Consider the following 144,179-nt stretch of genomic DNA (forward strand, 5'->3'; position numbering starts at 1 on the left):
CAAGGCTCACTATGCTGATGCTGAGTGACTATCCTGTTATGCTGAGTGACTATCCTCTTCCTCCTCAATGATCATGCTGATAGCTTGTAAGAATATTTTTGGTTCTGGGCACCGCCACCAGTGGCTAAGGCCCAATTTTTCAGCCCCTGTTTTACAGGGGCGTGTAATTACAATTTTTGATGCAATATTTTGTAAGGAGGGTTAGTTGCTGCGCTCAACTAGAGTATTTGTGAGGGGTTGCAGTGTTGTGGCACCAGCACCAGTGCCTAAGGCCCAATTTTTCAGCCCCTGTTTAACAGGGGCGTGTAATTACAATTTTTGATGCAATTTTTTGCAGGAGGGCTCATTCCTGCACTCCAACTAGAGTATCTGTGAGGGGGTTGCAGTGTTGTGGCACCAGTGCCTAAGGCCCAATTTTTCTGCCCCTGTTCAACAGGTGCCTGTAATTACAATTCTTGATCTAATATTTCACAGCAGGGCCTGTTTCTGCACCCACCAAGAGTAACTGTGAGGACTTACAGTGTTGTGGCACCAGCACCACCACCACCACCAAAAGCCCAATTTTTCTGCCCCTGTGCAACAGGTGCATGTAATTACAATTCTTGATCTAATATTTCACAGCAGGGCCCATTCCATCTCCCACCAAGAGTAACTATGAGGACTTACAGTGTTGTGGCAACACCACCACCACCACCACCACCAAAGACCCAATTTTTTTGCCCCTGTTCAACAGGTGCATGTAATTACAATTCTTGATCTAATATTTTACAGCAGGGCCCGTTTCTGTGCCTACCAAGAGTAACTGTGAGGACTTACAATGTTGTGGCAACAGCACCATCACCACCAAAGGCCCAATTTTTCTAACCCTATTCAACAGGGGCATGTAATTACAATTCTTGATCTAATATTTCACAGCAGGGCCCATTTCTGCACCCACCAAGAGTAACTGTGAGGACTTAGTGTTGTGGCGCCAGCACCACCACCACCACCACCAAAGGCCCAATTTTTCTGACCCTGTTCAACAAGGGCATGTAATTACAATTCTTGATCTAATATTTCACAGCAGGGCCCGTTTCTGCACCCACCAAGAGTAACTGTGAGGACTTACAGTGTTGTGGCACCAGCACCACCACCACCAAAGGCCCAATTTTTCTGACCCTGTTCAACAGGGGCATGTAATTACAATTCTTGATCTAATATTTCACAGCAGAGCCCGTTCCTGCACCCACCAAGAGTAAATGTGAGGGCTTACAGTGTTGTGGCAACACCAACACCTAAGGCCGCAATTTCTGCAAAGTATATAGGGCAGGCCCCTACTTTCAAACATCAAACTTACAAACGACTCCTACTTGCAAACGGAAGGAGACAACAGGAAGTGAGGTGAAATCTACCCCATGGAAGGGAAATTCTCTCCTGTAAGAGATAATATGGGAAAACGTGTCTCCTCTCCACTGATGCTTTATCACCAATCCTTGTTTCACTAAAAACCCCAAATTGTCAAAAAACATTTGTCATTGGGACAGAAAGTGAGGTGAAATCTTCTGAAGAGGAGCACAGACAGCAAAACAAATGTCACAGGGGTGATAACCCTTCCCTATGTTTTCCAAAAAGCTTAAAAATAGATTTTTTTGGCTGGAGCTACACTTTAAAAATGTACCAGTTCAAAATTACAAATAGATTCTACTTAACAACAAACCTACAGTCCCTGTCTTGTTTGCACCGCCTGTATACTGCTGTTCAGAGTATATAGGGCCTGGGGGCCCCACGCCTTTCCTTCTTTTAATTTGGGTGCAGAGTTCCCCTTAATATCCATACAAGACCCAAAGGGCCTGGTAATGGACTGTGGGGTGGGGGGTACCCATGCCGTTTGTCTCACTGATTTTCATCCATATTGCCGGGACCCGACATTACATTAAAGCCGCAAGCAGTTTTAAAGGACTTTTATTCCTTTAAAAAAGGCATTTTGTGCAGGGACTGTTCTAAGCACGGGAAACACTCGCCACTTTACAGGCATACTAAAGACACCCCCCAGGTACGATATTTAAAGGAATATTTCACTTTTTTTTTTCACTTTAAGCATCATTAAAATCACTGCTCCTGAAAAAACGGACGTTTTTAAAACTTTTTTTTGCATTGATACATGTCCCCTGGGGCAGGACCCGGGTCCCCAAACCCTTTTTAGGACAATACCATGCAAATTAGCCTTTAAATTTAGCACTTTTGATTTCGAACGTGCGAGTCCCATAGACTTCAATGGGGTTCTAAAGTTTGCGTGAATTTTCAGTCCGTTCGCAGGTTCTGGTGCGAACCGAACTGGGGGGTGTTCGGCTCATCCCTAATGCTAATACATACATGAAAAACGTACAGTATATGTTTTACCTACATAAGGATTTGTATGTTTCCATCCAGTTTTGAGAGCCATGACACAGGACAGCCATGTACAGCAGGGCAGAAAGTCACATTTTTCTCTTCTATCAATATGTCTCTTGTTAGCACATCAGCACTGCAACAAAACTGATTGGCTCCTTATACTGCTTCTCCCTGTCCTAGTCTTAGCTCTGTTGTACAGGAAATGCAAGAGGCTGGCTTCTACTGAAATTCAAGTACTTACACTGCTTACATATAAAAATATGTTTAACTATCTATTTATAAATAGAGAGCTGCATTAATTTGTGCATTTTATTTTTGTGTGATGCTCAGCTTTAATGTTTTTTGAACCACCCATCAATACCAATTATACAGATTAACATTCTGACTTAAAGTTCAATTTCAAGATGAACCTAACTAATATTAAATATTCTCCCTCCCCCCTCCTAACACCTGTTCACTAAAGCCTCGTACAAATGGTACGATTGGTGGCCAACCGAGCGTCTGATTTTTGTCTTAAGGGCGTGTGCCAGGATCTTGTTTTGCATACTAACGGTACACAATTGTCGTGCCACAAACACGAACGTAGTGACGTACTACAAGGAATTTCAGCTCTTGAGCGCCACCCTTTGGGCCCCTTCTGCTAATTTCGTGTTTGGTGAGCATTGATTCCGAACATATGTGTTTGTGCTTTCGACTTTTGTGTGATGAACTTGTGTACTGATCATACGAAAATCTGACATCAAACCGTTTTCCCCCAAAAATTTACTAGCCTGCCATCCAACATTTGTTGGCCGAAAGTTGGACAACAATTGTCAAAAGGAGCGTACTAACGGTAAGATTTTAGGACAACAGTCTGTCAACAGACGATCCCCTGCCAACAATCGTACCTTGTGTACGGGGCTTAACCTGTGTAAGAAAGACATATATACTTGCAGTCACATCACCCATAGGCTTACTATGGCCCATTGCCAGTGCTCCCTCCTCTCCTCTGCATCTGCCACTGGCTGACACGGGGAAGCCAAATTACATGACTGGACTGTAGTGGCCTGAGAATAGGTAAGTATACGAGGTGGTATCAAAAAGTTTTGAGACTTGTATTGTAACACGCCAACAGATGCCAGCACAAGGCAGCATGCAAAGTCACAGGGAGTACCGACTTTTATAAGTCAGTGTGCCAAAAGACATTGTCCTGTGTACATTGGGAGCTGCGCAACTGGTGCTATTCTGACCATGTGCATTACCTGCTATTTCATCATGGACAGCAAGTTTGAGCAAATGTGAAATTCTGTGTGAAACTGGGCAAATCTGCCACAGAGACATTTGACATAATTCAGTAAGTTTACGACGATGCTGCCATGAGCCGTTTGAGGTGTTTTGCGTGGCACACGCGCTTCAAGAGCAGAAGAACATCACTGGAAGACGACAAGAGATCAGGAAGACCTTCAATGAGCTCAACCCCTGAAAATGTCAAAACTATTCTGCAAATTGTGAATAATGATCATCGGGGAACAATCGCGCGTGCAGGTTGAGCCAAGGGCTGAACGAGAGAAAACCAAGCTATGTATGGCTAGCATTAGTTTTAAAGCAATTGAATCAGAACGACCTCCCAACTTTCTGAGATGGGAAAGAGGAACATCTATTAGCAAAAAGTATGTAAGCAAAGGACAATCCCCTGCCACACCCATATTACACAAAGAATTAGTACAAAAATGATGGGTTTAACCCACAAGTTCTTCTTTTTTTTTTTTAACTACAACTATTCCAATATTCAGTTTTTTTGAAATCTACAAATGCAACAATTTAGAAATTGAATGAAAGGTTTAGCTCTGTAAAACTCATTTTGCAAAATAGTAAATAGCAGTGTTGCCAACCGCCAGTGTTTTTACTGTCAGTAAAAAATGGGCACTCCTGCCAGTAAATGCCAGTGAAAGAAAAAGGTTGGCTGTGACGCTTGGCCAAGACCATCCGAGTGCCTGCTACAGTGTGTTCGGACTGTGCCGGCAGTGTGTGATGTGAAGTCATGGTGCAAGGGAACGGAGCAGTCGGAGCCTCATGTGCAGGTCTACGGAATGGGAGAAAGACAAGCCGGGAGTGGACTGAAGGGACCACCTGGCATGGAGAGAAAGGGTCACTGTGACTCAGGAGGGGACGTGTCATGTTGGTGAGGTGCCATCATGATCTATGTTGCTGCACACTGCTGTCACTGTCAGTGTGAGAGTCAATTTTATGTGTGTGTGCCGCCCATTTTAATTTCTTGCCTTCTCGATTCCTGTCCCTGAGCTACTTACTATATCGAAAATAAAATAAGAAATATGTTTTTGCCTTAATATCTACCTTAGATCACTTTGCTAATTGCACATTGTACTTGTTTGTAGTCTAAAAACGTGGCTGTGCCAGTAAATTTTGGGTGTTGTGTCAGTAAATTTCAGTCTGGTAGGTTGGCAACACTGGTAAACAGTTGCATTTCATAGGTATACACCTCAGACCAAAATGAAAAGGAAAGGGTGACTTTGTTCCAAAAGAGGGACAGCCCCTCCAAATTAGGGACAGTTGAGTTAGGGTTGCCACGTCATCCCTTTAAACCCAAACACATATGAATTACAGTAAAACCTTGGTTTGAGAGTAACTTGGTTTGAGAGAGTTTTGCAAGACAAGCAATCATGTTTACTAAATGTTGACTTGATGTACAAGCAATGTCTTGATATACAAGTAGTGACATGTCACAATTGAGTATAAAAGAGATGAGAGGCACATCTAAGTGTAGCAATATGGTTATATTTAATGAAGTTACAACATTTAGAAACTCACATGGCTGATGATTAAAACAGGCACATCTAAGTATGCAGGCATCCGGGGTAAAGATGTCCATATAGACCATCCTCCTGACTGCCATTGACGTCGTCCCTTCCACACTGCTCCTGCTGGATTTTGCTTCTAATCCCCATGTGGAGGCTTCCATTTGTGGATGGACCTTTTTTTGGTTACACAGCCTATTGTAACCTATTGCTATAATCTTTTTATATGGACTATAAACTGAAGGACCTATGAATAAATGATCGTGGAAGGAATCATTTGAGTTTCCATTATTTCTTATGGGGAAATGCGCTTTGATATACAAGTGCTTTGGATTACAAGCATGCTTTCGGAATGAATTATGCTCGCAATTCAAGGTTTTACTGTACACAGGTTCTGAGGCTAATTGAATGCAGATAAGGCACCAAGTGAGTTTAATTACCACTGTAATCAACCACAGAACCTGTGTAATTAATATGTGTTCGGTTTTAAAGGGATGAGGTGGCAACCCAAAGTTGAGTGCTATGCTTTCAGTGTTCCGTATTGTGTCATAGGTTCCTAAGCAGGCAGCGGAGATTGCTGAGACAGCTGAAACCCAGCAGACGGAAGGAAAGTCAGCTGATAAAAGGTCATGTGACCATCCTTTGAACACCACTGAGGACAATGGCTCGTGCACAGCTGCTTGTCTTGCTGTGCTTGGGGGCTTCTCTTTGCAGCGGCTTCACTAATCGAAGGTTTAGCAGAAGATCCTCTGAAATCCCAGTGACTGTGCAGGATCACTGGTTTGAGCAGAGGTTGGATCACTTCAATGGAGCTGACACTAGAAGTTGGAAACAGGCAAGTTTATGAAGATTAGACAAGTGTCCTTGCAGAATATCAGTTCCCAAACCTGATTTGGACAATCCAGGATTCCCATTTGTTCCTGGAAATCTCTCTCTTTTTTTTTTTTTTTTTTCTAAGCCCACCCCATAAAAGCATGCAGTGATTTTGTTTTTTCTCATTTAATATTAGTCAAGAAAACAGTAAATGGAGCAAAGTATGATACCTAGAGCAGTCAGTGGGAATCCTTTTTATATCCGTCTGGCAGCAGTAAAGTGAAATCTAAAGGTTAATTTCGATCTATCCATGTGCATAGGTGTGTTTTTAATGTAGTGTTAGCCTGGTTTCACACTAATGCGGGTTTGATGCGTTTAGGAACACACAGATTTGTGGGTCATGAAAAAAGCATTCCATGGCTTTGGTTCACATCTATGCATTGCGACTTTAGTGCGAGGAAAAAAAAAAGGGTCCTGTGCGTGTTGACTGCGGTGCGATGCGAATTCCTATAGTGCAGTGCAAATTTTATCTTCATAGGCTTCAATTGGACTTGCAGTAAACTCGCAGCACACAGTTCACATTTCTGCGAATTGTTTACTGTCTGCCTCCTGAAATTTGCGGTAAAATCTCACCTGTCCACCTCAGAACGCAAGGCAAATTCACACCTCACACAGGACAAAAGAAAGGATCAAATTTGCAGTACATCTCATCGTAGTAGTGTGAACCTAGGCTTAGCCAGGTGTATTGTCATGCTTCAGCCTATGTTCACACAATGTGCAAAATTGATCCGTGTTTTTTTTTTTTTTTTGTCCTGTGTGAGGTGTGAATTTGCCTTGCGTTTTGAGGTGGACAGGTGAGATTTTACCGCAAATTTCAGGAGGCAGACAGTAAACAATTTGCAGAAATGTGAACTGTGTGCTGCCAGTTTACTGCAAGTCCAATTGAAGCCTATGAAGATAAAATTTGCACTGCACCATAGGAATTCGCATCGCACCGCAGTCAACGCGCACAGGACCCTTTTTTTTTTTTTTTTTTAATTTTTTTTTTTCTCTTACACCAAATTCGCAACGCATAGATGTGAACCAAAGCCATGGAATACTATGCTTTTTACATGACCTGCGAATCTGTGTGTTCCTAAACGCATCAAACCCGCTGTAAATTCGCATCAGTGTGAACCCAGGCTCAATGTGCGTTTCACTTGCAACATGACATGATTGATGCATGTTTTCAGTGTGTTTTTTGATTTAGAATATTGAGTGGATAGGGTTAACAGCCATTGATCAAGATTTGTTAATACTTGCACCAATGCATCAAAACGCATGCCAGCTGATGTGTGACGTATGCTTTTTGGGATGTTTTGGTGTATCGGAAGTCCATTGAATTTAATAAACTGTCCTAATGCAATGCATATTAACAAACGACATAATGCAAGTAGATTAAGTCACTGCACAAGTTTGTTTTGTCTTCTTCATTATCAGTCTGCATGAGCCCAATATGTTTGTGCTTTGGCCAGGGCAGAAAAAAACTGCAAACATTTGTTCAGCTAGAAGAAACCTAGAATAGAAGAGTGACAGCAGAAAAAAGACCAAATTGTCCGAGTCTTCTCATTATTATGTATTTATTTTATTCTTTTAAATGTATTTAATGTTTTATTTGTTTTGCTGTACGTGTGTATAGAATAGATAGATCTCTGACTGTCCCAAGCAAGTTTGAATCGACTTACTGTTGACTGGCTCCCTCTGCTGGTAGTCTATTCCAAGTATGAACTACTCATTCGCTAAAATAATACTTTCTAAAATTTTGTTTTGAATTTCCTCCCGCTAGTTTGATGTCATGACCTCGTGTTCTTGATCTTAACTTCATATTGAAAATCCTGCCCTCTCGAACCTTTTTCACCTCCTTTATGTAGTTAAAGGATCACTAAAGATCATTTAAAAAAAAAAAAATAACAAACATGTTATACTTAACCTGTGCAGCTCGTTTTGCAGAGAGTGGCCCCGAGAACCTGGTCTTCTGGGTTTCCCCGGTGACTGTCTCGGCTCCCCCCTCCCGCAAGGACTCAACACTTTCATGCAAGCTCCCTCGCATGGTGTTGAGTGCTTGCGGGTGCGCTCCCGTGATATAGCCGCTCACTGTATCACTCGGCCCCGCCCCCCCGGCGCGCCGCATCTTTGGATGTGATTGACAGCAGCGTAAGCCAATGGCTGCGCTGCTTTCAATCCATCCACTGTAACCAATCAACGGCTAGGCTGAGCGGCGAAGAGGATGTCGGGGGCGAGCGCGGGACTTTCAAGGGGTCAGGTAAGTAAAATGATGGGGCTGGGGGGGCCGGTATTGTCGGATGTTTTTTCACCTTAATGCATAGAATGCATTAAGGTGAAAAAACTTTTACCTTTACAACCCCTTTAAAGGGTTTAATCACGTCTCCCCTATAAACTGTATGTATTAGTCTAATCTACCGTCTTGTAAAATACACAGCAAAAGCTATTTCTGTTAACAGAGCACCTTCAGGTATAGTGAGAAAAAAACCACAGCAACCCACACAAACCAATTTTTAAGGCTTCATGTACACTGCTGCTGGTAAACGGACGTTTAGCCCTGGTTCACACAGACTGCAGGAATGAAATGGTGTGAATTCAGCTGAACTCGCACCATTTCATTCCTGCATGTCAGTCCTAACTTCAGGGGCGATTTCTGCAAAGATGTCTATTGAAATCGCACCCTGAAATCTACAAAGGTATTACAGAAACGACTTTTGGGAATCGGTGCGGCGCCGCAAATGAGGCATTCGGACGGTGCCATTTCCGGCAATAGCCGCCGGTTTTGGCATGAGATTTGACATGCCAAATCGCTGCAATGTGAACCAGGGCTTAGGAGCAGTTTTTTTTTTTTTTCTTTCCAACTGCCCCTAAACTCTCCTCTGTTATCTTATCAGTACATGTACACAGGGTCGTTTCTAGGCAGTTGGGTTTAGAAGCATTTTTTTTTGGAAATTAAAAAATGCCTTCAGAGGCATTTGAAATACCAAATGCCTGTAACAGCCTATAAACGCGGTAACTCGTGTTTAGCCGCATTTCGTTTATAGCCGTTTTTATTGGAGAATTTTTTTTTTTTCTATTTTCAATGCAAAAAACACTTCTAAACGTAAATGCAGCACAACAGACGTTTTTAAACATTGGTTACTGTCAAGTTAAATCGTTCAGGAGAGGTTTAAAAACGACCCGTGTACAGTGGGGACAGAAAGTATTCAGACCCCCTTAAATTTTTCACTCTTTGTTATATTGCAGCCATTTGCTAAAATCATTTAAGTTCATTTTTTTTCCTCATTAATGTACACACAGCACCCCATATTGACAGAAAAACACAGAATTGTTGACATTTTTGCAGATTTATTAAAAAAGAAAAACTGAAATATCACATGGTCCTAAGTATTCAGACCCTTTGCTCAGTATTTAGTAGAAGCACCCTTTTGATCTAATACAGCCATGAGTCTTTTTGGGAAATATGCAACAAGTTTTTCACACCTGGATTTGGGGATCCTCTGCCACTCCTCCTTGCAGATCCTCTCCAGTTCTGTCAAGTTGGATGATAAACGTTGGTGGACAGCCATTTTTAGGTCTCTCCAGAGATGCTCAATTGGGTTTAAGTCAGGGCTCTGGCTGGGCCATTCAAGAACAGTCATGGAGTTGTTGTGAAGCCACTCCTTCGTTATTTTAGCTGTGTGCTTGGGATCATTGTCTTGTTGGAAGGTAAACCTTCGGCCCAGTCTGAGGTCCTGAGCACTCTGGAGAAGGTTTTCATCCAGGATATCCCTGTACTTGGCCGCATTCATCTTTCCCTCGATTGCAACCAGTGATCCTGTCCCTGCAGCTGAAAAACACCCCCACAGCATGATGCTGCCACCACCATGCTTCACTGTTGGGACTGTATTGGACAGGTGATGAGCAGTGCCTGGTTTTCTCCACACATACCACTTAAAATTAAGGCCAAAAAGTTCTATCTTGGTCTCATCAGACCAGAGAATCTTATTTCTCACCATCTTGGAGTCCTTCAGGTGTTTTTTTAACAAACTCCATGCGGGCTTTCATGTGTCTTGCACTGAGGAGAGGCTTCCATCGGGCCACTCTGCCATAAAGCCCCGACTGGTGGAGGGCTGCAGTGATGGTTGACTTTCTACAACTTTCTCCCATCTCCCGACTGCATCTCTGGAGCTCAGCCACAGTGATCTTTGGGTTCTTCTTTACCTCTCTCATCAAGGCTCTTCTCCCCCGATAGCTCAGTTTGGCTGGATGCCAGCTCTAGGAAGGGTTCTGGTCATCCCAAACGTCTTCCATTTAAGGATTATGGAGGCCATTGTGCTCTAAGGAACCTTAAGTGCAGCAAAAATTTTTGTGTAACCTTGGCCAGATCTGTGCCTTGCCACAATTCTGTCTCTGAGCTCTTCAGGCAGTTCCTTTGACATCATGATTCTCATTTGCTCTGACATGCACTGTGAGCTGTAAGATCTTATATAGACAGGTGTGTGGCTTTTCTAATCAAGTCCAATCAGTATAATCAAACACAGCTGGACTCGAAGGCGTAGAACCATCTCAAGGAGGATCAGAAGAAATGGACAGCACCTGAGTTAAATATGAGTGTGACAGCAAAGGGTCTGAATACTTAGGACCATGTGATATTTCAGTTTTTCTTTTTTTATAAGTCTGCAAAAATGTCAACAATTCTGTGTTTTTCTGTCAATATGGGGTGCTGTGTGTACATTAATGAGGAAAAAAAATGAATTTAAATGATTTTATCAAATGGCTGCAATATAACAAAGAGTGAAAAATTTAAGGGGGTCTGAATACTTTCCGTCCCCACTGTATGTGAAGATTTCTGTCACCACTAAAACCAATGGATGAATAAAACCTATCACCAACAATCTCTCAATATTGTCACTGACAGTTTTGACAGTCCAGTGTAAAAGAATTTGACCCATTTAGGAGTAGCCTAAGAAGCAGGGGCGCCGCCTCCCCTTTCCATCACCACCACCTATTCATGCATCCGGCCCCTTTTCAGGATGCCAGGCGCATGAGTTACAGCGGCAGGGTTTTTTATTTTTTTGAAGCACCTGATTAGAGCCAGAGGCTCTAATAGGCTTCAAAATGGGGTGGGCTCCGGATGCAGAGCATTGCGCTCGGAGCCCACCCAGGTGTGTTAGAATAGCAAATGAACATTTGCTACTGTAAACACTGAATCGCCTCTATGTCAATCAGCAAGCGTGGGTGTGATAGGGGGGGTGGTTGGTAACGGGTGCACTGTTTGCCGCCACCCCAAAAAAAATTACCACCGCTGCTAAGAAGCAATAACAAGAATTTCTTGGTCAGAAGCCACTGAGAAAAGGGAAGGAAATGGTAGGTAGTGTGACAGTGTGTGTCTCGCTTAGTTGTTGAACAAGCTATTTTGTTCATTTTGAGTACTGCAGCCTTTAGAGAGAATAGAAGGATATTTATAGCCATCTACTGACTTTGCAGCTGCTCCCATTTCAACACATGGTAAAAGCTCTCTTTTGACCCACAAGCCTCGTTGGCTATCTGTTAACACAACATCAATTAATTAATTTGGACTCTTATTTTTTTTGGTCTGGTGCTCCTTCCATATATGCACGTCTTTTGCCTGGTAACCGGCTGGAGTACCCACAGTAGGGTAGCCTTGTCTGTTGTAAGCAGCTTAACCTAAGTCAGTGGGCTCTTCAAATGTTTCTTGCCCTCTCACTACCTTGTTTAAACTCATGTCAAAGTCTCAGCACCTCTTGGATGCCATATATAATTTGTTTTTGATTCAAGTCTATATACCCACAGGGCCTCTGTGAACAGAGGGGATTCCCTTCCTCTGAAAATAATCCATAATCCAATCAAAATAATTGGGAGCAGAAGAACTATGAAACCAGCATATCACATTAACTAGAAGTACATAGCTGCACATCAGTATAGAAATAATACAAGTGTAGGGATCTGCTGCCCTCTACTGTCAGCAGCTAGTATCACACTGTAATGTAGAATTGTTAGAGGTGCACTGAATGGAAATTTTGGTGCTAAAAATACAGGATGCACTTAGCTGAAAACCGAAAATTCCAGTTTTTAAAAAATATATGTATTTTTATATATAATTGTATTTTGTATTTGACTTTTTAATTAATATCATCAATTTTAAAATAATATGAATCAATAACTGTACATGTATACAATTCGGTATATCTATCTCTCTATCAAGGTCAAGATATCAAATTCCAAATGTCAATAAAATAAAAAAGCAGTGCAGCGCATAAACAAACAAAAGACGTAATAAATCTTAAATAGTAATAAGGAAGTCCATAAAATTCATATTCAGAAAAACACTATCAAGTGTCCAAAACAGTGATTCTATGGATGGTAAACAGGGTGATCGTGTGAAAACCTCCACCGGCAGTGAATCCTAGTCGCTCACCTCAGGACATGGACCCCTGAGTATATCAGTCAGGTCACATAGGCGGTCACTTCACAAGGGTATACAAGCTGGCCTGATAGATGCCAAGATCACTGGAGATGAGTACATACTGGTTGTATGAGATCCCTTGTATTCTGACCACAGGCTCCGGTATATTCATACATAGAATGTACAATATAGTGCTCTCTGTTTAATATATAGAAAGCATTTAATGTAAAAAAGGAATTGCACTTACAAGTATGGCACTGTACCTCAGTGCTATGGTAATAAGGCAAACAATAACAGTATTCCACGAGGATCAACGAGAGACGCGATTGACGTCACGTGGTTCTGTACGCGTTACGTCCCGGGGGCAAGACTTTAGCATCATTCCGCTGATCACCCTGTTTGCCATCCATAGAATCACCATTTTGGACACTTGATGGTGTTTTTCTGAATTTGAATTTTATGGACTTCCATATTACTATTTAAGATTTATTTCGTCTTTTGTTTGTTTATGCACTGCTTTTTTATTTTATTGACATTTGGGATTTGATATCTTGACCCTCAGTGTTCAGCTGCTGTATTATATATATATATATATATATATATATATATATATATATATATATATATATATATATATATATATATATATATATATATATTCTAGAGATACATTTTTAGATAAATGTTGTAGCATTTGTGTCGGAGACCTGACGACAAGATCAGCAGTGATGGGGAGATCCTCCAATAGTTGCCCAACCACCCTTGAATGCAGCTTCTCGCTGGCAAAAACCGTGGTGTGACACTGCAACTCAGTCAGCCTGTCTACTCTGCACAGATGTAGATAACCTACAGTATTCTAGTGAATTTGAACCCTAATCTAAAACTAGCTATAGCTGCATATAAACTTTATTGCAATAAACAGGTTCACCTACTAATGTATTGGAAGGTGAACACTACATACATACAGTAGCACAGACTTGGCTATCTGACACTGTGCATATGAGATGCTAACAAGAGGCTAGAGACTTGTCTGTCACTAGGATTAGACCAACAAGTTAATGGGCAGCTACAGTTAAACAACCAGAACATAGGAACAATTCCCTTCTTCAGTTACCTTCTCTTCTGGTCAGGATAAAACAAAGTATTGCAGTAATGCAGATTCTGTATGTGGGGTCTGAGGTTTCTCATCCACCTCTCAGACACAGGAAGTGATAATACAGAATTGTACATAATACTGTAATAGCAGCTACCGGTAGAGAGCAGCAAATTCATATTCCTTTTAACTACTTCAGCCCTGGAAGATTCCTGACCAGAGCATCTTTTACAATTTGGCACTGCGTCAATTTAAATGACAATTGCGCGGTCATGCAATACTGTACCCAAACGAAATTTTCCCCACAAATGGAGCTTTCTTTTGGTGATATTTGATCACCTCTGTGGTTTTTATTTTTTTGCGCTATAAACAACAAAAAAAAGTGTCAATTTTGAAAAAAAAACAAACAAATTTTTTTTTTTTTTTTGCTATAATAAATATCCCCAATTTTTTTTTTTTTTTTTAATAAATTTCTTCATGAGTTTAGGCCAATATATATTCTTCTACATATGTCTGGTAAAAAAAAAAAAAAAAAAAATCACAATAAGTGTGTATTGATTGGTTTGCGCAAAAGTTATAGTGTCTAAAAAATAGGGGAAAGATTTATGGCATTTTTATAATATTATTTATTTTTACTAGTAATGTCGGTGATCTGGATGTTTAGCGGTATTGCGACGGAAAAATCGGACTTTTTACACATTTTTGGGACCATTGACATTTATATACAGCGATCAGTACTATAAATATGCAGTGATTACTGTGTAAGGCTCAATGCACATCTATGCATGTTGCTTTTCAGCGTTTCTGCAGTGCTTTTTGCGGTGCTTGCCGCGTTTTTTGCCGCCATTTGCGTTTTGCTTTTTTTTTTTTTTTTTATGTAAAAAAAATAGAATTGCCGGCTAAAAAAAACGAGAGAAAAAACAGTGTGGGGTCCCCCCCCAGGCCCTTAGGTCTAGTATGGATTTGGAGGGGACCCCCATGCCAAAATTTTTTTTTAAATGGCGTGGGGGTCCCCCCAAAATCTATACCAGGCCCTTATCCGAGCATGCAGCCTGGCAGGTCAGGAAAGGGAGGAGACAAGCGAGCGCCCCCACCCAATCCTGAACCATACAAGGCCTCATGCCCTCAACATGGGGGGGATGGGTGCTTTGGGGCGGGGGGGGGCTCTGCACCCCTCACCCCAAAGCACCTTGCCCCCATGTTGATGGGGACAAGGGCTTCTTCCCAACAACCCTTGCCCGGTGGTTGTCGGGTCTGCGGGCGGGGGGGCTTATCGGAATCTGGATGCCCCCTTTAACAAGGGGGGCCCCCAGATCCTGCCCCCCCCATTCACTAAAAAAAGTAGTGTACTGTTAAAAAAAAATACAGTAGACAGTTTTTGACAAGTCCTCTTCCTTTTTTTTTAATTAAAAATCTTCTTCTCCACTTCTTCTTCTTCCTCCGGTCTTCCTCCATCTTCTCCTGCATCTTCATCCTCCGGTCTTCTCCTACTCCCCCCTGCTTCTTCTTCCACTCTTCTTCTGTCTCCTTTTTCCAGTGTTCTTCTTCCTCTGTCACCGCTCCCGCCAACGACCCTCCTCCGTTGCTGCGTCCCGCTGATCTGTCGGCGCCGATGTCCTGCATTTCTTAAATAACAATGGGGCGTGGCAATCAGATTACGTCACCTGGAGGCCACGACCCTTGCGACGTCATGGACCCAGCATGCCCCGGGCGGTGACATCACAAGGTGCGTGGCCTCCGGATGACGTAATCCGATTGCCACGCGCAATCGGTTGCGTTTTGGATGCGGGTCCATTGAATTCTATTACATGCAAAATGCTGCATTTTGCAGGAAAAACCCTTTCCAAAAATGCAGAGGCACAAAAATGCATTGATGTGAACATGTTCCATATGAACCCATGTTAAAAAAATTCCCTGCATTTCTGCAAAATGCATCAAAAAACATATTAGTGTGAATCGAGCCTAAATGTCACTAGTGGTGAAGGGGTTAACACTAGGGGGCGATCAAGGGGTTAAATGTGTGTTCTAACTGTATGGGGAAAGGACTGACTAGGGGAGGAGACATATCATTGTTCCTACTTACTAGGAACAAACAATATGTCTTCTCTCCCCTGACAGCACAGGGATTTGTAGATTTACACACACAAATCCCCATGCTGGCTCTCGTGCACACGATTGCACGTGGCCGACGGCGATCGTACCCGCCGGCCACGCGCATCGCGTCTCCCGCCGTGCACCGGCGCGCGTGCGCCCTCTTGTGGTCGCTAAAAGGAAGGAGGTACCCATACGGGATTTTGCCCAGGAGTGCCATTCTGCTCCAGTAAATCTACGTGAGCCAGTCGGGAAAAGGTTAACAATGTAGTACATGAGGACAGGGACAGGATGTACAGGATGTAAAGAGGATATAGGACATTGGTAGCAATGAGATGTACCAAAGCAATAAAGTTAAAAACCCTTCCATCCTTCCCCCACTCCCAAATTCTCCAAGATACACTACCACTATTTTTCTATCTACATGACATTCCTGAGAACACTGGGCACTAAGGGCCCCTTGACATGAATGCATGCATTTTAAACTTTATATATTTTCATGCACTGAGGAAAACTGTTTTAATGTGCATTGTGGTAAATGGACCTGTGGGGCTGTCATACTGATTCATGCTGATTTCATTGCTTGAAGGTATTCCCCAGACAAGTATATCCCTTACTGTAGATCACAAGTTCTGACTTTGCTGACTGTATTCTCTTCTCTTTTTTTGGGTCAGTGGCTCAAAACATTGAAACCATAGAAAACTAGCATTTTCAAAAGAGAGCTGTCAGGAACCAGACATGAGAACCGTCATTGCTCATATTTTTGAGGGTGCCTGTTCTGGTGCTGTTATCTGTATTCTTGCTTCTGTATTTAGTCACTGACTCTGACAACCATATCTATATCCTCTGTATTTAAAAAAAGGAAAAAAAAATATGCAGCAATAATAATTTACATAAGCAGACATTTGAGGTATGTATTGTTAGGCTTTAACTTCGCTTTGCAAGCCTTTTTAAAAAAAAAAAAAAAAAAAAAAATCAGCCAATGCAAGGTAATTTTTGAGACGGCCACCAGGGGTCCTGCTTACACAAAAGCAGACATATATCAAGGCCATTGATTCTTAAAAGTGAAACTATAGCCAAAAGTGTGTGTGTGTTTTTGCTGCCAAACACAGACGGCAGAAAAAAACTGACAGGGCTTATAACCCTCCCATACGCTATCCAAAATGAAAACCATTTTTTTTTTTTTTTACTTTAATTCTACTTTAACCACCTGCATGCTTGCGAGCCTGTATACCCCTTCATTACCACACCATTTTTGAGTTTTCAGCTCTACAAAATTTTGACTGAGAATTACTCATGCAATAGTTTACCAAATGAAAATGATATAATTTTGTGAGACAGATTTTTTTATTTTTTTTTTTTTGCTGATATTTTGAATCGAAGAAACATACTGTTATTGAGGTGATTAAGGTGCACTTTGCCTTTTTAAAGGTCAGCCTCTGCCAACCTCATACCTTCTTTACCTCTCAAGTTTTCCCAGGAGCACATATCAAGTACATAGTCATCTATGTAATGCAGCTAAAGTGCCATTCACACCTGGGAGTAGCAGAAATCCACCACAGGTCAAATAGGACCATCCAGGTTTCATTCAGTATGCCAACTGGCTCATGAGCAGCGTTTTTGGCTACATGTACACCGGCTTGCTGACCTGGTATGGTGGCCTATGTACTGACCAGATGGCATATTGAATGAAACCTGGATGGTCCTATGTGACCTGTGGTGGATCGTCTATTCACCAATATTGTGTACCTATACAGTGAAGCCCTTCATAGTTTGCTATCATAGGGATTCCCTGTATTTTACGCATCATGTCGCCTTTGGTCTCCTGTTACCTGGCCTGTCGTCACCCGGTCTAAATGCTATGTTTGTATTTTAGACTACCGCCTTATTTTACCGTTTATGCTGTTTTCCTGTCCCCTCCGAGTGTGCGCCTATGCCCGCCCCAGGTGTTGTGGTTGGTCTGACTGGTTGACATCCATTTGGTGTCTGGGCCCTGAAGAAGCCAGCTATTTTGGCAAAAAACGTCAACCGTCCAGACAATACCAGACCAATTCGGTTGAACATTGTATATCCTACTAACCACATACAATGTCTTATTTATGTGTACTGTTAAGTCCCCCCTCTTATCGGGTGAGGACTCTAGTTTTTTTAGTAATTTTAAAATTGTATAATTTTGTAACATTTTAAACATGTCTCTATTTTATGGCCATTACAGTCCACCTTTTTGTAGAGGTGTGTATGTGTGTGGGGTGTGTGTGTGTTTTTTTTTTTTTCATAGAATGGAGAAGGATTAGAACTCCTGTCAGGTTTTACAGCCATTGGAGATTGCATTATTTTCCTTATTTTAATAGTTTGGTCCCATTCCCATGCCAGGTGTAAGCGGAATTCTCTCTAACATTAACATGGATAGAGGTAAAAATGCTTTTATTCAAGTTAAGTAGGGGATGCTAGAACCTTTTGTCTGTAAGTTGTTTTTTTTTAATTATTTTTTTTTATTATTATTTTAAATATTGTGGTCTGTGTCTGTTTTTTTTTTTTTTCTGTGATTTTCCTCACTTCCTGTCTTGTAAATGGTTGACCCCAGTAGAAACAGTAATACCGTGTACACACGATCAGACTTTTCAGCTACAAAAGTCCGACAGCCCATCCGACGGACTTTTGACGGACTTTTGACGGACTTTTGGCGGACTTTCTAATGACCAGACTTGCCTACACACAATCACACCAAAGTCCGACGGATTCATACGTGATGACGTACACCGGACTAAAATAAGGAAGTTGATAGCCAGTAGCCAATAGCTGCCCTAGCGTCGGTTTTTGTCCGTCGGACTAGCATACAGACGAGCGGATTTCTGGGTCTGGCGGAGTTGCGACGTAAAGATTTGAAGTATGTTCCAAATCTAAAGTCCGTCAGATTTGTGACTGGAAAGGTCCGGTGAAGCCCACACACGATTGGATTGTTCGCCGGATTATGTCCGTCGGCGTCCGTCAGACCAGTCCGGTCGAAAAGTCCGACCTCGTGTACGCCCCATTAGGTGAAATCCCCCTAATGGAGCACCAGATAGAAGTAAAACCTGATTATATGTGTGTGTATGTATATGTGCAAAAAATTCGATTCACCAAAAACTAGCCCCAAACAATAGTGAATTCAAATAGCAGCGCTAAATCACTTTAACTCAATGAACTAGTGAAAATATTAAAAAATTGAAAAGTAATATTTCACAATCCAGTGCATCAAAACAATGTGAACTATATCCACAAAAATGTGAGCATAATCAATTAAGTGAATAAAGAATCTGTGCAAACTGAAAAAGTATATAATAAAAAGACTTTTAAATAAAACAAATATGAAAAAGTCCAAAGATATGTGATAAATCAATATCCAATAATAATACACAGAAGGGGGAAAATGGTGGCCTCCAATGGTTCACCTTTACACATCCAGAGTATTATAATGAGGCCTTCCACCCAGAACTAGGCTGTCTCCTGATTGCCACTCTACACACGACAGCAGCTTCAGAGCGCTGCGTACTACAAAGAGCTGTGTACAGTAGGATCTTCAAACTATATTCTACACTGGAATAGACTGCTGTAATGTACAGTAAGGATCTAGTGCAGGGTTGTCCACAGACATAGGAGAGCTGTCAGTCGTACTGTCAAGATCTGTCCAATGACCTTTCCTGCTGAGTGTTCTGCCGGTGATGCCCATGACTGTCATAAACACGAGGGCTTGTTCACACCAGATTCTTTCAGAGAGCACCTCATTATAATACTCTGGATGTGTAAAGGTGAACCATTGGAGGCCACTATTTTCCCCCTTCTGTGTGGGATAAAGCTTTAAAGCCTAACACGAGAGTGTGAGGCAAGAGGAGCTGGTGAGTTTATTTACCTAAGGGGAGTGGATTCACAGTCACGGGTGCGGTGGAAGATTGATTGAGTGAAGATCTACACTGTATCACGTCACGGATTAATATTATTGGATATTGATTTATCACATATCTTTGGACTTTTTCATATTTGTTTTATTTAAAAGCCTTTTTATTATATACTTTTTCAGTTTGCACAGATTCTTTATTCACTTAATTGATTATGCTCACATTTTTGTGGATATAGTTCACATTGTTTTGATGCACTGGATTGTGAAATATTATTTTTAAATTTTTTTAATATTTTCACTAGTTCATTGAGTTAAATTGATTTAGCGCTGCTATTTGAATTCACTATTGTTTGGGGCTAGTTTTTGGTGAATCGAACTTTTTGCACATATAGTTATACACACTGTAAGTGGCAGCTCAGTATCAGGCTTTATTTCCATTAGCACAGCGCTTGGAATATAGGAGGGGGCGGATTTCCTATACACCATAACTCTGACATAAAATAGAGAGATAGAGATATATATATCTCTATCTCTCTATCTATATCTTAACTTTTACCCACTCCATCCAAAACTTTAAAAAGTTTTGAGCATAGATTTACTTTTTAGGACAATGGGATTCCATAATTCACAATTGCTATAAGACTGCAAAAAGTACAACCTATAATATGGTAAAATAACTGGTACCATAGCATTTTAATCAATAGGAATCATCACCTCCCTTAGTAGCCAATATTTCCCTCAGCTTTAGAGTAGACCTGGTTGCTATCATTCTCCTGCCACAATCTGAATGATAACTTTGTACAGGTTATTTCCAAGTGAGGTGGTGATAGACAGAGCGGCAGGGGTAGCTCTCACTGCTGGGCTGAAGGGGAGCTATAATTAGTTGTAATTTGATTAATGTATCTTTGGCAAGCTGTCACTATTTCAGATGTGGGTTGGTGTATTCTTTTAACTGCTGTGTTTTTTTTTTTTTTTTTTTTTTTTTTTGTATAAAGCTTTCTTAAATCTGTCGTCAAGCTTCAGTTATGGAAGTGTTTCTGGAACATTATTTTTTTTTTTTTTTTTGTCTTGCGGAGCAGAAAAAAGAGAATTTTTCACGGCACACCTGAAAAGATTTGCAATGCATCCTCACCAGTGCCCATCAATGCAGCCTGATCACTGGGGCAGGGCAAATGGTTGGGGGGGGGGGGGGGGATGGGATGTGGGAGTCCGCTAGGGGTAGTCAGGGTCTCACACCTGGCAACTCAGGGGGGGTTGTTGCTCCTGGTGCTGGGGTAACGTTGCTGCCAGCGCCCAGCCCTGCAGTCCGAGTCAGTCACATGTCCTGACTCCCTTGCCTCCAAGACTCCGGTCTCCAGGAGTTGTAGTTTCCTCTGCGTTTGAGCGTGGACTACAACTCCCAGAATGCAACAGCGGCCTTGACCCCGGCCTGACTGTTACAGTGACGGCTCCCCGGGGCACACCATTTGAGAAACACTGAGTTTTTGAATGGTATGACTTTAAAGTCTTTCACTCTGGGAAGCTGACTTTTGCCTGCTTACAACTTTTCAATGTCCATCTCTGTTTTAATGATTGTATACATCTGGTCCATTTGCCTTTAGTCCCTGCGTGGGCAATTCACAGAAAAAAAGATATATTAGTGATTTGTAAACCCTCAACTTGTAAAACAGCCCATTCAGTTTAAAACCAAAATGAAAGGCACAACATAATTACCCCCCCAAAAAAACCCTGCCCCCTTCTTTTTAGTGATCATATAATCTCTGTTCTCAGGTACATAAAGAGTGCAGAGAGCTGGGGGAGAAGCAGTAGTACACTGGTCTTTCCAGTGAATGGCTGTGTAGGAGGGAGTGTCTGGATAAGTCTGATCATTGGTGGAGAGCTGACCACGCTGTGCTCTAATGCCTAGTAAAGCTTTTGATAAGAAAGCAGAGGGACTGGCAGGAGTACCTGGTATTTGGCACAAAGGAAGCAATACAAAGAGAACAGGATACTTTTTTTTTTTTTTTCTCATACAAGTACACGGTACAGCAGGCACATATCAGGGATGTAAAATATTGTCTGTACATATTCTTTAAATCGACATTTTGGCTACATTTAATGGAGGGAATTTACTAAAACTGAAGCAGACAGGATCTGGAGCAGCTGTACATAGTAACCAATCAACTTCTAACTTCAACTTGTTAAAGGGGTTGTAAACCCTCTGTTTAAAAAAAACAAAAAAAAAAACCATGTCATACTTTGCCTCCTCTGTGCAGTTTGTTTTGCACAGAATGGCCACGATCCTCGACTTCTGGGGTCACCCAGTGGCTCCCAAGTCCTGCATCTGTGTACATTCACACAGTATGCAGGACTCGGCCCCGCCTTAGGATGCATTAAGGTGAAAAAACACAAGGGTTTACAACCCCTTTAAGCTTTGAAAATGAAAGCTGGAAGCTGTTTGCCAAAGATGCTCCAGATTCTGTCTGCTCCAATCTTGGTAAATTCCTCTCATTGTGTGTTCTCAATTGTGAAATGTTAATCCTGTTGCTGGTTTTCCTTCTTAGAGATATTATGTGAATGACTCTTTCACAAGTGACGATGGCCCCATTTTCATGATGATTGGAGGTGAAGGAACTGCCAATCCAGCTTGGATGACTCAAGGGACATGGATGACGTATGCTGAGAAAATGCGAGCCCTTTGTTTTCTGCTGGAGCACAGATTTTATGGAAAAAGTCACCCAACAGAGTAAGAATATGGGCATTGCACACAATGCAAATTGTGTTTACATGGAGAAAACCTGTCATAACCTTTTTATAATTAGAGAATCAGACAGAAAATGCTGCCTTGGTACTGCCATCCTGCTTCTCTATATCCCTGAGTGCCGGTTCACACGGGGGCGACTTGTCAGGCGACCTAGTCGCCTGACAAGTCGCCTCCCGTTCTGTACAATGGAACCGTTCTAATTGGAGCGACGCAAGTCGCTCCGACTTAGAAAAAGGTTCCTGTACTTCTTTTGGGGCGACTTGAGGCGACTTGCATAGACTTCTATATAGAAGTTGTTTTGCAAGTCGCCGCCCCTGTCGTGTGCAGGTCGCCTCGGTGAGGCGACCTGCAAGTCGTGCCACCCCTAGTGTGAACCGAGCCTGACTGTAGATGGGGTCTGCCTGTCATTCACATGATGGGTATTAACAAATGTATCTATATAACAGTGACAGCACAGTAACCTTGCAATGCTTTTACCTGTTGGATTGTCAACATCCCTCTTCCTCCCAGTGCTAGACAGATAGTCATACCTCCCAACTTTTTGAGATGGGAATGAGGGACACCTATCGGCAAAAGCATGCAGGCATAGGACACACCCCTTGCAACGCCCCCTTAAAGTAGAATTGTACAAAAAAACAAGATTGGTTAAACCCACAAGTGCTTTTTTACCACTACTATTCCTTTATATTGGCTTTTGGAATTTACAGATGCAGCAATTTAGAAATTGGATGAAAGGTTTAGTGATGGAAAACACTTTTTGATAGAAAGTGTATTTCATATACATCTATATAGATCAGACCAAAATGAGGAAGATTGAGGGACATTGCTCCAAATCAGGGACAGTTAGGATCTATACTGGTAGTGCCATCATCCCATGTACACAGGCATGTATAAGGCAGGAGCCACATAAGAGAGAGGTAACTAGCCACTAACCTTGTTAGGCAAAGATCACGTACAGTAGCACTTGTCAGCACTTGTATTGGAAAAGCGTCAACATATGGTATGTGAGTACAAGGCAAACTAATATAGTGTTTCCTTTTGTTTTAGGGGTGGCATTTTGGGGATTTTTAAATTTTTTTTTGTGGGCTTTATTTTTTATGTTTTTAATTTTTGGAAGCAAGAAATCAGTGATCACTGCTGTCTGATAGGTCATGTCCCGAACAGCTGCATAGTAACCACAGGAGATTGTTCGCTCAGAACAGGCACCATTCAAAGAATGCCTTGCATTTTTATTTATTTTTAGTCATGTAGTACCCTCTACCAATAGGTAAGTGCTAGTAATAGATTTTTTTCTAGGAGACTGTCAGCACAGGCAAATTTAGGTAGGCCTATGCTGCAAGATAGGCCTGTCTGTTTTAATCTGGGAGTGGTCAGAGTAGCAGTGGGTGTGACCACCTGTGCTCTGGTTCTGAGGCACCTCCCCTGCTTCCAGGAAGAATGTTCTGGAAGAGGGACAGGACCTGGAACTGGAGTGGCAGGCAGCTCATGTGGGAGCCCTGACCAATCCCCAACTGGTATTGGCAGGGGGTGGGCATCCTATATAAGCCGAGGTAACATGCCACTGGGGGGAGATTTTGGCTGAGTGAAGTGGAGGATGGAATACTAGGCAGCAGCAGGAGGGCACCCCCATCTGGGGGGTGGGTGCGTGCGCCGTTTACAGGAGGAGGCCCAGGTAGAGCTGTGAGGGAACTTTGTCTCTACACGGTCATTGGCATTGTCTTTATCATCACACGGTGGCTGATAAAGAACTCCTGGAGCAGAGGGGCAGGTGAGGCTGTCGGAACGTATGGTCCAGTCAAGTTCTCCATCAAGGACTCAGGGTAGTGAAAGGTTGGTGAGTGTTACCACAGTGGAGGGCTGGATGTGCCAGGAAGTCTGGGAGGAAACTTTGCTTCTACATGGTCATTAGCTAGGTCTTCATCATTTACACGGTAAATGATGGGGAGTCCTGGATCAGAGGAAGAGACTGTGGGATCTGTGTCAAATCAATGTGGCCTGAGGGCGCAATATTTGCAAGCTGGTCTGGCTGGGAACAGTAGTCCACCATTCAAAGAAATGTTTCTAAACTACTAGGCCCCTGGGGAGAGATGCTGCAGGCCTCAGGCTTAATAGCAGAGAAGCAACCAGAGCCTGCTTGGGGACTTATTCTGAGTGGGTCCTTCTTGCTCAATAGAAGATGATGTGACATTACTTCAGTTCAGGATAAGTCTGTGCAGGAGGGGAACTACAGGAGAAGCTTTGTGCAGGAGGAAAGAAGTTTCTGGGAACATCATTTCTACACAGTCAGGAGTGATGTCCTCATTTTCTACACGGTATTGAATTAGGAATTCTTGGAAGCAAATAGTCTGTGTGAGTTGAGCAGAGAAAGAGCAACAGTCTGCATGGAGATGCAGGAGGAGAAACATAACAGTTACACATCATATCTTCTGGCTCTAAATATGTGTTAGTGTGTAATCTTTAAAATATGATGGAAATTGAAACATCCTATGGGCAACCCATATATCCTTTTCCCCAACCAAGTTGTACCCCCCCCCCAATAAACCAAAACCAGCAAAAGACTGTTCATTGTCTGTGCAAGTGATGTATGGAGTCTGGGAGCGGGGTGGATTGTCTGTTACCGCTACACTCAGTAAATGCAAGGCGATCTCTGATTGAATGAGGTGGAGAGGCAGGAAGGTGATGTCACAATCTCCACCTGGTCCAAACAGATCGACTTGTATTCACAGAGAGAAAAAAAATGCAAGGCTTTCTGTGAATGTTGTCCGTGGTGAGTGGTGACCCCCTGTGTACACTATGCAACAGGAACAATCACACGGAACAGGACCCAGAAAACAGCAGAGATCACGCTAGTAGCAGAGACTAGTTCAGTGACTTTCAGCTTCCATGAAGATCCCATGGGTATGGCATATGCATACCTACAACTGGACCAGTAAATATGCTATAAAATCCATGCATCCATCCATCATTTTTAATTAAAGTTTGATAAAAATTGTCCAGCAGCAGGAGAGTTTTACTTTAGTAAGAACAGAGATCACCACAGTGAATTACTAGCCAATTTCAATCTGCCAGTCAAAAGTTGGCCTATTGCTGTTTGTTCCCAAAATGAATAGTATCGGGGTGCTGCTGCTGTAGGTCACCAAGCTATTTGTAAAAGAGAAAAAATAATTCCACAGTCAAATATAGACTGCAAGTGTATGCTGTCTATCTGTGAAAATTGTACTTCTCTGTAACACCATGCACAGCCCTTGAAGCCACATGAAAATACCCTCTCCCTACTATATGGTATTTTTTACATTTGTTTTTGCATTAGTATATGTCTCCTATGGCAGGGCCAAGCTTTCCATATCTACAGTATCTCACAAAAGTCAGTACACCCCTCACATTTTTGTAAATATTTTATTATATCTTTTTATGTGACAACACTAAAGAAATTACACCTTGCTACAATGTAAAGTAGTGAGTGTACAGCTTTATAGCAGTGTAAATTTGCTGTCCCCTCAATAACTCAACACACAGCCATTAATGTCTAAATCACTGGCAACAAAAGTGAGTACACACCTAAGTTAAAATGTCCAAATTGGGCCCAACTGGCCATTTTCCCTCCCCGGTGTCATGTGACTCTTTAGTGTTACAAGGTCTCAGGTGTGAATGGGGAGCAGGTGTATTAAATTTGGTGTTATCGCTCTCATTCTCTCATACTGGTCACTGGAAGTTCAACATGACACCTTATGGCAAAGAACTCTGAGGATTTGAAAAAAGAATTGTTGATCTACATAAAGATGACCTAGGTTATTAAGAAGATGGTCAAGACCCAGAAACTGAGCTGCAGCACTGTGGCCAAAACCATACAGTGTTTTAACAGGACAGGCTCCACTCAGAACAGGCCTCGCCATGTTCGACTAAAGAAGTGGAGTGCACATGCTCAGCGTCATATCCAGAGGTTGTCTTTGGGAAATACAGTGCCTTGCAAAAGTATTCACCCTCCTTGGCTTTTTACCTATTTTGTTACATTACAGCCTTTAGTTGAATGTTTTTTTTTAATCTGAATTATATGTGATGGATCAGAACACAATAGTCTTTGTTTTGCTGAAGTAAAATTCGAAAAATATATACATAAAACTATTTTTCAGAAATAAAAAACTGATAATTGGCATGTGCGTATGTATTCACCCCCTGTTATAAAGCCCACAAAAAGCTCTGGTGCAACCAATTACCCTCAGAAGTCACATAATTTGTGAAATGATGTCCATCTGTGTGCAATCCTAAGTGTCACATGATCTGTCATTGCATATACACACCTTTTTGAAAGGCCCCAGAGGCTGCAACACCTAGGCAAGAGGCACCACTAACCAAACACTGCCATGAAGACCAAGGAACTCTCCAAACAAGTAAGGGACAATGTTGTTGAGAAGTAAAAGTCAGGGTTAGCTTATTAAAAAAAAAAATAATGGATTATCCAAATCCTTGATGATCCCTAGGAGCACCATCAAATCTATCATAACCAAATGGAAAGAACATGGCACAAAAGCAAACCTGTCAAGAGACGGCTGCACACCAAAACTCACGGACCGGGCAAGAAGGGCATTAATCAGAGAGGCAGCAGAGAGACCTAAGGTAACCTTGGAGGAGCTGCAGAGTTCCACATCAGAGACTGGAGTATCTGTACATAGGATGACAATAAGCCGTACGCTCCATAGAGTTGGGCTTTATGGCAGATTGGCCAGAAGAAAGCCATTACTTTCAGCAAAAAAACAAAATGGCATGTTTTGAGTTTGAGAAAAAGTAATGTGGGAGACTCCAAAAATGTATGGAGGAAGGTGCTCTGGTCTGATGAGACTAAAATTGAACTTTCTGGCCATCAAATAAAATGCTATGTCTGGCGCAAACTCAAAATATCACATTACCCAAAGAACACCATCCCCACAGTGAAACATGGTGGTGGCAGCATCATGTTGTGGGGATGTTTTTCAGCAGTCGGGACTGGGAAACAGGTCAGAGAGGCTAGGACGAAGGTTCGCCTTCCAGAAGGACAATGACCCCAAACACACTGCTAGACCTCAATCCAAAGGAAAATCTGTGGTCAGACTTAAAGATTGCTGTTCACAAGCGCAAACCATCCAACCTGCAGGAGCTGAAGCAGTTTTGCAAGGAGGAATGGGCAAAAATCCCAGTGGTAAGATGTGGCAAGCTCATAGAGACTTATTCAAAGCGACTTGGAGCTGTGATGGCTGCAAAAGGTGGCTCTACAAAGTATTGACTTTAGGGGGGGTGAATAGTTATGCACATTGACTTTTTTCTGTTATTTTGTCCTATTTTTTGCTTCACAATAAAAAACAAACAAAACAAAAAAAACCTCTTCAAAGTTGTGGGCATGGTCTGTAAATTGCTGCAAATCATCAAACAATCCATGTTAATTCCAGGTTGTGAGGCAACAAAACACGAAAAATGCCAAGGGGGGTGAGTACTTTTGCAAGGCACTGTAGAGGTATGATTGCTGCAGAGGTTAAAGGGGTGGGGGGTCAGCCTGTTAGTGCTCAGACCATACACTGTATCAAATTGGTCTGCATGGCTGTTGTCCCAGAAGGAAGCCTCTTCTAAAGGTGATGCATGGGAAAGCCAGCAAACAGTTTGCTGAAGACAAGCATATGTGGGTCATCTTCAAACGGAAGGTGGAGGAGCGCAAGGTCTCTAACATCCACCAGCTGTGATGTTGTCATGGAGAAGTGGAAGAGGACTCCAGTGGCAACCTGTGAAGCTCTGGTGAACTCAGTGTTCAAGAGGGTTAAGGCAGTGCTGGAAAATAATGGTGGCCACACAAAATATTGACACTTTGGGCCCAATTTGGACATTTTCACTTGGTGGTATACTCCCTTTTTTGCCAGTGGTTTAGACATTAATGGATGTGTGAGTTATTTTGAGAGGACAGCAAATTTACACTGCTGTACAAGCTGTACACTCACGACTTTACATTGTAGCAAAGTGTAATTTCTTTAGTGTTGTCACATGAAAAGATATAATAAAATAATTACAAAAATGTGGGGAGTATACTCACTTTTGTGAGATACTGTATATCTAACAATAGTTTGTCTGAATGGCCAAAAATGTAACAACAAGATTCCAGTTTCCATTGACTTTCAAAGGGATTTGCCTTCGGTTCAGGTTTGCTGAACTCTTGGCAATTCAAAAGTGGGAAGATCCACCCATCAGTAGTTAAGATGTAATAATGCACCTAAAATATAAATGTATACATTTAAAATTGTGTCTCATACTAGGTCAACTTGAAGATGCTTTCACATGGTTGATAAACCGTTACATATACCAACAACAGTGACTAGCCTAAGGTGATACAAGGAGATGAAACAAATCCTTCTACATAAGCTGTACTTGTTTATCTGCAGTCCTCTTTCCCTTTACAGCCATTCAGAGTACAGAATTACACAGAATTCCTCAACTCCAGAGGGCAGTGATCTCATTTGCACACTGTTCAGCATTAAAGGGTTTGTTAACCCATCTATATAAAGCTATGCCAGCCCCTCTATTAGAGGCTGGCATAGCACACTGCATCAGTAGTTTTAAAAAAGGGGTGTTCTAAATACCTAATTTGAGCTTTCTTCAGGCCGGTCACATGACTCACTTTACAGCTTCGATGGATGACCTGAGGGCAGATAAAATTGGTATTTAGAATTAGGATGTTTCAAAACTAATGACATGGTGTGCTATTTTAGGATTTTATTTTACAAGCATAGCGGCAGGGGGGCCGGACTGGAGACACCAGAGGAAGATGACAGGCAGGAAGGAGGGGGTGAGGAGGAGAGTAGAGGGGACAGATAAGTATGATGCAGGGATGTACTCTGACCACGGTGATCAGGGCGGAGCACACCTGATTTTCGTGGTCAGCGCAGAGAGGGCATACAGAAAGTGCCACCAGGTTCAGGGTTTATTTATTTATTTTTTTTTTTACAGTTTAGAGGAGGCAGATTTTTTTTTTTTGGGGGGGGGGGGTAACAAACACTTCTCCCCTCCTTCAGGGTCTCTCTTGGCAAGGCCAGATAAGACACAGTGAGGGCAGTACTGCTGCACTAGCTCAGTTTGGTCTCTATTGCTGGAGAGAACATTTCCTTGTTGATCAGAGCTAGCCAGGTCACATGATATTGACATTATATGTGGGCATGTATACAGATCCTAGATGACAGCCCAGTCCCCCCTCTCCCCTCCATGCCCAGTAACTAAAAAAGAACACAGTGGGTGGGATGTCATGTCTTGATTGATGGATGATCCACCTCCCATAACAGCATGAGGACACAGACTGTAGTGGAAATCTGCTACCTGAGCACTCAGGCAGACCCTGCAGTTTATCAGGTGACTGTGGTATACAGAATTTTATATATACACAGTATTTTAATGTGAAAAGATTTATAAGCTATGGGCACTGTGGTGGGAGGGCAGATGAACTATTTTCATATTGCTGGGTTTAGTAACACTTTGAGCTGAGTGTAATATGAGACCTGTGTGGAGGAAAAGGACACACCCTCGCTACAGTCTCATAGGGAAATATGCAGAGCTAAGGCTGTAAATCTCCTGCTATGTGCTGGGGGTAGAGGGGCATCTCATGAGATTGCGTGGTGTCAGCATAGACTGTCAGAAGTGGCTCATGCAGATCGCAAAGGAATGACTGAGTAGACAGAAATTACACTAGGTAATGCAAGTACATACTATGGAGTGATGCTTTGTTCATCATTTATTTCAGGGGTCTACAACCACTTTAAACTTTGTTTTTTGCTAGTTACATCCACCTTTTCTTCTTGTAGGAATATGACTGTGGACAATCTCCATTATCTGACCAGTCAACAAGCTTTGGCAGACCTTGCCCACTTCCAGGTAGTGATGACTGAAAAACTTGGATTAGGTAACAGGAAATGGATTGTGTTTGGTGGATCATACCCTGGGTGTCTTGCAGCATGGTACCGATTAAAGTTTCCTCACTTGGCCTATGCAGCTGTAGCCAGCAGTGCCCCTGTACAAGCTGTGCTTGATTTTTCTGGTAAGAAACTAAAGAATTTAAATTTGTTTTTTATGACCTAAATGCTGAAGTGTATCCTGGGGGTGAGGCGGGGTGCTAAAGAGAGATGGATGGCGCCAGCAATATGCAAGCATATAGAAATCTTCACCAGCACATCATTGTGCACAAAAGTTTTTTTTTTTCGGAGCGATGATCTCACAATCTTTTCTGATTTTATCATGAATTGCTACTCCAGGTGAACATAGTCATCAATGCTTGGCAGCCTATCAAATTTTGGGTTTCATTTTCTAGCTTCGGTCAGAAAGTGAAAGGTTTGAAAGCAGAAAACCAAAAGACTTATTTCCTTCATTTTTTTTTTGAGTCCAAATGCAGAAGGCCATTTGTTCCCAACCAGCACTGTCAGGTATTTTTTTTGTGCAAAAGTAAGACATCTACAACTAAACGGGTAAATGCATAGATAAAGTGTGTGCAGGAATCCGTTTACAGCTGTATAGATCATTTAGCAAGTCTTACCTTCTGCCCTCTCTAGTAAACATCACAATTCAGTTCTTTTTTTGATTGTAATTGCACCCCAGCTGCTGAAGACACCCCTGCTTAGGGTTGGCACCTCACCCCTTTAAAACCGAACACATATGAATTACACAGGTTATGAAGCTTTTTTTTTTTTTTTTTATCAATATTTTTTTTTAATGAAATAAATAACAAAAGGCACATCCATTACAGATATTCCAGTGTACAGTTCATACAGACAATAGACAATTTTACAATGAACAAAAGTAGTCAAGACATCTGTATACCTAGTTTTATATAACTTGACATTGTGACATTGCAGTCTATGATATTGCCTTTTTCTGTTAACTCAGAACAGTACAAACTAACAATAACCGTGAACTCTTCTCTTGGAATATTATCTCCATATTTATGAGTGTACACCACAATAAAAGCAGCTTGACCACAGCATCCTGGTATGAATTGTGTCAGTCATCGTTCACTTCTTTTAATATTAAACCCAACTGTCCTGATCCATCAACATTGCAGCAGCCTGTTAAGGACCAGTTGTGGAGGAGATACATCTGGAGCACCCAACCAACATTTTTTCCGCACTTCTTAGGAGATTTCCTATGATAATAGGTATTTCTTTCACGGATAAGTATATTATTGACTGGATCCATCGCTTACTCGTCAAAGTCTGGGCAGATTACCAATATCTCGCTATAAGCTTTCTAGCCAGATAAAGTTGTCTAAGGAGAGCAATGTATACGGGAGGAGAATATGATTCTTCTACTAGACTACCCAGCAAGCATACCAAGGGATCCACAGACAGCTGAATCTGATATACATTATTAATAATCCTAATGACACGGTTCCAATATCTAACTAGTTTGGGACATCTCCACAACATATGTATAAGGTCACCGGAATGTATCTGACATTTAGGACAAATGAATGAGTCTTGTCTTCCCCAGTCGTGCAACTGCACAGAAGTCCTATACACTCTATATAAAATATATAGATGCAATTATTTTTGTGCTGTAGATACTGACACTAGGACACTAGAGATCCTGCTTCAAGTATTTGCTCCCATTGTTCCCCATCAATAGTGCCAATGTCTCTTTCCCACTTCTCCCTGCAAGATCAAGCGCCTGTATATGGGCCAACAATTGTGTATAAGTTCAAGAGATAATACCCCCTTTTTTTTTTTTTGTTTCCTCATACACTGATTCCAAGAAAGAGGATGCCATCAGGCGCAGAGACTAATAGTTTTTCTGATATCTGACAGTGTTCTGAGGCTAATTTAATGCAGATAAGGCACCAAGTGAGTTTAATTACCACCTTAATCAGCCACAGAACCTATGCAGTTAATGTGCTCGGTTTTAAAGGGATGAGGTGGCAACCCAACTCCTGCTGGAAGGTGTTTTTTTTACTTTTAGCTCCAAACAATTCACAATTTTTGGAGCAACAGCATAGTACTGTTCAATATTATCAAGTTAACTGAAAGCAAAAAGCTTGGAATTTATTGGCTAACTCAATTTAAAAATGATAGCTTTTAGACTATGTGAGGACACTTTGTGTTTCTATGTCAAAAGCTTGCAGTTACAATTAACCAGCCTTCTCAATAGATTGAATCTCCTTATCTTTATATAATTTGAAAAAGTATCTAGGGTCTTTTAAGCCCCTGTTGGAGAAATGTTCCCACCCTTCACAAGGACAGGAAGGGGAGGGTATATCTTCCAACAAGGGCATTGAGAGCAATAAAGACCTGACAGTTCTTACTCCTTCTCACTGTATAGAAAACCAACCACCTATTTTGGCTATTGTAACCTTTCCATTATTGATTTGCAGAATACCTTGATGTGGTGCAGTCATCTTTGGATAGAAATCACTCTGACTGCCCCAAGACAATTAAACTGGCTTCCGATTCATTGATAGAGCTTCTGGCCCACAAAGAAAACTATGAGAAAATCACACATGATTTCAAGTAAGTGGCTTTTGTGTAGTTTAGATTATTACACTCATTGTTTTACAGTAGTGAACCTGTGAATGAACAGCTTTGTATCTGTCAGTTACAATATGGTAAGACAATTAACCTTTTAAAATGGGCCTCTGCTTTTAACTGGTAGGTGCCTGTGTTCAAAGTTTAAGGGTGCATTCACACCTGCAAATGCACCCGTCCTAGATGAGATGCGAAAACCCCACAATTAGTTGTATTGGCTACGAGTGCTGATTGGATGCTGGCTTTCCAGCATTTCTCTTTGACAAAAGCTGGCTGTTAGAGCGGCTCCTGTTGGAAAGACAGCTGTACACAGGCTGGCTAATTATTGGATGGTTCCTGTTGAACTGACTGATATTCGGCCCGTGTGTACCCAGGCTCTTGTTGAATTGAAGAGGGTGTGTGGGTGTGTGTGTGTGTGTGTGTGTGTGTGTGTGTGTATCTCTCACCATGTAACAACATGGAATGCCAATTAAATACATAAAAATGAATACAATGGGAAATAAACTATTGTGTAGGTTCAATAATAATATAATATAGTGTGTGTGTGTGTGTGTGTGTGTGTGTGTGTGTGTGTATATATACATTTAAATATTAGTTGTGTGAGAAAGTATTTGCCCTCCTGTCTGTGTGGTGTGTGTGTGTGTTTTTTTTTTTTTTGCATATTTGTCACACTTAAATGACTCCTCAAACAAATATTATTGCACAAAGATAACCTGAATAAATACAAAATGCAGTTTTTAAATGATGGTTTCATTTATTAAGGCAAAAAAGCTGTCCAAACCTGCCTGGCTTTATGTAAAAAAGTAATTGCCCCCTAAACCTAATAACTGGTTGTGCCACCCTTGGCGGCAACAACTGCAATCAAGCGTTTGCGATAACTGTCAATGAGTCTTTCACATTGCTGTAGAGCAATTTTGGTCCACTCTTCTTTGCAAAATTGTTTTAATTCAGCCGCATTGGAGTGTTTTCCAGCATGAACGGCCTGTGTAAGGTCATGATGCAGCATCTCAATTGGATTTAAGTCCGGGATTTGACTAGGCCACTCCAAAACCTAAACCTTTGTTTCAACCATTTGGAGGTGGACTTGCTGTTGTGTTTCGGGGATCATTGTCCTGCTGCATAACCCAAGTGCACTCGAGCTAGAGGTCACGAATTGATGGCTGGACATTCTCCTTTAGGATTTTCTGGTAGAGCTCATGGTTCCATCAATTATGGTAAGTTATTCAGGTCTGAAGCTGCAAAGCAGCCCCAGACCATCACGCTACCACCACCATGTCTGACTGTTGGTATGATGTTCTTGTTATGAAATGCTGTATTCGTTTTATGCCAGATGTAATGGGATGCACACCTTCCAAAAAGTTAAATGTTTGTCTCATCAGTCCACAGAATATTTGCTTAAAAGTTTTGGATAATCAAGATGTGTTTTTTTTTTTTTAAATGTGAGATGATTGTTTGTTTTCTTTTTGCTCAGCAGTGTCTTTGGCCTTGGAACTCTCCCATGAATGCCATTTTTACCCAGTCTCTTTCTTATTGTTGAATCATGAGGCAAGTGAGGCCTGCAGTTCTTTAGATGTTGTTCTGGGTTCTTTTATGACCTCCTGGACGAGTCGTTGTCATGCTCTTGGAGTAATTTTTGTAGGCCGGCCACTCCTGGGAAGGTTCACCACTGTTCCAAGTTATCTCCATTTGTGGATAACGGCTCTCCCCATGGTTCACTGGAGTTCCAAAGGCTTAGAAATGGCTTTGAAACCCTTCCTAGACCGATACATGTACATTTGTTTCTAATCTGTTCTTGATTTTTTTTTAGATTGTGGCATGATGTGTGGCTTTTTGTGATCTGTTAGCGTGTGTTACGTTATCAGACAACTTCTATTTATGTGATTTCTTGATTTAACAGGTCAGGCAGTAATCAGGCCTGGGTGTGGCAAGTGAAATTTAACTCCGCTTTCCAAAAAATTGTTGTTAATCACAGTTCATTCATCATCCAGCATGGGAGGGGGAAATTACTTTTTCACATAGGGCCAGGCAGGTTTGAACAGCTTTTTTCCCTTAATAAATTAAATAATAATTTAAAAACTGCATCTTGGATTTACTATTGTTTACTATTGTTGTGTAATATTAAAATTTGTTTGATCTGAATCATTTAAGTGTGAGAAATATGCAAAAAAACCCCCAAAAAATCAGGAAGGGCAAATACTTTTTCACACGTGTGTGTGTGTGTGTGTGTGTGTGTGATATAATATACACAGTATCTCACAAAAGTGAGTACACCCCTCACATTTTTGTAAATATTTTATTCTATCTTTTCACGTGACAACACTTAAGAAATTACACTTTGATGCAGTGTAAAGTAGTGAGTGTACAGCTTGTATAACGGTGTAAATTTGCTGTCACCTCAAAATAACTCAACACACAGCCATTAATGTCTAAATCGCTGGCAACAAAAGTGAGTACACCCCTAAGTGAAAATGTCAAAATCGGGCCCAATTAGCCATTTTCCCTCCCAGTTGTCATGTGATTTGTTAGTGTTACAAGGTCTCGGGCAGGCCCGTCGCGACAGGACAGGCAAAACCAGCAATTGCTTGGGGCCCGAGCTGGCCTGGGGCCCCAGCCGTGCCGCCGCTTCCTATAAGCTGCAGCCTGTAGCGTGGCTGAGCTCCTCTTCCTTCCTCTTGCAGTCCGCGCATTACAGGAGATTCAGTTTCCTGTTCCCAGCTGGACTGACAGGAAGTGCACGCACTGAGTCCAGAGAAGAGACGGCTTGTGAGTCACAAAGATATGTTGCGGTTGAAATACTACTGTCACTCCGTATTTGAGAATGGCTTGTGAATGCTTTGAACATCTATTCTTCTCAGGTCAAACCAGCACATAAAACTTAGTTGTCCATGTAAACTTAATGCTCTAAGATAACATCAGTAGCACAGAAGCAAGTGCTTGTGAATGAAAGATTCAAGGGATTGTATCAGATTGAATATCAGTTAACCACTTGCCGACCGCCTAACGCAGATATACTGCGGCAGAATGGCACGGGCAGGCAGAATCGCGTACCTGTACGTGATCTGCCTCCCGCGGGCGGGGGGTCCGATCGGACCCCCCCCGGTGCCAGCGGCAGTCGGCATTTCACTGGGAGCGTTGGGAGGCGAGGGGGAGACCATCCGATCGTGGCCCCACCCTCGCGATCACTCCCAGCCAATCGGAATCCTCCCCTGCCTGTGTGTAGTTTCACACAGGCAGAGGATGTGATGTCATCTCTCCTCGGCTTGGCAGTTTCCGTTCCAGCGCCGAGGAGAGAAGACATGTAAGTGCACAAAACACACACAGTAGAACATGCCAGGCACATAAAACACCCCTGACCCCCCCCCCCCCCCCATTGCCCCCCAACCACCCCCCCCCCTGTCACAAACTGACACCAAGCAGTATTTTTTTTTTTTTCTGATTACTGATTGGTGTCAGTTTGTGACAGTTACAGTGTTAGGGCAGTGAGTGGTAGCCCCCTTTAGGTCTAGGGTACCCCCCTAACCCCCCCTAATAAAGTTTTAACCCCTTGATCACCCCCTGTCACCAGTGTCACTAAGCGATCATTTTTCTGATCTCTGTATTAGTGTCGCTGGTGACGCTATTTAGGGAGGTAAATATTTAGGTTCGCCGTCAGCGTTTTATAGCATCAGGGACCCCCATATACTATCTAATAAATGTTTTAACCCCTTGATTGCCCCCTAGTTAACCCTTTCACCACTGATCACCGTATAACTGTTACGGGTGACGCTGGTTAGTTCGTTTATTTTTTATAGTGTCAGGGCACCCGCCGTTTATTACCGAATAAAGGTTTAGCCCCCTGATCGCCCGGCGGTGATATGCGTCGCCCCAGGCAGCGTCAGATTAGCGCCAGTACCGCTAACACCCACGCACGCAGCATACGCCTCCCTTAGTGGTATAGTATCTGTACGGATCAATATCTGATCCAATCAGATCTATACTAGCGTCCTCAGCAGTTTAGGGCTCCCAAAAACGCAGTGTTAGCGGGATCAGCCGAGATACCTGCTAGCACCTGCGTTTTTCCCCTCCGCCCAGCCCAGCCCACCCACAGTATCGATCGATCACTGTCACTTACAAAACACTAAACAAATAACTGCAGCGTTCGCAGAGTCAGGCCTGATCCCTGCGATCGCTAACAGTTTTCTTGGTAGCGTTTTGGTGAACTGGCAAGCACCAGCCCCAGGCAGCGTCAGGTTAGTGCCAGTAGTGCTAACACCCACGCACGCACCGTACACCTCCCTTAGTGGTATAGTATCTGAACGGATCAATATCTGATCCGATCAGATCTATACTAGCGTCCCCAGCAGTTTAGGGTTCCCACAAACGCAGTGTTAGCGGGATCAGCCCAGATACCTGTTAGCACCTGCGTTTTGCCCCTCCGCCCGGCCCAGCCCACCCAAGTGCAGTATCAATCGATCATTGTCACTTACAAAACACTAAACACATAACTCCTGGAACAACAGCAGGCAATAGCAGACTGGAAGCTGGTGAACACAGCGGAGGGTCAACAAGCCGGTGGTCAGTAACGTTCGGACAGCAGAGGAACTACTTACCTGTGGACACCATCTTTGACCTAGTTTCAGTGGACCGTGAGGGACATCTATGCCCGACAGAGGCTCTACCCTTGCCTCCATCACTCCACATTTCTGCCCTTGGTGGCACAAAGCTTTACCGATTCTATGCTTACGGCAGTAGAATCCAACCCATCCGGTAAGCGTATTCCATCTTTTCACTTACTTTGAAGATATCTGAGCACATCGTTGAGAAGCTGAATGTATTGCCACACGGATCACTTACATTGATTGTGGACTTTTGTGTTTCAGCAACACGGCACCATTGGGACATTATGTTCATGTGCACAGAGATCACCCATACATGTGTTTTTTAGCGCTACATTTATTTAATTTATGGTATTCAACCATGGCAAGGCCTGTTCTGACTAGAACCTGTCCTGTTAAACCACTGTATGGTCTTGGCCACCGTGCTGCAGCTCCATTTCAGGGTCTTGGCAATCTTCTTATAGCCTAGGCCATCTTTATGTAGAGCAACAATTATTTTTTTTCAGATCCTCAGAGTTTTTGCCATGAGGTGCCATATTGAACTTTCAGTGACCAGTATGAGAGAGTGAGAGCAATAACACCAACTTTAACACCTGCTCCCTATTCACACCTGAGACCTTGTAACACTAATGAGACACATGACACCGGGGAGGGAAAATGGCTAATTGGGCCCAATCTGGACATTTTGACTTAGGGTGTACTCACTTTTGTTGCCAGAGGTTTAGGGATTAATGGCTGTGTGAGTTATTTTGAGGGGACAGCAAATTTACACTGTTATACAAGCTGTACACTCACTACTTTACATTGTAGCAAAGTGCCATTTTCTTCAGTGTTGTCATATGAAAAGTTATAATAAAATATTTACAAAAAATGTGAAGGGTGTACATACTTTTGTGAGATTGTGTGTGTGCGTGTATCATTTTATTTTTTTAAATTTAGTGTTTGTTTTTTTATATTTTATTTTTTTCTTCGCAAAGCCTGTGCAAACCATTGGAAATCAACTCAAAAATGGACATGGCCTTTTTCCTTGATACCACAGCTGAATACATTATGGATATTGTTCAGTATAACAATGACAATCGAAAGTTTGAGGTAAGAGTTTCATTAGACAGCTCTGTAGTTAATCAAGTGATTATAATATTTGACAAAGCGTAACAAAACATTTAGTAATAAAAATGCAATATGAATAATTTATTTACTTTTGTACTTTTGTTTATTTTTTTACTTTTATAATACATGTACTGTTTGGAAAGAGAAAATATTTGGGCCTCTAGCATAGAACAAAGCCTACCCAAAGCAGTGCAGATCAGACAACAAATCCAAAGGTGACTTTTAACCAACCAATGATGTGGTTAGAAACTCTAATAATTGCTGATTAGTAACTTTTAACAGTTCACCAATTTATGTCCAGTCTTGTTATAAATAGAAAAACCTATGAGTTGTGTGTTAATCGGAGGTCACATACAGTATACTACCAAAAGTATTGGGACACCTGCCTTTTACACGCACATGAACTTTAATGGTAAACCAGTCTTGGTCTGTAGGGTTCAATATTGAGTTGGCCCACCCTTTGCAGATATAACAACTTCAACTCTTCTGGGAAGCCTGTCCAAAAGGTTTAGGAGTGTGTCTATGGGAATGTTTGGCTATTCTTCCAGAAGCGCATTTGTGAGGTCAGGCTCTAAAGTGGACGTGTAGGCCTGGCTCGCAGTCTCCACTCTAACTCATCCTAAAGGTGTTCTATCGGGGTGAGGTCAGGACTCTGTGCAGGTCAGTCAAGTTCCTCCACCCCAAACTTGCTTATCCATGTCTTTATGGACCTTGCTTTGTACACTGGTCCAAATCATTTGGTGGAGGCTGGATTATGGTGTGGGGTTGTTTTTCAGGGGTTGGGCTTGGCCTCTTAGTTCCAGTGAAGGGAACTCCTTAAGGCATCAGCATACCAAGACATTTTGGACAAATTTCATGCTCTCAACTGTGGGAAAAGTTTGGAGATGACCCCTTCCTGTGGACAGCCTTCCCAGAAGAGTTGAAGCTGTTATAGCTGCAAAGGGTGGGCAAACTCAATATTGAACCCTACAGACTAAGACTGGGATGCCATTAAAGTTCATGTGCGTGTAAAGGCAGGTGTCCCAATACTTTTGGTAATATAGTGTATTTACCTGTGTCTTTAGTGATCTTTTAAAGCGTATCTAAATCCAAGAATAAAATTGTTTTATATATTGCAGCCTACCAGTCCTTGACATTGGCTTTCTTTTTACAGGTTTCCTTTGTTTTCACTTTTTTTTTTTTTGCCAGTAACGCATTCCCTATCCTAAGGCGACCATAATAGCTCATTGTACTCGATCTATAGAGGTTATCAATCAACGTTTGTAGGAGAAAAAATGTTTTAGAAATACAGAACAGCTTTTCTCTCCTCATCTCAATGGCCTAGGGGTAGGTGTTTTGTAGTCCACAGAAGTAAACAGGGCTGATAACAGTGTAGCAAAGGCAGAGTGGATTTCTGCAAGGCTCAAGAAGTATGTTTTTGCATTTATCAAACAGATTTAAGAAAACTCTTTCAATGCTATAAATTACAGACTAAAAAGGGAGCAAACAAGATGTCTATTGTTGGGGTTTATACATGGCAGATTACTATTACTATCAGATTTCCTAACTGATGGAAACATGGATTCTTTCTTAGGGGGTATTAATATTGCGTTGTCTACTCTAAAAGTGTCCAAGAATTGGACTAAAAAACACTAATCGCTGTATATCACTTTTTGAGTAAAATTTAGAAATGTTGTTGCTGCTGTTTTGCAATTAATATTAATCAGCATGCAGAATGAAGATCACTTATAAAGAATAATGGAGTACTGTTCTCTTTTATTTAAATGTAAAAATTCTGCAACCCAAGTGCCTTAGATTTTTTTGGAGCTCTCTACAAAATGTAAGTGCAGTTCTCCCTCTACCGCCAATGTCAGTTGACTCTTTCTTATGCATCCTGCTCCCTTTACTATGAAATCTGACATTTAGAAACCTAGCATTTGCATCAAACCTCTCCCCAATCTTCCATATAGTTTAACTTTTATTTATTTATTTATTTTTTTGTTCATTATATTTAATCACACATTGGTATCATATGGTATGCATTGCTTGATCAGAAGTGGAGCAATTTTTGCAGAGACTGCTTCTTGTTTTCACTCATTGTATAGCAAGCTTCTGCAGTAGCTAGTAACTTTTTAAAAACTGTGGATGAGAAGATAGAGGTTCCACCTGGAAAGTTTTTTTTTTATCTTAGTGGACCTTAATAGAAGAATGATTATGGTATATGTTCTCATGAATCTGAAAAAATTATAAAAAGGTGTGAAAATCTGCCTGCATGCACTCACCACAGGTAGGTTTTCTGCGCAACTACTCGGAAGGCCACCTATGCTGCAAAAAGGTTTACAGGACTAAAACATTAAAAGAAACCTATTGGTGTTTCCATTGCCAGCCTGGTCATGAATGTCCCTATCACTCTAGCTACTATAAGTTGAATCACTATATAGATCAGACATATAGACTTTATTTGCAGCATACTAGTTTCAGGTCAGTGACTCAGAAGGTAATGAAGATGGGGACAGCCAGCTGCTAGCATTTTCAGAAGGTGGTCAGCTATGGTAGCCAGTGCATTTCTTTCATGACTGGCTTTCTTATCACATGAGGATTGCATTTTCCATTACTACCCCTAGATGTCCTCTGCATCCTGTTAGAATGCTAATACTGAAAGTTTGTTATGCTGGTAATACTTTTCAATATGATCTTTTTAAAGCATATCTTGAGCTCAAAACTTAAACTCTAAACTAACGGTTACTAACCGTAGACTCCAGTGTGTTTGCCTGGGTGCTGGTGATTTCATGCAGTCTTCCCATAGCCTCCTGGGAAACCTGAGTGTAAGGGGGCTTGTAATTGGCTGATGTTGTGAGCCAACTGGTACAAGTCCCTGCCCTGCTTCTTATTCTTGCTAAAACAACCACCCACCTGCTTAAAACCCTAAACCTCCGCCATATTGTGCCCAACTCCTTGCATTCCCATGACATCCCTAATTATTAGCCTTTATGGTCTAAACTCTAAAGAAAGGAAAGTCCACACAAGAGAAGTATAGTTGCTGCACTTTACTGATGTGACTACTGATATAATCTTTTGAAGTATCATCACATAGACCAGGGATATGCAATTAGCGGACCTCCAGCTGTTGCAAAACTACAAGTCCCATCATGCCTCTGGGTGTCATGCTTGTGGCTTTCAGTCTTGCTATGCCTCATGGGACTTGTAGTTCTGCAACAGCTGGAGGTCCACTAATTGCATATCCCTGACATAGACATACTATCCAGGGTCGCTTGACAGTGCTTTGTCAATCACATAGAGTGAATGATCCACAGCAGTCACATGTGATAGCAGCATACGACACCTTAAAGTTAAGCCATCTTCCCTGTATACAGTTTCTCTCCTTCCCAGGGTCATTAGTACTCACGCAGAGGGCTCTGGCTTGCCTTAAGCTATCTTGTGTCCAGCTCACAACTGGTGGTTAAAGAGTCTCTACAAAATCAAACAATGGCTTAGAAAAAAGAGCTCAGCTCAGCTTTGGGGACCCGAGGGTGTAAGATATCTGGTCTTGGTACTTTTTATTTAAAGATATATATTTTTTTTTAATCGAAATGTTTCTTGACCATGTCGCTTTCAAGCCATTGTGGATCATTTGGGGTTATGTCAATACTGTACCTGTTAGGGACTTCAGCTTCCCCTACGATGTCACCGATTGAGTGATGTCGGCTGACAGCGGGCTAAAGCTGTCACTCAGCCGATCCAGGCTCAGGAAAGATCTCAACCATATGGTTGGTATCCGCCCAGAAGCCTGGACCGACACTTGACTCAGCCTCTCAGCAATCCACTGAGAGCCGGAACCAGCCCCTCCACCCCCTCCACAATCCAGTGCTCTAGTGAGTGCTGGAGGGGAGAGCAGCTGACTGACAGTCCCAGCTCTCTGCTCAGAATATAGGGGGAAAACTAAGCAATCAGTGGTGTTTGATCACCGAGCCGGCTGGGGACAGATGCATCAGGTATAAATGTTTGTTTTAAAACCCCAAACTTCTCTTTTAAATGAAATCATGTTATGGTCACTCCTACCCAGATGTTCCTTTTTTATATGAACATTAGTAATGAGCATGGTTTGAGATGGACAGGTCCAGCAGAGCATAATTTCTAGCTTTGGCCTCTATGAACTGTATTGTCATGTAAAGTGTTTTTACATTTCCGGCCTTTTACTGTTCTAGCAGTGCCATTGTTAAAGCCAATTTCAGGGTAGGTAAAATCCCCCATTTATTATCACTACCCCAAGCCTTGCAGCCATTTTTTTAGGAATATGTAAACCATAAAATGTGAACTTCTTGACAACTTTAGGTAACTGAATTGCTGCACACACAGGAAGTGAAGTGCAGAAGAGACTTCATAGGCAGAAATATAAGTGTTTTCAAAGGTGCTCTGGATGAAAGCTAATAAAGTAGTACTTAGCCTGCAGGATCTACATTAACAAACTATTCCTGCAGCTAATTAAATTACAGTTCCCGGATAATTAAAATTTACTAAGAATCCCATGAATGCATATATAAAATGACGATGACCTCCATGACAAATGCAGAATCTCAAGAGGAAGATTAGGGTTTTTGTGTTCCCACTATGGGAAAGAATGTATTTGTTTGTGAGATGTTAGAATACTGAATGACGTCTTTATTTCTCTTGAGTACAGCATAAGGGAAAACTTTATTGAAGGGAACATCTGAATGCAATCACAAATTTGGGATATTTGCTTGTTAGTTGTATAATAGACAAGATAATTGTTCTGAGTATGAGGAACTATGGATCATGTTCTCTTATCTAAACCAAGGTACCAATGCACAACTTGTCAAACAAATGCCAAAAAACAAGATGTTGCATGATAAACCTGTGTTATGTAAAACTAAATGTATATAAAAGGGTATGTCAAGTTATTTTATAAAAGAGAAAAGTTAGCACTGCGCATAGAAATCAGTGTAATTCTAGATACGTTTTTTTTTTTTTTTCTTGTGCATTTAAGAGAATAGAACCAATATTTTATCTGTTGTATTTCCACTTTCTCTTGTCTATAATTTATACAATTGTGTATAGGAAGGCAGAAGGATTCAATGTGTAAAATGTACATATTGACCAGTTGAGTAATTTGGGATGGTGTATAAATATATATCATTGGTCCCACTCCATGGCTATAAATCTACATTTGGCTTTTGGAACCCTTAATTATAGCTCCCATTATTGAAGTACTTAAAGTACAGCCACATCTGTGCTAAAAAAAATAAAATAAAAAAAAAAAAAACAAACTTAGTGTTGCTGCACTTTACTGATGTGACTACTGATGTCATCTTTTGAAGTAACATCACAGACCACCTAGGGGAGGTGATGTCTTTAGGTTTCTGTGGAAGTAGGAGGTCTTTTGGATTTTCCATTTGAGAACACTTGTACCCAATGGGTTAAATTTTTGAGTGGGATCTTACCCATATTTATGATTGACCGCCCCTTGCTTTTTCCCTTTTTTTTTTTTTTTTTTTCTCTTGGCTTGTTTCCTGCAGTCTATTGGCACCTATTTCTATCTATCATATATTACCTTTTTTTTTGGCGTTGATTCGAGACTATGCACATACTTTGGGAATATGTCAGTATCGGTCCTTATGATGTTCTAACACTTTGCTTTTAAAATCAACATCAACTTCATTTTGTGTGTGTATACATGTTTTCTATTATTTTGTGTATGTTGTTGTAACTATATAATGATTTTGACTGATGTGTCGAGTTTGCTCCAAGTTCAGTTGGTGTATCAGATTTTTTTCTGGCAGTGGATTTGGACCGAGCTCTTTACATCAGATTTGAGTGTAAGTACCATGTATTCTAGCCGGGTTTTCTTTGTAACACCAGCTGACTACTAATTTTAATTGGTTAGTTCATCTGTAACCTAATGACACATTAGAGCAGTATATAGGTGATTTGTGGTGACTAGTTCCGATAGGTAATGACTAAGCGCTAACATTTGCGCGAAATGTCTACCTCTTTGTCCCCTGCCAACCACTTGTCATATGAAGCTTCAATAAATGGATTTTTGGAAGTGCAGCCATCTGGAATTATTATTTCTTTATTATACATTACAGTGCTTGTGCTGTGTAATTTGGACCCCTCTATCACCTGAAATACCTGGCTGATCCTGCCTGGTTCTGCCCTCCCCCCTGTAAACTGACCACAGTTTATCATGGCTGCTGAGACCTTACACCTTGGTCAGTTTACATGCCTTCGTCATCCGTGGCTCTCTTGTGTCCTGTCCCGATCCTTCCCTCCTGATGATAGAATAACAGTGTAAAGTCTCTCCAATTCTCTCTGTTAGATAATGCTAAGTGCCCCAGTGTGTGTGTGTGTGTGTGTGTGTGTGTGTGTGTGTGTGATCTCTCATTTTTTTATTTATTTATTTTTTTAAAATCCGCTGTGTACCTTTTATTTCGTAGCGCTGATTGGCGCTCACGTAACTGCCCGGCTCTCTCCTCCTCTCTTGCTCCTGGCTGACATCAGCGTGAGTTCTCGGCCCCTTCCACTATAGCTGTCTACCTGGAAGAGGAGAGAGGCGGGTGGTAACGTGAGTGCTGATTGGCGCTATGGAATAAGGTACACAGCAGCTTTTTCTTCTTCCTTTTTTTTTTTTTTTTTTTAATCACACACATATGGAAATATAGCATTATCTAACAGAGGGGATTGGAAAGACTTTACAACCACTTTAACTTTTCCTAACAGTAGCCTCCTGCTGTGCTTTAAAGCCAAAATCTCCTCTTGTGTGGGCATAGTAACTTCCTACAGACTTTAAACTTTAAAGAGTAACTCATGGTCCAGCTACAGTGGAACATGATGCAAGAAACCTGTGCTCTATGAGCATTCCCACACTGTGATCTGCTGTGGGTGTCAATATATTCCTAACCCCCCCCCCCCAAACCAGACATCCCAAGTCTCCCGAATTTTGGGGGCATCTCCCAGACACCCTCAAGTGTTGCCCGATATCCCGGCCGCGGGGCTGATCCTGGATTGTCCCCTGGTTCACAGCAGGGGATGATCGGTGCAGCAGGAGGGACAGCTGTGAACACCGATCTCCCTGTATAGCTGACATCCGCTTCACCTTCTCTCCCTCCCATGGCTGTCAGCTATAAAGGGAGATCGGTGATCACAGCTGTCCCTCCTGCTGCACTGAACATCCCCGACTGTTCCCTGTATCCTCCTCCTCAAGCCCCCCTCCGTGTCCTTCTCCCCCGTTCTTCTCTGGCTTCCTTTCCTCCTCCGCCCCCTCTCATCCCCCGCAGCCGCTTCCCTCCTCTCCTCTCCCGCCAGCTGTAGGGATCTGTCAGGATGGCGAGCGGAGGAAGGGACCGGTCATGTACAAGCCCCTTCCTTTGGACACAGTGAGCGAGATTGCTCCTGTGTCCTGTGATAACTGAGCAGAGTAACCTGTGTGTTTACTCTGCTAAGTTTATGAATGGATAGGAGTCTGTCTTCTGTCCATTCATCTTCAATGCTGAGAAAGGAACTGGGGAATCAATGTCCTCAGTCCCTTTTTCCATACCAAAGAGGAGATGTCAGGGGTCTGTTTAGACCTCTGATATCTCAACAAAGAACCCCCCCCCCCCCCCCCCAGGTTTGATTTAAACAAAAAAAAATGAAATTATAAACAAAAATTATAAAAGAATTAAATATATAAAATTAACTGGCACCACCCCCCTGCCCTACCAACATTGTCCACTGCCCCAACCCCCTCCCCCAAAAAGCATTGTGAACAAAAATAAAAATAAAAAATTAAATTGTAAAAAAACAATATGTAAAAATAAAAACGGTCACCATCACCGCCACATACCCCTTCCCCAGAAGCACTGTGAAAAAAAATATTTTAAAAAATGATTTAAAGAAAATAATAAAAAACAAGATTGTACAAAATAGAGAAAAAAAAAAAAAACAATCTGACACACTGCTCTACTGACATTGTCCACTACCTCACCCCCACCCCCAATCATTGTGAAAACAAAAAATAATAAAAAAAATACAATTGTAAAATAATAATAATAAAAAAGAACTACTGACACCATCCTGCACATACTACTCACCACTGTACACTCCACACTCCTCACATGCACATACTACCCACTGCCATATACACTGTATATTCCCTATTTATTACTACATTCTGCACTATGTAAGTCATCTCAGACTCTATTAAACCACACCCCATTTAAGCCACGCCCAATATGTAGCACAGTTTTAGCCAGGCCCACCTCCCTGAAATTAGTTTTTGCAGGTTGGGATGTTTGCCAAACACAAATCGCAAACACAGACCCTGGAATTCATTAAGTCTGGCGCAGACAGAGCAATAGGAAAGTTAGAGTAGAAGAGCTGTGCCACATTTTAAAAGCAATGTGCCAAACACAATAGAAAGCTTAATGCCGCAGTTCCCCTCATAGAGCCTGCAACATTTTAAAAGCAATGCGCCAAATACAATAGAAAGATTAATGCAACAGTTCCCCTCAGAAGAGATGTGCAACAATTTGAACTGCATTTGCGCCAAAGTGTGATAAGAATAGAGCAGCAGTTTAATTCAGAAGAGGTGTGAGATGAATAGAAAAGTATTGCGCCATAATCAAGTACCCAGTTCAGACAAGTACATGAATTTGGCACATTCTGCACCACTTTCTCACTGCGTCTGAGACATTTTGTGACTAATCGCAGCACAGCTGGCATGGCGGGAGCCCCCTACTCGGAAGTGCTGGATAACGTACTAGATATGTGATCAGGCGCAGAGACGCTCTGCCGTCTTACTCCTACGTGAAGTGGTCGGCAAGCAGTTAAGTTACATTTTAATTTGCAATATATTTGATGTTTATTATTCCAGTTATGTTGTAATGAGGTTTAACATAATCTTGGTAATATAAATACAACACTAACATTTATGTTCTCTACACTTATATGTGCCTTTTACATGCAAGCCAAGTCCTTTCCTTGGGGTTTTCAATTGGGTTAGATGCTAAACGATTCTCTAGAATACATGCTTTTTCCCCTTACCACTTTTACTCCTTGAGGCTGGGTTATCACCTATGCGAATTAGATGAGGGTTTCTCCACATTGAATTCGCATGACAGGAGATTGTGACCGGCTCTCTATGGAGCCGGTTTATATATCTCTGATGTGACTGCTGAGCGGCTTGCACAGGAATGCTGTGCGTCTTTGGCTCCGTTTCAGGGACGATTTCAGGCAAAAATATGGCCCTGAAATGCAGAACAGGGACGCTCCAGACCCCTGCTGAAAGCCGCATCCGTCGGAGGTGTGAACCCAGCCTGAGAGATGACATTTGAATACTCATGGCCCAGGTCCCCTGGTGACATAGGTAATGATTTGTAAATAATATTTCTGATAAAGTGCCTTGCAAAATGATTCATGTCCCTTGGCATTTTTCATGTTTTGTTGCCTCACAACCTGGAATTAACATGGATTGTTTGAGGATTTGCATCATTTAATTTACAGAGCATGCCCACAACTTTGAAGGTGTGTGTGTGGTGGTGTTTTTTTTCTTTTTTTTTTTTAAATTGTGAAGCAAACAACAAATAGGACAAAATAACAGAAAAAGTCAATGTACATAACTATTCAACCCCCCTAAAGTCAATATTTTGTAGAGCCACCTTTTGCGGATATCACAGCTCCAAGTCGCTTTGGATAAGTCTCTATGATCTTGCCACATCTTACCACTGGGATTTTTGCCCATTCATCCTTGCAAAACTGCTCCAGCTCCTTCAAGTTGGATGGTTTTTGCTTGTGAACAGCAATTTTTAAGTCTGACCACAGATTTCCTATTGGATTGAGGTCTGGGCTTTGACTAGGCCATTCCAACACATTTACATGTTTCCTCTTAAACCACTCAAGTGTTGCTTTAGCAGTGTGTTTGGGGTCATTGTCCTGCTGGAAGGTGAACCTCCATCCTAGCCTCAAATCACAGACAGAGTGGTACAGGTTTTGCTCAAGAATATCCCTGTATTTAGCACCATCCAACTTTCCCACAACTCTGACCAGTTTCCCAGTCCCGACTGCTGAAAAACATCCCCACAGCATGATGCTGCCACCACCATGTTTCACTGTGGGGATGGTGTTCTTTGGGTGATGTGATGTGTTGGGTTTGCGCCAGACATAGCGTTTTCTTTGATGGCCAAAAAGTTCAATTTTAGTCTCATCAGACCAGAGCACCTTCCTCCATACATTTTGGAAGTCTTCCGCATGCCTTTTCGCAAACTCAAAATGTGCCATTTTGTTTTTTGCTGAAAGTAATGGCTTCTTCTGGCCACTCTGCCATAAAGCCCAACTCTATGGAGCGTACGGCTTATTATCGTCTTATGTACAGATACTACAGTCTCTGCTATGGAACTCTGCAGCTCCTCCAGGGTTACCTTGGGTCTCTGTGCTGCCTCTCTAATTAATGCCCTCCTTGCCCGGTTCGTGAGTTTTTGTGTGCGGCCATCTCTTGGCAGGTTTGCTGTTGTGCCATGTTCTTTCCATTTGGTTATGATAGATTTGATGGTGCTCCTAGGGATCATCAAAGATTTGGATATTTTTTTTTTTTTAACCCTGACTTGTACTTCTCAACATTGTCCTTTACTTGTTTGGAGAGTTCCTTGGTCTTCATGACAGGGCCGTTTTTAAGGCAGGGCAAAAGGGGCAGCTGCCCTGGGCCCTGTCATTGTTGTGGAGCCCAAAGCAGCTGCCTCATACCTGACAACTATCCTGGTTTAAATTCCCTCATCCTTGAGGTTTGAAGGTGTGAAGTGCTGCTACTAAAGCCCAGCTCTGCCCTATTGTTGTGTACAGATGACTCACCAGCAGACCCTGTGTTTACATGCAAATTACCGGCATTTATATGTAAATAGCGGTGGCATTCATATGTAAATAGCGGCGGCCGGCGGGATTGATATGTATATCATGTCCCCGCAAGGTCATATCCACAGTAATCTCTAGCAACCAATCAACAAGCAGAAATCATGTGCTGCAACCTCTAGCAACTAATCAGTGAGCCGTAATGTGTGCTGTAACCTCTAGTAACCAGTCAGTGAACGGTAATGATAAACTGTAACCTCTGGCAACCAATCGCAATAGCTGCATAATCTGATTCAGTAAACTGATTTTGAGTCTAGCTGCTATTTATTGTATGTCTCAGAGCAGGTGGAAAGCAAAACTGCATGGGGGGGGGGGGGGGGGGGCAAGAAAAGTTTTGCCCAGGGTCCAATCAGTATTAAAGACGGCCCTGCTTCATGGCAGTGTTTTGGTTAGTGGTGCCTCTTGCTTAGGTGTTGCAGCCTCTGGGGCCTTTCAAAAAGGTGTGTATATATAATCACAGATCATGTGACACTTAGATTGCACACAGGTGGACATCTTTTCACTAATTATGTGACTTCTGAAGGTAATTGGTTGCACCAGAGCTTTTTATGGGCTTCATAACAAAGGGGGTGAATACATCCGCACATGCCAATTATCAGTTTTTTTATTTCTGAAAAATAGTTTTATGTATATATTTTTCTTCACTAACTTAGACTATTGTGTTCTGATCCATCACATATAATTCAGATTAAAAAAAACATTGAACTAAAGTCTGTAATGTAATAAAATAGGTAAAAAGCCAAGGGGGTGAGTACTTTTGCAAGGCACTGTATTTTATAACAATTTTGGCTGTAAGATCTGATGAACAAATCTGTATTCTCTGTACTATCCTTCAATTTAAACTTATCCTGTGGGAGCAAACTTTCAACTTTTCACAATAAATACAATATTAATTTAACCACTTCAGCCCTGGAAGGATTTACCCCCTTCATGACCAAGCCATATTTTGCGATAAGGCACTGTGTTACTTTAACTGACAATTGCACGGTCGTGCGACGTTGTACCCCAACAAAATTGATGTCCTTCTTTCCCCAAATATAGAGCTTTCTTTTGGTGGTATTTGATCACCTCTGCAGTTTTTTTAAGTTTTGCGCTATAAACAAAAAATTTTTACTTTCTGCTATAAAACCTATCCAATAAAATATGTAAAAAATCAAATTTCTTCATCAATTTAGGCCAATTTGTATTCTGTTACACTGTGCATCAGTGCTGAGGTAACTCCCCTGCTTCCAGGGAGACTGTTCTCCCTTTTTCCATCCAAGCAGGAACATCTGCCAAGCTTGAGAACCGATTTCCCAGCTCATTGATCGAACTCTGATCAACCCTCAGTCATTAATTGCAAGTATTCTTCCTTCCCAATTCTACCTTATTTCTTTGTGGCTGTATAGTGTCTTTATCTTTTGAAACATCTTTTTTCTGTAAATGTTTTATTTGCATCAACTTTGACCTTTTCATAATAAACCCTTATGTTGAAAAGTGTTAACCTTGTCTCTAAAGCTCTTAATGCAAGCTATAAACCAACCTGCCTCTTAAAGGGCGCTACTGTGGTAGAGTAGGGCCTCTGAGCAGACCTGTCTGTGGTGGCAGTGTGTGTTGCAGACACTTATTCTAAAATTATAATTGGTATTGCTAAAATTACGAGTCTCCCCCGGCTTGGTCTTTTAAACAGGGGTGGTGGCAGTTAAAGGGTTAATTGTGTAGTTAGCCTAGTGACAGTCGCTCTCAGGCTGCTCGCACCTAGATTGTGGTAAAGCTGGAAAATCTTTGTGCTGGGCGCAGCTGAGAGTGGCATTGTTACGTAAGTGACAGCGTGGTGTGAGGTTGGCCGGTCCTTCGTTGCAAGTTAGCGAGGAGGGCTGGGATCTGACACCCGCGTTTGTCACATATTGGTGCAACCATCAGTCCCTCTCCTCACGCCAGGGTACTAGGTGTAATCCTAGACGCTGACTTGTCATTTCAGCCTAAAATCCAATCGTCAAGAGTTTGTAGAATTCACCTCTTGTAACATCTCTAAAATTCGCCCCTTTTTAACAAATGAAACCACCAAGCTCCTCATTCACTCCCTTATTATCTCTCGCCTTGACTATTGCAACTCCCTTCTCATTGGCCTGCCTCTCCATAGGCTATCCCCTCTTCAGTCTATCATGAATGCTGCTGCCAGACTTATCCACCTTACTAATCGCTCAGTGTCTGCCAACCCTCTCTTCCAATCCCTACACTGGCTCCCAATTACTCAGCCAATTAAATTCAAAATACTGAGCCATTCACAACTTTGCCCTGAGCTACATCACCAATCTTGTCTCCAAATATCACCCAAATCGTCCTCTCCACTCTTCTCAAGACCTCCTGCTCTCAAGCTCTCTCATCTTCTCCTCCCATGCTCGTCTCTAGGATTTCTCCAGAGCCTCTTCCGTCCTCTGGAATTCGCTACCTTAACCTGTCCGGCTATCCCCTACCCTTGTTACCTTCAGGCGATCCCTGAAAACTCATCTCTTCACGAAAGCCTATTACGTCTCCAACTAATCTCCTACCACTTCCAACAGCTCATTCCCCACAGTTACAACCTTTTGTACCATGTGCCCCACCCTATTAGATTGTAAGCTCTTCTTAGCAGGCCCTCTTAAATCTCTTGTATTTTATTGTATTATAACTGTATTGTCTCCCTTTTTATATTGTAAAGCGCTGCGTAAACTGTTGGCGCTATATCAGTTCTGTATAGTAATAATAATGTTCTGGAAGAGGGGCAGGGCCTAGAACTGGAGTGGCAGGCAGCTCATGTGGGAGCCCTGACCAATCCCCGACTGGAATTGGCAGGGGGCCAATATAAGCTGAAGTAACAGGCCACTGGGGGGAGTTGTGGGCTGGGAGAAGTGGAGAATGGAGTACTAGACAGCAGCAGAAGGCCATCCCCATATGGGGGAGGGGGGTGCGCCGATCGCTGGAGGAGGCCTGGGAGAACTGTGAGGGAACTTCACCTTTACACGGTCATTGGTGAAGTCCACATCTTTACACGGTCATTGATGTGGAATTCCTGGAGCAGAGGGGCAGGAGAAGCTGTCGGAAAGTACGGTCCGGTAATGTTCTCCATCATTCACTCAGGGCAGAGAAAGGTCAGTGAGTGTACCACAGTGGAGGGCTGGATGTGGAGACATGCCAGGAAGTCTGTGAGGGAACTTCACCTTTACACGGTCATTGAAGTCCTCATTACACGGTCATTGATGAGGAGTCATGGATCAGAGGAGAGACTGTGGGGAATAGTGTCAAATCGATGTGGCCCAAGGGCGCAGGATTTACAAGCTGGGCTCCACTGGGAACAGTAGTCCACTGTTCAACACATGCTATTAAACTACTAGGCCTCCAGGGAGAGGTACAGTACCTGACCACGACATTGTGTTTCCAGCGCGATACCATCGCGATGGTTCTCGGCGACAGGGTACTGTGCATGTCGCGCTGGCTCACTCATCGGGAAAGGAAAACTTTTTTTTCCTTTCCCGATGAGTGACAGGCAGTCCTGACAGCTGTCTGGTATGAATCCTGAGGGGGAACGCCACGCCAAATTTTAAATGAAAAAACCGACGTGGGTTCCCCCCAGGGGCATACCAGGCCCTTAGGTCTGGTATGGATTGTAAGGGGAATCCCCTACGGCGAAAAATCGGCGTGGGGGTCCCCCCCAAATCCATACCAGACCCTTATCCGAGCACGCAGCCCGGCCGGCCAGGAAAGGGGGTGGGGACGAGTGAGCGCCCCCCCTCCTAAACCATACCAGGCCGCATGCCCTCAACATGGGGGGGTGGGTGCCTTGGGGGAGGGGGGCGCCCTGAGGGCCCCCCAAAGCACTTTGTCCCCATGTTGATGAGGACAAGGGCCTCTTCCCGACAACCCTGGCCGTTGGTTGTCGGGGTCTGTGGGCGGGGGGCTTATTGGAATCCGGGAGCCCCCCTTTAATAAGGGGGGCCTGGCCCCTTACCCTATGTGAATGAGTATGGGGTACATGGTACCCCTACCCATTCACCTAGGGAAAAGTGTCAATAAAAAAAACACAGTACACAGGTTTTGAGAGTAATTTATTAGGCAGCTCCGGGGTCTTCTTTCCGACTTTGGGGGGGTCTTCTTCCGACTTCTCCTGGTGTTCCGCCTCTTCTCCCGGGCCCCTCCGCTATCTTCTTCCAGCTCTTTTGCCAGCAGGGGCCCAGTCTGCTGCCGCTGTCTTGCCGCTGTCTTGTCGCTTCTTCTCTTCTTCTCTTCCTCCGGGGTCTTCTTTCTGACTTCGGGGGGGGTCTTCTTCCGACTTCTCCCAGTGTTCCGCCTCTTCTCCCGGGCCCCTCCGCTATCTTCTTACAGCTCTTTTGCCAGTGGGGGCCCGGTCTGCTGCTGCTGTCTCATCGCTTCTTCTCTTCTTCCGATGTTAACACAACGCTCTCTCCGGCTGGAATGCTTTGTGCGAGCTGCGAAGCCATTTATATAGGCGGCGACCCCGCCCCCTTGTGATGTCACGGTCCCAGCATGCGCAGGGACCCTGGCGTCATAAGAAGGCGTGACCCCAGAGTCCCTGCGCATGCTGGGACCGTGACGTCACAAGGGGGCGGGGTCACCGCCTATATAACTGGCTCCGCAGCTCGCACAAAGCATCCAGCCGGAGAGAGCGTCGTAAGAAGATAGCGGAGGGGCCCGGGAGAAGAGGCGGAACACCGGGAGAAGTCGGAAGAAGACCCCCCCCGAAGTCAGAAAGAAGACCCCGGAGCTGCCTAATAAAATACTCTCAAAACCTGTGTACTGTGTTGTTTTTTTTTTTTTTTTTTTTTATTGACACTTTTCCCTAGGTGAACGGGTAGGGGTACCATGTACCTCATACTCATTCACATAGAGTGGAGGGCCGGGATCTGGGGGCCCCCTTATTAAAGGGGGCTCCCGGATTCCGATAAGTCCCCCGCCCGCAGACCCCGACAACCAACGGCCAGGATTGTCGGGAAGAAGCCCTTGTCTTCATCAACATGGGGAGAAGGTGCTTTGGGGGGGCCCGCAGGGTGCCCCCCCTCCCCCAAGGCACCCACCCCCCCATGTTAAGGGCATGCGGCCTGGTACGGCTCAGGAGGGTGGGGGCCCTCGCTCATCCCCACCCACTTTCTTGGCCAGCCGGGCTGCGTGCTCGGATAAGGGTCTGGTATGAATTTTGGGGGGACCCCCACGCCGATTTCTCGGTGTAGGGGGTTCCCCTTACAATCCATATGGTATGCCCCTGGTAGGGAACCCACGCCGTTTTTTTCATTTAAAATTTGGCACGGCGTTCCCCCTCAGGATTCATACCAGTCAGCTGTCAGCACTGCCTGTCACTCATCGCGAAAGGAAAAAAAAAGTTTTCCTTTCCCGATGAGTGAGCCATCTCGGCGCTGGCTCCTGCGAGAAATGCGGCGAGATTGACACAATATCACGGTCACCTACTGTACTGCAGGCCTCTGGCCTAGTAGCAGCAACCAATCAGAGTCCGCATAAGAGACTATTCAGAGTGGGATCTTTTGCACATAGTAGAAGATGTGACAAGAAATTAATGTGATACAGTATAAGTTTTGTGCAGGAGGGAAGGATTTCTGGGAGCTTCACCCTTACACGGTTATGGGTGAAGTCCTCATCTTTACACGGTCATTGATGAGGAAGTCCTAGGAGCAATGGTCTGCAGGAGTTATGCAGAGGAGGAGCAATAATCTGCATGGTGATGTAGGGAAGAGACTGTAGCTGTTATACATGCGCATCATTTCTTCAGGCTCAAACTAAGTTCTGATCTATAAATATGATGGCAAAGTATTTGATCTATGGGCATCCCATATACCCCTTTCCCCAACCAAGTTATACCCCCCCAATAAACAAAAACAAAACAAAGCAAATGACTGTTCATTGTCTCTGTGGTGATATATGAAGGTCTGGCAGCGGGGTGATTTGGTGGATGTTTATCACTAGTGGCAACTACACCACTACACTGACACTAGATGAAGACAGAGATCTGTGTTCCTGATTAGCAGGAATCACAGATCTCTATCTCTCTATCTCTTCCTCTCTGACACAACGACGGTCTGCCTTGTTTACATCTGTCATTCCCCCAAACAATCGCGGGTGGCTGGACCCGCTGACTGGCTCTCTCTGTGTCCAATCACAACGGGAGTGGTTGCCAGCGGCGCGCGTGCGCCTGAGACCAGGAAGAGCGAATAAAGTACAGGTATGTTGTTTCGCACAGCTGGGCCGCCCTGCCGCAATGTATGGGCGGTCCAGAAGTAGCTAATTAGTTTCACCAATAAAGGGTTAATAAATGACAAAGGAAACCCAGTACATTGTGGGGTAGCTTAAGGTAGAACTATAGGTGTGTGTATGTGTTTTTTTTTTCCCATTTTGGATAGAGTAAGGGAGGCTTAAAACCCCTGTAATTTTTTTGCCATCTCTGTCCCATTTCCCTTCACTTCCTGTCCCTGTCCAATAGCCAGAACAGGAAGGGAGAGAAAATCCATCCAAAACAAGGGGATCCCTGGTTGTCACCAGAGCTACTGTCGCCATGGGAAGATTTTCCCTGTGCTCCTGCTCTGGTGACAATCCAAAATGTGTGTATTTTCTTTTACTTTCACTCCTTCTCTTTATATATATATATATATATATATATATATATATATATAATCAATAAAAACGGTAAACAGGGAAAAAAATATAGAGGGCAAATGCCCCTTACAATGGTACAGCGGGCAATAAAAAGCTGACCGGCATTGTAATCCCTTTGTACTCTATCCCAGGACTTTGTATTTATTTTTTTCTTCTCAGAGAATAGGTGCAGGAACTTGACCACACTCCCTGACAAAGAGCAGTAAACAGTGTGTGCCACATCCCATGAGTCTGAAAAAGACCAAAAAATTCCCCTATGGTGGGATTTTCCAGGCACTACCATAAAAAATACAGTATAGGTACAAAAATAGTTTTTATTACAAAAATCGAACAAAGTAGATAATTTAACAAAATATACAAATCAAATACAGAAAATATGTACAATGGGATACTTCAAAAGCAGAGTACATGTCGTTAAGAATACAAATAGCATAACAATGGAGAAAAGACCAAAGGTCGGGATATAATAAGTCTCACTGAACCGACGCATTTCAGAGAATCCTTCATCAGGGTTCACCAAGTGAGAGTTACCATCTATGGGATTACAGAGTAAGAGAAAGTAATTAACATCACACACACAGCAGATGACAGTCCCCCCACACCCAGTGAAGGTATGTGTGAAAGTCATACTCCCTTCCAAAGTACAAATGCTATAAGAGTATCCAAGGCATAAAATCAACTTCACAAAGGTCTCCCAGGCCGTGTGCATGTAAAGGTAGCCTATTGGGCTGATATGCCCACTTACTTGGAAAAAATCTACATTATAATTGATTGCTGTTGTTGTAGTGATCTTTTTTGAGGTAATTACAAATTTTGTGTTTACCGTTTCTCAATATAATTTTTTAGACTATGGCGAATTACACGGGAAGTAACTGGGACAGCCTCATGTCCGGCTACTTGGATGAGTATGGTAAGAACGAGCATATTGAATCTGAAATTAATGGCCTATTTTTGAAACTTACTAAAATCCTTGAAAAAGTCGTCCCTGTACTGGCACATCAGGTCCTTTTGGGACCTGAACCCACTGGGACTCAGGGTTCAAATCTTCCCTAATCTTGAGGGATTGGACACTGAGTTCAAAAGTGCATGGGAAAAAAACATACGTACATGCTCCAAAGATATGATGGAACTCCTTATTACTGAATACCAAAAGCGGTCGAATGTTCTGGATGGCGATATACAGGCCATCTGTTTGAAACTTCAACCATTACAGACCCATAAAACATACATGGACAAGGAGTCAAAACTTAAAAAACATCTGGAGGACTTTAATAAGGATATCCTCATTAAAAAGGAAAGTAAGCTCAGTAGGGATAGATGTGCCTTCAAAGAAAACAGGGCCTATAAATGGAACCAATCGCAGTCCAAAAACCTCAACAGGTTTAGAAATCGGAGGGAACATTATTCTGCCTTATCCAATTCCTCCTCAAGTGTCTCCTCTGTTTCCTCACAGGTTTCCTCTAAGAACAAAAAGGTACCTCGTTCCAACCAAAGTGACAATAGATCCCAGGGATCCAGGACCCACAATACGAATACAACAGACGGTCCCCATAGCATGCCCCCCGTCACAGGTAGGACACCATTAGGGGCAAGCAGTTGCTCTGCCTCTGCCCCTCCAATACCGTTGGTGGGCAATACAAACTCACCTCCGGTTACGAGGTCTAGAACGACTCACCAGGGAGGAGATAGACAGGAAACGGTCCCTTTAGCAGAGGCACTTTTAACCAAACTCACACACAGAACATAGATCTTGATAGGGAGGGGCTTCTCTCTGACAGTGTTGATTCACCCATTGGGGCTTTCAGCATTGTCAACCTCTCCTCCCACGTTCTTACGGACAGTGAAGCTCGCATACTCCAGAAAGGACTCGGATTCTGCCCAAATGAAAACATGGACAGGTTTGAGGTCATCAAAGATCTAGAAATGTTTGCACGCAAACTCATGTTAAAGAACGAGTACCAAAAACCCCAGGGATCCATAGATCTAACACCCCAAGAAAATCAGGCTATTGATCAGCTGGTGTCACTCCTTGAGGAGAGTGACACAGCTGATCTCATTGACTGCATTGACTTGCCCACAGTGCTATCTCTTCTTTGGATAATAAGGAGGGGTCGGCACAGGAGTCCAAACAAGGGTCCAAACTTAAGAAAAAATCAGTCCAGTTTCCACCCCCCAGCTCCAACCCAAACATCTCCACGTTTCTTAAACTGGTATATAGAGAAATTGACAGGTTACACATTCGCACTCCCAAAACGATTAACATCAACATGGCTGATAGACAGGCACTTAAGGAACTCAGTGATAACAAGTCAATAGTTATCAAACCCTCTGACAACGGGGGCAACATTGTCCTGATGGACAATGCTCAATATATCTCGATGTGCCAGAGAATTTTAATGAATAAGAATTGGTACAAGAAAATTACGAGAGACTTGGTAAATAGGTTCCACCAAGAATATTACTCTTTGGTGGATACAGCATACAATAACAAAGTCATCAACAAAACCATCTGGGAATATATCAGAGTCAAATTTCCGGTTGTACCAACTTTTTATTCATTACCAAAAATTCACAAAGACAGCCACAATCCAACTGGGAGACCAATTATCTCTGGTAGAGGGTCCATCAGTGAAAACGCAAGTCGTTTAATTGATGAATATCTCAAACCCCATGTTATCAGCTTACAATCTTTTGTGAAGGATACTATACATTTTCTCAAAATCATTGAAAACCTCATTATACCAGATAATGCATACTTGGTAACCATTGACGTAGAGGCCTTGTACAGCTCTATTCCCCATGCTGGGGGGCTTAGAGCTGTCAAGAAGGCTATTTACCAGAGACGGGATGGAGATTGGGCCTACAATGAATTCATCCTACAGTTGCTGGAATATATCCTGTATCACAAGATTTTTACCTTTGATGGCTCCCATTTCCTCCAGGTGCAGGGGGTGGCGATGGGGACTTGTTGTGCCCCATCCTACGCGAACCTGTACCTGGGGGAATGGGAAACCACATTTCTCAAAATCGATGAGAACTCGTCGATGTATACGAGCCACTTCCTTATGTGGTTCAGATACATCGATGACATTTTCACCATCTGGGATGGCCCCATAGAGCTCTTGCAGTCATGCCTAGAGTGCATGAACAAGAACCGCTTTAACCTTAATGTCATCGAGTCGCAGTGAGATTGCCTTTCTGGATGTTATGGTTTACAGAGGGTCAGGATGGTGGACTCAGCAGTGGCCTCTATCCTACATGCCTCTAGTTTTCATCCACCAAGCCTTATAAGGTCTATACCATACAGCCAGTACCTGAGGGTGCGCAGGAATTGCACCGACGAAGCGACCTTTAAAATCGAAGCAAATAATCTGCACACAAGACTCCTTGAGAGAGGATATTCACATACCTCTCTCAAAAAGGCTTATAGGCGGGCCATTACGCATACTAGACAGGCTCTGATTTATTTGCAAAAACATAAGAACCAGGATAACCCTCTGCGTATTATCACCAAATACTGCAATCAACACGCAGCTCGAACTGAGATGGATTTACAATCTGCGGGCGACCAGGCCCCCGGGACTCAATGACACAACATGCTTCAAGCCATTCTTGGAGGGCTTTGACTCCGGGGTTATGGAGAAGTAGGCATACTTCTCAGCATTTGCCATGTTAGCACCCCATGTTGCTTTACTGTTGGATGCAGGGGTTCTATATTTGACCCCGGCCCCCATATCTCCCCCTTATCTGTTCTCACCTTTATGATGGCTTTTGTTGCCCGCATATACACATTTTTTACGTGGGATACCAAATATAAGTTTCCTTTGATATCTGAGGGGCTTTCTTACATCTAATGCCTCTATATTTGTTGGGGATGGGGGCATTAATGTGGTCTTTACCAGATCAGATTCCAAGATTGATACATGAGTAGGTCCAAACCCTGGATGCCTGATCTGTGGCTGTTGTATGTTTTTTTCTTTCCGTGTAACGACTTCACAATTGTCTTCCATGCTGAGGTTGCATTTGTATTATATCCATATACTATCTTGGTTGTGCATCTCTGCATGCATGAATCTCATGCGTGCATGCCATGTTATTATCATTGATTCTTTTTTGCAGATTCTTTTTTCCTTTTTTTGTTATGGATTGGTATAGGTGCTTAAGCCCACTCTTACTTAGCTGTTGCTATCTTTGTGCGCAGACCCGGCATGGCAAGGGTGTCCCTCTCTGGGACACGCTGGGGGGAGTTGCTTTTTTACGCTCCTCCATCCCTGACCTGTATCAGCTTGGCTGTCTCCAGTGCAGGCTTGCCATGCCGGTGGGAGTGGACGGTGGCGCGCAACTCCGATGCGCGGCGCCGTGACGTTTTCCGCTGCCTTGCGTTCCAGCTCGGCTGGCGTGCATGCGCAGTGCGTCTTCGGGGTCGGCGCTTGTGGGGAGGCGTGGCGCGGTCCACACTCAGGGGGCCCATTGATTGGACCAGGCTGAGTGCACATCCCTTTCAGCCTGATAACTATTCAGCTGTCGGGGGGTGGGATGAGAGAGCTCAGGGCGATACACATCCTTTCAGCTGATCTTTATTATAATCAGCTGACAGCACAACCTGGTGGATATAAACACTGAGCCCATTCACTCTGATCCTGTGATCGGAGGAGGACGTTTCACTGATGCTGTGTCCCTGGGCTGACTAAGAAGGTGATTTATAGCAATTTGGGTTATTTTCCTTTCTTTTTTACTTTTATGTTTATTCAAGATGCTGTCTGGCCTTTTTTCCTTATTATTGGAATATACCCACCTACATTAGAATCACCTTCTTTTCTCCAAACCAGGTCTTTTTTACTACCTGTAGCTGCATGGTGGCCAGCTCGGACTCTCAGCCTCTCCCCTACATGACAAACTATAGGTCTCACCTCTGGATCCAGTTCACAGGTATGTTCCCTGTTGCTGGTCCCTACATATGTGTACATACCCCTTACACATTTTGGGATCTGATACACTATCGATCCTAGCAGCTATCACTGCACTTTGACTGTTTAAATTATTGTTATTTATGGGGTTGTGTCCTTGGTTTCGGGTCCTGAGACGTTTGGACCCCAGCCTGTGCACAAACGCCGCGCCAAACCCTCAGGCGCTGCGTTCTTTAGCATAAATTGGGATTTCCTCTGTTAGGCTGAGTGCACATCCCTTTCAGGCTGATAACTATTCAGCTTTTGGGGGGTGGGATGAGAGAGCTCAGGGCAATACACATCCTTTCAGCTGATCTTCATTATAATCAGCTGACAGCATAACCTGGTGGATATAAACACTGAGCCCATTCACTCTGATCCTGTGATCGAAGGAGGACGTTTCACTGATGCTGTGTCCCTGAGCTGACTAAGAAGGTGATTTATAGCAATTTGGGTTATTTTCCTTTCTTTTTTATTTTTATGTTTATTCAAGATGCTGTCTGGCCTTTTTTCCTTATTGGAATATACCGACCTACATTAGAATCACCTTCTTTTCTCCAAACCAGGTCTTTTTTACTACCTGTAGCTGTATGGTGGCCAGCCCAGACTCTCAGCCTCTCCCCTACATGACAAACTGTAGGTCTCACCTCTGGATCCAGTTCACAGGTATGTTCCCTATTGCTGGTCCCTACATATGTGTACATACCCCTTACACATTTTGGGATCTGATATACTATCGATCCTAGCAGCTATCACTGCACACTTTGACTGTTTAAATTATCGTTATTTATGGGGTTGTGTCCTTGGTTTCAGGTCCTGAGACGTTTGGACCCCAGCCTGCGCACAAATGCCGCGCCAAACCCTCAGGCGCGGCGTTCTTTAGCACAAATTGGGATTTCCTCTGTTACATCAGTCTTCTACAATACCATCCTGTATGGCCAGCCATTAGGCTACCTTTACATGCACACGGCCTGGGAGACCTTTGTGAAGTTGATTTTATGCCTTGGATTCTCTTATAGCATTTATACTTTGGAAGTGAGTATGACTTTCACACATACCTTCACTGGGTGTGGGGGGACTGTCATCTGCTTTGTGTGTGATGTTAATTACTTTCTCTTACTCTGTAATCCCATAGATGGTAACTCATTTGGTGAACCCTGATGAAGGATTCTCTGAAACGTGTCGGTTCTGTGAGACTTATTATATCCCGACCTTTGGTCTTTTCTCCATTGTTATGCTATTTGTATTCTTAACGACATGTACTCTGCTTTTGAAGTATCCCATTGTACATATTTTCTGTATTTGATTTGTATATTTTGTTAAATTATCTACTTTGTTTGATTTTTGTAATAAAAACTATTTTTGTACCTTTTACTGTATTTATGGTAGTGCCTGGAAAATCCCACCATAGGGGAATTTTTTGGTCTTTTTCACGCTCCCTCTCTGCAATCGCCAATACCCCCCAATGGGAGAAAGGAAATGGAAAGTTGACAACAAATTGCGCCAACAGTGTGAGGGTCTTAAAGGGGCACTGTTAAATACCAGGACTGTACTTTGTACAGTGAGTGCAGGGTTCAGGAGTGCATTATGTACAATGTGTAGAGTTTAGGCGTGCGCTACATATGGAGTTCAGGAGAGTGTTTAGTAATGAGTTCAGAGTTCAGGAGTGCGCTATGTGCAGCATTCAGGGGTGAACTATGTACAGAGTGTACAGTTTAGGAGTGCATTACTCACTGCCCACTTTACAACCAAAAATGACACCCTTTTTCCTCCCAAATTGCCCGCTTTCGCCAGTACAGCTCTCTACCCCTAGCCCCAAATCCTTGAGTACCTACCTTGTGCCTCATTTCGTATGTGAATGGAGAGTGTATGATGCAGGTCGGGCTTAGGCTTCAGGAGCTCGATTAGTGCTGCCATTAGTGATGGGTTCGCACCAAAACTCCTGAACATGGAAAAAGTTCAGACGCAAACTCTATTAAAGTCTATGGGACCCGAACACAAAAAATTAAGTCCCCATTTTGAAGGCTTATATGAAAGTTATTGAGCATAAAAAGGGTATTGGGGCTCGGTTACTGCCCTAGGGGACATGTATCAATGCAAAAAATAAAAATAAATATATATATTATAACATTTTCATACTTTTTAAAGGAGCAGCGATTTTAATGATGTGCAAAGAGCCTGATATGGGTTGGGGGAGGGGACCCTCATGTGGGGGGTTTTCTTTTTTTTTTTTTTTTTTTTCTTTTTTCATTCAGCTGACAGCTGATGGCTCATCAGTTGTTACTTCCCGGTATGCTTCTTAACAACCGGCAGCTAATTGCTATGTGCTTGGTGGGCAAACATCTCACCGAGCACCCCGAAAATTTGTGTGTTCAGCAAACACCTGAACGGGCACCGTTCGGGGGCCAAACCAATGCTCTGCCCGAACAGTTCACCCATTTCTAGTCATTATGTACATCTGCCGCCCCCTCTTTTTTGCTCTCAAGAATGTACAGCGCAGGGAGGGTTTATTGGACTCGCCAGGAGAGGTTCTCTGTTACTTCTAAACACAGAAGCTGAGCCTTTGTATTCTGACGGTGGGGAGACTTCCCTGCCGTCAGAATACACTGATCAGCGCTGCCGGCTATAGTTGGTGGTGCTGATAGAGCAGAAACTTTTCAAAAGGGCTGTTGTACAGATGTCATTTGGTAGATCGACTTTTGTACAACCTGCTTATACATGGATCGAAATTCTACATGTTCCTGTCGAACCGGCTGAATTTCGATCCATGTATGGCTAGCTTAAGGATAAGAGGAATCACTGTTCTAAAGACATATTTATGAAAACTGGATTCTTTCAGTACACCTTAAAGGATGTATTGCTAACAAAGTTGCATGGAGTTCCACCTTAGAGCACAAATTATTCATTTTATAATATTTAATTTATACCTGAGAATTTTTTCCTCTTGTGATTGGTAGAAAATCTATATTGCACCACTACTATATAAAGTATGCACTATTTTCCAGATACATTTTGGCATGTTCCATTTTAAAAAAAGATTTTGAAATGTAGTGACAATCTTATTCCTCAGCTTTTGCATCATATGTCACATACTGTATATACCCATAAGGACTTTCCTTTTTTTTTTTATTACGTGACTTCCTCGTATTACAAATTGTTCATTCTCCTATTGCAACATTAAGGAGTGTTTCCTAAGCTCCCGGAACACTTTCCAAGCTCCTCTGACATTTAAATTGATCATATGTTTGATGTTAGTATTTCTTATTTCCAGACAGAACATTGTGGTTTTCTGTTCCTTCCAACAGTGTATCCCAGCATGAAATTAAATGTTTTTTTTCCCATGTTAAGGAGGAAAGAAGCCAAATTTGTACTGTTTGTGTTTTGTGTTGAACTTAATGGCGTGTACAACGACATGAAGCCTCTTGAAATCTGCATGGGTGGAAGATTAAGGTCTTTAGTTTATAAAATCTAATCTGCTCTTAATCTTCCAATTTTGTGAAATGTTGTGAAACTTCCTTTATTCTCAATGAAATCTAGACTAAAAGTGGATGAATTGAATAGTGTAATATTTGGGTCACAGATGGGACAGAAATTTACATAATATTAACATTTTAATTTTCGTAAAACAACTTGTGCTCCTTTCCCAAAAGACCTGGTAATTGATTGCTCATCGTGGTGTTGTAACTACCGGTAATTTTGTTTCTACAGTGTTAGACTTTAGTAGTTAGTTTGATGGATCTGTCCTTTTTTTTTTTTTTCTCACAGTGATTCTAATCCTTTACTTTAACTTGGAAACACATCCTTAACCTGATACTAGTTTCAGCCAAGCTCTGAACATGGGGAGGACATTTATTAACTGTTTTGCCCTTTTTATATGCTATAATTATTTTGTAGCATTTGTAGTCTATCTACTATCAATGTATTCTTTTACTACTATACTTTTTGCTGTTGGTTTGCATAAAAAAAAAAAAAAAAAAAAATCATTGGCTCAGCATCAAAGTTTTTACGTCCATATACATTCATCTTATAGCTACAAGCATCCATGTTCAACATGTTATGGGCGACCGTAGGAAAATTGCTGAGGTTCTGGTTCCTTAGCCCTCTTTGCCTCCTTAGCCATCTCTCCTCCCTTAGCCCGGTAATTGGACAATATGGGAACAGGAACACATTGATGTTGCATTCACCTCCTCTAAGGATGTTTACAGTATTCTTGTCAACACTGTGCAGAGCAATAAAACCACAAATGGTTCAGGGTGCTGGCTCTTCCATACCCCACTGTGAACTATACAAAGGAGTGCAAGAATCCAATGTAAAGACAGAGTTGGGGGGGCGTGTCCGTAATGGAGCTGGGAGCACATGTGTAGTGTCTGAGCTCCTGAAGACTGGCTCTAAGTCCAGCTTTTATTGGGTGCAGACCCGACCCAAAACACCTCCGGGGTATACGAATATGGAAATTGCAGGAAAACAAAATCCCATCGTACGGCCGCAGCGCCTAACATCGCAGGTAAGACAGCGGCCTTGCCTAAAACCCCTGCCCGTACGGTTGCCTGCTACGGCGGCAGATTTCAAAGCAGTCATGCAGGCGATCACGACACTGACCGAAAAGCTGGACAATATACAGGTCAATGTGAAATTCATCAAGAAAGACTGTGTCTCCTTCCGTGGCAGAATGACTGAGGTGGAACAGAGGGTCTCTCAGACCAAAGACACGGTACATGACACGGGCTAATTTGCACACCCTAAAACTAAGGTTAAGGCATTGGAGGCTCGGGCTGAAGATGCTGAAAACTAATAGAAGGAACAAATCTGCACATTTTGGGCCTCCCTGAAGGGGCTGAGGGTGCAGAACCCACCACCTTTGCTGAACGCTTCTGCATCAATTGCTTCCCTCTGCACGTTTCTCTCCATTTTTTTTTTTACCGTGGAGAGAGCTCACCCTATACCCTTCACCAGGGGGCCCAAGGGAGCACCACCTCATCTTTAAGCTGCTCCACTTCCGTGACCGTGACCTGGTGATGAGGGAGGCTAGATTGCAAAGTGAACTGCGCTTTGAGAATGCCAAACTCCTGATCTTCCTGGATTATTCGCTGGAAACGCAGAGGCAATGAAAATCCTTTGACGCGGTGAGACCCAGGCTCCTCTCCAAACATATAAAATACAGCATGCTGTTTCCGGGCAGACTGCGGGTGGAAGAAGGCAAATCTGTCTGGTTTTTTACATCCCCTGAGGAAGCCTCAGCCTTGATTGACACCCTGCCTCGCGGATATGCATTACTTATGGCTGATTGCTTACATGGGCCACGAATCTCTAGTGCCTTATAGGCATCCATAGGACGGGAGATGTTGCCTTGCCATCCCTTTGCATACCCTTTTAAAACTCCTGTTTTGGATGTCAAACTGTCCACTCCCCCCCCCCCCCCCCCTTATCCTATGGCCTCTGTTCTCCCAATGGTTGCCCTATACAGCTACGCTGCTCAAGTTTGTACCCCGGCAGCTGCTGGGAGACTGCACCCACATTTATGATCCGGTCCCAAATTGAGTACTGAATGTGTACTAACTGACTGCTGGACTGTGGATGCTGTTCTTGCCACGTGTTCCCCCACCCGAAGGTGTGTTTGCCTCTGTTTTAGGTTGGGTTATTAAGCCTCCCCAAGGCTGGGGCTGGGGTTTGGGGGGGTTGGTTGGGACTAGTTTGTTATACCTTTCTCTTGCATTTTAATTTTACAAGCAATGTACTCCTTACTATTTGGCACGTTTTTGCATGCACTGTCTTACGAGGTGGTCCAGGTTCTGCTCCTAGGCCCTATCTGGGAAATCCTGCCTAGTTCTATAATGCCTATGGCTGACTGTAGCATAGTGTTTTGGAGCACCAGGGGCCTGAACTCCTCCGTGAAAAGGTCACTGGTTTTTCAATTTCTAAATTCATATCATCCCCAGATTTGCATTCTACCAGAGACCCACTTGGTGGGCAGTAAATTCTTAAGTCTTGAGAGACCCTGGGGTAGGAAACCATTATCACTCCTTATACGCCAGTTATTCCCAAGGGGTCAGCATTTTAATTCAGAAGTCTCTTGCATTTAGGCTGATGGCACTGGAGCTGGACCCGGACGGCCGCTATGTCATATTACATGCTATGGTGGATAGATTGGAATTGGTGGTGGTGGGGCTGTATTTACCCCCCCCCCGCCTCCATGAGACTGCTTAACCAATTGATCACCAAAATTTCTGCCTACTCTACGGATAATGTGGTGATTCTTTGAGATTTCAATATGGTCCCGGATTCTGTGATGGACAGACTTTCTGCCGGATTCAGGACATATCCATCCTACCTCATGGCATTTCAGACCATGTTCCTCTTGCCTTGAAACTAAACGTGTCCACCGCACCATGGGACAATTTGCGGCGCTTATCCAGGTTCTGGTTGTCTGACTCGAGGGTCTCTAAGCTGTATAGATCCGACAGGAGGCACTACTGACAGGACCAGGATCTCTCCATATCTCTATCCACCTCTTGGGACATGTTTAAAGCATTCTCCAGAGGCAGCCTGCAGTCAGACATCAGTAGGGTCCGCAGGGACATGCGGGAGGATCTACTGAGGGCTGAAGAGAGTGGCTGCACTTGAGATGGAGTACTCCCTGTCAAGGACTCCCACCAGAGTGTACTCTGATTTTCAGGCAGCACTGAGAGATGTTCTTCTGCTCTGAACATCTGCTACAAAAACCAAGCTCTTATATTAATCTCAACGCATATTCGAACATGGGCGGGGGGGGGGAACTGGGAGTATGCTGGCATGGTTGGCTAGGGAGAGTTCCTCGCCTGTGTCTATACCTGACATTTGCAACTCTGATGGGTCGCTGCTAACCGACTCTGCCTCTATAAATGCACGTTTTGCATCATTTTACCAAGAGCTGTAAAGCTCCCGGGAGGTGGGTACGTACGAGGAACTATCCAAATATCTGGAGGAAATTGAGCTGCCATGTTTGACATCTGTCACTAGTGATGCATTAGATGGCCCCATTACCCTGGAAGAGCCCCAACAGGCAGTTGCAAAATGGTAAGACAGCGGGCCCTGATGGCCTCCCAGCAGAATTCTTTAAGACATATGCGGAGGAGCTGCTTCCTAAATTCAGGCTCATACTCCAAAAAGCCATGGAGGAGGGATTCCCCCCCCCCCCCCCCTCTATGGCCCAGGCAGTCATTGTGGTCCTTCTCAAGCCTGGCAAGGCTCCGGAGCAGAGTTCCTCATACCGGCCAATATCTCTCCTTAATGTGGATGCAAAACTGTTGGCTAAGGTCCTGGCTGGCCGATTGAACACTGTGATAACTACTCTGATACAAACGGATCAATCCGGATTCATGCAGGGTAGGGGGAACTGACATTAATATCCCACGCCTCCTTACACATCTCTCTAGGGCAGGTGGGGACGGTCCAGAGGTGGTGGCCTCCTTAGATGTAGAAAAGGCTTTTGACTCCATGGAATGCCGCTACTTTTGTGTCCTCGTTTTATTAAATGGGTTGAATTGCTTTACCATAACCCTACATCCCCTAATTCAGGGTACTAGACAGGGCTGCCTGCTCTCCCCAGGCCTGTTTTGAACTGGCCATGGAGCCCCTAGCGGTCCGTATCAGGTCTGCTCCCTCAGTCGAAGGTATACAGGTAGGGATGATTGTAGACAAAATATCCCTATACGCAGATGATGCCCTCCTGTTTCTCAAAGACATATGCTCTCTCCCACCAGCCCTTCAAATCCATGATGTGTTCAGATTATTTTTGGGCATCGGGGTCAATTGGGGAAAGTCACAGCTTTTCTCACCTCAGGCCAACACGCCCAGACTGGTACCCCCGTTGACCTGGTCATCCGAATTTAAATACCTGGGGGTGGTGATAAGGACCCCCCCTGTTCTCCTCCTATTTTGAACTGAACCTCTTGCCATTGCTTAGGGCCTTCTCTCAGAAATGTATGGCATTGAGGTCTCTCCCCCTGACTCCAGTAGGTAGAGTGAACCTTGTCAAGATGGTATATTTACCTAAGTTTCTCTACCTCTTCCGTAACTCCCCAATGGTGCCCCCAGCTTCTTTTTTTAACAAACTACGGGGTATTATATCCTCCTTTGTATGGAATGGGAGGCCTCCACGTTTGGCCATCTCCACTCTACAGCTCCCCATCACTCAATGGGGCCTATCCTTACCTAACTTTCAGGCGTACTTCTGGGCAGCAGTCCTGGTAATGGTCAGATGGTGGTTCTCTCAACCTAAAGATAACCCAGCAGTTACCCTAGAGGCGGCCATTATGGGGTCATACTCCACCCTTAGTAACTTGGTGTTCAGGGGGCTAAAATCCCACCCCGGTATTACCGACCTGATGCGTACCACTATTCCGGTATGGCACAGGATGAGGGCCCGTTTTTAGCTCTCCAGAGACATTCTCCCCACATCTCCCCCCCTATGGGGTAACCCAAACCTTCCGCATCTAAGTAAAGTCCCTGACCCTCAGGTTTGGGCAAGAAAGGGGATAGTGAATCTTAAACATGTTGTCTCCGATGGCTAATTGCGCTCCTTCCCCAATTTCCAAGATGCACACACATTAAAGGGGTGGATGTTGTTCCACTACTACCAACTTCACCACGCATTTCAGAAGCAGTTCCCACCCTCTCTCACCCTAGAATCGGACCCTGTAGAAGGATTGCTTATAGCCAAGGTAATAGACAAACCCTTATCCTCCCTGTACTTCCGCCTAGCCATAACCCCTACTAAAAAATTAGAAAAGACCTTTGACAAGTGGAAAATAGACATCCCTGACTTGACTAAAGAAGACTGGGAAGCTTGTCTATTCTCTTTTGTGATTAATATTATCTCAGTTAGGGACTGTTTTCTGCAAGTCAAGTTCTTGCACAGGGCCTACTTCATCCCAAAATGATTGAAGATTATGAATCCAGGGGCCCCAGTGCCTTGTCCCAGATGTGATCTGAAGGCTGCCTCCTTTCTCTACATTGTCTGGTCCTGTCCACGCCTTGCTGCCTACTGGTCAGGGATTCTTGATGAAGAACTCAATCGGATAACCACTTTTGGCCCTCGAGTCAGATCCCAGGTATATGTTGCTCAACATCTTTGGCACTAATGTTCAGGGTAGATGCACTAGGCTGTTCTTAAGCTACATTCTATGCACGCAGGGAGATATTCCTCCACTGGAAAGATGCTGCACCACCCACGGCGTCCTCCTGGCGCTCTGTTCTTCATTCTGTCCTGCCACTCTATATAATCACCTACCTTAATCGGAATTGCCCTAGCAAATTCGATAAAATTTGGTCAGGATGGATTGATGCTTAGGGCTTGGAGATTACGGACGATGACCTGGGTCTTAAGGCTGCACCATAATAATTGCTTCCTTATCTGTTTTCTTACCTGCTAAGGGCTCTTTCACACGGGGAGTCCGTATGTCCGTTTTTCATCCTTCTGTTTTCGGATGAAAAACGGACATACATGTATCCCTATGGAGCGTCGGATGTCAGCTGGGACATGTCCGCTGACATCCGACCCGCTCCGATCCGAAAAGTGTAACGGAGGAAAACCCTACTTTTCCATCCGTTTTCGGATCGGATGACGACGGACACTACGGTCCGTCATCGTCCGATCCCCCTTAGGGGAGAGCGGCGCTCTGACAGGTCCGTCGCTGCACAGTGTGCAGCGATGAACCTGTCATCTTTCTGCTCAGCGGGGATCGGCGGAGAAATCCCCGCTGAGCAAGCGGGTGTTCACGGGGCGGATCATCACTGATCTGCCCCGTGTGAAAGAGTCCTAATACTTATGTGGAGTTTGTAACTAATCTTATCACTTGGGGTCCCTCCTCCAGGCCAAGAAAATTTTTTGTAATTACAGAACATATCTGTTGTCCTTGCTAGAAATGCAGTGTCCTTGTTACTTTCTTTGAGCTGAAGTAAAAGCAAAACAATGTGATTTTCTTTCTGTAGACCACTAACCCAACCACCCCAACAATCCCTATCTAATGTAGATGGAGAGAGGAAGACCTGTTGGGAGATGACCAAGATTGCCACTTCCTAGATACAGTGGGGAAGTGTGTGTATCCACCCAGGCACTGGAAGTGTGTTATTTTCAGTGTTACCAAGTGAAAATAAAGGGTAGTAAACTGGATTTGGATAAACACTGAAAATCTAACACATTTTTTCAAATTTTCATGTGTGCTCGGGTGTTTGGTTACGGCAGCAAATTACATTAATCAATTGTTGTATGACAAGTCATTTGGTTCCGTGTGAAATTATGCCTAGTGCATTGAACACTTTTGATACATGTGGGCAGGTAAATCTAAGGCTGGGTTCACACTGAAGCACGGAGCGGCTCACACCAGAAATCCGGTGCATCTCCATTCACCGTTTTAGGTCCGATTTCAGCCCGAATTTTGGGCTGAATTCAGACTTGAAATGGACCAAAAGACACACAGGACTCCTGTGCAATTTGCACCAGAGCCACTGCAGAGATGTGTGAACCGGCTCCATAGAGAGCGGGTCACAATCTCCTCCTATGCGACTTGGATGCGGGGGAAACCCACATCCAATTTGCAATAGTGTGAACCCAGCCTAAAGATTTTTAGCAGTGGGTTGTTTTGGACATTCTAGTGGGCAGAAGCTCCTTATATAAAGTATGGCAGATTGGGTCTAAAGCTGGCGATTGTACGACTTAAATTTAGACCTGCTGCACCAGCTAAAACCAGGGGCTGAGCTGTGAGTGGCTTTTTCAGCACTATATGGCTACACTAAAGTTGATTGAAAAAATCAAAGGAGTCGGATGGAAAAATGTCAGCTGAACGGGGACTTCATCTGAACCATTGCCGTCACTGTTCGGGTGTTCAGACAGCTGCGGGTGCTGCGGCTGCCTGAATGCAATAGCTAAGTCAAACAGGTATCGGCATATTCTACATAGTTACACCTTGGCTCACTGTAACTATGTATATGGCATACCTGCCAGATGTTCCTGGAAGCTGGAAATCACTGAAGTAGACACCACTGCTCTAGTGATTTCTACTTGCTTCTGGGTCCTGGTGAGTGGATGGCGTAATGCATACACAGGAGGTTGGCTGCTCAGCATGGGTGCCATTTAGAAAATGCTTTGCATATTCTGAATGAATGCAAATAACTACCCAATTGAATGAGGCGCAGAGCTTGATATCACTGCCCTGCCTCTCCACCCGTTCCAGTCAGAGAATGCTTTTGCTTTCATTCATAAAATGCAAAACCTTCTCTGAATGGCACACATGCCGAGTGGCTGACTTTCTGTACTCACAATGCAGGAGAGCAGCCACCTGACACGCAACCAGGAAGCAAATGGAGATCACTGAAGTAGTGGTGTCTATTTCAGTGATTTCCAGCTTCCAGGAGCATTCGCCAGGTATGTCATATACATCGGTGGACCAATAAAACTATGTATAATGTACTAATGCCAGGAATTCTTTAACTGCTTCCTGCCCGGCCGTGCTATGGTGCAATCTGTGCCCCACGACAAATCGGTGTACTGGGCTGCTGCCGATACCATGTAAGCAGTGACCAATCACTGCAGATCACATGACCATTGTACACAATGGATTGCTTCTATTAATACCATTCATTGTGTATCGACACATCGGGATATCGACACAATTGTAATCTCTTTGGCTCTATACACCACCACAATGGATTTGAAATGAAACAAACAAGCTGTGCTTTAACTGCAGACATTCAGCTTTAATTTGAGGGTATTTACATCCAAATCAGGTGAACGGTGTAGAAATTACAACAGTCTGTATATGTGCCTCCCACTTTTTAAGGGACCAAAAGTAATTGGACAGATTAACAATCATCCATCTAACTTTCACTTTTTAATACTTGGTTGCAAATCCTTTGCAGTCAATTACAGCCTGAAGTCTGGAATGCATAGACATCACCAGACGCTGGGTTTCATCCCTGGTGATGCTCTGCCAGGCCTCTACTGCAACTGTCTTCAGTTCATGCTTGTTCTTGGGGCATTTTCCTTTCAGTTTTGTCTTCAGCAATGAAATGCATGCTCAATCAGGTTCAGGTCAGGTGATTGACTTGGCCATTGCATAACATTCCACTTCTTTCCTTAAACTCCTTGGTTGCTTTCGCAGTATGCTTCGGGTCATTGTCCAACTGCACTGTGAAGCGCCGTCCAATGAGTTCTGAAGCATTTTGCTGAATATGAGCAGATAATATTGCCCGAAACACTTCAGAATTCATCCTGCTGCTTTTGTCAGCAGTCACATCATCAATAAATACAAGAGAACCAGTTCCATTGGCAGCCATACATGCCCACGCCATGACACTACCACCATGCTTCACTGATGAGGTGGTATGCTTTGGATCATGAGCAGTTCCTTTCCTTCTCCACACTCTTCTCTTCCCATCACTCTGGTACAAGTTGCTCTTGGTTACACAATGGTTGTGCTTTACTGCTTCTTCTTCATTTGAGTTGATTGACTTTTTTAAAGCAATATACTCTGTGTGGCTGATAGCTTACCACCAATTGTTAGAGCCCAGCTGAACCTTCAGTTTAAATCAGGGGTAGGCAACCTGAAAGAGGTGGGGATCTACCTGAACAACATGGGAGTAGTCACAGATCACTGGGCTATGGCTAAGTGTAGCAAACATTCAGGAAAGCTGCAGGTACACTGCACCCGCGGTGTGGGTAAACCGCAGTGCATCAGTGTAAAAGTAGCCCTATATTAATATGCCTAGTGTATTGCTTCACACTGACCTGAAGATCTCTTATTTCCTGCTGCTGGCACCACTCTGGAGACCGCTAGCTGGGATAAAAGGTGGCGTGCAATTGGTATCGCTCCGCATGGGACAGGAGCCAGCACTACAGGGGAGGCATTGGCTTATGTGGCTCTTTCTCCCTACTACAGCTCCAACCTTACAAGTAGTCCCTCTGCATTGCACTCTATTTGATGCTCTGGGATAGAGCGTCAGCAAGCCCAGACCGTGATCTACCAGTCACCTGGCCACAATCTACAGGTAGATCACAATCTACAGGTTGCTGACCCCTGGTTTAAATCCACTAAATACATTCCAGGTTGAGAAAAACAAAAATATGTGCACATTTTCACAGCTCAATTTCTTTCAAAAAGACTGTCCCCTGCTTCAGAGAAGGACGCTTGCTCTCTATGGGAAAGCAGGTGACTTTTCACACAGGTTCAAAACCCTTTTTTTGAGTCAGACCTTTGGTTTGTGACAAAACCAAAAATCATAACAAAAACAAACACAAGTGGTAAGGAGTGGGATTGATAAAGAGGAGGGGGTGGGATGGGATGGGAAGAGAAGGAAAGTAAAGGAAGGAAATGGAGGAAGTTGTGGGCTTCTTCCCCTTAATGTAACTATTAGATCGCCTTAGGTATAATTTTTGGTTATGTCACAAACGCATGTGTAGCAAGGGGTGGTTGCAAGTGTTGTAGGGGGGAGAGGTAAGAAGGTGGGGGAATAAGGATGCAAGAGTTAAGATTTGGTAGAGAGGCCTGGTAACTCTTAGGACTATTGGGGAGAAAGATCAAGTAGATTATTTAGTATCTAGATTTGGGGAGCCTCCACCTCTCAAGATGTCACTTCCCTCCTTTGTTAGGGGGTGTGTGTGTGTGTGTGTGTGTGTGTGTGTGTGTGTGTGTGTGTGTGTATATGTGTGTGTGTGTGTGTGTGTATATATATATATATATATATATATATATATATATATATATATATATATATAATATTGTGGGAGATTAGCAGTATCACCAAAACTTTCAGATAGACTCTCTCAGATTTACATAACACATAGAACATACCTTACCCCAATTCGAGTGGCCAGATACAAACGCAATCAGTCTACCCTATGTCCAATGTGTGGACAAGAAATGGGCACGTTCTTTCATTTAATATGGACATGTCCCAATATTCAACAACTTTGGAAACAGGTTATAACATTTCTGCACGATACCATTGGCTCCCCAATAGCGCTAGAACCAAAACAATGTCTCCTAGGGATATTTCCAGACACAGTAGACAAATTCACCAAGGTATTTTTACATGAAATCCTATTCTCTGTCAGGAAAATAATTGCAAGAAAGTGGATGAGGCCAACCCCTCCCAGTGTGGTGGAATGGAAAACAGAAGTTAACGCAACCCTGCCATACAAAAAACATATTTACATTAATAGAGGTTGTCCGACAAAATACAACAAAATTTGGGATCGATGGCTGCAAGAACCTGAAACCTGTACTCAATAATAAGCTTGTTTAGCAATACAACACTTAGATCTCTATAACTAAGACTTTATCCCAGTTACAAATAAGGGAAAGTTTAAATCAAAAGTTATCATGGTCAGTGTTGTTTTCCCATAATGGTTATGCCTACGCAGTGCACAACACATCCCATACAGACTTAAATGCATGTAACATACATGAGAACATCAAGAGATATATATATATATATACAACACGCATACTAAAATAAGAAAAACAATAAATGTTCAACGGGGGTGGGGGGGAGGGAGGAAGAGAGATAATGTTACTCATTATACTGATAGTATTTCATAGTTGTACACACCTATTTCTGCGTTAGTGCATGTTACTCCTAATTTTGACTACATAAACAGTGTATACCTCCCTTGTTTAACATGCATTTTATGTACATCTATATTGGTACAACTCTGTATTCATATGTACCATTTTTGTTTTGTTACTTAATAAAACCTTTGTTTAATGAAAAAAAAAATATTGTGGGAGATTAGCTCGTGGGTTTCACCTTTTCTCAAAATGAAGGCTAGCGTGCAGGTAGTTTCTTTAAAATCTGGCGTGTTGCCAGCTTTATTTACAAGTGGTTTGCAAGGTCATAAAAAATAAACAAAAATAGTAAAGTAAATCCTTTGCCATCTGGCGCTAAATTAAACAGTAGACTGCTCTCTATACGGTGTGGGGCTGGTCCCCATCACCCACAAAACATACGTTAAAGCAAACTTTCTTTTTCAGTCCAAACAAACAGAGCTTCTCTCTGATTCCCTTCTGAGTCTCAGGCCAGAGCACTGCTGTGCTCTCTTCCTGGTCATTTAAAGTCCACCTGAACAGGGACTCAAGTGGACCACAATACCCGGACCAAAACCAAGCCTGCCACAGAGGCTGGAAAAACCCGGGCCGGATTCCGGTTCAGTCTCTTACAATAGAACGAATGCGAGGTAAAATATACTGATTATCGTTGACCTCACCTTGCATACCGTCACAATATATATAATTTTATGAGGGTTGTCCTGGTTTTATTGTGGTGTATTGTATTTGTTCAGCCTTCTTCTTTTTTCTAAAAGGAATAAATATAATTTATACACGGGTATAAGATGACGCCATACTGCACTGGTGACCTAATGTAAAAAAAGTGTGAAAAATACTACTTTTAACTTTTTTCCTAAAGACTTAAAAAACTCACCATGCCTCTAAATAAATACTTTGAAACTGTTTTCTTTCCAAAAGGGGTCATTTTGGGATATTTGTACTGTCCTGGCATTCCCGGGCCTCAAGAAATGAGCGAGGACATTGTTACATCAGGATTGACCGATATTCAGATATATTGTATATAATATTGAAGTGTTTAAACTTGGCTGTTTGTTTGTCATACTGAAAATTCATGTAGCGGTATCCCCGTAGGGACCACTGGTGAATGTGGTCATCTCCTACCCTGCACAGCCAGGCACACAAATTTTTAGTCACTCGGACAAGAAGCAGTCCTTGCAGCTTTGTTTTTTTTTTTTTTATTTAGGGGAATTTAACTTAGATGGGGAAAAGTGCATATGGGATGCCTATTTGATCGATGAAAGTTTGTAGGGACTTGAACTATATACATTCTCTTCTACCTCCAGCACACGCTTGCAGACTATCACTCCCAGGACCAGCTATAACAGGTTTCAGACTCAGCACAATCTCAGCTGAGTCTGGACAAATTCTCTTTGCGGGCAGGGACTGAGGGCTCCTATGGTGAAGCAAAAATGGAAGTCTTTTAGTGCTAGATGTCCTATCAGTGGCGGCCTGTCCATAGGGGGCGCCCGGGCGCCGCCCCCCCCACCCTCCATGCAGTCAAAAAAAAATTATTGAAAAAAAAAAAATTTGAAAAAAAAAATTTGAAAAAAAAAAAATTTTTTAAATGGCCCTTTAAAAAAAAAAAAAATTGAAAAAAGTCCTTATGTGCACTGTGTTAGGGGCGCCGGGCACAGTGCACTATGGAAAGCGCCACGTCTATGCAATCACAAGATTGCAGACGAGGCGCTTCATTTGCGGGGTTTTAACCCGCCTTGTGGCGCAAAGCAAAACGCCGATCGGCATCCGCCCAGCGCCCATAGTGTATTACTATGGCTCTGTGCTTTGAGTGACAGACTAGTTAGTAGTCTGTCACTTCCGGTTTTCCCTGTGTCAGAGCAGTGCGCCCGAGCGGAGGAGCGGACTCCTCCACTGCCTTCAACTTTAAAGAGGCAAAGCCGAATGTTTCCACTGCTAAACCAAGACACAGCAACACCAGTGGAAATAATAGAAGCACTGACTATCACACAAGGCTGGTCTCCTTATTTCTACACTCTACAGGATGGATGGATGGATGGGGAAGCTTCACATGGGTTGTGTGTTTCACAAGTGCCGATCGTCAGTGCTTCTATTATCTCCACTGGTGTTGCTGTGTCTCAGTTTGGCAGTGTCATTGAAGGCACCTGTTAAACACACAGCCCATGTTGTGAATCATTCCCATCCATCCATCCTGTAGAAATTAGGAGACCAGCCTTGTGTGACTGAATGCATGGAGATAAGAACGAGATAAGACATCCTTCCCAGCCAGCATATGGAAGGAAGGAGGCAGAGGAGGTGTCAGGACAGTGTCACTAGCCATGGACTGCAGTCTGCAAGACAGAGCCTCATTAATATGTAAGTCCTCATCACTGATCTATGTGTTTGTGTCCACCCTCCCAGTGTATATCTCTCTCTCTCTCCCACCCCCAGTGTATATCTCTCTCTCTCTCTCCCACCCCCAGTGTATATCTCTCTCTCTCTCCCACCCCCAGTGTATATCTCTCTCTCTCTCCCACCCCCAGTGTATCTCTCTCTCTCTCCCACCCCCCAGTGTATATCTCTCTCTCTCTCTCCCACCCCCAGTGTATATCTCTCTCTCTCCCACCCCCAGTGTATATCTCTCTCTCTCCCACCCCCAGTGTATCTCTCTCTCTCTCTCCCACCCCCAGTGTATATCTCTCTCTCCCACCCACCAGTGTATATCTCTCTCTCCCACCCACCAGTGTATATCTCTCTCTCTCCCACCCCCAGTGTATATCTCTCTCTCCCACCCCCAGTGTATATCTCTCTCTCCCACCCCCAGTGTATATCTCTCTCTCTCCCACCCCCAGTGTCTATCTCTCTCTCCCACCCCCAGTGTCTATCTCTCTCTCTCTCCCACCCATCAGTGTATATCTCTCTCTCCCACCCACCAGTGTATATCTCTCTCTCCCACCCATCAGTGTATATCTCTCTCTCCCACCCACCAGTGTATATCTCTCTCTCTCTCCCACCCACCAGTGTATATCTCTCTCTCCTACCCACCAGTGTATATCTCTCTCTCCCACCCACCAGTGTATATCTCTCTCTCCCACCCACCAGTGTATATCTCTCTCTCCCACCCACCAGTGTATATCTCTCTCTCCCACCCCCAGTGTATATCTCTCTCTCCCACCCCCAGTGTATATCTCTCTCTCTCTCCCACCCCCAGTGTATCTCTCTCTCTCTCTCCCACCCCCAGTGTATATCTCTCTCTCTCCCACCCCCAGTGTATATCTCTCTCTCTCCCACCCCCAGTGTATATCTATCTCTCTCTCTCTCTCTCTCTCTCCCACCCCCAGTGTATATCTATCTCTCGCTCTCCCACCCCCAGTGTATATCTCTCGCTCTCCCACCCCCAGTGTATCTCTCTCTCTCTCTCTCCCACCCACCAGTGTATCTCTCTCTCTCTCCCACCCACCAGTGTATCTCTCTCTCTCTCTCCCACCCACCAGTGTATCTCTCTCCCACCCACAAGTGTATCTCTCTCTCTCCCACCCACCAGTGTATATATCTCTCTCCCCCACCCCCCAGTGTATATCTCTCTCTCCCCCTCCCCCCTGTCTATCTCTCCCACCCAGTGTCTATCCATCCATCCATCCCACCCAGTGTCTATCTATCCCTCCATCCCACCCAGTGTCTATCTATGTGTCCATTTATCTGTCTATTTATCTATCTTTTGCCATGCGAGAGACCGGCGGGGGGGGGCTGGGGTTGGTTAGGGCTTTGCGCCCCCCCAAAAAAATTGAGCACCAGCCGCCACTGTGTCCTATCTGTGGCTACTGCTCCCAGTACCACTTCTTCAGGCATGGCCATCCCTCCTGGCTGCAGCTGCCCTTTTCCACTCCCCGTACCACCACAGTCCTCCTGACTGGCTCTGCACTCATCCCAGACTGCTCTATCCCAGTCCTCTCAGGTGCACCTCCCAGTCCTCCTGTCTGTGTGTCACTCGCCAGCCCTCTTGGCTGTACCCTGTCCTCCTGGGGACTTGCCTGGCAGTCTTTCATGCTGTCCCCTCCTTGCCCAGGCCCAAGGTCACCCCCCCAAACTGGGGACCTCCCTCCAAGGCCACCTACAGCCTTACACTCCATCTCCACTTTCCACCCGAACAACTCCTCCCCAGTTAGGCTGACTTGGAGTATTTGAGGGGGCCTGACCCCTGCCAACCCAAGTTGGGGATTGGTCAGGGCCCTCAGAATACTTCAGACAGCTCCACCTTTACTACTTCCCCTCCCATTCTTCTAGAAGGTTCCAGTACATTCTAGAAGTAGGGGGGAGGTCTCAGTAATGCTGCCTGTGAGTCATCCAGCACATTTACACTTCTAGCACACGAGGGTACTACATTCATTAGAGGCCCATACACATGTTTATCCTTGCCCAAAACCTTGTCTTTTGATTGAGGTTTTAAGATGCACACAAGCAGATACCACCAATTCCAAATTATCAAGAGATTTGACTCTATAGGTGAACATCTGGACTATTGGAAGGCTGACTAAAATTTGTAGCATGATGATGATATAAGCAAGTTATATATGCTGTTTTGATGGCCAAAATCAGGCCACAAATAGCCCATTCTGGCAGTTTAGTAGCATGTTTGAAGGATAAAGCAAGGGTTAGGTTATGCGGAGAGATTACCAAGGGAGCAATAAGGCTTAAAGTGCTTTTTGCACACATGTTTTTTAAACTTGTTAGAACTCTTTTTGATGGAACTCTTTTTAACATCTCTGTTGGTTGGCACAGTTGCAGACCACAATGTGGTATGTGAGTCCTGCAGGTTTGAGGCCACAGACTCCTTACTGTCTGTTGTTATTGTTTTTATATATATATATATATATATATATATATATATATATATATATATATATAACAAATTGTCTGACCTTCTAGGGCCACCCATACTGTGTCAGTGAGATGCAATGAAGCAGTCCTTTAAAACCAGAGGTTCTATATAGGGGGGGAGGGGTGTAACAGATTACTCAAGGTTTTTCAACATTTTTTTCGTTTCCTCAACTCCCAATTACAAAAGCGTGTCCTGTCTTGTAGCTAACAGATAGGTTAGAAGAACAGTAGGAGAATACTACAATGCAACCATGAGATGTCTGATAACATCCACCCAGGGTTTATAGGAAATGTATAAAAATAATCTGTATATAAAAAAAAGTCAGTCACACAGTGATGTGTTTTAAAAATGTTGTTCATGCCAGAGCTAGAGGTTTCAAATCCAATCAAAAATCAATTCCATCAACACAGGGAGCATGTACTTGCTGAATGCAGAGCTATACATTAGGTCTGACTCAAAAAAAGTGTCTTGGACCTGTGTGAAAAGTCACCTGCTTTCCCATAGAGAGCAAGCGTCCTTCTCTGAAGCAGGGGACAGTCTTTTTGAAAGAAATTGAGCTGTGAAAATGTGCACATATTTTTGTTTTGCTCAACCTGGAATGTATTTAGTGGATTTAAAGGGGGGGTCAGCAACCTGTAGATTGTGATCTACCTGTAGATCGTGGCCAGGTGAATGGTAGATCACGGTCTGGGCTTGCTGATGCTCTATCCCAGAGCATCAAACGGAGTGCAATGCAGAGGGACTACTTGTAAAGTTGGAGCTGTAGTAGGGAGAAAGAGCCGCATAAGCCAATGCCTCCTCTGTAGTGATACCAATTGCACTCCACCTCTTATCCCAGCTAGTGGTCTCCAGAGTGGTGCCAGCAGGAGGAAATAAGAGATCTTCAGGTCAGTGTGAAGCAATATACTGGGCATATTAATATAAGGCTACTTTCACACTGATGCACTGCGGTTTACCCACACCACGAGTGTAGTGTACCTTTCTGAATGTTTGCTACACTTAGCCATAGCCCAGTGATCTGTGACTACTCCCATGTTGTTCAGGTAGATCTGGTAGACCTCTTTCAGGTTGCCTACTCCTGATTTAAACTGAAGGTTCAGCTGGGCTCTAACAATTGTGGGTAAGCTACACAGCCACAGTAATCAGCCACACAGAGTATATTGCTTTAAGAAAGTCAATCAACTCAAATGAAGAAGAAGCAGTAAAGCCCAACCATTGTGTAACTTTGCAATGTACAGTATGTAATGAGCAAATATGGCTTCCTTTTTACGTACATATTTAGTTATGAACTGTATTTAGTAAGATAAGCAAAGTGTATATGCTAGTAGCAACAAATCTGAACCCATCTTGCTGATATAACTGTGATTATGTGACCCCTGGTTTCAGTTGGTTGCTGAACCTCTCCATTGTTCTTTTTTATTGCTTTATTGAATAAACTTGTAAATGTTAAAATAAATTCTTTATACCTTTTTTTGTTTCCCGTTTTTCCTTTTCTTAGGGTGTGAAAACCACCAATATCACCATTCAGGTTGTGTGTGATATTATGGCTAATGAATCATGGGGCTCGCCATATGACAGATATGCTAAAGTAATCCACACCATTATAAAAGCTGCACAGGAGAAATGCATAGAAGCAAGTTATCGCTCATACATTCAAGACATGAGGGACTGCCACTGGGAAGGAGCTGCCTCTGCTGGAGGTGAGAAATTATGCCCTGACTCTTTTAGATCAATGATACCTTTGAAGAGGGTGCAGATGTGCTGGGAGTAAAGATGGCCAAAAAGTTAGAGGGGTTTTTAAACTAGGCGACAGGGGGGAGGGTCAAGGGGTAGAGATAGTTAGCGTGAAACATTCTAGAGGGTAGTATTGGGGGCATTAGTGGTAGGCTGACTAAAGCACATAAACCTAAGACAAGTATAGTAACAAGTCCTAGTTGCAATCTCGGAACACCCAATAAGAGGATAGTATGCAACAGTCTAAACTACGTGGCATGTTCACCAGTGCCAGAAGCCTGGCAGACAAGATGGGTGAACTAGAGATACTGTTGTACGAGGAGGATTTGCATTTTGTGGGAATTTCAGAGACTTGGTTCAACAGCTCTCATGATTGGCTGGCAACCATTCAAGGGTATACCCTTTATCGCAGGGATAGAGAGGGTAAAAAAGGGGAAGGGGTATGCCTGTATATCAAGAATAATGTACAAGTGAATGTGAGAGATGACATCACTAGGGGAGCTAGGGAGGAGGTGGAATCCTTATGGGTAGAGCTCCAAAGGGCTGAAGCTAAGGGGAAAATAATACTGGGAGTATGCTATAGGCCCCCTAACCTGAGGGAGGAGGGGGAGACGGACCTCCTATCACAATCTGGATTAGCAGCAAGGATGGGAAGTGTTATCATAACGGGGAATTTTAATTATCCACACAGACTGGGTGGAGGGAACCACGCATTCGTCTAAGGCTCGACAGTTCCTAAATGTCTTGCAGGACAATTTCATAGGTCAGATGGTAGACGCACCAACTAGATATAAAGCGTTACTAGATCTACTGATTACCAACAATACAGACCTGATCACGGATGTGGAAATACCGGGAAATTTAGGAAACAGCGATCACAGGTCAATTGGCTTCAGTATAAATCGCACAAATAGGAAACATAAGGGAAATACAAAGACACTGAATTTCAATAGAGCCAACTTCCCTAAACTACAAACCTTGCTAGAAGTTATAAATTGGGATAAAATCTTAGGAACAAAGAAAACGGAGGAAAGATGGGTTCGCTTTAAGAGCATATTAAATAAAGGCATTAGCCAGTGCATCCCATTGGGTAATAAATTTAAAAGAGCGAACAAAAGCCCTGGATGGCTTAACGCCAATGTAAAAATGCATATAAAAGCAAAAGAGAAGGCCTTCAAAAAAATACATGGTTGAGGGATCATCATCAGCATTCAAACTTTATAAAGAATGCAACAAGAAATGTAAGAGTGCAATTAGGGTGGCTAGGATAGAAAGAATCCCAAGAAATTCTTTAAGTATGTAAACAGTAAAAAAGGGAGGACAGACCATATTGGCCCCATAAAGAATGAGGAAGGACATCTGGTTATGAAGGATGGGGAGATGGCGAAGGTCCTGAATTTATTCTTCTCCTCTGTCTTCACAAGGAATCGGTGGGGCTTCAGTAACCAAAACTGCAGTGTTCATTCTCGTGACACATCACAGGAAGCACCCTCATGGCTAACAGAGGACAGGATTAGAATTAGACTTGGGAAACTTAACATTAACACTTAACATTAACACTTAACATTAACACTTAACATTCATTAACATTAATGAATCACCATGACCAGATGGCTTGCACCCGAGGGAACTCAATCAAGAAATTGCCAGACGATTGTTCCTAATTTTTGCTGACAGTCTACTGACTGGAATGGTACCAGTGGATTGGAGAAAAGCCAATGTAGCACCAATATTTAAAAAGGGCCAAAATACATTCCTGGGAATTACAGAACAGTTAGCCTAACATCAATAGTATGCAAGCTCTTGGAGGGGATAAGGGACTATATACAAGATGTTAGTAATGAAAACGGTATCGTTAGCAGTAATAGGCATGGATTCAAGAATCGTTCTTGCCAAACCAAGCTATTAACCTTCTTTGAGGAGGTAAGTTCCCATCTAGATAAAGGAAGGCCCGTAGACATGGTATATCTGGATTTTGCAAAAGCATTTGACAGTTCCCCATAAAAGTTTACTGTACAAAGTAAGGTCCATTGGCATGGACCATAGGATGAGTACATGGATTGTAAACTGGCTACAAGGGCGAGTTCAGAGGATGGTGATAAATGGGGAATACTCGGAATGGTCAGGGGTGGGTAGTGGGGTCCCACAGGGTTCTATGCTGGAACCAATCCTATTTAATTTGTTCATAAACAACCTGGAGGATGGGGTAAACCGTTCAATCACTGTATTTGCGGACGATACTAAGCTAAGCAGACCAATAACTTCTCTGCAGGATGTGGAAACCCTGCAAGAAGTTCTGAACAAATTAATGGGGTGGGCAACTACATGGCAAATGAGGTTTAATGTAAAATGATGCACTTGGGTGGCAAAAATATGAATACAATCTATACACTAGGGGGAGAACCTCTGGTGGAATCTAAGATGGAAAAGGACCTGGGGGTCCTAGTAGATGATAGGCTAAGCAATGGCATGCAATGCCAAGCTGCTGCTAACAAAGCAAACAGAATATTGGCATGCATTAAAAAAGGGATTAACTCCAGGGATAAAGCGATAATTCTCCCACTCTACAAGACTCTGGTCTGGCCGCACCTGGAGTATGCTGTCCAGTTCTGGGCACCAGTCCTCAGTAAGGATGTACTGGAAATTGGAGCGAGTACAAAGAAGGGCAACAAAGCTAATAAAGGGACTGGAGGATATTAGTTATGAAGACAGGTTGCGAGCACTGAACTTATTCTCTCTGGAGAAGAGATGCTTGAGAGGGGATATGATTTAAATTTACAAATACCATACTGGTGACCCCACAATAGGGAGAACTTTTTCGTGGAAGGGAGTTTAACAAGACACGTGGCCACCTTACATTACACCCACTATGCCTTGCAACCCACTCTGTACAGAAGGATGTCAGCTGTTCCTGGCTCTGGAGGTTCTCATTAGACTAAAGGAAGCCTGGGACCTTGCTACACAAGGAATGTAGACTTCTTACATTGAGGGTATTTGTTTCTGGGGGGGGGGGGGGCATTCTGCCTTAAACATTACTACCACTCATTGCACCGTTCAGCCACAGTAGCTTTTCGGCCTTTTTACTATTCAGTTTTCATTGGAGGCTATCTATATTGCTAACTAAGCTTCTTATTTCTGTCTGCTAGAAGAAACGAAGAAACTGTTTTGGTTGGCCATTGTTAGAGGATGTGTACTGTGGGTGGCCATGGCTTTAGAATTGTTTTATCTATTTAGTGAAGATGCTGTTATTGGTAGAAAAAATGAATTCCCTTACAGTATGTACGTTTGTTTGTTTTCTCCCTCTTGTTAATAGCTTTCAAAAAAAAGTATTACAACTAAAAAAAAATATTTGGAACTATCCACTAACTTTTTGGGTCCAGTTGAGCCTTAAGTGAATCTACACTGTGGCAAAGACACGTAAACAAAAGATACTGCTGGAGAGCTGGCACCATAAGGCAGAAGATTAGATCTCTACTAATATGGCAGAAGATTATATCAGACGTTTACTTAAGCTGGCCAAAGATGGATATACAGTAATTTCTAACAAAAAATCCTAGGAAAATGTCATTTTGTTTTTAACATTTGATTTTGGAGTGAATAGACTTTACCGAACGAAAACCACATACCCTGTTAGAAATTAGAAACATTTTGCATCCTGTTCCATCAAATTTCTTTTCTCTGTGGTCAAAAACAAATGCTTCATCGACCCACTAATGATTAGAAAAACTAACAAACTCTTTTCCTAAGAAATTTCATTTGAAAATCTACCCATCTATGGCCAGCTTTACTTAGATGTTTAATTTATGCACTAAAGTATGGTATCCCCATATTCAGCAGTAGTAGAATATATTTGGGAGTGTAATTCTAAGTATGCCTAGGCAGTGTGTTATACAAAATTGTAAATGAAGATATTTCTAAAACCATACATTTTATTTTATTTTTTTCTGCATTTTTCAAAAACTTGCGGCCAAAAAAAATAAAATAAAACTCACTTTTGTTACTACCGTTAAGCTACATGCAGGCAATACATAGATCTCCAGAAGCACCCATAAAGGAACGTCTGAGGTCGCATGTAACATTGTAAGCTGTGGGAGCTGTGCAGCTAGGTAGTACTTTGAGATGTTTGGAACACCAAGGCCGCCTCTTAGTCTGTGGGCAAAGAAAGTGGTACGGGCTACTCTGGAGCGTTTTGTGGGCCCAAATGAAAGCTAAGATTTTATTCTGGAGTGAGCATAAGAAGTCGGGTACTCGGACCGGTAAAGTGTGAAAGAAGTATAGGATCTTATGGAGCACAGTCATTTTAACCACGTTGATGCGCCCTAGCCATGATAGCGAAGGGAATCGCTAGGAGTCCATAAGAGTAGTGATACATGAGAGTTTCCACTTTAAGGCATCATGTACACTGCAACTGATAATCAAACGTTTAGGATGGGTTGAGCGTTTTTTTTTTTCAGCAGCCCCTGAACTCTCCTCTGTTATGTTATCTTTTCAGCATATTATGATATGTTATCTTATCACAAAGTTGTTTATAGTAGTTTCCAGGCAGTTGAGGTTAGAAGCATTTTTTTTTTTTTAAAGCAAAAAAGCGTTCAGGACAGATGTTCAGAAGCATTTTAAATGCCAACTGCTTGTAACAGCTTGTAAACGCAGTAACTCGCGTCTAGAATAGTTTTTGAGCGAGAGATATTTAATGCTCTGTATTTCTCTAGGCTTTTTAAAACTTCCATCTAAATTTCAATTTTCTATGGCATATTTTATTTCCCTTTTTTGTTAATTTCCAAACTGTACAACCCTCAAACTATAGGCACATGGTTCAGGGGAGCAGTTGGATCTGCCAGCTCTGTACACATTTATCAAGATATAATATCCCAATGCTTCAAAGCACGCAAAAAGCCCTTTGTCAAGGTGAAGTAAACAAGAAAAATTGCTACTAAAAACTAGATAGGAGATTTTAGAGTTAGCACCGTAAGTTTTAATGCAATTACATCCTTACCTGCCACCCTTCTCCCTATCTAATTTTGACTCTTGTGCATTAGCATCAATACCTCCTGATCCTGACTGCTTGTGTGGTGCCACTGGAGTTTTAGACCGGAACCAAAACATTAACACTTTCTAAAATTATGCTGCATTACAAAAAGAATAAAAGTGAACCACTACGCCAAAAAAAATTTTTTGTACTTGCCATAAAATCTGTTTAATGGAGTTGATTAAGGAACACCAGATTCAAAGACATTTGGGATGTCCAAAACGGTCCAACTGAGAAGTGGGCAACAGTAACAAAATGCTAATAAGCCCACATAGCAAAACTAGGGAAATAGGGGTAGCCTGCAGCTCAAAGAGTAGCCTGAAGGACCTTATAGCCAAAGCTGGTATCAGAGGTACCTGAACATCCACCAAATAAAACCTAGAAGAAAATGGCTAGTAAATGAGGTAAACTTTTCTCGGTAGTAATAGTAGTGCAAAGACCTCCTTACTTCTAGAACACTACCACAAAATGAAGGCATGCTGGAAGTGGCAGGGGCTGTACCAGCCCAATCACTGTTTTGTTTTGGGGTTTTTTTGTTTGTTTTTTCTGCCATTGTATTTTCCGATTGTCTCTTAATCCTGTGTCTCTGAATGAATGAATATATTTCATTGTCCTAATTTTTCTCCTGTGCAATGCACTCCCGCTCAGGATTCCATGACCCACATTGCTCTTTATTAGAACATATGCACAGTTCTGTTTATTTGTACATGAGAAATCAAACCTTGAGAAGTTCTCTCTCTGGCTTCAACTTCCAGCTGTGTGGTACTGCTTCCATCACATCCTACTGCTTTGCTGTCTATAACATTAGCCTCCATATGTTTGTCATTTAGCAGTGTTATTTCAGTTGTGGTAAAAGGAAATGATATGTGCCAAAAATATACTATAAAGAAAAGTTCTCAGGCATCCGATTGTTACACTATTACATATGTTGCCACATTGAAAGTTACATGAGTGAGGAATAAAGAATATGCTTTTTCCTTGTAAAACTCCAGCACAGATGACTATTATTTCTTCAAATAAGGGGCTGTTTTTAGTAAATATGTGACTGGAAAATAAACTAAGGGGCTGATTTAAAAGTGAGTAAAATAGTTTAAAGGAACTGTTACTATTTGATTAATTGGTAATGTTCCAAAAAAAAAAAAAAATTAGAGTATATATATTCCCACCATATGCATTGGACAGCCTTGCTGCAGTGGTATATCTCCCTGCTTTTCTCCCTCCTTTCTCCAGCCAATCAAACCCTGAAAGTAAAGGAGTAATGGGTGGTGGCTGCATTCTTAATTTTTCTTAGGCTTTTCTCTCCTCTGTTGTCACCTGGTGATCTGGCCAGTAATACACTTCCTGTATTAGAGTGCCCCTATTCTGGATAAATGGGCACAGCAGACAACATTAATCCTGAGGGAGGGGAGTGTTAAATGTACAAGCAGATTCAAATACAGAAGCAAACTGAAACTGAACTCTAGTTAATAATTTTATAAGCAGTTACAGTAAACAATTTTTTCCTTTTTTTGGGAGAAAGGTTTTACATAAATAAAATCTGGCCATTGTAAGCAACCCTGCTAGTGTTAAATGGTTTTTCTCACCATGTAAATGGATAACATCTGTAAGAGCACTTGTTCTTTTGAAAAACAGACTTATTGGCTGGATTTATGAAGATGTGCCTGGACTATGCTGGATAACGTTCAAAGGACATCTGCTGTTTTACTACATATTTAGCTTCCAATCAATGAAAATGATTGTGGGATTGGTGGGCTATATACATAGGCTTTCCATAGTAAAGTTCCTAAATACACGTAAAATGATTACCAAGGCTTGCCTATTTTAATATACAGTAGTTGGCCTGGTCCTAATTGCTATGCTAGCAGTAGCATAACTATTATTGGGTGCACCCGTGCCAGGAAGCTCTCCACCAATGACAAACCATGAAAAGGATACCCTCCTCTTCCCCATCCTGCAAGACAAAAATTATTGTGAGTTCTAAGATGCTAGAGCCCCACCCTGGCTTTTGCACAATGTGCAAAACCTACCATGAAATACTGTCATGAGATTAACATGAAGACTGCCATTTCTGACCTTGCGTCTGAAAATGCTTGTTGTCTAACTGTGATGTCATGATACTTTCACTGTAAGATTTCAAGTTACTGAACTACAAAAACTGCACCACCAATGTTGTTGAGTAAAACAGAGGTATAACATCAATGATTTCATCCCAAGCAGCAAACTTAAGTGCATGCGCGAACTGAAATAAAGTAAAAGACCAATGAATAGTCCTCGTGTGAATGCCAAAAAAAGGGTGTGAAAACAAAAAACAAAAACTAGTCTATATACAAATCTTCAGCTTTAAGAAATATTGAATTCCTCTTAAAAAAAAAAACAAACAAAAAAAACAAAACAAATCTGTGCAATCAAAATGTTCACTCCCCCCATGTGGGATCAAAAAGACAAACTCTCACCTTCTTGGTTGGACCTTTTTAAATGATAAAAGATCCAATAAAGCAGGGCCACTTTAATTAGTTAGGGTAGGCTGCACTGGAGGATTATAAACTCCCATTTTCTTCAGAGCCAGCTCCAGGACCAAAGAACACCACTGCCAACCAGAAAGAACAAACAAATCATAGTGCTCTCTATCTGTATCATAAAACCAAATTATACAGTATACCCTGTAGAGTGGTCTGCAGGCACTGAGGAAGGGGAAGAGATTGCCCAGGATCTGGACCTAGTTTAGTTTCACAGCTCTGCTTGTCATCAAATAAAGTCCATCCATACCAGCTGAGGTATAGAATGATAGATTTTTGAAAAAAGAAAACTGCCACCACGATCAAGGAATGTGGTGATTGGAGGTGAGACGATGCGTGGCATTGGATGTGGAAACCTGTAAATATCACCAACGGGAGTGGAACCCTTTGGAAGATTACATACCAAATAGCCTGCTTGACCCTACTTCAGTTAAATAGTTGCATAGGTGAGGTTGAAAAAAGACACAAGTCCAACCTATGTGCGATTATGTGTCAGTATTACATTGTATATCCCTGTATGTTGCGGTCATTCAGGTGCTTATCGAATAGTTTCTTGAAGCTATCGATGCTCCCCACTGAGACCACTGCCTGTGGAAGGGAATTCCACATCCTTGCCGCTTTTACAGTAAAGAGCCCTCTACGTAGTTTAAGGTTAAACCTCTTTTCTTCTAATTTTAATGAGTGGCCACGAGTCTTGTTAAACTCTCTTCTGCGAAAAAGTTTTATTTCTATTGTGGGATCACCAGTACGGTATTTGTATATTAAAATCATATCCCCTCTCAAGCGTCTCTTCTCCAGAGAGAATAAGTTCAGTGCTCGCAACCTTTCCTCATAACTAAGATCCTCCAGACCCTTATTAGCTTTGTTGCCCTTCTTTGTACTCGGTCCATTTCCAGTACATCCTTCCTGAGGACTGGTGCCCAGAACTCGACAGCATACTCTAGGTGTGGCCGGACCAGAGTCTTGTAGAGTGGGAGAATTATCGTTTTATCTCTGGAGTTGATCCCCTTTTTAATGCATGCCAATATTCTGTTTGGTTTGTTATCAGCAGCTTGGCATTGCATGCCACTGCTGAGCCTATCATCTACTAGGACCCCCAGGTCATTTTCCATCCTAGATTCCCCCAGAGGTTCTCCCCCCAGTGTATAGATTGCATTCATATTTTTTGCCACCCAAATGAATTATTTTACATTTTTCTACATTGAACCTCATTTGCCATGTAGTTGCCCACCCCATTAATTTGTTCAGATCTTTTTGCAAGGTTTCCACATCCTGCGGAGAAGTTATTGCCCTGCTTAGCTTAGTATTGTCTGCAAATACAGAGATTGAACTGTTTATCCCATCCTCCAGGTTGTTTATGAACAAATTAAATAGGATTGGTCCCAGCACAGAACCCTGGGGAACCCCACTCCCCCCCCTCTGACCATTCCGAGTACTCCCCATTTATCACCGCCCTCTGAACTCGCCCTTGTAGTCAGTTTTCCTTGTCAAAAATATTTTATTAAATTCAATAAGATTAAGTACAATAAAATGAATACTGTATATTGTACAATTTAGAGTATTTATATAATAATTATATGTGGTTACAATTATAGAATTAATCATGAGGTAAGGCTTTATGAAAAATCTAAGTAATTAAATAACAATTATGAGCTAAACCAATTGTGATGTAGACATTCAAATATTGTGTAATATTAAAGATTATGAAAAACTAAGTACGGATTTCCTGAGCAATCTTGGATTAATGAATTGTATTTCAATACTAATGATATCTTTGTAACCTAAGGTACAACTAAATCATAAGGTGTACAGAGAGTCAGAGTAGAGAAAGGAAGAATAAGGTAGAAAGTGAAGAGTAAAGAAGACATATTTAGCAGGGGTCCACAGGGTCGATCCAGAAGTCACAGTCAGACCTATACAGTCAGCATGAGTTCAAATCATCTACCATGGCCATAAGCCAGTTTTCAATCCATGTACTCACCCTATGGTCCATGCCAACTGACCTTATTTTGTACAGTAAACGTTTATGGGGAATTGTGTCAAATGCTTTTGCAAAATCCAGATACACCACGTCTACGGGCCTTCCTTTATCTATATAGCAACTCACCTCCTCATAGAAGGTTAGTAGATTGGTTTGGCAAGAACGATTCTTCATGAATCCATGCTGATTACTACTAATGATACCGTTCTCATTACTAAAATCTTGTATATAGTACCTTATCATCCCCTCCAAGAGTTTCATGTTCTATCTTAGCCGTCGTAATTGCACCCTTACATTTCTTGTTGCATTCTTTATAAAGTCTGAATGCTTACAATGATCCCTCAACATTGTATTTTTTAAAGGCCTTCTCCTTTTGCTTTTATATGCATTTTTACATTGGAGTTAAGCCATCCAGGACTTTTGTTTGCTCTTTTAAATTTATTACCCAATGGGATGCATTGGCTAATGCCCTTATTTAATATGCTCTTAAAGCAAACCCATCTCTCCTCCGTGTTCTTTGTTCCTAATATTTTATCCCAATTTATGCTTTTTAGCAAGGTTTGTAGTTTAGGGAAGTTGGCTCTTTTGAAATCCAGTGTCTTTGTATTCCCTTTGTTTCCTATTTGTGTGATTTATACTGAAACTAATTGACCTGTGATCGATGTTACCTAAATTGCCTGGTATTTCCACATCCGTGATCAGGTCTGTATTGTTGTTAACCAGTAGATCCAGTAATGCTTTATTTCTAGTTGGTGCGTCTACCATCTGACCCATAAAATTGTCCTGCAAGACAATAAGGAACTGGCGAGCCTTAAATTAATGCGTTCCCTCTGGCCAGTCTATGTCTGAATAATTAAAATCCCCCATTATGATAACACTTCCCATTCTTGCTGCTAATCCAAATTGTGATAGGAGATCTGTCTCCACTTCCTCCCTCAGGTTAGGGGGCCTATAGCATACTCCCAGTATTATTTTCCCCTTAGCTTCATCCCTTTGGAGCTCTACCCATAAGGATTCCACCTCCTCCCTAGCTCCCTCAGTGATGTCATCTCTCACATTCACTTGTACATTATTCTTGATATATAGGCATACACCTCCCCCTTTTTTACCCTCTCTATCCTTGCGGTAAAGGGTATACCCTTGAATGTTTGCCAGCCAATCATGAGAGCTGTTGAAATTCCCACAAAATCCAAATCCACCTCGTACAACAATATCTCTAGTTCACCCATCTTGTCCGCCATACTCCTGGCATTGGTGAACATGCCACATAGTTTAGACCGGTTGCATATTGTCCTCGTATTGGGTGTTTCGAGATTGCAACTAGGACTTGCTACTATACTTACCTTGGGTTTTTGTGCTTTGGTCAACCTACCACTAATGCCCCCAATACTACCCTCTGGAATATCTTCTGCTCTGACTATCACTACCTGTGGACCCTTCCCCCATCACCTAGTTTAAAAACCCCTCTAACTTTTTGCCCATCTTCATTCCCAGCTGATCTGCACCCTCCAGTTAGGTCATCTACTTCTGGTAAACGTATATCCAAATCTTTAGGTGGCGATTCTTCTCAGGAGGTGAATGTGACGATTCTTTATCGCTTACCTGTTTGAAGGAGGAGTCTTCATATCCTTTCCTGGGGGACTGCTTTTTTACAACACATGTATTAACTAATAGACATTTTTATAGTTTCACGTTTTGTTTGAATGATTTTGAACTGGAATAGTGCAACACTTTTTTTTTTTTTTTTTTGTAAATGCTATTTACTTTGACAATATCTCCTGGTGTGTTTGCAGCTGGTTTTATGTGGCAATTTATTGCATTTTGATACACAAGCACGTAAATGGATTTTATTGGGATTTTATGTGATCGACCAACACAAAGTGGCACATAATTGTGAAGTGGAATGAAAATGATAAATGGTTTTCAAATTTTTTTACAAATATGTAAAAAGTGTGGCGTAAATTTGTATTCAGCTCACTTTACACTTATACTCCTAACTAAAATCTAGTGGAACTTATTGCCTTCAGAATTCACCTAATTAGTAAATCGAGACCACCGGTGTGTAATTTAGTCTCATTATAAATACAGCTGTTCCGTGAAGCCCTCAGAGGTTTGTTAGAGGACCTTGGTGAAAAAACAGCATCATGAAGGCCAAGGAACACACCAGACAGGTCAGGGATAATGTTGTGGAGAAGTTTTAAAGGAGGGTTAGGCTATAAAAAAAATATACCAACCTTTGAACATCTCTTGGAGCATTGTTCAATCCATCATCCGAAAATGGAAAAGAGTATGGCACAACTGCAAATCTACCAAGACATGGCCGTCCACCTAAACCAGAGGTCTCAAACTGGTGGCCCTCCAGCTGTTGCGAAACTACAAGTCCCATGAGGCTTTGCAAGACTGACCATTACAAGCATGACTCTCATAGGCAGAGGTATGATGGGACTTGTAGTTTTGCAACAGCTGGAGGGCCGCCAGTTTGAGACCCCTGACCTAAACTGACCGGCCGGGCAAGGAGAGCATTAATCAGAGAAGCAGCCAAGAGGTCCATGGTAGCTCTGGAGAAGCTGCAGAGATCCACAGCTCAGTTGGGAGAATCTGTCCACAGGACAACTATTAGTCATGCACTCCACAAATCTGGCCTTTATGGAAGAGTGACCAGAAGAAAGCCATTGTTGAAAGAAAGCTTTAAGAAGTCACGTTTGCAGTTTGTGATAAGCCATGTGCGGGACACAGCAAACATGTGAAAGAAGGTGCTCTGTTCAGATGAGACCAAAATTTTACTTTTTGGCCTAAAAGCAAAAGAATGTGTGGCAGAAAACTAACTCTGCACATCACCCTGAATACACCATTCCCACCATGAAACATGGTGGTAGCAGCATCATGTTGTGGGGATGCTTTTCTTCAGCAGGGACAGGGAAGCTGGTCAGAGTTGATGGGAAGATGGGTGGAGCCAAATACAGGGCAATTTTAGAAGAAAGCCTGTTAGAGTCTGCAAAAGACTTAAGTTCACCTTCCAGCAGGACAATAACCCAATACATACAGCCAGAGCTACAATGGAATGGTTTTGATCAAAGCATATCCATGTGTAAATAATATTTAAAAATTACTGCGCTGTCCCTAATGGTCCGTGACACAAATTTGTGATAAATAACAAATTGGTGAATATAAACGGCTGCGACTTCTATGCAAGATACACACATTAATCAACAATTCCCAATCTTAAATTGTGTTATAAAGCGAGTCCGTGCTAACAAATGATAATTCAACCTTATTAGTGAGTAAATAAAATTGATCAGATTATATATTCTAAATAGTTCATTCAAATTGCTAGTTGGTCTCCACTGTGAAAGTAACACACAATGCACCTGAGAATGGTGAAGAGAGAAAAGGTCTGCCTTCCACCTCCACACACACTGCCGCTTACCGACTCCTGTTGATCTTAGTTATAGGAGATCACACACACCCGTGGCGTGATACCCATCCCGAGCCTTTAATTGCACACAGCCAAGATCCTCACAGGAGTTCCAACTCATACAGGTATGTTTTACCAGATGTTTCCCAAAAGAGAGTAATAAAAGGCTTCCATAGCGTAAAACCATTGGATATTTAATTCATTAAAAGTTAAAAAGTATTGCACTTATATTTGTAAAAAAGCATTACATGCAGTATAAAACACCGACCTGGCCAGCTCTCGATAGCAACCCGTGGTTCCAGGTCTTGCGTGTATCGTGGTAACGTCAGCATGTCGCTCCTCCCTATGCGTTTCGTCACACCTGACTTCGTCCTGGGGCACAGGCGGTGTGCCGATTCACCGCTTTATATATCATTCCAATAGGGGGCCACACCTCATTCTGGGCTTTGGAAGACATCTAAATCTGCCATTTTAAGGACAGGCAAATGCCCACAGTATATGGGACAACATTTGGAAGCAAGACAAAACCAAAAGACAAAATCAAGACTTTCCTTCCCACAACCACAAGGGATGTCCCTTCCCTTAGAGATAAAATTGCCCCCAATGTAGCAGACCCCCCAACAAAAATATTTGGCTTTTTTTCAAGATCTGACAGGAAGCCTTTTATTACTCTCTTTTGGGAAACCTCTTGTAAAACATACCTGTATGAGTTGCAACTCCTGTGAGGACGCTCGGATCTTGGCTGTGTGCAAGCCACAGGTGTGTGTGATCTCCTAAAACTAAGAGATCAACAGGAGTCGGTAAGCGGCAGTGTGTGTGGAGGTGGAAGGCAGACCTTTTCTCTCATCACCATTCTCGGGTGCATTCTGTGTTACTTTCACAGTGGAGACCAACTAGCATTTTGAATGAATGGACTATTTATAATATATAATCTGATCAATTTTATTTACTCTACTCAACTAAGGTTGAATTATCTTATTTCTTATCACTGACTCACTTTTTAGCACAACTTAATATTGGGAAATATTCATGTGTAAGAATGGCCCAGTCAAAGTCCAGACCTAAATCCAATTAAGAATCTGTGGCAAGCTAGCACCTGACCGAGATGGCTGCTTGATCAGCTTACTCCTACATCTAGGGCTAACATATTGGCTTCCATAAGTGGGACAGCTTCGACTCACCAGCAAGGAGATGGCCGGGAGAAGCAGCTCTGTCACCTGCTCCCAGGCAGGCCAAACCACGCAGCTCAGCCGGACCTTTCTGGCGATATTCTGCTCCCAGCAAGGAAACTCGCAGGCCTCTACCCAGGCCTCAAGCCGCGATGCTGCCAGTTAGCTCAGCCAGCCCAGTGCACCCGATACTAGGGGACAACCGAACAATGCTAGGCATATTCCGCAGTCATCCCCACTTCTCAGCATGGTGGATCTGCAGCTAGTATGAACATAAATGAACATAAAAAATACACTAACCGTCGCAATCTCAGATCTGAAAACTGATCTCAGAGCAGTGGCCTCCCGCCTAGAGAATGTGGAATCGGCGGCCATGATGCATGGAGCAGCTATAAGGCAGGTACAGCAGGTCACTGATACACATGCCCAGCATCTCATTGAGATGCATCACCACATCGAAGACCTTGATAATAGAGGCCGGAGGCACACCTTGCGAATTAAGGGCATCCCAGAAACAATAGAAAGCCCCCAGTTACAACCAGCGGTGTGGGCAATATGCAATACACTCCTTGGCAGACCCCCAGATGCTCCCATAGAGATGGAAAGATGTCATAGGGCTCTTATGCCTAGAGGTTGGGACGGTGATCCTCCTAGAGATACAATATGTTTCCTGGTCAGCTTCCCCCAGAAGGAAAACATACTATGCTTAGCTCACAACCAAGGGCAGCTGCACCATGAAGGCTCTCCCATACAATTTTTCCAAGATCTATCTGCTATCACACTCCAGCATAGAAAGCTTCACCCCCTTCTCAATGTTTTGCGGGACAGACATATTATGTATCGCTGGAAGTTCCCTTTCTGTTTGGCAGCGACAGTGGGAAACCATACGGCCTTCTTACATACACCAGTGGATCTACAAGCTTTCTGTGACACATTGGGCATCCCGGTGGTTGCTATTCCAGAGTGGTACAGTTCCTTAATGCAATCTGATCCCTGGAATGCTACACAAGAGGTGACCCCCGCTCACAACGCAACCACCAGAGATCTTCCTCCAACTCACTGAGGAGAGGCTCAGATGATATTGCGGACCATGGCCCCAGATCCTCGCCCTCATCTGCTCATCGGAAGACAGACGGCTGAGCCCAAGACAGCCGGCTCTGTGAGTAGTTCTATACTCTGGCCCTTTTGCATTCTTGTTGGCACGTCCACCACTGCCTACAATTCCTGACTACTGCTTAGTGCTCTAATGTTCCTTTCTGCGGATGTCTAAGTTCATATGATGTCTTGGCTGATCCCGAGTGTATTACTGATGTTATCCATATGTTGGAAACTGTTGAAACATCCTTAAACGTTCTTAGCCTGCATACTGATTTCCTCATGAAGATCGTCTTTCTCTTATCTGGATCAAAAAACATTTATGCTCCGAGGAGGCCTTTAGGCCATTTAACACTAATATAGTCTCCTTTTTTTTTCTCTCTTATGCCCGGACTGAACTGTAATGTGCTGAATGCTAGGCCCTCTCGGCCTAAAGGAAAGTGTTAAGGTCAATGTGCCTTGCTCAGGTAACTATTTCTGTGATCCATCTACCTGCCGGGTCAAGCCTAAGAATACTCACCTGCGTGAGCTGAAGTTGATTAGCTGCTTTGCTTTCCAGTTATTACTTATGTATGATGAGTAACACTTATGCCCCGTACACACGGTCGGATTTTCCGATGGAAAATGTGCGATCGGAGCGTGTTGTCGGAAATTCCGACCGTGTGTGGGCTCCATCGGACATTTTCGATCGGATTTTCCGACACACAAAGTTGGAGAGCAGAAGATAAAATTTTCCGACAACAAAATCTGTTGTCGGAAATTCCGATCGTGTGTACACAAATCCGACGGACAAAGTGCCACGCATGCTCAGAATAAATAAAGAGATGAAAGCTATTGGCCACTGCCCCATTTATAGTCCCGACGTACGTGTTTTACGTCACCGCGTTTAGAACGATCGGATTTTCCGACAACTTTGTGCGACCGTGTGTAGACAAAACAAGTTTGAGCCAACATACCTCGGAAAAAATCCTAGGATTTTGTTGTCGGAATGTCCGAACAAAGTCCGACCGTGTGTACGCCCTATTAGGCTTTTCGCAACGCTGGCACTTAGCGTATATTTGAATGGGTCTGACACTACTGTGGTAATGCTGCATACATGCTGGTTAGAAGACTGTCGCCTGCTTCATGTGACCTATGGCAAGTCATGGGCCACACGAATCAGTGGATGAGGGGGAAGGTCCTCCTTACGGACCCAGAGCATAACAGGGTTATTTTGAGGGAGATGTAACAGCTATATTCTCTTAATTCTAAAGGACTAAACATTCCTGAAAAACGCAGCAGCGTCCTTGCAGAAGCACACCTGCTTAAGGCGCAAATACTTTTTATTCAAGAAACACACTTTAAATCAGGCTCAGCCTCACACTTCCATAATGATCGCTTTCCCACGGCTTATCATGCCACTTGCCCTGACTTTAAGACTAATGGAGTTTCCATACTGCTCTCTAAAGCGTTATCTTTGACAGTAAGGATCAATTATTAGATCCAGAGGGTAGATACATTTTCCTGAGGGGCTTGTGGATAAATAGGCCGGTAATGTTAGCTAATGTGTACTACCCCAACTCCAAATAAGTCGTATTTCTGAGGGAGGTCATTGTGAAACTTACGCTATTTCAATCAAGTCTTCTAATTTTGGGGGGTGACTTTAACGTGCCCCTCGATCCCCTAACAGATACCTCTACTGGCGCTTCCTCCATCCCCTACTCTGCCCTCCACCAAATTAAGCTCCAGCTTGCATCCCTGACGTTACATGACACCTGGAGGACCCGCAAAAGGTGGCTCTACAACGTATTGCCCTGAATAGTTTGCACATTGACTTTTTCTGTTATTTTGACCTATTTGTTGTTTACTTCACAAATAAATAAATAAATAAATAAATAAACATCTTCAAAGTTGTGGGCATGTTCTATAAATTAAATGATGCAAATCCTCAAACAATCCATGTTCATTCCAGGTTGTAAGGCAACAAAATGCGAAAAATGCCAAGGGGGGTAAATACTTTTGCAAGGCATTGTATATTGGCCTAAACGGATGAATAAATGTGTTTTTATAATATTATTATTATTATTAATTTTTTTGGGGATATTTTAAAAAGAAACTTTTAAAAAATGTTTTCAAAATTGTCGCTCTTTTTTTTTCTAGCGCAAAAAATAAAAACCAGAGGTGATCAAATACCACCAAAATAAAGCTCTATTTGAGGGAAAAAAAGGACATCAATTTTGTTTGGGTACAGCGTCGCATGACCGCACAATTGTCAGTTAAAGAGATGCATTGTCGTATTGCAAAAAATGGCTTGGTCCTTAAGTAGTTAAACCTATTTATTTGTAAAAAAAATTTAAAAACCATTGATCATTTTGCTTCCACTTTACAATTATGTGTCACTTTGTGTTGGTCTATCAGATAAAATCCCAATAAAATACATTTACGTTTTTGGTTGTAACATGAGAAAACGTGGAAAATTTCAAGGGGGTATGAATACTTTTTCAAGGCACTGTATATAGTTTTATTTATTATAGGTACTTGTATAGCGCCGTCAATTTTATGCGTTGCTCCATGCAGGTTGTGTCATGGTTGGGATTTGAACCAACGACGCTAGTGCTGCCAGGCAGAAGCGCTAACCATACAGCCACTGAATTAGGCTGAAGCGAGGCACAAGTATATCTAATTCAACCAATAAAAAAAGACAAATGGAACACTTCCATAAGCAGAATCCTATACCTAAGTCAGTCAGATATTCCCTGTTTTAATAATCTCTGATGTTTTTGCTTTTTATATGAATATCCAGTTACCTGTGCATTTAAGATTGTATCAAACTTTTTTTTAAAACCATTGACCAAGCTAGCTAGAACTAGTTCTTGAGGTATCCTATTCCAAGTTTCACAGCCCTTACTGTGAAGAAGCCTTTTCGTATGTGGATGTTAAATCTTTTCCTCTAGATGGAAAGAGTGCCCCCTTGTCCTTTTGCAATGACTTTAAATTGAATAACCCTACACCAGGTTTACTATATGGCTCTTTTAAATATTTGCACATGGTGATCATATCTCCATCATATCTCCATCAATTGCTTCTTCTCAGGGGAGACTAAATTCAGTTCAGATAAACTCTCCTCATAACTGAGCTTCTCCATGCCCCTTATTAGTTTAGTTGTCCATCTTTCTATTCTCTTCAGTTCCTCAACATCCTTTTTGTGAACTGGTGCCCAAAACTAAACTGCATATTCCAGACATGGTCTTAATAATGCTTACATGGGCAAGATTGTGTCTGTCTCTCTGGAGTCTTAACCTCTGTTAATAAAAGAGACTATTTCCTTGCTTTAGAAACTGCAACTCGACATTGCATGCAACTATTAATTCTATAATATGCTATGCTGAAGTAACAGCCAAATGATCAATGTTGCAATGTGCAACTTGAGGCTTACTGGATGACTGCAGTATGAATTGTTAAGGCAAATGGGAGACACTCAGAGAAATGTTATGAGAAATCTCAAAAAGAAACAACTATTACAGTTTCCCTTGGAGCAACACTATCTCACAAGAAAGTAGACTGTCTCTGATAGTCCAGGTGGCAGGTGTTCCACGGGCAAGTGGCATGAAGAGTCTGAACACCCAAGTGAATGGCTGTAGTCGCAGGACCACCCCACTGCAAACTCAACACCCTGGATACAGTTAAAGCAATGCACTCTGCAGTGCAGTGGCGGACCATGCATTGAGAGCGCATGGCCGTTGCCCCCCATCCCTGCCACCACCTCCCTATCCATGTGCCCGGCCCCTTTCAGGATGCTGAATGCATGGACTCCTATGGCGGGGGCAGGAGGAGGTGTAGTGTGTTTTTTTTGCTTTTTTTTTAAGAAGAAGAGGAACGTGATTAGAGCCAGAGGCTCTAAAAGGCTTCAAAAAAAGGTGGGCTTGGGGTGCAGAGAGTGCGCCGAGATCCCACCCTGTTGTGTGACCATAGCGAATCAATTTTCACTATTCTCACACCACAGTGCCTCCCCGCCAATCAGGAGGCAGGTCAGGTGTTTCCCGATTTGGCCAGCCAATCCTATTGGATGCCCAGTGCTTTGGCAGAAGAGGAGACATGCAGGGGAGGAAGCATGAGGATCTGACTCCTCTGCTGCCCCTGCTGCCCGAACTGAGACACGAGGGGAGGATGGGCTGTGCTGTCAGTCCTATCTGCCATATCTGTGATGCTGATCTATATACCTTATCTGTAATGCTGACCTATATACTCTGTCCTGTGATTCTGGGGCTGTATACTCTGTCCTGTGATGCTGAGCTGTATACTCCTGACACTATGGGTGGAAACAAGTGGAATACAGGGGATGGAGTGGGTGGATTCTATAGGGGTGGGGCTTATGAAAAGTGGGATGGGTCAGAAAGGAAGGGCAGGGACTGCCCCCCATATCCTAAAACTTCACCAGCCGCCACTGCTGATGTGACTGGATGTTCTCCTCAAATTGCATGCTGTTATGCCCCAACCCATTTGTCCGTGCTTTGGAGGAAACAACCAGACAGCTGGCGACACTTCTGTCTCATCAGATGCATGACTCCAAAGCATTTTGAGAAAGTATCACTGTAGCATGTACTTATCTCCACCAACTTGTCTCATGTCTTAACTCTGCTACTTTGAACTATACTTCACCCTTGGGCATAAAGGTAAGACACTTACTTCACTTTGCAAGGCTTGCACACCATGACACCAGGCTTGGTCCTTGGGTAGGACCTGTACCACAGCATTTTCTAATTTAGAGACCCTGCCACTAATTGGGGAACATGAAGTACTAAGCTGTAGACATGTGCAATCCGTTTCGTAACGAATCGAAATTCGGCCAAATTTTGCATCTTTCGGACATTCGGATGCATCCGAATGTCCGAATAAAAAAGTAACGAATTTCAACTTATATGAAAGAAATTATAGCAAATATGACGAATGAATTTGATATGATTTGGTAGTTCCTTAAAGATCTAATGAAACAAAAGGTCAACTCAAAGTAAATCTTACAGTCCAATCAGCTGATTAATTTTGTGCTGGAGGTTGGTTTTCTGGCGAAGTGCATTCCTGAGAACTGAGTGAGAAGGGTGTTATATTGTATTTGAGCAGAGGAGAAGAGATATTGTCATTGTGTGTGTTAATAGATTCAATAAACAAACGACTTTCCAAACTACGAATCATTATCACGAATAAATAAATATATATATATATATATATATATATATATATACATGAATATCTATCGAATTTCAACGAATACGAAAGAAATTATAGCGGCTATAACAAATGAATTCGACATGATTCGAGATTCAGTATAATGAATATCGACACACTACAGAAATAACGAATTATCCGAAAACTAATTAACGTAACATAACGAATATAACAGATTGAAATTATGTATTTTATGAATGACGAGCCCAAACGAAACAAAATTTTCCGTTGTGCACAAGTCTACTAAGCTGTTGCCTCACTACCAGATCCACCACTTCCTCATTTAGCTGACTGCTTCTCCTTCTGGTACTCTTCACACATGTTTGTACACAGTGGCGCAGTGGTGTAGTGGATAGCACTTTCAACTAGCAGTAAGAAGGGTCGCTGGTTCGAGTCCCAACCACAACACTACCTGCATGGAGTTTGCATGTTCTCCCTGTGCCTGCGTGGGTTTCCTCCCACACTCCAAAGACATGCTGGTAGGTTAATTGTATCCTGTCTAAATTGTCCCTAGTATGTATGAATGTGAGTTAGGGACCTTAGATTGTAAGCTCCTTGAGGGTAGGGACTGATGTGAATGTACAATGTATATGTAAAGCGCTGCGTAAATTGACAGTGCTATATAAGTAACTGAAATAAATAATAATAAATAAATATACAAGCTGAGTTGACTAGGTTGCCCTTGTTACTGTACAGCTCACTTCTTCAAAACCCAGAGGGTTAAATGTATTTACACTCCCAGTTCCCAGATCTTTTGTGATACACCATAACTACACATTATTAAAATATTAATGTTTTTGTTTTTTTTTCCAGAAAAAGACAGACAAGTTCTCCTTTTGAATGATTACTCAATTTTAGTGAACAATATTTAATTTAATTTAACAGTATATAATGTACAATTGAGGTAGAACAATGCAATGTAGAACATTATCCTCACACATATGTTCAATGTATTCAATTGTCTGAGCATGAATTTGGCAGTGCATAGACTGGCTGAGCCTAGATTGACTGTGCTGTCAATAGTGGTGCTGCCCATATTTTTAGGGCAAAGTAGACCTTACAACAAGTCCATACATGTGGATGCCCTAAGATATGGGTCCCTTAGGAGGGTAATGTGGTCAGGAAAGCAGATCGGTCATCACAATACAGCTCCTAAACCGGACTCTTCACCATGAGCACGGTTCCCATGTGTATATGCCCTAAAAATGAAAATTTACACGCATGCAGGTGAAACCATCTCAGAGTACATCAACCTCCTACATACATAAGCCATGTTTAAAGGATCACTAAAGATATATATTTTTTTTTAAATAACGACCTCCACTGTGCAGCTCGTTTTGCACAGAGTGGCCCCGAACCTGGTTTTCTAGGGTCTCTCGGCGGCTGCCTCGGCTCCTCCCCCGCAAGGACTCAACACTTTCATGCGAGCTCCCTTGCGTGGTGTTGAGTGCTTGCGGGCGCGCTCCAGCGATACAGCCGGTGGCCATAGCCACTCACTGTATCACTCGCCCCCGCCCCCCCGGCGCGCTGCTTCATTGCATGTGATTGACAGCAGCGCGAGCTAATGGCTGCGCTGCTTTCAATCCATCCACTGTAACCAATCAACGGCCAGGCTAAGCGGCGAAGAGGATGTTGGGGGCGAGCGCGGGACTTTTGAGGGGTCAGGTAAGTAAAATGGGGGGGCTGGGGGGGGCAGTATTGTCAGATGTTTTTTCACCTTAATGCATAGAATGCATAACGGTGAAAAACTTTTACCTTTGCAACCCCTTTAACCATGCAAATACAGTGATTTAAATGATCAGCAAAAACACATTATGAAGTAGGCATCTGCCTACACATTTGTTTTTAATCTTTGCAATCTTGATTGCCATATTTTGTTATATTTGTCTTTCAAATGATGAAAATGGTTCTTTTTAACATTTTTGCATTTATTTAAATACCCTTTTTATTTTTTATTACTTTAACACTGGGTGTGAGCCACATAGGTTTTCCATAAGCCTTTTAAACTTCTTGCCATTTGGATTATGTATTGTAGTGTTTTGCATACAGTCAATTTGAAACCTTCCCATTTCTGTTCTGTATTATTTTCTACCCCCCCCCCCCCCCCCCAGTCTAAGTACCAAAGAGAAGCCCTCCACATTGGAAAAAAAAATGCTGTTTTGAAATTAAAGTGTTTTTATCTTTCCAGTATATGTTTTGTTTGCAATTTAAATAAAATTCTATAATTTTTTTGTCACTGCTACCCTATTTGTTACAGTATATGAACATTTTGTATTATGATTAGCATTGTTTTAGATTAACAAGTAAAGAAGAGCATACTTTCTAGTTGGGGCTTTCATAAACCGTGCTAAATTGTCTTGTATTAAGTTTTTTATACATTTCACCATTTTACTGCTACAGCAATACACAGGGTATATTTCAGGGCTTTTTGAAAGTTCCCATTATTACCTCCGTCCCACCCCCTTAGCCCTTTTTTAATCTATGTAAGGAGCCTCTATCCCCTCATTAACATGGGGGGGCCTGTAACAAACACCAGTATTTAAAGTGTAAGTAACCCCCCTATCGTTTTCAGCCAAGGAAGCTGCCATCTTTGCCTCTGTTTAATCTACAACTGCCATGATGTTGCACGTGTGATCAGTTATGGCACCAGCCATTGGATGGTTTGACAGTTTGGTTGAGAGCACAACCAATGGGAGTGTTACATTTACGGCACGTGTCGGAAATGAAACTGTTTTATGGATGGGTTTACTTCCGCTTTAACTCTGCATTTCCCCCTTTTGATATGTAACTCCACCCGCACACCCCATTACCATCATACTCTCCATCAATAAGTTCGTCTTTCAAACCCACTTTTAGATGACTTCTCACATAGATACAGGCGCCACTACTTTTTTCTGCACTATCAATTAGATCCAAGTGCTGTTTTTACTGCTCTATTTTGTAGTTTTACTTTACATTTAAAGCATATTTACTCATTTAATATTTTAAAGCAACTACTGATTAAAATTTTTAATAAAGGGGTCAGGTGATGTAAATCTATGAATAATGGCCTCTTAATTGTCAAAGAAGGAAAGTTTGATATTTTTATTACCAACAGAGCAACATAAATATCACTGCTAGAATCATAATCAAGGTTATATTTGTTTAAATTTGTCAATGTGTTTTTCCAGGCAGGCAATGGATGTACCAAACCTGTACAGAATTTGGCTATTTCCAGTCTTCAGATTCTACTTCACAACCATTCTCTGGTTTTCCGTTAAGGTAAACTGTATACGCTTATTACTGGGTTTGTTTGCTCTAGTTGAGGAGGGCCTAGATATTCTGATCCATTCTTCACCAAGAGTTAAGTATGTGATCATAAAAAGATTGGAAGAAGAATTATCCTACACATATGGCATTGTGCTTTACTGAAATGTTAGAGCAACATCTTTACAAGCTGTGTTATAACTTTTTGATGCCTTTTAGGACATTTGGGCTTTGGCACCAGTTGGAATTAGTCTTTAATTTTCCTGATCAGTCCAGAAGCCTAGTAGCTTATTATACAATTTCAACTACAGTGGCTTCAGCAGTTCAACTATTTTTCAAGTGGTAATCCCTTCTGATTTATCCCTTTACCTGCATCTTAATCTCAGACAAGTTGTTAATGAACTTTCACATAAACATTCATCATGGAATATTCTGCCATTTATTATTGAGTAAATATCAACACAGTCTTTTTGCTGAATTCAGGAATCATCCCATCTGGGTGACACAGATTCCTAGATATGATTTCCATCTCCTTTATCTGGGCAGGGAAGGTCCTATGTGTCACACTGACATTAGTGCATCCCTCCAAGGGGTGGGATAGGTCCTCTTTAACTTCCAAGCCTATTGGCCAGCCATTAGAGCTAGTGTGTGTTGGTGTTTTTTTTTATAATCCTGGATAGTTCTTGGGGCCTCTTTTTTTGAGCACTCCGATACTGCTCCAAGTAATTAGTACTTGGGTTACCTGCTTCTACACCAACCTTTTAACCTCCAATTCCCGCCACCCTAAAAGCCTGAAAGACAGTTTGGCATAATTTATTAATTCCATACTTCCCAATCCTGGGTCTGCAGATATGAACCCACTATGGTAACGCCATTTAAAACCCTACTCCACGAATAACTACCCCAACTATAATCATTTAGCTGTATGCCTATTTGACTGTATCTATGGATAACCGAAGGATTAAATAAACTGAATAAGGACTGATTTAATAGCTGTCCCAGATGTAAGGCACTGATCTACATATGCTTGGGGACTGTCCTAAAATGCAGCCTTTTTAAAGTGAAATGTTAGTAAATGAACCCTCAGCTCCATCTCTTCCACTACTAATTATTTTCTGAAACAAAAAAAATTGTTTATCTATCTCTTCTTGTGTCATCTCTTCAGAAAAGGCAAAAGTTAATGTTCAATCGGTTTGTGGATTCAAGATGATTTCTAAACTTTATCTTAAGGTTAGACTCAACTGTCAAGTGTCAGTTGCAGGCCAAGAGGAGAAGTAGTAGCTATTTCCATAGACCTTACACAGGGCCTACTTATGGGTGATTAATAAATGTCTTGTCCACAATTTTGAACACGGTGTGCTGGTAATATGGAGTTTTTGATCAGGCTGCTGGAAGTCACTATGGCAACTGGCTATGGATTTGGCAGTCAGCCCTTTTAAACACAAACTTGCTTAAAGTCTTCTTTTTTTCCAGAATCTAGAGCATCTGCTTTAATCTCTTTAGGGCAGCCCATAGATAATGTGAATTTCTTTCCTGTAACCAAGGACCGTGTTGACTGGGGAATCCCTCCTGCCGAGCAATTGCCTTCTCCCAGCCCTCTTATCAGAAGTGAATCTGGCAGGCTGGTTGTACCCAAGTTGATTGCTCAACTTGGTACATTCAGCCTGCCCATTAATGGTTAGAATCTTGACTGGTTCAGCAGGAACCATATATGGCTGGCCTAAGTTGACATATCCATGAAGCATTTTTTTTTAATTCTACAACAGACAAATGTACAAGTATTTGAATACATACATAAAATATGTTTTCTTTTGTTTTTGCAGCTACCACATCCAGCAGTGTGCTGATATTTATGGGTCAGAATTCAATTTATCAATGGTTAGTGCTGCTGTTCAGCAAACAAATGAAAATTATGGTGGCCTTAATATTCACAGCAGTAGAATAGTATTTCCAAATGGACTGATTGACCCTTGGCATGCACTGGGGATTACCAGGAGCCTTAGCGCTGATGTTGTGGCTATCCCAATGCAAGGTAATTCATATGAAGACCATTATAGACTTGTTGTAATCCCTATCATTAGTCATAGAAGTGGTTATGATTTGTAAAAATGTACAATATTGTGGTATGTAGCCCTGCTGATTGTCTGGACCCATGTGAGCGGACTAATATTGATGTAGCTAGCCTTGTCTGAAATTCTGACTCAAACGTATATATTTTTCATCCATGACATTCAATCTATATCCATAGCTAGTCAGATTTATTACAATGGGACGCAGAAGGATCAACTTTTTGAAATCATAAGTCTTATCCTGTCTTCCAGTCACCGCTTTAAACACTGAATATTCTTGCTTTGCTGGTAAAATAATGAAACCGTGACCTGACACTTAGTGGGGATTTATTGATTTGATTTCAAAGTAAATTCCCAGTATATATCTTTTCCATCTTTTCATGTATTCCTTTCCTTCCTTTTGCCTATAAAAACAAATTAATTTTCAGATAGGAATAGGAACAGTTGTTCTGTTTTAAGCTATGTTGCTTATATTTCTTTGCACCCTTTTGTCTTCTGCAGTGGTATGGTTTGTCTCTTATCTGTCACTGAACATGCACACATATAATAGCTGTTGAACTTATTACTGGATTTGAGTATTTTTGGCAAGCTGGGAGCAGTATAGTCTGTGGCAGAAAGTCAGAACCAAAATGGCAGTAGTTGCAACTGAAAGTGGTAGGGAGTGTTAACAAAAATAAAAGGAAATGGGAAGCTTAAGATGTTGATTCCAGGGCCATCTTAATGAAAGGGCACACCTGGGCACTGCCCAGGGGCCCCAGCTCTATGGGGGGCCATTGCACTCTCCCCAAAGAAGCTGCTCCTTGAGCCCACGCTGCCTGGAAATTGGGGGCCCCATGATGGCACTGAGAGTGATGGATACACATGGGAGGCAGGCTGGCAGTGGTGTGCTGTGCAAAACAATACCTATATTATTTCACAGCCAGCAGGGAAGGGTGGGGCCGGAGTGCCAGTGACGCTCTGACACCGCCTCATGCAGCTTGAATGCTCGGGACATGGAGGCCTCGGGGTAGGAGCTGGAGCAGGAGCTGCTGAGTCGGCAGCACTGGGAGCTCACCTGCATAAGTAGCATTGTGGATGGTGTCATGGTGAGCCCAGCTGTCCAGCACTGTTTGCACCGAAGGGCTTGGAATACCCGGAAGGATGCTCCCTCCTCCACCCCTCCTTCTGCCTGCATGACTTGATTGGTATAGGCGAGTTCTTGTCACAGTGCTGGAGGTGGGCACATAGCCAAAAGTTCACATGCACTGTATCTCCACTGGAAAAGGTGGTACTACATGGATGGAATAATGGTGCTGGGGATATCAAGGGTGTATTGGGGAAAACAATGCTGAGGGGGGATCTGGGGTATATAGGGGTAGCAATGCTTGGGGTATCTTGGGTGGCTATAATACTAGAGGGATCAGGGATGTAGAGAGGTCACAGTGTAGGGGGTATCAAGGATGTAGTGGGGTCACAATACAAGGGGTATCTTGTGGTATATGGTAACAGTGATGGGGGAATATCTAGGGTGCAGAGAGGGATCAGAGTGCTGGGGGGATATCTGGGGCGTAGAGGGGTCAGAGTACTGGGGTAAAAACTGGGGTGCAGAGAGGGATCAGTGTGCTGGGGGAATATCTGGGGTGTAGAGGGGTCAGATTGCTGGGGGGATATGTGGGGTGCAGAGAGGGATCAGAGTGCTGGGGGAATAGCTGGGGTGCAGAGAGGGATCAGTGTGCTGGGGGGATATCTGGAGTGTAGAGGGATCAGAGTGCTGGGGGAATATCTGGGGTGTAGAGGGGTCAGATTGCTGGGGGGATATGTGGGGTGCAGAGAGGGATCAGAGTGCTGGGGGAATAGCTGGGGTGCAGAGAGGGATCAGAGTGCTGGGGGGGATATTTGGGGTGTAGAGGAGTCAGAGTGCTGGGGGATATGTGGGGTGTAGGGTGGTCTAAGTGCTAGGGTGATATCTAGGGTGTAAAAGGGTCAGAGTGCTGGGGAGTTATTTATTTGGGGTTGAGAATCCAGGGGTGTGGAGGTGGTAACAGGATAACAATTCTAGTGGGAAACCTGGTGTGTGTGTGTGTGTGTGGGTGGGGGGGTGGGGGTGGTTGGGTGGAGTTAGGAGTGCTGGATGTATATTAGATGTAGAGGGGTTACAATGTTGAGGGTATCTGAGGCCCTATCAGGCTGGATGATGCCTCATGATTTTTATTCAGTGGTTCAGCGGCTGTGTCTACAGGGCCGTCTTTAACGCAGGGCAAAAGGGGCAGCTGCCCTGGGCCCTGTCATTGCTGTGGGGCCCAAAGCAGCTGCCACTTAAGCCCTGCGCTGCCCGCAGTTTTTGCAGAGTAGCGGGGGGAGCCGATCCCCCCTGCTCTCCCAAGCGGCTACATTCATTATACAGGAGAGCGGGACAGCTGCGGGCTTCATGTGTTTGAGCCCGCTCGTCCCGCTTCTCCCTCTGTCAGGAGCTGCGGACCCTAGTAAATGACAGTGCGAGAGCGGCGCTCTGTGTTCCTCCCGCCCCCACCCCCACCCCCGCCTGGCAGACCTGTGTAGCACACAGCCGAGTGAAGTTTTCTGGCTGTGTGCTGGGTCTGATAGGCTGGGACTGTGTTCGTTGCACCGCCGTGTGACCAGGTAAGAAAGAACAAGGTGGAGAGAAGGGGAAGAGGATTCATTTGTGCAGACTGCAGAGAATTGCTGGTACAGAGGTGGACATGGGGGGTACAGAAGTGAGAAAACATGGGGGGTACAGAAGTGGACATGGGGGGTACAGAGATGAACATGGGGGGTACTGAGGTGGACATGGGGGGGTACAGAGATGGACATGGGGGTACAGAGGTGGACATGGGGGGTACAGAAGTGAGAAGACATAGTAGGTACAGAGGTGGACATGGGGGGTACAGAGATGGACATGGGGGGGTACAGAGATGGACATGGGGGGGTACAGAGATGGACATGGGGGGGTACAGAGATGGACATGGGGGTACAGAGGTGGACATGGGGGGGTACAGAGATGGACATGGGGGGGTACAGAGATGGACATGGGGGGGTACAGAGATGGACATGGGGGGGTACAGAGGTGGACATGGGGGGGTACAGAGATGGACATGGGGGTACAGAGGTGGACATGGGGGGGTACAGAGATGGACATGGGGGGTACAGAGATGGACATGGGGGTACAGAGATGGACATGGGGGGTACAGAGATGGACATGGGGGTACGGAGGTGAACAGAGGCGGTGGGGGGGTACAGAGGTGAACATGGATGGGGGGTACTACAGAGGTGGATAGGGGGTACAAAGGTGGACATTGGGGGGGGTACAGAGGTGGACGGAAAGATATAGAAGTGAACGTGGATGGGGGTACAGAGCTGAACACAGAGGTGGATGTGGGGTACAAAGGTGGACGGAAAGATATAGAGGTGGACATGGGGGGGGTACAGAGGTGGATGGGGGATACAGAAGTGAGCTGTGGATGGGGGGGGGCAGAGGTAGACAGGGGATACAGAAGTGAGCTGTGGATGGGGGGGCAGAGGTAGACAGGGGATACAGAAGTGAGCTGTGGATGGGGGGGGCAGAGGTAGACAGGGGATACAGAAGTGAGCTGTGGATGGGGGGGCAGAGGTAGACAGGGGATACAGAAGTGAGCTGTGGATGGGGGGGCAGAGGTAGACAGGGGATACAGAAGTGAGCTGTGGATGGGGGGGCAGAGGTAGACAGGGGATACAGAAGTGAGCTGTGGATGGGGGGGCAGAGGTAGACAGGGGATACAGAAGTGAGCTGTGGATGGGGGGGGCAGAGGTAGACAGGGGATACAGAAGTGAGCTGTGGATGGGGGGGCAGAGGTAGACAGGGGATACAGAAGTGAGCTGTGGATGGGGGGGCAGAGGTAGACAGGGGATACAGAAGTGAGCTGTGGATGGGGGGGGCAGAGGTAGACAGGGGATACAGAAGTGAGCTGTGGATGGGGGGGCAGAGGTAGACAGGGGATACAGAAGTGAGCTGTGGATGGGGGGGGCAGAGGTAGACAGGGGATACAGAAGTGAGCTGTGGATAGAGGGGTACAGAGGTGAGCTGTATAGGGGGGGGGACAGAGATAGACAGGGAATACAGAAGTGAGCTGTGGATGAGGAAGCAGAGGTAAGCAAAGTGATGTGCAGAGGTGACCAATAGATGGTAACTTTGCGGGAGGGAGGAGGATATGCAAGTACTGCCCCTTGTGCTGATTTTTTTCTGTGCCCTGTATGATACAAACACCTCAAAGTACACCCCCCCAATCCCTGTGTGTCATCCTGGACTCCTATCTCCCCCCTTCCCCCATTATCTTGAACTCCCCCATCTCTCCCCCCCCAATCATCCTGGACTCCCATATCCCCCCCCCACCCATCACCCTGGACTTCTCTATCTCTTCTCCCCATCATTATTATTATTATACAGGATTTATATAGCGCCAACAGTTTGTGCAGTGCTTTACAACATGAGGGCAGACAGTACAAGTAGAATACAATGCAATACATAAGTTTACGTGTTTGTTTTGTTTTTTCGAATGTTGGGGTGGAGAGACAATTTGCATGGGGGGGGCCCAAGAATTTTTTTTGCCCAGGGCCCAATCAATAGTAAAGACGGCCCTGTGTGTCTATACTTGTTACAACTGTCCGGGGCATGATGGGACTGTGCCATCATAAGGGGCGGGGTCACCGGATGACATCACCCGGTGTAACCCAGCACAGTGCTTGCTGGGAGACATTTCTGGGGAGGAGATAGAAACTAATTAGAAATCGCTACTTCTACGTTTTTTTTTGTCTTTTTTGTTTTTTTATGCTAAAAAAGCTCTACATTGGGAGGTACCCAAACCACCTACCTTTTACAAGCATGTAAAGATTTAATTTACAAATATTTCCCTTTATAAAAAATTATGTGTTGGGCTAGAGATGCCCGCAAAAACTTGACAAAATATGATTGGGGTGGGTATCTTCACTAGCAGCCACCAATAAACTTCAGTCACTCATCCACAAACTATGAGACATGATCTAAATGTTTTCCTGCAACTTTTTATATAAATGTACTCTTTATCTCCAATCATGACTAGTACTACCGGGGTGCCACTAAATGAAATTTCCTTACATTTATGCATCATTTGCACATGCCTCCTATAAGAAAATTATTCACCTTGCAGTTCTTTTTCTAGCACTTGTTGTGTGGGTTCTTTTGTTTTGTACAATTGACATAAACATTTTATAAAATGTACCCATTTAAAGGGAAAAAAAAATTCAATTAAGATTATATAAAATATATCCACAAATGAGCATGCAATTAAGATGGCAGAGCTCTACAAACAACCAAATGCCATCCTGTGTCTGTGCCTCCACTTGTGACCCCAGAGATAAAAAGGTCATACTACGCATAGATCTGTAGCACCCCCTGTGTACAATAGGTACATTTAATTGGGCTCCTATTTTAGTCAGATGAGCCAGGGTTAATTTGTTTAGAGTTAGGTTGGAAGAGCTTCAAGGGATGAGTCTCTGCCTTCTAGAAGCTCCTGGAGAGTTCTGGAGCTTAGAGGGTGGAGGGGCAGAGATGAGGCCTGAATATTTATAGAGACTCCTCCAGTGCCTGGGTGAGGATGGCCCAGAAGATGTAGAGATAGCCCAGAAGTATTCTTGAGCCTGGCCATGTGGGAGCAGAGTCCAGGGTTCAGTGGCTGGGTAGTGAACCCTGTGCTGTGGGGGCTCTGCCTCCAGGCAGAAGGAGCCTAGAGGAAGGAGCCAGAGAGGAAGAAAGAGAAAGTGAGGACGCCTCACACCCTTTCAGCCTCAGCTAGGCTTAGCAGAGTCACCCTGGGAGCCATTGGGACCTGTCCATCAAGAGGCCTGTTCAGCAGTCACCACATTATCTACAGGATCTTTAAAAAGGACTAAGTGAGTAGCTTTTATTCTATATCCCAGAGGCTACAGAAGAGAAGCAGCTGGGAGCAATACCCATCTAGCTATCTACATGGGACAGCATAGAGCCATTTAAGCCATCAAAGCTATCCTACACCTCGGCTTGGGGATTCTAGTGAGGAGCCAGGTGCTTTGGCACTACTCTGAGGAAAGAGAGTACCTGCAGTAAGCAGTTTGGGATTGATCTTTGCCAGTTGGGCTATTCAGTTTGTTCTACTGGAATACAGCGTTGTGCCCTTTTCTGGAAACCAGAGTCAATTGATGCATATTCCCAAGTTCTATTGTACTACAGTTCTGGAAATCCCATACCAGTGATACCACCCTTTTCCCATCCAAGTTGATTCCCCTAATAATCTAAAAGCAAAACAAAACCCTTGGACTGGTTTCTGTCTAGAGTGTGTGCTGAAAGTACCTGTTGCCTGGCTGTGCATGTAGCTTTACATATCACAACTACAACAGGGCATCTCTAATCTTCCCATGAATGTCTTGCACTTTCACACCATTTGGGGGGATTTCCACTTCTAGGAACCCCCGTAATCAGTAATTATTTTCAGTAATTTCAATTGAAGCGATTTGAAAGGCAAAAAAGTTTTTTTTAACCTTTAAAGTGATTGTAAAGTCTCGTGTTGTGTTTGATATATTTATAAAAAACAAACAAAAAAAAAACATGGTATACTTGCCTTCTCTGTTGCAGTGAATTTGCATAGAGCATCCCGGATCCTCCTCTTTGGTGCTCTTGGGGGGGGGGGGCCCTCCTGTCGAGTGTCCCCCACAGCAAGCAGCTTGCTATGGGGACACCCGAGCCGAGCTGCAGCTCTGTGTGTCCATTCAAACACGCAGCTCCTGTTCGGCCTCCTCCCCTCTCTCTCCTGATTGGTTAAGTGACTTTAATTTACATCCACGGAAGCCAATGGCGCCACTGCTCTGTCTTAGACAATCAGGAGGGAGTGTCAGGGACGGCTTTGGCACTCGTGGACATTGCTGGACAGAGATGGGGCTCAGTTAAGTATTAGGTGGTGCTGGGAAGGCTGCTACACACAGAAGGCTTTTTATCTTAAAATCATCAGCCGTGCCCCCCCCAACACTTACCAGAGCCCTTTATTGACCCAACATTGTGCCCAGCTGCAGGTATTCTCTCCCCCATTTCCCTCCTCTCACAAGCTTCATTAAGAGCAGTGGGAGCCATGGGCTTCTGCTGCTGCCAATCAAATTCATTGAGTAGGGAGACAGTTCCAAGCCATGCTGTATGCGCCTATGGATGCACACAGCTTGGCTTGGGAGCACGTCCATGTGAGTGCCCGCACAGTGGCCAGCTTGCTATGGGGATCACCCAGAGAAGAGTAGGAGCAGACTGTTCCAATGGGGGACCCCAGAGGAACAGTCTGCTCCTACTCTTCTCTGGGTAGGTATATCATGTTTGCTATTTTAAGAAAAAAGCCTTTCCAATCATTTTAAGGCCCCATTTACACCCACTCAACACGTTGTTTTTTTTAGTGCATTTTTTGTGCGACAGCATAGGGCAGCCCCTCCACTTGAATGGGCTGCCCTACGCGCAAGTGTGCCAAATTATCTCCTGCGCCATTGTTTGCAGAGAGCCTCACGTGTTTGAAATGCACGTTTTGGTGCATGACAAAATGCGTGACTGCCACTTGCATTAAGAAGTAATGGCACCACAAGTGCAATGCACCTTTTTTTTGCATGTTCCCAGAAAGCTGAGGTGTGAATAGGGCCTAAGGGTGGAGGTGTAGGGCCTAAGGGTGGGGGTATGCACACCATGGTTAAAGAGGAAACAACTCTGCTATGACCTAACTTTGAATCACATTATATAGAAATTTGTATATAGTTTTTTTTTTTTAATTATATATAGAATGTTTGTTTAATTTTATATCACATTTAGTGGTTTATAGAGCGTTGCTAGATTTATTTCATAATTTTGCATGCCAACAAAAACTGGGAGGCCACTAAAGTTCTATTTACAATTGATATCTCAGACTGGCAACATTTTATAGAAAAACTTCATCCACTTCCCTACCAGTAAAGTCTGGCGAATTTGGAAAGCCCGATTACATGCGTCTTTGGATACTATGTGAGGAATGTTAAAATGTCTGAATTATAAGCACATTTTTATCATCCATTAGCCATGTTGAATCAACAAGATGATCAGGTCATTGTTATGATTCTATCATGCATTAGAATAATAGGCACCTTAGTCCAGACATGAGTGTTTTATTACTCAATTTGTATTGGACCTTTGTACTGTAGAAGTAAGAAGTCATCTTTTTAAATGTGCAAACAAAATGTTCCCCTTTTCATATAATAAAACGGCTATTCTGTTGAAGTCGCATAACAAAGTGACCCTCCTAGTATTTGCCAAATTTATCAGTATTTTTCTATGGAATTGTATGTGTTCTTCACATTTGTATTAATAAAATGTTGACTTTTTTATGAATAATTTGCAGTGTATGGTGTCTCAAAAGTCAGAATTCACAAATTTCTGAACAACCAGTGTGGCACCACACCCATTCCTTTGGAACATCATATGTAGTAGATCTTTGTTTCTCGGTCTTGGACTGATCCATAAATTGGTATAAACATGTTTTTTTTTAACCATAGAGTAGAAGTAAGGTCACTTATTATTGTCTGGCCTTTGTTTTAGATGCTGCTCACTGTGCCGATATGTATCCTGCCAGACCCGAAGAGCCTTCCATGTTACCAGCTGCAAGAAAACAGATATATGATCTGCTTACAAAATGGCTACAGTTATAAACACTGTAAATGTTCTAACCTCTTATGGGTGCTGTTTACACTTCTTACCCACATAGTATCAAACATAAGGTTTATTACCCTATAAAGATTTTACAAATTATGTGATTGTTTTCCAGTCGCTGCTAATACAGCTTCCATCATGGCCTTGCATGCGTCAGCATACTGCGAGCTGTCATTTAAAAAAACGCTGCAGAGCACAAATTATTCTGCATAATAAAATATGTTGTATCACATAAATGTAATTCCATGAGGGTTGCATCTACCCTGCAGATGGCTTTCAACATATCAGAAGATTTTTGTGTCAACATGATCATACAGCATGTGACAGAATTTTGCTGTTTATATAAACTTTTTGTCACTGGCTTTTGATTTTTTTTTGTTAGGATGGTATTAAACTGTATTTTATTTTTTCAAAACGTCTTGTGTATTTTTCCATTCTCTCTCTCTGTGTTTCAGTATTCTGTGTTGTTTTTGTCCTTTTTCCTATTTCAGAAGAGACATTTATGCAAAACTCTCAAATGAGAAAACATGAACTACAAAACCCAGTGCTGTGACAACAAACCTAAGGTGCGAAATACCTAATACAGCCTGACTGCCTGTCACAAAAAGGCAATAATGAGGCTTCAAAGCTGAAAGGGGGGTGGGTCAACTTGTTGACTCACTAAAGGATATCTAAACTCAAGAACAAAATTTGAATATATTGCAGCTTGCCTATCTCTAGATGTGGTAGTTGAATTGGTTTTCTTTTTTTCACACTTTATTTTTCTTCTTTATTTACACTTGGTGATCCTGCCAGGAACACACTTTCTGTTCTATGGTGACAACTGTACTGTATATTAGGGATGAGCTTCGAGTTCGATTCGAACCCATGTCGAATTTCGAACGTTTCGTACGTTGTGGGCCATTCGCGCCAAATTCGAGTGGCGCGTCACGGCCCATAATTCACTGCAGCATCGCAGTGCATTGCTGGCTGATGATTGGCCAAGCATGCACTATGACCCGCATGCTTTGGCCAATCACAGCGTGGTAAGAACGGAGAGCCATAATTGGCCAAAGCCAGGGTGGCTTTGGCCAATTATGGCTCAGGGGGTTTAGTACATGCCCCACACTATATAAGGCCTTGTGTAGTGTGTTGTGGTGGCTGCGGAAAGATAGACAGAGAGTGTCATTTGATATAAGTTAGAGTAGGCAGGCGAGTCAGTTAGCTGCACTTACAGTGCATTGTGTATATATGCATATATATGCACCCTAGGTGGTGTGTGTGTGTGTATGTGTGTGTGTATGTGTATGATTCAGTTTAGCTAGATCCGTTCCTGTTATTCTCTTCCTAGACAATACTGTAAAAACACGAGGCAGGTGTTTTTACAGTATTTACATCTACCTGAAGAAAAATGCTGGTGTTCTTCTGATCCTATTAGCTACAGTATTTACAGTTAGTGTAGTGCGTCCTCTGCACAGTGTGCACCTAAAGCTATTTGAAGAAAATTGGTGGTGTTCTTCTGATCCTATTAATACCGCAGGCAGCTGCAGTATTTACAAGTTAATGTAGTGCGTCCTCTGCACAGTGTGCACCTAAAGCTACCTGAAGAAAATTGGTGGTGTTCTTCTGATCCTATTAGTACCGCAGGCAGCTGCAGTACTTACAAGTTAGTGTAGTGCATACTCTGCACAGTCTGCACCTAAAGCTACCTGAAGAAAATTGGTGGTGTTCTTCTGATTCTATTAGTACCGCAGGCAGCTGTAGTATTTGCAAATTAGTGTAGTGCGTCCTCTGCACAGTGTGTACCTAAAGCTACCTGAAAAAAATTGGTGGTGTTCTTCTGATCCTATTAGTACCGCAGGCAGCTGCAGTATTTACAAGTTAGTGTAGTGCGTCCTCTACACAGTGTGCACCTAAAGCTACCCTGAGACAATTGCTGTTGTTCTGCTCCTATTAATACCACAGGCAGGCATCTACAGTATTTACAGTTAGTGTACTGTGTCCTCTGCACAGTGTGCACCTAAAGCTACCTGAAGAAAATTGGTGGTGTTCTTCTGAACCTATTAGTACCACAGGCAGGCAGTTGATTCTGCTAGCTGCAGTATCAGTATATATACACATCCCAGCTTTGTGCAGCTACATCTTACTGCATGCCATTAGTATGTCTGGAAGGCCAACAAGGAGAGGCAGACAGTCACAATAAAAGAGGGCAAGCAGGCTCTGTGTCTAGAGGCAACAGTGCTGGTCGTGGAGACGGTGCATCCTCATCAGCACGTGGCCGTGGGACACGCTTGTCCTTTTTTTCGGCAGCTGGCTGTGTTGAGCCGCAACATGCAGAAGACTTGGTAGAGTGGATGATCAAGCCATCCTCATCCTCCTTATCCTCTCTCACGCAGGCTCAGGGTACTTTGTCTGGCAAAGCAGCTGCCAACGCGGCCTCTTCCCTCGGCTCAATGGCATCAGTCACTCCTTCCCTAGCCCCACCATGTCCTCCTGAGTAGTCCCTCAAACTGTTTGACCACAGTGTTGGGTACATGCTCCAGGAGGATGCCCAGCGTTTTGAAGGCTCCGGTGATGGTACCCAGCTAGAGGAAGGCAGTAACGTGAGCCCAGAGAGAGGGGGTTCTCAAGAAGGACAGCTATCTGGCAGTCATGTTCCCCCAGCTGCAGCATACTGCCAACTTTGCTCCAGTGATGAGGAGGGAGGGATGATGAGGTCACTGACTCCATGTGGGTGCCTGATAGGAGAGAGGAGGAGGAGGAAGCACATCTCCAACGAACCAGGATGCCCTCCAGGGGCCAGCTTAAGGGCAGCACACCGACTGCAACACACCGCAGAGCTCTGCATGTGCAGGGCACTGCTGTCTCTGCGCGTTATTCCAAAAGTTCGTGGTGTGGGCCTTTTTTGAGACGAGTGCATCAGATGCCACCGCTATTTGCAACATGTGTCTCAAGTGTATGATGAGGTCACTGGCCAAAACATCACCCGCTTGGGCACCACATGCTTGACCAGACATATGTCGACCTGCCATGCAGTTCGTTGGCAAGTGTACCTAAAAGACCCACACCAAAGAACAAAGTGGACCTCTCCTTGCTCCTCATCAGCTGGGATCTCTAACCCCACTATACCTTCAGTCCTCTCTGAAACCTGCACTGAGAGGAATGAAGGTGTAGAATTAGGTGTGTCACAGCCAAGTACTTGCGGGCAATCTGCTATCGGTACACCGACATCAGATTGTACCAGGCACATTTCCCTGCCCCAGCTGCTGCACCGCCGAAAGAAGTTCGCTCCCAGCCATCCACATGCCCAGCGGTTGAATGCTCGCTTGGCTAAATTGCTAGCACTTCAACTGCTGCCTTTGCAGTTGTTAGACTCTGCCCCCTTCCGTGAGTTTGTGGAATGTGCAGTTCCTCAGTGGCAGGTTCCCAAACGCCACTTTTTCTCACGGAAGGCGATTCCGGCTCTCTACCGGCATGTGGAAGGCAATGTTTGGCCTCGCTGGGCAGGACGGTCAGTGGTAAGGTGCATATTACTGCTGACTCATGGTCCAGCAGGCATGGACAGGGACGTTACCTATCTTTCACCGCGCACTGGGTGACTCTTCTGACAGCTGGGAAGGTTGCAGGACAGAGTGCAGTAGTGTTGGAGGTTGTTCCGCCACCACACCTCCAAAATTCTACTAGTGGTGAATCTGCCACACCTCTCTCCTCCACCCCCTCCTCGCCTTCTTCCTCCATGGCCTCTTCCTGTGCCTCGGAACCAGCGGTGCTCCGTAGGCGTTCAAGGGGCTACGCAAGCACGCAGGCAAAAAGATGCCATGCGGTGCTTGAGCTGGTGTGCTTGGTGGAAAGGAGCCACACTGGGGCAGAGATTCTGTCAGCTCTGCAGGAGCAGGTTCAGAGGTGGTTGACGCCACCCCAGCTTAAGCCAGGTATGATGGTTTGCGACAATGGCACCAACCTCCTCTCCGCCCTCCGACAAGGACAACTGACCCATGTGCCCTGTTTTCCTCATGTCCTTAACTTGGTGGTGCAGCGGTTCTTGGGCAGGTACCCGGGCTTACAGGATGTCCTGAGGCAGGCCAGGAAAGTCTGTGTGCATTTCTGCAGGTCATATAATGCCAGTGCTCGGCTGGCTGACCTCCAAAAGGAATTTAACCTGCCCAAGAACCGCCTAATCTGTGACATGCCCACGTTGGCCATGCTGCAGCGGCTGCACACGCAACAAGGGGCCATCAATGAGTACCTATGCGACTATGGCACCAGGACAGGGTCAGGGGACCTTGGTTTTTTCCCCCATGCCAGTGGGCTATGATCAGGGATGCATGCACTGTCCTGTCACCATTTGAGGAGGCCACGAGGATGGTGAGCAGTGACAGTGCATGCATCAGTGACACTGTCCCTCTTGTCCACCTGTTGGAGCACACGCAGCGTGGAATAATGGACAGGGCACTTGAGGCCAAACAGAGGGAGGAAGAGGAGGACTTCCTTACCTGTTCAAGGCCCCCTTTATCCAGACAGTGTTCCTGTGTGCGCGCCGATCACACAGGAAGAGGATGAGGAGGAGGAGGATTGTGTCAGCATGGAGGTGGAGCCTGGCACTCAGCATCAGCAGCAGTCTTCAAGGGATCATTTACAGTCCGAAGAAACCCATGGACTTGTACGTGGCTGGGAGGAGGTGGCTGTAGATCATGTTGTCATTAGTGACCCAGAGGACTCTGGACCGAATGCCTCAGCAAAGCTACGCTGCATGGCCTCCCTGATCCTGCAAAGCCTGCGGAAGGATCCTCATATTCGTGGTATCAAGGGGAGGGATGATTACTGGCTGGCAACCTTCCTGGATCCACGTTACAAGGGTAAGGTTGCGGACCTTATCTTGCTGTTGCAGAGGGAGCGGAGGATGAAACATCTTCGGGGGGCCTTGCAGAAAGGTTTGTGCAACGCGTTTCCAGAGCCTGGGAGGTTACAATTTCCTGGTCCTCCTGGACAACCTGTTGCTGAGGCTTCGGTCACAGAAGGAAAGGTGAAGAAGGTGGCCATCTGACCGATGCGTTCAGTCAATTTTTTAGTCCGCAGCCCCAAGGTCTGATCGGTTCCAGCAACCATCGCCAGCGTCTGATTCACATGGTGCAGGATTACCTAGGGCCAAGATCAGACTTGGACACCTTTCCCACCGAAAATCCTCTGGGTTACTGGGTTTTGAGGATGGATCACTGGCCAGAGCTTGCACAGTATGCAATTGAGCTACTGGCCTGTCCTGCATCCAGCGTTCTTTTGGAACGCACATTCAGGGCTGCTGGAGGCTTTTTAACCGATCACAAGGTGCGCCTGTCCATCGAATCGGTCGATCGGCTGACCTTCATAAAAATGAATCAGTCTTGGATCACCAGCTACCAAGCACCTGATGCTGATGTAACCGATTTTTGATTTTTTTTTTTTTAATGTGAGATCCCTTCAAGACTGCCTATGCTGATGTTGAGTGACTTTCCTGTTATGCTGAGTCACAATCCTCTTCCTCCGTAAGTTTCATGCTGATAGCTTGTAAGAACATTTTTGGTTCGTAACAGGGGCGTGTAATTACAATTTTTGATGCAGTACTTTCTGCGCTCCAACTATAGTATCTGTGAGGGGTTGCAGTGTTGTGGCACCAGTGCACAAGACCCAGTTTTTCAGTCCCTGTTTAACAGGGACATATAATTACAATTTTTGATGCAATACTTTGCAGCAGGGCTCATTCCTGCACTCCAACGATAGCATCTGAGGGGTTGCAGTGTTGTGGCAATTTGTCTGCCCCTGTTTAACAGGGGTGTGTAATTAAAATTTTTGATGCAATACTTTGCAGCAGGGCTCATTCCTGCGCTCCAACTAGAGTATCTGTGAGGCGTTGCAGTGTTGTGGCACCAGCACCAGTGTTCAAGACCCAATTTTTCAGCCCCTGTTTAACAGGGGCATATAATTACAATTTTTGATGCAATACTTTGCAGCAGGGCTCATTCCTGCGCTCCAACTATAGCATCTGTGAGGGGTTGCAGTGTTGTGGCACCAGTGCCTAAGGCCCAATTTTTCTGTCCCTGTTCAACAGGGACATGTAATTACAATTCTTGATCTAATATTTCACAGCAGGGCCCATTCCTGCGCCCCCCAAGAGTAACTGTGAGGGCTTACAGTGTTGTGGCAACACCACCACCACCACCAAAGGCCCAATTTTTCTGCCCCTGTTCAAAGTACCCAATTTCTGCATAGTATATAGGGCAGGCCCCTACTTTTAAACATCCAACTTACAAACGACTCCTACTTGCAAACGGAAGGAGACAACAGGAAGTTAAATGAAATCTATCCCTAGTAAGGGAAATTCTCTCTTGTAAGAGTTAATATGGGAAAAACGTGTCTCCTCTTCACTGATGCTTTATCACCAATCCTTGTTTCACTAAAAAACCCAAATTTTCAAAAAACATTTGTCATTAGGACAGAAAGCGAGGTGAAATCTTCTGAAGAGGTGCACAGACAGCAAAACAAATGTTACAGGGTTGATAACCCTTCCCTATGTTTTCCAAAAAGCTTAAAAATAGATTTTTTGGCTGGAGCTACACTTTAAAAATGTACCAGTTCAAAATTACAAACAGATTCTACTTAACAACAAACCTACAATCCCTATCTGGTTTGCACCGCCTGTATACTGCTGTTCAGAGTATACAGGGCCTGGGGGCCCCAGGCCTTTCCTTTTTTTTTAATTTGGGTGCGGGGTTCCCCTTAATACCCATACAAGACCCAAAGGGCCTGGTAATGGACTGGGGGGTGGGGGGTACCCATGCCGTTTGTCCCACTGATTTTCAACTATATTGCCGGGAACCGGCATTACATTAAAGCCGCAAGCAGTTTTAAATGACTTTTATTCCTTTAAAAATGTCATTTTGTGCAGGGACTGTTCTAAGCATGAGAAACACGCGCCACTTTACAGGCATACTATAGAAACCCCCCAGGTACGATATTTAAAGAAATATTTTACTTTTTTTTCATTTTAAGCATCATTAAAATCAGGCCCGGATTTACTCCCTTTGCCGCCCCAAGGCCGGGTCCTTCAATGCCTCCCCCCCCACACACACATACACCCACACCACCATTCTGGTCCTTTATCGATGACTGCTACAATAGATCAATTAAAAACATATCTCCACACACGAGAACACTGAAAATAAATGGCTTTAATTGTACAGACTGAAAATACTCTGTAATGCAGAAAATGCCTTTTAAAGATTATAGCAGTAAGAAACTCCCTACAATTTTTTAGTTCTAACTTTTTTTGGCAAACTCATCGATAATATCTTCGTAGGACAAAGTATTTAAAAGTTCTGACTCAATGGCAAGTAAAGCTAAACTGTTCAGTCTTTCTTGACCCAAAGATGATCGTAACTAGTTCTTTATGCAAATACATTTCATTCATTTTTATGCACCACAGCTCAGTTGCAGTGCATAGAAACAGTATGCATTTTGCACCACACTGCTCAGCATGCAGTGGCGCTGTTGCAGTGTGAACAGGACACATAGAAAACAATTGTTTTCTATTGCCCTTGGAGAGACCTGTGTTTTGCTAGTGCAGAAATCACAGACCCCCTTTTACATCAGTGTCTTCAGTCCCCCCTTCACATCACATCACAGACCCCCTTTTGCATCAGTGTCCTCAGTCCCCCCTTTACATCACATACCCCCTTTTACATCATAACCCCCTTTTACATCAGTGTCCTTAGCCCCCCCCCCCTTACGTCACATCCCCCCTGCCTCATCACAAACCCCCGTCACAGACCCTCATTACAGACTTCAAAAGGAGTCTAATGGGACCTGGAGGGGGGTCTCTCTAACAGAGGCCCATTCAGTGTCCATTATAGAATCTGTTAGAAAGAGTCCCCACCAGGTCCCATTAGAGACTGAAAAGGAGTATAATGGGACCTGGAGGGGGCCTCTATCTAACAGAGTGTACAGTGAACACCTTCATTCACTCTGTTCCTCATGGGACACCCTCCTTGTGCCATGACTCTCACCCCTGCCCCAACCTCTCACAAAGTAAAAATAAAATTGGCACTGTGTAGCGCTCCTCTTACCTTAACTATGGGTACTGCAGATGTTGCTGACTCCCGTGTCCTCTGTGGCTGACTCCTGTTGGTGGCTGGCTGGCTCCCGCGTCCTCTGTGGCTGGCTGGCTCCCGCGTCCTCTGTGGCTGGCTGGCTCCCGCGTCCTCTGTGGCTGGCTGGCTCCCGCGTCCTCTGTGACTGGTTGGCTCCCGCGTCCTCTGTGGCTGGCTGGCTCCCGCGTCCTCTGTGGCTGGCTGGCTCCCGCGTCCTTTGTGGCTGGCTCCTGTTGGTGGCTGGCTGGCTCCTGTGTCCTTTGTGGCTGGCTGGCTCCCGTGTCCTCTGTGGCTGGCTGCTGTTGGTGGCTGGCTCCTGTTGGTGGCTGACTCCCACGTCCTCTGTGGCTGGTTCCAGTGGGTGGCTGGTCAGCACCCTGCTGTGCCTGGCTGGCTCCCTGGTGTGGGTGGGTCACCGTGGGTGGCTCCTGTTGTGGCTGGCTGGTTTTCTGCTGTGGGTCAGTGGGTGGGTGGGTGGCTGGCACGGTGCAAACTGCTGTGGTAGGCTGGCCTGGATCCCTGCTGTAGGTCAGTGGGTGGCTGGCTGGCAAGGTGCACTCTGCTGCGGCTGACAGAGGGGGGGGCACTGACAGAGGGGTGAGCTCTGACAGAGAGGGGGGGCACTGACAAAGAGGGGAGGGCACTGACAAAGAGGGGAGGGCACTGACAGAGAGGGGGGCATTGACAGAGAGGGGGGCACTGACAGAGAGGGGAGGGCACCGACAGAGAGGGGAGGCACTGACAGAGAGGGGAGGGCACTGACAGAGAGGGGGGGCACTGACAGAGAGGGGAGGGCACTGACAGAGAGGGGGGGCACTGACAGAGAGGGGGGGCACTGACAGAGAGGGGGGCACTGACAGAGAGGGGGGCACTGACAGAGAGGGGGGCACTGACAGAGAGGGGGGGCACTGACAGAGAGGGGGCACTGACAGAGAGGGGGGCACTGACAGAGAGGGGGGCACTGACAGAGAGGGTGGGGCACTGACAGAGAGGGTGGGGCACTGACAGAGAGGGGAGGGCACTGACAGAGAGGGTGGGGCACTGACCGAGAGGGGGTGGGCACTGACAGAGAGGGGGGCACTGACAGAGAGGGGAGGGCACTGACAGGGGGGGGCACTGACAGAGAGTGGGGCACTGACAGAGAGAGGGGGCACTGACAGAGAGGGGGGCACTGACAGGGAAGGGCACTGACAGAGAGGGGGGCACTGACAGAGAGGGTGGGGCACTGACAGAGAGGGGGTGGGCACTGACAGAGAGGGGAGGGCACTGACAGAGGGGGGGCACTGACAGAGAGGGGGGACACTGACAGAGAGAGGGGGCACTGACAGAGAGGGGAGGGCACTGACAGAGAGGGGGGCACTGACAGGGAAGGGCACTGACAGAGAGAGGGGTGGGCACTGAGAGGGGGGGCACTGACAGAGAGGGGGGACACTGACAGAGAGAGGGGGGCACTGACAGAGAGGGGAGGGCACTGACAGAGAGGGGGGCACTGACAGGGAAGGGCACTGACAGAGAGAGGGGTGGGCACTGAGAGGGGGGGCACTGACAGAGAGGGGGTGGGCACTGAGAGGGGGGCACTGACAGAGAGGGGGTGGGCACTGAGAGGGGGGGGCACTGACAGAGAAGGGGTGGGCACTGACAGAGAGGGGGTGGGCACTGAGAGGGGGGCACTGACAGAGAGGGGGTGGGCACTGAGAGGGGGGGCACTGACAGAGAGGGGGTGGGCACTGAGGGGGGGGCACTGACAGAGAGGGGGTGGGCACTGAGGGGGGGCACTGACAGAGAGGGGGTGGGCACTGAGAGGGGGGGGCACTGAGAGACAGGGGGTGGGCACTGAGAGGGGGGGCACTGACAGAGAGGGGGTGGGCACTGAGAGGGGGGGCTCTGACAGAGAGGGGGTGGGCACTGAGGGGGGGCACTGACAGAGAGGGGGTGGGCACTGAGAGGGGGGGCACTGACAGAGAGGGGGGAGCACTGACAGAGAGGGGGTGGGCACTGAGAGGGGGGGCACTGACAGAGAGGGGGGGCACTGACAGAGAGGAGGGGCTGACAGAGAGGGGCGGGGCATAGAGAGAGGGACAGGCTGACCGAGAGGGGCGGGGCATAGAGAGAGGGACGGGCTGATAGAGAGAGGGTACACTGACTGTCTGTGAGGGGGTAGATGAGAGACCTCAGAAGACATACAGACAGTCAGCACGCCAGGCAGAGAGGCGGGATTCCCGCAGCAGATCACCCACAGAGCAGCCCCGCCTCCACAGTGACCAGCTCCCCTGGGCCAATCAAAGGTGCCCATGACGGCCGCCTGCACATGACCCTGTTCGGCCAATCACAGGGTGCTCATCTGGACTACAGCTCCCAGAATGCCACAGCGTAGTGGCTTTCTGATAAGACACCCCGCTGCGGCCGTGCTCCATACTCCGAAAAAAAAAAAAATAGCCTGTGGGCGGCCGCGGCGCCGCCCCTGTACCACTGCCGCCCCGAGGCCTGGCCTCGGTGGCCTTGTGGGAAATCCGGCCCTGATTAAAATCACTGCTCCTGAAAAAAACGGCCGTTTTTAAAACTTTTTTTTGCATTGATACATGTCCCCTGGGGCGGGACCCGGGTTCCCAAACCCTTTTTAGGACAATAACTTGCATATTAGCCTTCAAAATGAGCACTTTTGATTTTGAACGTTCGAGTCCCATAGACTTTAATGGGGTTCTAAAGTTTGCGCAAACTTTCGGTCTGTTCGCAGGTTTTGGTGCGAACTGAACCGGGGAGTGCTCGGCTTATCCCTACTGTATATATAGGGAGCAGCATTGTTACTCTAGGAAGGGAGTGATATGGGGCTATAAAATACCCTCTCCCTTCTTTCCATGGCATTGAGGGAGGTGATTTGTAGTCAACATAGATATCTGAGAACAATGCTAACTGACACCTGTCCCCAGAGGCAGAGAGAACAGGAAGTTTATCTGTTTACACATTTCTGGCTGAATGAGCAGCTATTTTGTTACACTTGTTGAAGTATAATAAAAAAACCTTTTCAATGGTATATTTAATAGACCGTAGGAAATCTGAGAAATGTATTGTTCGACTTTACCTAAACTTTACCCTAGCCGAGCCTCTAGCGTAAAAATAAGGCGAATGGATGAAAATGCTGGTAAGAAAGATCAGGGATGGCGAATTTGCAACCTTTCATATGAGTTGTCTGAATGCCAGGTACATGCAGTATGTAAAGGATGTTTAATGGTTATATTTAATTAAACAGCTTCTCATTGTTAAGCAATGCCCCTTTTTAATTGTAATGTAAAGGTTGTGTGTAAATACTACTATATTATATATATTATATTGAAGTAAACACATTACACAATAGTTGTTACTTGCTTCCTTGTATTAACGTCCTTTTTATAGATTCACTTTTTTGTAGTACATTTATTTTCCCCGAACACCTCATCATCTCGCATCTAGAAGGGAAAAAATATACAATTCATTACCCAGTGCAGTCCTAAGTAACAATTTATGCAATGAAATCTGACTCCTGGTACAGCAACAGCTGGAATTGTGTCATTGGCATTGTACAGAATGAATTTATGAACTGATGATGAATTGGTAGAGCTGGGAGCCTGGAATCCATGTACCCACCTGGGCTAATTAGACAAATTTATGATGGCTATAAAATTCAGAACAGCAATGTGTCTTGCTTACTGTGCGGCTGTGTCTCTTCTTAGACTTCTATATCTATCTTTATAAAATAAATGAGTATTGAGGTAATTTGCGGTACAGTTTTATTAGCCTAGTCAATAAGAGAGAAGCTTTGGGGATATTCACCTCATGCTGTCTGGAGAGGGATGTGGTATTACAGCTATGGCTGACTTGCCATTTGTATTCATCAACAACAATCCTAGTTCAGTATAATAAAATAATACACTATTTAATACATTTTAGGCTAGTATGCCTAAAGCCCATTTCCCAGAAATACTGCATACATGGACATTTTTTTTGTCCAGTGGAGGGGTTCTCTTAGGATCCAGAAGAGCACCAATATAAAACCTAGAGAAGTGAAGGGGACCATCCAATGAGGGTTAACATGCCACGCTGGATAAGCAGTCCCTGTAGGTTGAAACATCGGCGAAGGACCTGCATGGGGGGGAATCCGGTGAGTATAACTGACTTCACAAAGTAAGGACATTTAAAAGCCTGGAAAATAGTGAAAGGGTGGGATAGGAAAAAGTAGTTTTTGGGTTGAATTGGGCTTTAAGTTGTGAAAAATAAAACTAGACTATTGTGCTTTAGATTCTGTAGCCAGGCACATTATATTGCCAAAAGTATGTGGACACCTCTTAATTTTGAGTTTAGGTATTTCTAGTGAAGGGTGCTATTAATGCATACAGTACAAAGACAGACAATTGTGCGTGTCCATCAATGTGATAAAAGTTTGGGGAAGGGCATTTTCTGCATGAATGTGCCACTGTGCGCAAAACTGGGTCCATAAAGACATAACTTGATGAGTTTTGTGTGAAGGAACTCTAGTGGTCTGAATCTGGATATGGCAGAGGAATGCAAGGCATAAATCCACCTGGAATGATTTGTTCACTGGTATGTTTTTGCCAACTTCAGCTGTACAAAGCACATACCTCAAACCCATTGAACACAATTGAGATGAATCTGATTGTCAGCATGGCCTTCTCATCCAATACAAGTACCTGATCTCAAGATTGCTCGTTTGGCTGAATGGGCACAAACTTCCTCAGACACCCTCCTTCTGGAGACCATGAACCCGAACCACCTAGACATTCTCAAAGAATCAGAAGGCTGTTTGGAGGAAGGATGATGTGATTTATTTAACGTTACTGTTTTATGATATATTTTTTACATTGTTTGTATGTTTTAATAATTGATTTTATAGCTCACTATCTTTCCAGGTGAACCATAACAAACTTGCCAGACATTGGAGTCCAATTACAATGGAAATATCACTTTTGGTCCGGCTTATCCTTTTTATTTGTATTTTATAAATACTGGCGCCAGATCAGTGGACAAGATCCCAAGAGAGATATTAGTCTCTCAGCAATAAACTCTGTTGCGTAATAACTTATTTCTTTACACAAAATACAGATCTGAATTTCACTTTAGCCCCCTGATAAAAATATGTGATTAGTGCCAAGACAGAATCTATCTCGGTAAACTAAGAAATATGTCAATAAATAACGACTTGAATTTTGCTAAACTCCAGGTTTAGGTATACATTAGTATAATATAAAAGGGGTGAAGGGTAAGACCTGCCAGACTTGCTGGTTCGAAACTGAACAGTGGGAACCTTGAGTGGAGTGTGAGTGAACAAGTTTTGCTTTTGATTGCTGTGTTGGGGGGGGGGGGGGGTTCCTTGCAGCTTTTTTAAAACCCCTTCTGTCAATTTTTATTTTTTTCAAATATAATTTTTATTGAATTTTTGACAAAGAAAAGAGAAAACAAAAACAAATAAGAAAAAAGAAAAAGCATATCATAATCGATATAATACATCTGTGGTCTTTCTAATAGCATTCTGACAGATACAGTCATCATATATCCTTTCCATTAAAGTGTTCCATTCTATCTGCATAGCAACTGGCCTATGACATCATTTATCCTCTTTAAATTCGTGATCTGTCAATTTTTAAACAGCCTTTTTTTTTTCTTTCCTTCCTTCAGCCTACTAATTTAAAGGGAGTGGTTAATTGGTCACAGGCGCTTGAGGCCTATATAACTTTCTGTAGAACTCCATTTTCAGCCTGCTCATCTTTTAGCTTGCCACCTTTTTGCTTGCTGGAACTTAGACCAAGTGGAACTGGACTAAGTGGTGAGTTAAAAACCAGAGTTGAAAACAGGAGGTTGTAACAGGGGTCAAATACCTGTGTAGTGTGCGTGTATCAATAGTACCTGTATATTGCGAGTGCATGTGGGTGGCGAGTACCTGTGTATTGTATTTTTGCGTATTAGTGTCAGGAAGCTAGTTGTTAGGTAATTTGGACAGGGTATAATCCCCAATCCTCATTAAATTAGTAGGTACGATGCCCGGTGGGTGTGGAGATGCGACTCAATGTACATCTTGTGGCATGTATGCGTTCCTTGATCATCTGATCGAGGGCAAATACTGCTGTGCAAAATGTAAGCACATTGTTTCACTGGAAGCCCAGGTTCTGAATCTAGGGAAACAATTGTCAGCACTAAGAAGACCCTCCATACTAAAGGAGAGCCGGGAACGTACCCGGCAGGGGTCAGCATAGAGGCGGGTGGAGACAAAGAGGTGCAGGCACCAGAATAGAGTAGATGAGTGACAGGAAGGATGGGGGGGGAGTGCCAGGGAGGCTGATCCTGGGCTGGAGCTGCCCAATAAGTACGCTCTATTGAGTGACATTGGTAAAACTAGTCAGGGACCTGCACTGCTGGAGCTGAGGGACTCTCCTAGCTGCCAGGGTAAGAACTCCTCTAGTGAGAGTGGGGGTAATTGAAGGGAAAGGATAGACAGATTCTGGTAGTAGGAGACTCAATTCTTAGAAGGACAGAGAGGACAATCTGTTACAAAGACCTGAAGCGCCAAACTGTATACTGTCTACCGGGCACTCGGGTTTGGCAAATCACGGATCTGGTGGAAAGATTACTGGGAGGGGCTGGGGAAGACCCGGCTGTCATGGTGCACATTGGCACTAGTGACAAAGTCTGAGGCAGATGGAGTGTCCTAAAGAACGATTTTTGGGACTTGAAAGCTAAATTGAGGAAAAGGACCTCCAAGGTAGTATTCTCAGGAATACTATCAGTACCTTGAGCCACACCAGAAAGGCAGAGGGAAATTAGGGAAGTAAACAAGTGGCTGAGGAGCTGGTGTGGTAAGGTAAGGTAAGGTAAGGTATTTAAATTAGGCAAAGGGGGAGGGAGGGTCCAAAGGTAGAGATAGTCAGCGCAGAACATAGGCCAGAGGATAGTATTGGAGGCATTATCAGTAGGTTGACTAAAGCACATAAACCCAATGTAAGTATAGTAACAAGTCCTAGTGCAATCTCAGAACACCCAATAAGAGGATAGTATGCGACCAGTCTAAACTACGTGGAATACTTACCATTGCCAGGAGCCTGGTGGACAAGATGGGTGAACTAGAAATACTGTTGTTCGAGGGGGGATTTGAATTTTGTGGGAATTTCAGAGACCTGGTTCAACAGCTCTCATGATTGGCTGGCAACCATTCAAGGGTATATCCTTTATCACAGGGACAGATAGGGTAAAAAAGGGGAGGGGTATGTCTATATATCTAGAATAATGTACAAGTGAATGTGAGAGATGAGATCACTAAGGGAGCAAGGGGGGAGGTGGAATCCTTATGGGTAGGGTTCCAAAGGGATGAAGCTAAGGGGAAAATAATACTGGGAGTATGCTATAGGCCCCCTAACCTGAGGAAGGAGGGAGAGATGGACCTCCTATCACAATTTGGATTAGCAGCAAGGATGTGGGAAGTGTTTTCATAATGGGGGATTTTAATTATCCAGACATAGACTGGGCGGAGGGAACCACACATTCGTCTAAGGCTCACCAGTTCCTAAATGTCTTGCAGGACAATTTCATGGGTCAAATGGTATACTCACCAACTAGAAATAAAGCGTTACTAGGATCTACTGATTACCAACAATACAGACTTGATCACGGATGGGGAAATTTAGGAAACAGCGATCACAGCTCAATTGGCTTCAGTATAAATCACACAAATAGGAAACATAAGGGAAATACAAAGATACAGAATTTCAAAAGAGCCAACTTACCTAAACTAAGAACCTTGCTAGAAGGCATAAATTGGGATAAAATCTTAGGAACAAAGAACACGGAGGAGAGATAGGTTCGCTTTAAGAGCATATTAAATAAGTTCATTAGCCAGTGCATTCCATTGGGTAATAAATTTAAAAGAGCGAACAAAAGTCCTGGATGCCTTAACTCCAATGTAAAAATGCATATAAAAGCAAAAGAGAAGGCCTTCAAAAAATACGAGGTTGAGGGATCATCATCAGCATTCAGACTTTATAAAGAATACAACAAGAAATGTAAGGGTGCAATTAGTGCGGCTAAGATAGAAAACAAAAGACACATAGCGGAGGAGAGCAAAACAATTCCCAAGAAATTCTTTAAGTATGTAAACGGTAAGAAAGGGAGGGCAGACCATATTGGCCCCATAAAGAATGAGGAAGGACATCTGGTTACAAAGGATGGGGAGATGGCGAAGGTATTGAATTTATTCGTCAGTAACCAAAACTGCAGTGTTTATCCTTGTGACACATCACAAGAAGCACCTAACAGGACAGAATTAGAATTAGACTTGGGAAATTTAACATTAATAAATAACTGGGACTGGATGGCTTGGGGAACTCAGTCAAGTACTTGCCAGACCATTGTTCCTAATTTTTACTGACAGTCTACTGACTGGAATGGTACCAGTGGATTGGAGAAAAGCAAATGCAGCACCAATATTTAGAAATGGTCCAATATACATCCCTGGGAATTAGACCAGTTAGCTTAACATCAATAGTATGCAAGCTCTTGGAGGGGATGATAAGGGACTATATACAAGATTTTAGTAATGAAAACACTATCAGCAGTAATAACCATGGATTAATGAAGAATCATTCTTGCCAAACCAATTTCTTAACCTTCTATGAGGAGGTGAGTTGCCTTCTAGATAAAGGAAGGTCCGTAGACGTGGTGTATCTGGATTTTGCAAAAGCATTTTACACAGTTCCCCATAAACATTTAGAAAAAAACTGTACAAAATATGGTCCATTGGCATGGACCATAGGGTGAGTACATGGATTGTAAACTGGCTACAAGGGCGAGTTCAGAGGGTGGTGATAAATGGGGAATGCTCGGAAGGGTGAGGGGTGGGTAGTGGGGTCCCACAGGGTTCTGTGCTGGGACCAATCCTATTTAATTTGTTCATAAACGACCTGGAGGATGGGGTAAACGGTTCAATCTCTGTATTTGCAGATGATACTAAGCTAAGCAGGGCAATAACTTCTCCGCAGGATGTGGAAACCTTGCAAGGAGATCTCAACAAATTAATGGGGTGGGCAACTACATGGCAAGTGAGGTTTAATGTAGAAAAATGTAAAATAATGCATTTGGGTGGAAAAAATATGAATGCAATCTATACACTAGGGAGAGAACCTCTGGGGGAATCTAGGATGGAAAAGGACCTGGGGGTCCTAGTAGATGATAGGCTCAGCAATAGCACGCAATGCCAAGCTGCTGCTAACAAAGCAAGCAGAATATTGGCATGCATTAAAAAAGGGATTAACTCCAGGGATAAAGCGATCATTCTCCCACTCTACAAGACTCTGGCTCGGCTGCACCTGGAGTATGCTGTCCAGTTCTGGGCACCAATCCTCAGGAAGGATGTACTGGAAATGGAGCAGGTACAAAGAAAGGCAACAAAGCTAATAAAGGGTCTGGAGGATATTAGTTATGAAGAAAGGTTTCGAGCACTGAACTTATTCTCTCTGGAAAAGAGACGCTCGAGAGGGGATATGATTTCAATTTACAAATGCTGTACTGGTGACCCCACAATAGGGATAAAACGTTTTCGCGGAAGGGAGTTTAAAAAGACACATGGCCACTCATTAAAATGAAAAGAAAAGGGGTTTAACCTTAAACTACGTAGACGGTTCTTTACTGTAAGAGCGGCAAGGATGTGGAATTCCCTTCCATAGGCGACGTTTTCAGCAGGGGCATCGATAGTTTGAATGACCAAAACATACAGGGATATACAAGGTAATACTGACATATAATCACACACATAGGTTGGACTTGATGGACTTGTGTCTTTTTTCAACCTCACCTTCACCTACTGTGTAACTATGTATGGTTTACTGATCGGCAAGGAAATTGTATACACTTTGCTATGTATATCTTTATGGGTGTATTGATAGGCATGTTTGGTGAACACATCCTAAAATTTGCAAATTGCAAACTCTAATGTGAATTTGAAAGTTGGTTCTCTCCATGTTCAAAGCTAAGAGGCATGGGATTGTCACATGTACCAATGCAAAAAAAGTTTCACAATCCCTTTTAATTAACCCTTTACCTAATATGCTTGTTGGATGTCTTAAATCTTATACCTGTGAAGTGGTGCATCTGTAGGATGTACTACAGCAAAACATATATTTACCATGCTGCTAAATGACATTTTTCTGTAGCTTGGATTATATTTCAGAAATGTTTTCAAAAAGAAAAACAATTTTGTATTGTGCATCAACCATGTTGAATCAACACGATAATCTGGTCATTGTTATGATTCTATCATGCATTAGATTAATAGACACCTTTGTCCAGACATGAGTGTTTTTTTACTCAATTTGTATTGGACCTTTGTACCGTAGAAGTAAGAAGTCATCTTTTTAAATGTGCAAACAAAATGTTCCCCTTTTCATATAATGAAGCAGCTATTTTGTTGAAGTCACATAACAAAGTGACCCTCCTTGTATTTGTCGCATTTACCAGTATTTTTCTATGGAATTTTATGTGCTCTTCACATTTGTATTAATAAAATGTTGACTTTTTTATGAATAATTTGCTGTGTATGGTGTCTCAAAAGTTGGAATTCACAAATTTCTGCACACCAGTGTGGCACCACACCCATTACTTTGGACATCATATAGTTACATAGTTAGTAAGGTTTAATAAAGACACTAGTCCATCCAGTTCAACCTGACTGAGTGTGGGTGCATGTCTACAATTCTCCCTATCACTATTGTGTCTCATTAAGATGCTCATCTATTATATTATTATTTATTTAAGGTAACCATATAGCGCTGTCAATTTATGCAGCACTCCACACATACATCACATACTCACATCGGTCCCTACCCTCAAGGAGCCCACAATCCAAGGTCCCCAACTCACATTTTTATACTAGGACCAATTTTGGACAGAAGCCAATTAACCTACCAGCACCACCTACCTGTTTTTGGAGTGTGGGAGTAAACCGGCAGAGTGTGGGAGGAAAGATATGTAATAGATCTTTGTTTCTTGGTCACGGACTGATCCATAAATTGGTATAAACCTGTTTTTTTTTTTTTTTTTTTAACCATAGAGTAGAAATAGGGTCACTTATTGTCTGGCCTTTTTTTTTTTACTCAATTTGTACTGGACCTTTGTACTGTAAATGCAAGAAGATGTTGTGTTAAATGCGCAAACAAAATGTTCCCCTTTTCATATAATGAACAACTGTTCTGTTGAGGTCACATAACAAAGAGACCCTCAAAGTATTTGCCGAATACACCAATATTTTTCTATGGAATTACAGTGCCTTGAAAAAGTATTCATACCCCTTGAAATTTTGCACGTTTTTGTCATGTTACAACCAAAAACGTAAATGTATTTATTTTTCAGGATTTTATGTGATAGACCAACACAAAGTGGCACATAATTGTGAAGGAAAATGATAAATGGATTTCAAGATTTTTTACAAATAAATATCTGAAAAGTGTGGCGGGCATTTGTATTCAGCCCCCTTTACTCTGATACCCTTAACTAAAATCTAGTGGAGCCAATTGCCTTCAGAAGTCACCTAATTAGTAAATAGAGTCCATCTGCGTGTAATTTAATCTCAGTATAAATACAGCTGCTCTGTGAAGCCCTCAGAGGTTTGTTAGAGAATCTTTGTGAACAAACAGCATCGCGAAGACCAAGGAACACAGCAGAGAGGTCAGGATTAAGGTTGTGGAGAAGTTTAAAGCAGGGTTAGGTTATAAAAAAATATCCCAAGCTTTGAACATCTCACGGAGCACTGTTCAATCTGTCATTCGAAAATGGAAAGATTATGGCACAACTGCAAACCTACCAAGACATGGTCGTCCACCTAAACTGACAGGCCGGGCAAGGAGAGCATTATTTAGAGAAGCAGCCAAGAGGCCCATGGTAACTCTGGAGGAGCTGCAGAGATCCACAGCTCAGGTGGGAGAATCTGTCCACAGGATAACTATTAGTCGTGCACTCCACAATCTGGCCTTTATGGAAGAATGACAATAAGAAAGCCATTGTTGAAAGAAAGCCATAGGAAGTCCCATTTGCAGTTTGCGAGAAGCCATGTGGGGGACACAGCAAACATGTGGAAGAAGGTGCTCTCGTCAGATGAGACCAAAATTGAACTTTTTGGCCTAAAAGCAAAGCACTATGTGTCTCGGAAAACTAATAGTGCATATCACCTGAACACACCATCCCCACCGTGAAACATGGTGCTGGCAGCATCATGTTGTGGGGATGCTTTTCTTCAGCAGGGACATGGAAGCTGGTCAGATGAGAAGATGGATGGAGCCAAATACAGGGCAATCTTCAAAGAAAACCTGTTTGAGTCTGCAAAAGACTTGAGACTGGGGTAAAAGACCGAGGTTCACCTTCCAACAGGACAATGGCCCTAAACATACAGCCAGAGCTACAATGAAATGGTTTAGATTAAAGCATATTCATGTGTTAGATTGGCCCAGTCAGACCTAAATCCAATTGAGAATCTGTGGCAAGACTTAAAAATTGCTGTTCACAGATGCTCTCCATTAGGGATGAGTCGAACACCCCCCAGTTCGGTTCGCACCAGAACCTGCGAACGGACCGAAAATTTGCACGAACGTTAGAACCCCATTGAAGTCTATGGAACTCGAACGTTCGAAATCAAAAGTGCTAATTTTAAAGGCTAATTTGCATGGTATTGTCCTAAAAAGGGTTTGGGGACCCGGGTCTTGCCCCAGGGGACATGTATCAATGCAAAAAAAAGTTTTAAAAATGGCCGTTTTTTCGGGAGCAGTGATTTTAATGATGCTTAAAGTGAAAAAAAAAAAGTGACATATTCCTTTAAATATCGTACCTGGGGGGGGGGTGTCTATAGTATGCCTGTAAAGTGGCGCGTGTTTCCCGTGCTTTGAACAGTCCCTGCACAAAATGACATTTTTAAAGTAATAAAAGTCATTTAAAACTGCTTACGGCTTTAATGTAATGTCCGGTCCCGGTACTACGGATGAAAATCAGTGAGACAAATGGCATGGGTACCCCCCCCCAGTCCATTAACAGGCCCTTTGGGTCTTGTATGTATATTAAGGGGAACCCCGCACCCAAATTAAAAAAAGGAAAGGCGTGGGGCCCCAGGCCCTCTAAACAGCAGTATACAGGCGGTGCAAACAAGACAGGGACTGTAGGTTTGTTGTTAAGTAGAATCTGTTTGTAATTTTGAACTGGTACATTTTTAAAGTGTAGCTCCAGCCAAAAAATCTATTTTTAAGCTTTTTGGAAAACATAGGGAAGGATTATCAACCCTGTGACATTTGTTTTGTTGTCTGTGCTCCTCTTCAGGTTTTTAGTGAAACAAGGATTGGTGATAAAGCATCAGTGGAGAGGAGACACTTTTTCCCCATATTAACTCTTACAGGAGAGAATTTCCCTTCCTAGGGGTAGATTTCATCTCGCTTCCTGTTGTCTCCTTCCGTTTGCAAGTAGGAGTCGTTTGTAAGTTGGATGTTTGAAAGTAGGGGCCTGCCCTATATACTCTGCAGAAACTGGGGCCTTAGGTGTTGGTTTTGCCACAACACTATAAGCCCTCACAGTTACTCTTGGTGGGCTGTGAAATATTAAGTATATCAAGAATTGTAATTACATGCCCCTGTTGAACAGGGTCAGAAAAATTGGGCCTTTGGTGGTGGTGAGACAGACGCTGGCGATGGTTGCTCGAACCGATCATACCTTGGGGCTGCGGACTAAAAAATTGTCTGAACGCATCGGTCAGACGGCCACCTTCTCCACCGCTCCTTCTTTGACTGACCGAAGCCTCAGCAACACGTTGTCCAGAAACAGGAGTTTGTAACCTCCCAGTCTCTGAGAACACGTTGCACAGACCTTTTTGCAAGGCCTCCCGAAGATGTTTCATCCTCTGCTCCCTCTGCGACGGCAAGATAAGGTCAGCAACCTTACCCTTGTAATGTGGATCAAGGAGGGTTGCCAGCCATATTGACCCCTCTCCTTGATACCACGAATACTAGGATCCTTCCGCAGGCTTTGCAGGATCAGGGAGGCCATGCAGCGTAGGTTTGCTGAGGCATTCGGTCCGGAGTCCTCTTGGTCACTAAGGACAACATGATCTGCAGCCACCTCCTCCCAGCCACGTACAAGTCCATGGGTTTCTTAGGACTGTAAATGATCCCTTAACTGGTTCAATACAGGGCATTTTCACCCCCTTCCTTCCCAGACCAATTTTTAGTTTTCAGCGCTGTCGCACTTTAAACGACAATTGCGCGGTCGTGCGATGTTGTACCCAAACAAAATTGACGTCCTTTTTTCCCCCACAAATAGAGCTTTCTTTTGGTGGTATTTGATCAGCTCTGTGGTTTTTATTTTTTGTGCTATAAACAAAAGAAGAGCGACAATTTTGAAAAAAACACAATATTTTTTACTTTTTGCTATAATAAATATCCCAATTTAAAAAAAAAACAAAACATTTTTTTCCTCAGTTTCGGCCGATACGTATTCTTCTACATATTTTTGTTAAAAAAAATCACAATAAGCGTATATTGATTGGTTTGGGCAAAAGTTATAGCGTCTACAAAATATGGGATAGATTTATGGCATTTTTAAAAAAATAAAATGTATTTATTTTTTTTTACTAGTAATAGTGGCAATCGCAATTTTTTTTCGTGCCTGCGACATTATGGCGGACACATCGGACACTTTTGACACATTTTTGGGACCATTCACATTTATACAGCGATCAATGCTATAAAATTGCATTGATTACTGTGTAAATGTGACAGGCAGTGAAGGGGTTAACCACTAGGGGGCGGGGAGGGGTTAAATGTGTTTTCTAGGGAATGCTTCTAACTGTATGGGGAGGGGACGCTCAAGGGGAGGAGACCGATCAGTGTTCCTCCGTTCTGGGAACACAGATCGCTCTCCTCTGAGCTGACAGGACGTGGATCTCTGTGTTTACACACAGAGATCCACGGTCCGGCCCAGTTAACGGGCAATCGCAGGTGCCCGGCAGACATCGCGGCCGCCGGGCACATGCACCGGGACCCGAGCAACGCGGCGGGCGCGCACGCGCGTGCACCCCCTAGGCGGCCGGGAATCCCAAGACGTCATATGACGTCCACCCAGGATGGGAGATCCCATCCCAGGACGTCATATGTACATATGTGGGTATTGAAGTGGTTAAAGACTGCTGCTGCCAGGCTCCACCTCCATGCTGACACAATCCTCCTCTTCCTCCTCCTCGTCCTTTTCCTGTGTGATTGGCAGGCACACAGGAACACTGTCTGGATAAAGGGGGCCTTGAGAGCCAAGGAAGTTCTCCTCTTCCTGCCTCTGTTCTGCCTCAAGTGCCCTGTCCATTATTCCACACAGCGTGTGCTCCAACAGGTGGACAAGGGGGACAGTGTCACTGATGCATACACTATCACTGCTCACCATCCTCGTGGCCTCCTCAAATGGTGACAGGACAGTGCATGCATCCCTGATCATAGCCCACTGGTGTGGGAAAAAAACAAGCTCCCCTGACCCTGTCCTGGTGCCATAGTCGCACAGGTACTCATTGATGGGCCTCTGCTGTGTGTGCAGCTGCTGCAGCATGGTCAACGTTGAGTTCCACCTGGTGGGCATGTCACAGATTAGGCGGTTCTTGGGCAGGTTAAATTCCTGGTCAGCCAACCGAGCACTGGCATTATATTATATGACCTGCAGAAATGCACATAGACTTTCCTGGCCTGCCTCAGGACATCCTGTAAGCCCGGGTACCTGCCCAAGAACCGCTGCACCACCAAGTTAAGGACGTGAGCCAAACAGGGCACATGGGTCAGTTGTCCCTGTCGGAGGGCGGAGAGGAGGTTGGTGCCATTGTTGCAAACCATCATACCTGCCTTAAGCTGGGGTGGTGTCAACCACCTCTGAACCTGCCCCTGCAGAGCTGACAGAATCTCTGCCCCAGTGTGGCTCCTGTCCCCCAAGCATACCAGCTCAAGCACCGCATGGCATCTTTTTGCCTGCGTGCTTGCGTAGCCCCTTGAACGCCTTACGGAGCACCACTGGTTCCGAAGTAAAATCCGCACAGGAAGAGGCCATGGGGGAAGAAGAAGAGGAGGGGGTGGAGGAGAGAGGTGTGGCAGAATCACCACTAGTATTTTGGAGGCGTGGTGGCAGAACAACCTCCAACACTACTGCACCCTGTCCTGCATCCTTACCAGCTGCCAGAAGAGTCATTCAGTGCGTGGTGAAAGATAGGTAATGTCCCTGTCCATGCCTGCTGGACCATGAGTCAGCGGTAATATGCACTTTACCGCTGACCGCCCTGTCCAGCGAGGCCAAGACATTGCCTTCCACATGCCGGTAGAGTGCCGGAATCGCCTTCCGTGAGAAAAAGTGGCGTTTGGAAACCTGCCACTGAGGAACCGCACATTCCACAAACTCACGGAAGGGGCAGAGTCTACCAACTGAAAAGGCAGCAGTTGAAGTGCTAGCAATTTATCCAAGCTAGCATTCAACCGCTGGGCAAGTGGATGGCTGGGAGCGAACTTCTTTCGGCGGTGCAGCAGCTGGGGCAGGGAAATTTGCCTGGTACAATCTGACGTCGGTGTACTGATAGCAGATTGCCCGCAAGTACTTGGCTGTAACACACCTAATTCTACACCTTTAGGTGCACACTGTGCAGAGGACACAGTACACTAACTGTAAATACTGTAGCTGCCTGCCTTTGGTATGAATAGGATCAGAAGAACACCACCAATTTTATTCAGGTAGCTTTAGGTGCACACTGTGCAGAGGACGCAGTACACTAACTGTAAATACTGTAGCTGCCTGCCTCTGATATTAATATAGGAATAGAAGAACACCATCAATTTTCTTCAGGTAGCTTTATGTGCACACTGTGCAGAGGACACAGTACACTAACTGTAAATACTGTAGCTGCCTGCCTGTGGTATTAATATAGGATCAGAAGAACACCACCAATTTCAATCAGGTAGCTTTAGGTGCACACTGTGCAGAGGACACAGTACACTAACTGTAAATACTGTAGCTGCCTGCCTGTGGTATTAATAGGAGCAGAACAACAGTAATTGTCTCCAGGTAGCATTAGGTGCACACTGTGCAGAGGACGCACTACACTAACTGTAAATACTGTGGCTGCCTGCCTGTGGTATTAATAGGTTTCAGAAGAACACCACTAATTTTCTTCAGGTAGCTTTAGGTGCACACTGTGCAGAGGACACAATACACTAACTGTAAATACTGTAGCTGCCTGCCTGTGGTATTAATAGGATCAGAAGAACACCACCAATTTTCTTCAGGTAGCTTTAGGCGCACACTGTGCAGAGGACACAGTACACTAACTGTAAATACTGTAGCTGCTTGCCTGTGGTATTAATAGGAGCAGAACAACAGCAATTGTCTCCAGGTAGCTTTAGGTGCACCCTGTGCAGAGGATGCTCTACACTAACTGTAAATGCTGTAGCTGCCTGCCTGTGGTATTAATAGGATCAGAAGAACACCACTAATTTTCTTCAGGTAGCTTTAGGTGCACACTGTGCAGAAGACACAGTACCTTAACTGTAAATACTGTAGCTGCCTGCCTGTGGTATTAATAGGAGCAGAACAACAGCAATTGTCTCCAGGTAGCTTTAGGTGCACACTGTGCAGAGGATGCACTACATTAACTGTAAATGCTGTAGCTGCCTGCCTGTGGTATTAATAGAAACAGAAGAACACCACTAAATTTCTTCAGGTAGATTTAGGTGCACATTGTGCCGGGGACGCACTACACTAAATTGTAAATACTGGAGCTGCCTGCGGTACTGTACTAATAGGATCAGAAGAACACCACTAATTGTCTTCAGGTAGATTTAGGTGCACACTGTGAAGAGAACGCACTACACTAACTTGTAAATACTGCAGCTGCACGTGGTACTGTACTAATAGGATCAGAAGAACACCACTAATTTTGTTTAGGTAGCTTTAGGTGCACACTGTGCAGAGGACGCACTAAACTAACTTGTAAATACTACAGCTGCCTGCAGTACTGTACTAATAGGATCAGAAGAACACCACTAATTTTCTTCAGGTAGCTTTAGGTGCACACTGTGCAGAGGACGCACTACACTAACTTGTAAACACTACAGCTGCCTGTGGTACTGTACTAATAGGATCAGAAGAACTCCACCAATTTTCTTCAGGTAGCTTTAGGTGCACACTGTGCAGAGGATGCACTACACTAACTTGTAAATACTGCAGCTGCCTGCGGTACTGTACTAATAGGATCAGAAGAACTCCACCAATTTTCTTCAGGTAGCTTTAGGTGCACACTGTGCAGAGGACGCACTACACTAACTGTAAATACTGTAGCTAATAGGACTAATAGGATCAGAAGAACACCAGCAATTTTCTTCAGGTAGCTGTAAATACGGTAAAAACACCTGCCTGCCTGTCAGTAGTAGGAAGAGAATAACAGGAATGGACTCGCCTGCCTGCTCTATCTAACTTAAATCAAATGACACTGTCTCTGTCTATCTATCTCTCTCTCAACGCCAGAACACACTACACAGGGCCGCTGTGCAGGCAGCCTTATATAGTGTGGGCGTGTACTAAACCCCCTGAGCCATAATTGGCCAAAGCCACATGGCTTTGGCCAATTACAGCTCTCTGTACAGACGGCGCTGTGATTGGCCAAGCATGCAGGTCATAGTGCATGCTTGGCCAATCATTAGCCAGCAATGCACTGCGATGCTGCAGTAAATTATGGGCCGTGACGCGCCAGTCGAATTTGGTGCGAACGGCCCATATCGTTCGTAATTTGGTGAACGACCGAACAGGCGATGTTCGAGTCGAACATGTGTTCGTTTCGAACACGAAGCTCATCCCTACTCTCCATCCAATCTGACAGAGCTTGAGCTATTTTGCTAAGAAGAATGGGCAAAAATGTCACTCTCTAGATGTGCAAAGCTGGTAGAGACATACCCAAAAAGACTTGCAGCTGTAATTGCAGTGAAAGGTAGTTCTGCAAAGTATTGACTTAGGGGGGCTGAATACAAATGCACGCCACACTTTTCACAGAATTATTTGTAAAAAAAAATAATCTGCTGTGAATGGTGCCTCAAAAGTTAGAATTTTATTTTCAAGACATTTCTGTACAACCACATTGCCATTACTTTGGACATCATATTAAATCTTGCTTCTAGAACTTGGACTGATACATGAATTGTTATGGTTTTGGACCAAAAAGTAGCTGATACACACTGTATATGTGTGTATATACTGTGTGTGTGTATATATGTATATATATATATATATATATATATATATATATATATATATATATACAGTATCTGACAAATGTGAGTACACCCCTCACATATTTGTAAATATTTTATTATATATTTTCATGTGACAACACTGAAGAAATTACACTTTGCTACAATGTAAAGTAGTGAGTGTACATCTTGTATAACAGTGTAAATTTGCTGTCCACTCAAAATAACTCAACACACAGCCATTACTGTCTAAGCCGCTGGCAACAAAAGTGCATACATCCATAAGTGAAAATGTCCCAATTGGGCCAAATTATCCAT

General features: G+C 43.7%; 1 protein-coding gene across 1 annotated transcript; it reads left to right on the plus strand.

Moving 5' to 3' along the window:
• The first annotated feature begins 5,759 nt into the window (after window positions 1-5,759).
• On the plus strand, window positions 5,760-116,912 carry LOC141139627 (putative serine protease K12H4.7). Its single transcript, XM_073625940.1, has 9 exons — window positions 5,760-6,000; window positions 22,034-22,215; window positions 30,042-30,274; window positions 32,597-32,732; window positions 38,320-38,434; window positions 81,851-82,052; window positions 105,661-105,751; window positions 107,560-107,768; window positions 116,387-116,912. Exons 1-9 carry the CDS (start codon window positions 5,827-5,829, stop codon window positions 116,494-116,496), a joined length of 1,452 nt encoding a protein of 483 aa, XP_073482041.1. The 5' UTR covers window positions 5,760-5,826; the 3' UTR covers window positions 116,497-116,912.
• The last annotated feature ends 27,267 nt before the right edge of the window (window positions 116,913-144,179 follow it).

The sequence above is a fragment of the Aquarana catesbeiana genome, linkage group LG04, assembly GCF_042186555.1.
Source record: "Aquarana catesbeiana isolate 2022-GZ linkage group LG04, ASM4218655v1, whole genome shotgun sequence".
NCBI lineage: Eukaryota > Metazoa > Chordata > Amphibia > Anura > Ranidae > Aquarana > Aquarana catesbeiana.

Excerpts from the sequence above, each read along its gene's own strand:
- LOC141139627 (XM_073625940.1), top strand. The coding sequence starts at position 5,827 with ATGGCTCGTGCACAGCTGCTTGTCTTGCTGTGCTTGGGGGCTTCTCTT. Across the intron at positions 32,733-38,319 it reads AAAATCACACATGATTTCAA|CCTGTGCAAACCATTGGAAA; the intron begins GTAAGTGGCTTT and ends TTCTTCGCAAAG. Across the intron at positions 107,769-116,386 it reads TGTGGCTATCCCAATGCAAG|ATGCTGCTCACTGTGCCGAT; the intron begins GTAATTCATATG and ends CCTTTGTTTTAG.